Genomic DNA, 123,481 nt, shown 5'->3' with positions numbered 1-123,481 from the left:
GTGTCAAGAAGACCTAAAATTTGAAATACGCGTGTTGTAATTACCGACCAGATTTTCATTTCGAGTACCCTATGAAAATATTTCAGCACCCGGCACCAGAAAATTTAAATTTTCAGTTAGTAGCCATTGGCCGGTAGACTCTAATGACTTATAGTTGTAACGTCTTCCTCAAACCTAACAAGTCGGCGACTGATAGCGATAGGTCCTTTTTACTTATTAGCTAATTTTTCCTTTTTTTTTGTTTTTGTTAGGGTTAAATTTTATTTTTAAAAAACAACATATTAGAAATAATCTACGATTAGATAAAGTTACTTAACTATGAAAATGGTATAAATATGTGACAAAATTTAGCTAAACATATTAACTTTAAAAAACTTTATGTAAAAATATTTGGGAAGGTGGAATTCATTTAATGAATACGTTACAACTTAGAAATAGGTGAATTGTCAAAGAACTCTCCTTCCACAATCTTTCCTCCACAAATTAATAGATTCTGAAGGATCAAAATTTTGAATGGTGACATTTTAATAAAAATCCTATTTTTCAGTGTCTCTTTCTGCACATTAATGTACTATTTTTATCATTAAACGATTTTGAAAAACAAAGAAGAAGAAAAAAGTGACCAGTAGTTTATTTAAATCGCAACTTTTTTTCTTCTTTTTCTTTACTCGTCCCATGGCAAGTAGTTATTTTCAGGTCTATCGGAAATAGATACCTAATCTTTGTTTTCAGCCTCTATACCTGGTACAGGGTACACGGACCCGACCAATTTTACCGGGTGTCTAGTGCAGAGTAATATTTATTTGTATTTCACACAACCATATTTTAGATTTATAATAATTTTAAAACTATTCATAAAAATAATTACATTTTTGGAATTTCATGTGTTCCATCAGTTTGTTAATAATCAAGTTGAAATAACTGGTTTAGGTATGACATATTTTACACTGGATAGAATTTTTATTTGGGGAAACTGGTAAAATGAACACCTTTGGGGAAAATGGAACATGTTCTCTAAAGAGAGTTGTGTTGTCTTCTGAGGAGAAGGACATAAAATTCAGAAATTTAATGCTGTAAACTATTTCAACCAAATAAATATGATGGATAAGTAAATGCAAAATTAGAAATAGGAAATTAAACTACAATTTATTTAAATAAATAAAACATAATGATTAAAATTCAATGATAGCTGTAGAAAAATGCGATATATATTTGCTGATAGCAAATTTAGTATTACTTTTATACTAAATTTGCTATCAGCAAATGAATAAATGCAATTATGTGATTCTGCTAGTAGAATTTATAGGCTAACCATTTTATTGTATTAGAATGGTAACAGCTGCAAACTGAACATAAAAATTTCCTTACTTATGAGATATTAATTATTTTAATGCTATTACCAATTTAAACATCATTTAAGATTAATTTTTTAGTAAATTAAAGCACGAGTTAAAATGGAGAAAATTGTTTTTAAAAAAAGTAAATTAATTTTTTGATCGTAGTTTTTTTTTTTAAAAAATCTATTTTTAGGTAATTCGACAAAAATTAATTTGAAAACATTTTATTACATGTTCAGTATAAGTTGATTTACGTTCATATTGAAAAGAAGCATGTATGAATAAAATTGGCCATAAGTAACTTTAAACTAAATTTTTACTAGAAGGCGTGTTTTTTATTCATTAGCACAATAAATTCAAATTCCAACCAGTCTTGTTATGTATGGGTTACGCGTAATCGCCCTGGTAAAAGATTCAATTTTCACCGAGTATTTGGACCTAGTACATTTCTACTTAAAACTTGTTAATTTTTAAATTGTAGTACAAATAAGAAGATGAAGAAAAAAATAGTTCAAACAAAACCTAATGTTTTAAACATTGAATATTAAAAAAAACGTTGATTATCTAAATAAATTTTATCAAAGAATGAATTCAACAAGGTTGAAATTAATTTAACTGCTGACAATGTTGCGAAAGTATTATATGAGGATGTCATACATATGCATGTAGTTAGGCTGAATCCCTTATAAGTAATAAAAAGGTGAAATTAAAAAGCATTTTAAAAGTGAACTTAAGCGATTAATTTTCAAAACCATTACTGATTGCAGATTATGTTACTGTTAACGAAAGATAAGCGATTTCAATTGTTTGATATATGAGAAAAATAGTTGAGAACTGATTGCAACTTTTTTCATTTCTTTGTGCAATTATCTTCAGAATAAAAAAAATCGATAGCAAAGCAATCGCTTTTTTTCAATTATAATTGAAAATTAATTTACTTTTTCCAATGGTAAGTTAGAAAATCTAGTTTTTTCTCAAAAAGTGTCGCAGCATATAACGGCATATGCATACGCTGATCTACGATCTCAAGAAAATTAAAAAACTGGTAAAATTTCTGTATGAATATTTGAAAACTGCTTTTTATCTTTCTGAATTAATATTCGCATGGATTTTTTAACAGAAATAATTTTTTAAATAGATAAAGTGTGGAGTTTTCGAATGTTCGTATTAAAATTTTGCAACAATGCATCCGAGTGCCACGGCTAATTATTTCGAGAAATCACGTGTGTGTTAGCAATGTAAAGAAATTCAGCGTAATAGCAGCAGGATGAGGTAGCAGCTTTGTTCATTTTAATGTACAGTGATCAAAAAAAAAAAAAAAACTGACACCCTTTGAATAAATTTTGATGAGATTTTCGCGAACTAAAATTTAATATTAATGGTTCAAGAGCCTGACCTCAAATATGCTTATTAATTAGTGCAGACAATATCTTAAGTTAAGAAATCAGACACAAAAATGTGCTTTCTCTGAAACATTTTTTGGATTCTTTGACCTCAAACTATGTTCCCAATAGTTAGGTCAGGATAGTGGTCAAAAGTTTAGATCCTTTAATGTTAATTTTACTTTTTGTATATTTCGCCACATCTTAAGAAATTTTTTTACGCAATTATAAAATAATTTTATACAAATATAATTTAATAAAAAAAGTTTTTTTTAGTAGTTTTTTTTATTAATATTTTCCCCCAGATTGTAACAAAAATGCGACAGTCATAGATTTTCATTTGTGAAGTAACTTGTGGTTTATGCGATGTCGACATGCATGTGGAAAAAGGTTACTATGTCCGTTTTAATTGACGTAAACATGAGACGTTTAATTATCACAGTGACGTCAGCATATGTCACCGTTTCGTCAGACCGTGACTCTGTTGAAAAGCGAATGTCACAATTTCGTCAGACGGTGACTGTTTAGACTTAAATACGCCGCAATTTCGTCTCAGGGTGACTGTTGAGACGTGAATATGTCACACAGTGACGTTCCTGCAACAATTAAATGTCTCATATTGACGTCTGGGTGACTTTAAAATATGATGTCGTCACAAAGGTGAACATAGTGAGCTACACATCTATGTCGCAAGAATTACGCGCTACTTCAAGAATGAGTATCCGCGACTGTCGCATTTTTGTTGCAATCTGGTAACGGTATTATCTGAGGAATAGTATTTTGGTCAAATACCGAATATTCGGTCATGCAATAGGGATTCAATTTCAGCCTTCATTTAGTTGATGAATTTATACTGTTCTTATTAAGAAGAAAAAAAACTCTGCTGATAATATTTAATGCAACAAATTTTATTAGTTTTTAATTAAAAAAAACTTTATAAAAATATCCAGTCTTTAAGTATTAAAATATTTTATCAGAAAAAGCTTATATGTCTTACCTTAATTCGTGCAGATGATATTTTTAGTTACGAAATCAGACACAAAAACGTACTATCTCTGAAAAAACATACCCTTTTTTAGCGGATTTGGATTTCTTACCCTCAAAATATAGTTGGGGGGGGGNGGGGGGGGGGGGTAACCGGAATCTGGATCTGGGAAATATAGTCCCAATAGTTTGGTCTGGAGAGTGTGTCATATTTTGAAACCCTTATTGTTAATTTTACTTTTTGTGTATTTCGCCTAACCTCGAGAACTTTTCAAGCGAATTGAAAAACTTTTGCATGCAATTTTAAAATTCGTTAAGATAATTCCATTCAAAAAATTATTTTTAATAATTGTTTATTATTATTTTATTTAGTAATAGTTGAAAAAACTTGCGAATAGTTTAAAATACTGCAAGGCATACAATTTTCTACATCATTTTAAAGAATATAATTTTAAATGACAATGTACGAAATTTAAGAGAAATCGGTAGAATAGCTCCTGAGAAATCAAATTTTAAAAAGTCGTGTATTAAATTTGATTTCTGGTGAACTTTCGGCCGATTCGTACAAATTTTGCTCTTTGCTATTTAAAGTTACATTCTTGAAAATGATGTAAAAAAAAACTATATTTTACAATTCAAAATTTTTGCGACTAATATTAAATAAAAATAATTATTTTTTCTCATGAATTAATTTTTAGTTAAATGAATTTTACAACTGTGTAAAAAATGTCATATTTCCTCTAAAAGTTCTCGAGATATAGCAAAATTCACAAATAGTAAAATTAACATTAAGGGTTTCAAACTTTCAACCGTTCTTCTGATCAATGTATAGAGACTATATTTTTCAGATTTAACCTACTCCATATTTTGAGAATCAAGAATCTGAATCCGTCGGAAAAAAGGTATGTTTATTCAGAGAGATTTTGTGTCTGATTTCGTAACTTAAAAGATCGTCTGTACTAATTAATTAGCATATTTAAGGTCTCTCCCAGAAACCATTACGATTGCATCTTCATACATAAAAATCCAATCCTTCGATCAAAAGTTATTCAGGTTGTTCTGTTTTTTATTTTGCACTTCGTACGCTACGTCCCTAAACTCTAAGGTACCAAATAAATATTTTAAAAATGGTTTAATTTCGAGAACTTTTCACTAAATGACATTTTTAAAACTTCTTATGCAATTAACTTTTTAATAATATAACTTTTGATAATAAACTTTTAATAATAAACTTTTTAATAATTAGTGTTTAAAATAAAATTTTATAACAAAATTTTTTTATACATGTCTAAAACTATAACTCATATAAAATTAGTGAAAAATATAACGAAAATTAATTAAATTTTCTTTTTTAATAGTGAATGTAACTTCCAATACGATATTATATGCTGAGAATAAAATTTTTGTTGTTGAGGATATTTGTGACAATGAGGGAACCAACAATTGATAGTTTCAGATCCTCAAAACTTTTATGTTTCTGACCGCCTCCATAAACATTCTTTGAAATGATTTCCCTTAAAGGTTCTCCATTCGGTTTAAGTAGGGAGAACAATTTATAGGTTTAATTTCTTTAGAACGTGGAAATTCTGCAGCCACTTTTGCGGTATGTGTTAAAAGGTAAGTTAAAACTTTTAGCTTAGCTGTTTTAAATAAACAATTAACAGATATCTATTGTAAAAAAGAAATATTTATTATATTTCTAAAAGAAACTCACCTCAAGCAATAGAAAATAAACAGAAGCTCACTTTATGAGCGCTACAACAAAATAAAGTCTGAAATAAATTTTTAACTGGAATTCCATAAAAGATTAAAAATAATGCAAACGATATGATAATCGATATAAAAAATGCTAAATAATAATTATGCTTAAAAAATATGCAAACGATAGTTTTCTGATACAATGCTTTACAGTATTCGCGATAGCAACACTTGAATATGCCCTCTAGCGGGGATGATATTTTCAGGCTATTTAATAAGTTTTCATTTAGTTCGATCAGAATTATTGGTCGAGTAGGACGTCTTTTTTTAGCAGCAAACAGGAAACAAATTTTCCCTAAGGAAAAGGCAGAAAAACTTAAAAACCACTAAAACAGAACGCACCCAGAACAATTTCTCAATAATTTTTTCCTTTCTATTTACAACAAACTTGTAACCGATAACTTCCGATTTTATGATTGCATACTGTTACAGATGTATATATGGCTGCAAAAGGCATTTTTTTTTGTCTTCAATTCATTATAAATTAAAGTGAAATCAACATTGCTTACTTCATTCCAATGAATAAATGTGATTTCAGAACTGTAATCTATAGTTATAGAATATTCTTCTTCTTTATAGAATAGTATATATTTCTGTATCTATTATATAATTCGGAAAAACAAGAATAATAATAACAAAAATTCATAAAACAGTATCATTTGTGTTGATTATTACTAATTTTTTTGAATCGTTTTCTTGGTAAGTATTTTATAATTTTGAATGATTAATTTCAACTGGAATTCAGCTATTCTTTTTTTAAGTTACATATGGAAATTCACATCGGTCTTACAATTATAAAATTTTATTGCGTGGTACGTCATCTTAAAGTAATGAAGGGATAATCTATGTATATATTATTTGGAAATAAAATTTTCAAATGAGGAACATTTATTTTGGAATTCTCTGGATTTATAAAACAGGTAAGTGTTATGATTTTCATATCGTAAGCATACTTTATTTTACGTTTTTTAGTTTATAAATAATGATTTTTTATTGAAACTTTATAGTTTTTAAAAAAATTGTTGTCAGAAAACTTTTTTTGCAAAACTAAAAAATATAACATTATGGATTTCTGTATAATTTTTTGCATATTTTAATGTGTGAAGTGATATGATTCAGAAAAGTATGGAATGTAAAGTTTAAACATGCCTTTCATATTAGATCATTAAATTTTGTAGAAGCGATTTCGCAGGCATGAGGTTTTAACTCTAATAAGAAGATACATATTTTTTCCGTTTATTTACAATATTCTTCCGATGTATTTTGGATGTTCCTTGTCTAAAAAAAGAGATTCTATTTTGTTTTCGATTGCATAAGAAAGAATATTAAATACTTTTTTTTTTCAAATTTAATAAGTCCCAATAAAAAAGGAACGTTACAATGCTACTCTAAAGATCTCCAGTCCGACTGATGACTGCTAGCAGAACAACACTTTCAGTTGCTCTGGAGATTTCTTCAGTGTAGCATGGTTACGTTTCTTCTTAGTTGTGGCTCATTAAATTTTTAAAAAAATGTTTGATGCTATCCTTTTTATACAGGGGACAATATAAAATATAGATCTCAAAGTAGAATAACTTTTTTTTAAAATTTATTTTTTAAAAGAAAATCTTTTTATCTAAAATACATTGGAAAAATATTTGTAAATAAACAAAAAAATAATATGCATCTATATTCTTATAAGAGAGAAATCCTAATTCTCAAGATAATTATGAAAAAAATATGAAAAAAAAGTTATGAGTAAAGTATAAATATGAAAAAAAAGTTATGAGTAAAGTATAAATATGAAAAAAAAGTTAAAATTATTTCAGAAACATTTAATAAGAAGAACATTTTTTCATTCTTTCATCAATAAGTCTCAAAATTAGGTTTTATGTTAGGCTACGTTTTTTGATAAATAAGTCTATTAGTTTTATCCGTTTAAGTAGGAATTGAATGAAATAATCTGAATAATAATTTGAGAAAAAGAACTGTTTTAAATTACGAGAAAGAATGTCAGAAAAAAAATGATTCGTTCTTCTTGAATTTGGTTAATTTATTTTGAATTTCAAAGTTCGATGAGAAATACTGATGCAATAATTTATAAATGTAAATCATTTAGTAATTTATTCAATGCATTGTTATTGGGGAAAAAAAGATCTTTTTAAAATTTCTTATTTAAATTTTTATGGCAATTTTACTCAATAATAATTTCATAAAAAAATAACCTTACGATTTAATAAATAATGAATATCAACCTATTACAGGTTTCAAAAAATAATTACTGGTCAAAAAAAGTCACGGAACCCTATTTCGGAATAAATAACTCACGGAACCCTTGTGACCTTTTCCCGGAACCCCAGAAATTCGAAGAACACCATTTGGGAACCGCTGAAATAGAGCCAGAAATACAGATAATTTTACCATATTCTGGTAGTTCTGACTACACTTTTTTTTTTCAGTGTGTAATACTTTTGAAAAAAAAGTATTCAAAGTATCAATCAAACTTAAGACATGTACTTCAAACTCATTTGAGTCCATCGGTTACTACAGAAATGTTTGCAGGAATGTCTGAATTCAGTTTTTCATCGAGTACTTTCGTAGTGGAAAACAATTTATTTTTTCCTTTGAAGTTTACTGTCACAAGATCGAGAAATCGCTATTCTGAGCCTAATTAGGTTTGAAAGTAATTTATTTATTATTTTAGGATATAGTCCTATCGTTTTGATAAACTTGATAAGATTATGATGTATTGGGTTACCATGCAAGAATAAAAGATAAGGATGAAAACTGCCGAAAAGTTTGTTCCTCAAATTCCTTTTACTATAGACTTTGCACAATAAGGTTTAATTTAAACCTTCTACTTAATCAGAAACATCAACAATTGTTATTGCTTTTCCTTGAAATGAGAGACAAAAATTACAAATTTTTGAAAAACGAAATATATGATAAATACGGCAATCTATATATATATTTCTCTTACACGGCGACAAAAAAAAGCCTCATTACAACACCCCGAATGGCAACTCTAGAAAATCGACCAATGATTGCCGCTAAAAATGTCACATGCCAATCTAACTGAGGTGGCTCAACATATAGCGCTTTTAAAAACGGAAACTGAAATAACCAGAGAGAGCATTATCAGCTGCGGCAATCTCATACTATTAAGTTAGGCAGAAGTGAGTAGTCTTTGTCGATAGATTTCTATTTTAGTATTTTGTCGAAAGCGCTTTTTTGTCACGAATTTATATATTACGAATTTATTTGACGATGTTTGATTTATATCACGAATTTATTTGTTTTATTATTGTTATTAGTTATTCATTGAAAAATGAGTCTCAATCGTGCTGTTACGCTTTAAGATTTCATACTATAGCACATTTCTAATAGGTTTAACGAATTACATGTCATTTATTTGAATTCAAATTTATTTAAATGACTTATTATTTACTAAAAAGATGTAATTTTTTTTTAAAAAAAAGTTGTTATATGGATTTGAATGATTGTTTTGAATTCTTAGAATTTTGTGCATTTGCAATGTACCTCGGTTTGCGTAGCAATTTTCAGGGGTTGGCGAGCGTTAGCGAGCACGGGGCGCAGCCCACTTGTTTCAATCTATTGTCATACAACTTGTTCGAATTATAACCTTACGAGATTCTTATCTTAAAAAATAAGTTCAGAGTAAATTTGTATAAAAACAGTCCACATAGGTTTGTTTGAAACAATTTATTCAGTTTTAAAAACAATACAAGAACTGAGGTAGGTTCAATAAAATAATGTACAAAACAGTTACTCATAATAATTGAGCAAAGTAAATGACTTATATAAAAGCACAACTGTAATCATATATGTAACAAGAGTTTAATATTTGTACTTATGATAAATACAAATTTTTCGACAAAACTTCGCTGTTACAAGAATATTTAAGAAATTATCAAACAATAATTCACAAACTCAGGCCTAATGTAAATAATATATTGTAACCATGTTTTGCATTATTGAGAAATAATTTTAAAAAAAAACATACAACTTTTAAAGTGAAAAAAAAAAGCATTTTCTTAAAAAATTATTTTATGAAAACTCGCTGTGATAGTAGAGATAAAATTAGTAATTTAAAGATTTTAATGATCTTTCAAAATTGTATACAGAAATAAATAAAAAAAAAATCTAAAGTAAAATTGTAATTGGTTTTTAATGCAATAAATAAATTTTTAAAAACAAAATTACCTACTATAAAAATAAAACTTTGATATTTTTTTTGTTGCGGGTAATTTCTTATAGCAGTAATTTTTTAAAGTAATATTTTTATAGTAGGTAGATAATAAACTTGATTGTGACAAACTTTTATTTTTGGATCTAAAGAAAAATAAAATATTTTGTATACATTTAATAATTAACTTATTCTACATAACATCTTTTTCTAAAAATTACCAATACATGGCTGTTATTTCTTAACTATTAAGTAAATACTTGAAAAATGAAAGCCGCCGGTTTTAAGATGTGAAAAAAAAAGCGAAGCATATGTGTTAAAATTAAAAGAAAAATTTTTTAATTGAAAAGGGACGGTGATTAAGATTGATATCTTAAATGTATAAATATTTAGTAAAAATTATTTATACTACATGCATCAGGATTAAAAAGGGATATTACTCGTGATATGCTCAAAGAATGATGAGGAGCTTTATTTAATTACTCATGATATGTTTTAAAAACAAAATTTATAAGTTCATCATTTATTAATGAACATTCACAGAAATATATAAAGATGAAATAAGCAGAAGTATGAATTAAGTATGTTAATTTAATTGCGTTTATGTTAGTTGAGTTTTCTTACATTATCTTTTCTGCATTTTAATCACATGACAGACAATGTAAAAATGGGCAAGAGTAGAACAGTATTACTTAACTGTAAGCTGAACTTACTTACTACTTAACTGAAGTACTACTGAACGTAAGCTTACTTAACTGAAGATGTAGCGAATAAATAAATAATTTATGGTGATAACATGTCTGATAGTTATTTTTCCGCAATTACAATAGACCTGTCAGTATTTTAATACTTATAAGTAATTTCTAATCGTTAATCAAATATTTAATATTTATTCAATTAAAAAAAATTTTGTTAGCAGTAGATGTTAGTTTTTTTAAATGCAATTTCAATCGAAAGCTAAGTTTTCGTCATTATTCTTTCTTTTTTTTTAATAAAAATATCAATATTATTCCTATAAATAAAATTAAACGTTTTTAATTTTTATTAAAAATTGTTTCTTGAATTTTTAATGAGTTTCGTTTTAATTTATTAAATTCATATTATTTAGATATATTTTCCTTTTACTAAATTTAAATGCATTCAATTACAAATTAGTAATTTTTATTTTGACATAATTAAGAGAAATTTTTTCAATTTTCTAATAATTTTTTAGATTAAAGAGTCAATGTATATTTCTCGTATAGGTTTGTATTATGAGCTTAATAAACTTAATAGATTACATTATTATCTCTAATTTCAATGATATTTGTTCAATATGTAAAAATTTTCATAATTATTATTTAAAAAAAAAATATCTAATCATTATTAGTTAAAGATTTTCTTTTTCATTTTTATCTATTCGTTGTTTTTATAGATTTGTCACCCTTATTATGCTATAACGTAATAACATATTATATTTGTTAAATTTAAATCAACAATAAAGTTAATGCAACAATATGTTGCTTCAATATTTTGCCAAACTCTATAATAAATCCTGAAATTATAACCAATTGGGTACCGATTAGGAAATGTAAATATTATTTTTCAAACATTTTGCACTTTGAAAACCACATAATTCTGGAGCAATAAATTATATATAAGAGTATATAAATATCACATTAGCTTCTTCATTTCACATTATTACCTTGAGACATTATAGTACAAAGGAAATTTTTTGTGTGGTTATTATAATTATTTTACATTTGACAAGCTTCTACTCGAAAGTTTAAAAATTCAAACATACAAACATATTTTGATATTATAGCATGTAATTAATGACATGAAACATCGTAATTTTCAAAAATAATTTTATCTCAAATGTTCGCAGGTTGAGAACAGAAAAATATTTTGTGAAAAGCAATTTACTTGCATGCAGGGTATACCATAATTACAAACCTTCATTTTTAGACTCATTGTCAAAAAAGTGTACACAATAAGAATGCAAATTAATATTTAAGCAAGGGAATGACGTAATTAAAATTTGTCGGAAAAATCCATTACAAAGGAGGGACAAAAAGCTTCAAAACCAGTTGGATTGCTGAAATGATGTTTCGAATAAGTGTTTTTCACTTGCTTTAAATTTTTTGTCATAATCAAAGAGACTCTCCATTTTTTTTAAACTCACCTCACTCGTTTTTTTTCTTCTTAAATATTAACTTCTGACTTATAATGTGTATATTTTTCTGACTTCATTTTTGATGAGAAATATAAAATTATATATAAAGGGTACAGGTAACGCAACACTTTGCATAATAGAACATATATTGACGACGTCATATTTTTAATAAATCACTAACTAGAATTATATAACATATATGCTAGCACCAAAAATGAAGCTGTTCAACTTTATTGTCGAATAAAAAGTAAATAGCAAGAATAACGAAATAGTTTAAATTATATTATAAATAACCCAGGAAATTTTATCAAGCTCATTGCATACTTACGTATGTAAAAGCGAACATACGCAATTGTTCACGACATTGAATTTTCACAACTGTTTTGTCGGTGTGAAGACAAACTTAGAAAAGATATTGTCTTTGTTTTTAATGTTTTTGTTTTATAAAATACGTTATATTAAATGATTTTCAGCACAATATCATGTTGATCAAAAAATTTACTTTAGCTTTCAGCATATTTTGATAAGAGAATGTACCGAGTATAAAAAACATTACGTATTATTGAATTTAAAACAAAAATTGTTGAAGTTGAAAATTATTTTGATAGTTTTATGTCTAAGCAATGAGGAAAAAGTCGTTAGCAAAATTATTGAAATGTGCGACTAAGCTCATTTAGCTTTTTAAAATGCATCTTTTATGAGATGTTTTTTTGGGTAACACTAGGATAAAGTTATTACACACATAAGACAACATTGAAAATGCATATGTTGATATTATTAGTCAATGAAATTAACACTCACACTAATGTCTAAGCACCGTGTATAGAATTATGATACCGCTATTAATTCTTCAAATTTGAAATAAATGATAAATCTTGAGAAAGAAATTTTAACTTAATTAAGAGATAATGTTACGCCAGTGCTTTAAAAAGAGTGAAAAAGCAATTAGCAATAACTTTTTCAATGATTAAATGAATAATGATTATTTACATTAAAGCTAGTGATAATGGAATACCAAATACACTTGTACTAGTATGTACTAGTGCTTGCAGATGAGGCATTAACTTTTTTATTATGTTTTCTGTAGTTCGTTGTTTGTATAAGTTTGTCATTTTTGTAACTATTGGAAATAATAATAAATTCCTAAAGCTGTTGTCAACTAGTATTATGCCAACAAGTCCCAGTAGCTGATGAAATGTAATTTCCATTAAATTTAATATCTTTTGATGTTAATTTTTTATGATACTTTTCTACATCGCATTACATGTTTCAATATTCTCAAATTATTATCAAGATTCAATGAACAGATCTCGAATTATTTTCCTCGCCTTATGACTTGCCACTTTTCTGAATTAGTAAGCCATCATTTTTGAAGGACAATTAATTGAACAAGCGCCACAAAAAATTTTGTATTTGTGAGACTTAAATAAGACTTCATGCGATTTATTGATTAATTTTCTAGAATCTCATTATCCCTTTTATTCTAATATTACATCGATTGAAAATTTTCTTCTGAATGATCTACCTATTTAACTTCCAGGTAGATAATTACTTTCAGTTATGTAAATTCACACTTAAACTACGTAACACTTAATAATACTCTACATTTTCAACATGAATACTGATTATCTTCTCTTTTGATTATCCATTAACATCTAACAATGATATAAAAACATCAATGGAAGATACGACGTTGATTTAATATTCTCTAAAAAGTAATGTTCTCTTATTGTGAAACGAATATGAATAGGTTTTAAACTAAATTTTTTTTAGTTGATCATTGTAAAATTAAAGTTTAATGAAGATGATGAATAAGAAAGAAATTGTAACGGAATTTGAATGAGGTTTTAATAAAGACTATTTAAAGAGGAAGATGATTTTAATACTTTAAAAAAATATGCTGCTTTTTAGCATTTTGTGGAAAATTTCATCGAATAATGGTTTAACACAGAATGTGTGTATTTGTCTAAAGATTCTTATTATAAAGAGCAAAATATCTGTGGATAAAATAAATACTAAAATTATTAAGTATTGAGATATTTTTTGTTAAAAAAAATTAAAAACAAATGTTTTTTTTGGATTGATATTTGATCAACAGTTGACATATTTTTAGCTACATGGTAATTAATGAAAGTATAAATAGATTTTCGAATTTTTCAAAATGCTCGACATAAAATCAATCTGAATCACATTATTTATGAATACGCAATTGATTTATTGTACACGATTTATTGCAAATCATTGACATTCCAAATAAAGAAAATGTATTAAATAATTTTATTTTTGTATTTTAATGCTATCAATTTACGTTTTTATCAATTTTAAGGCGGAAAAAAGAATTGAAATTAAAAATAACTCCTAAGCTTCATTAAACAAATTTAATTATCTTTTATTAAACAACTTTGTTTAAAATAACTAATCATTTTTCTTACGTTGTATCAATACAATATATAATCACTAATATGATTTTTATGTAATTATTAACAATCTAAAATAAATTGCTTTACATAGAATAGTTTTATTTTTCAAAAATATTAATTTTTTAATGTTGCCAAGGATCATAAAATCAGTTTTAAATATTAATTCTATAAATCAGTTTATGGTTGACTGAACCCTTGATGCTAAGTATATTTACATATTTTCAACATCTTAAAATACTAGATCTTTTGTTCATGTGTTAATTGAATTTTTTTCTGTAGCATGCCAATTTATAATTTGTATTTTTTTAAATGTTTTTCCTTACAATAAATTATAAAATATAGTGCTTAGTTTTTAAAATACAATTTAACGAAATTTCAATTTACAATTTAAAGCATAAAAAATGTGATGAAAAAAAAACATTAAAAATCAAGGAATAATTTGTATATGTTTATAAATAGCATTTATAAATGTAATGTATCACCAGTGTTAGTTCTAATAAATTTAGTACACTAATTGTTTTTGTTATGAGCATGTTGTGCTACAGTTTTTTACAATCAACTTACTTTACATTTAAAATACACACAAGTTGGCATACAACTTGACACCACTCGAGTCCAATAAGTGCACACATACCATTCAGGATGGATATAAACTTTCTTTTCTCTATTCAACAAGTATATTTCATCATTTGACTTAATTATTTGCACAAAATTAACTTTGGCCGAGCCATATTTAAACTACATTCTGTGAAACATCAAACAGGAAAGTCCGGAGGAAGATTATCCCTCCTCTCTTGGGCAAGATGCCATTCCATTTCTAGAAACCTGTCCACATTACTTCGCCCGTGTGCATTGGATAACATTGAATAAAGATTACTACTTCGGTGTTTGTGACTCCTAAGCATTACTCGTCTAGGGTCTACAGCAACCTGTCCATAAACTTGGGGGTGATGCGAAGATGATGCATGAGGAGGAACGGGTAACATGCGACTGCGTGCCATCCTCTCCCTCTCAGGTGGTATGGGAGGAGGTATACCCCTTTCTCTGCTTGCAGCAGCCCTTTCACAAACCAAATCATACATTATCTCCTCATAAACGTGATGCTCTGCCGATGCTGCATAAGACGATGCTGATGCAACACTTCGAGCATCGATATCTTGTTCCAGAAGCGATCCCGTTGATGCAGGTCTGCCACCTGATCTGAAACCAGGAGCTTTTTGGTACCTGGGTAGGAACGATTGGTGTGGAACGGCTGTGGACGGGTAGTTGCCTGTAGCACCAGATGAACCAGACATTAGTTGAGACGAGTGTGGTTCGCCTGTCGCCTGGTACGGAATAATTCTTCCAGAGCGTGTCATAGCTTCTTCCATCCTGAAGTCTTCGATCATCTCCAGAACACGAATCGCTGCCTCTGTTAGTTTAGAGTCCGTGGCATGATGTTGCCGATGGTGTCGTTGCACAAGCTTGGCAGCATTTCGAAAAGTCCGAGGGGCGTGACCCGTTACACCATACATAGGTTGTTGTGGAGTTCTGGAATGATCACCGTCCACAGATTGCGTGGATTCACTCCGCTTTCTGTACAAGGAACTAAGTTGCCTCTCACTGAGTGGCTCTGCACATTTAGGTGCTAAAATAAACAAGAGAAATGTCAATTACCATAATATAAAACACGAAATTTATAATATCCATTTATAAGCGTAGAATCTATAGGCATCCATTAAATCAATACTGTTTACTATTGCAATTCACGAATAGATGTTACAAAGAAAAAACTTTTGAAATGAACTGTTAAATTTGTGCTAAAATATTTTTTCAATTATATTATCAGGTGTTATAAGTATTGAGAAGGTATTGGGCTTTGTTCCAGTGAGATTAAACGATAAAATAGTTTTAAAAAAGTTTACGCCCTGATAAACAGTATGTCTCGCAATTCTGTTGTAAGAATTTTACTTCCCACGGGAGAAGCGATCGTAAAATGAAGTCTAGATGCAAGAAGAAATTTAAAGTGAAAATAGCATAAAAAGTATGGGGGGTGAAAAATTTCTTGTTTTCCAGATTGAAAACAAACAAAAATAAGTGCATTTTTTTTTTAATCTAAAAATTTTGTGGGAAGCCTTTCAGTAAAGAAATGTACAAGTGCAATGAAATAATAACATTACAATGTATTTATTGATACATTTTTAACGCTGCGTTTTCCATACAAAACATTTTTGTAAATTTTAATTAATTTTTTTAAAATTTGTGTTATCTATTATTAATTTTCAATAAAGCTGAAATGTGCTTTGGGTTTATTTAAACTGCAGATTAAGGTTTGTACAAATTTAAAAGCATTCCTTAACCAAATTTAGAGCTACAATAAGTATTAATAACTTTTACAACCAGTATTGACAATTGTTTGGGATGGATGAAATACATCTTATTGGAAGCAAGGAGAAAATTCTATCCAGACTCAAATAAGTTTAAAAAAGTAACTATGTAACATATTAAATCTTATAAAAAGCATAAATCCAAACTCTGTTTTAATATTTTTCTAAAATCAAGTATGTTTTTTAAATTTTTTTTTAAGTTTATGTAAGTTTTTTTTTTTAGTTCAAGTTACTAAAAATAATCGAAAATCTGAGAAAATGTTACGTTTAAAAAAAGGAAGCTGAGATATTTGGCAATTTGCCAGGCAGCATAATTTCCATTTTTTTTTTTTTTTTTTTTTTTTTTTTTTTTTTTTTTTTTTTTNTAGATGACCAAACAGTTTCGGATATCCGCTTGCTTTTCTTGTTTGGATAGGAATCTGCTTTCATTCCACATTCTCTTTTTATTTTTTAATGAACGTTATAAAATTTTAATTAAAAAATTTTTTTGATGCAGAAACATTGGCATAATAGCAAACGGAATGAAAAAAAGAAACTTCTAAAGTATTTTCATCACAATATCTCAAATGAGAAAAATAAATTACTACAATCTTGGTCAGCAGTCAGAGAATGAAAATAACCATTAAGATTGCAATTTATCTTCGTCATTCAAATTCAATAATATTTTAAATATTAAAGCTTATGATATTATTCAAATTTGTATATGCTAAAGCCTCTGATCATTATAAAATCAGGTAGCCATTCTTATTATTTTTACTTCCAATTACTTTTAACGCTAATAAGCTTTCTATAAACATTCAATTAAAGAGCATATCTGACAACTTTTGCTCTTTTTAAAAATGATTTTTCAAAATGCTAGTGAGAAGATGTAAATTGAAAGATCAATAACAAACAAATGCATTTCTATATTTAGCCAGAGTTAATTGTAGTTATTTAATTGTAGTTGTAGTTAAAATCATTCTTAATAAAATTTTAAATGCAAGAATAAAATTGAAAAGCAAAAGTTTTACTACCACATTAAGTAGAAAAATAAAATCTTCTGCGAAATTTATGAGAATTGACAGCCCGCAAAGAGTTATATATTACTTTTAGAAAGCTTTTCTTTCTAATGAAACAAAACATTCGTTTTCTTTTTTCTCTAAATTCATATCGTTTTTAATGTTAGCTACAAACAAGAAACCTTTTTTGAAGCTTTTTTAATCTCAAACAATTTTACAGATGAATGCCATCTGAAGTCATTATGGCTTTGTTATTCCTTGCCGTCATTACGTTGCATAGTTGAAACTCTTAGTTCGAATAGTCATCTAAAGATAAGTCATCAATTTTGATTTTAAGTACTTAGTATTTTTTTTAGTATTTTTTTATAAGTTTTTGAAAAGAATTTACGTGATATAAAACTTTAATTAAAAGGTATTCTTCACAATTATTTCTAAATTTTTTTTCAATAATTAAAAACTTTTCAAAAATTAAAAATCTACTTAAACTGCCTGACTCGATTTTAATGAAAATGTAGGAACTGAAGCAATGGGCCCGCTACGTTAGAACCGACAGGTAGGAACAGTTCGCTTGATAAATTTAGTTGCTCTTCCCCCCCTCCTCCTCCTGAATTGGCCAAAGTTTAAAAAATAAAAACTGTGATGAATAGTGCACAAAATAAAAAAACCCACCTAGAATAACTTTTGATCGAATGATAGGATCATCGCGTTCTGGGTCTCATTCTTAATGATTCGAAGGGGTGATCTCAAATATGATAATTAGTTAGTGCAGATGATATTTTAAGTTACGAAATCAGACACAAAAACGTATTTTCTCTGAAAGAAACTTACCTTTTTTTTCCCGACGGATTCGGACCCCCAAAATATAGGTTGTAGTTGCAATCTGGGAAATATGATCCCAATAGTTTGGACAGGAGAGCGGTCCAAAGTTATAAAGTATAGGTATAAAATTTATTTATCCAAAGATAATTCTATGCAAAAAATAACTTTTATTATTTTTTTTATTTGATATTAGTCAAAAAAGTTTTGAATTGTAAAGTATGCAATACTTACATCATTTTAAGGAATATAATTTTATAAGGCAAAGTACAAAATTTGAGTGAAATCGATAGAATAGTTTTTGAGAAATGGAATTTCAAAAACGTTGTACTTTAAAAATTCGATTTCGTAAGAAATATTCGACCGATTTCGCTCAAACTTTGTATTTTGCCATCTAAAATTATCTTCTTTAAAATGATCTAAAAAAATTGCATGCCTTTCGATTTGAAAATTTTTCGACAAAATATTAAATTAAATAAAGAATAATAAATATTTATTAAGAGTTATTTTCTTGCAGGGAATTAATTATCTTTGGATAAATTAATTTTACAATTATGTGGAAAAAGCTTTCAATCCGCTTAAAAAAAATTTCGAGATATGACGAAATACGCAAAAAGTAAAATTAACATTGAGGGGTCCAAGCTTTGGAGTGATCTTCTGACCTAACTATTGGGTACATTTAGCCCAAATTGCGGATGCCTCCTACTTTTGGGGGGTTAGAAATCCGAATCAGTCGAGAAAAAGGTATGTTCATCCCGTTTTTGTTTGATTTCTTAACTTAAAATATCATCTGAAATTATTAATCAGTATATTATCCCACCGAGCCATTAAGATTGTGTCTTAAACGTGAAAATCCAATCATTAGATCAAAAGTTATTCAGGGTGGTCCGATTTTTTTTTGACACACTGTTGGAATTTTCATTCTGAAATTATGATAAAGTAGCAGGCAGCAGTCTTTCCATCCGATTAACAGTAAAGTTCAAGGTAAAGAACATTTTTTACCTTAACGGTTTTGAAAGCGTTTACTACTAGAATGGTTATAAAACCATGAATTCGAAACTAAGCGTTTTTTTTAAACATTTACAATTAGCATGGTTTAAAAATCTTTAAAAAGAAATTTAACTGGACATAGGAGTTAAACTTTTCGTTGGGAAATAGGCATTGGAGAGAGCAGGGCACTAGAAACTCTTTCTGTTGTTCCGGATTGGAGGAAATATTGTGGTGTCAACCCTGCGATTTGAACCCCAGTTCTGTCGGACATGAGAGTGACAGATTAGCCCTCTCGGCTATAATATGTAAGCAGTTGCAAGGAACTAAGTGACTTTATTAGGTGGGCTTAGTTGGAGTGATAAAATTCTGGTTGTTTTACCGTATTAAGTAAAAGTAGTTAATAAACGGTTTTTCTCACCTTTAACAATTTGATTACCATCTCATTTATGGTTAGTTGACTGTTTCGTTTGAATATGGTAAAATAAAATTGAAACAAATTAATATTTAACCAATTTTTTTCAGGGAAATCTCTAACTGTGAATAAACTTTAAATAGAAAAATGTTTAAAAATGCCTTAAATTTTATTATATCTTATTTACATTGCTAGAAAATAATGTGAGGGGCTGCTTGGATAACCTATCTAAAAAGAGAGAGGAGAGTGATAGTCCAACATTGTACACATCATTTATGCAAAGTCGATTCTGATTAAGGATTAATAAGAAGAAATAAAACTCAGTTACAGATTTTACCAGAACCTGAATCAAGTCAAACAGCAAAGACTACAGCTCTACTATGTTGTGGTCGGATAACAGTTCAAGCTCAATCATTGCCAATGTGACCGCTGCATCATCGAAAATGGATAGTTCAAGCTCTCGAAGTGAACCAAAGAAAACAAGATTTGCAAAAGTGCAAAACTACTTACGAAAATACCACTTTTCGTTATTAAATTGCAATGATGGCCTTTCTTCAGCAATTTAGACGAAATAGTACAACATACATGGCTTGAAATAAATTATCACTAACATTTATTGATTCCAGAAAACTTTCCGGGGGAAATTTTTCAATTTTCCCACAGAATCCTTGTCTTTAGTTGCAAATGGTGGTAATTTATTTGTTTGTTTTCCAGCACTGCTACATTCTACGTTTTAAAAACTTTTGGTTATGAATATTCTAACAATATTAATACTTCTCTCAACCTATCAGTACATCGTACTTCGAATTTTTAAGTCTGTTGGGTAGTTTTATAATTTTTCCAAATCTTGTTTTCTCTGGCAGACTTTGAGAGCTTGAACTATCGATTTTCGATGATGTAGTAGATTTTGAACTGTTATTTGGCGACAATGTAGTAGAGCTTGAATCTGTTTTGTTCCATCGTTTACAGAATGCATCAAGTTCTGATAAAATCTGTAAATAAGCTTTATTCTTCGTATTAATTTTTGATTAGTATTCAACTATGCAAGAACGATCTGACCAATATTTGGCTATCACTCTCTCTTCTCTTTTTAAATCGGTTATCCAAATAGTTCTATTTTCAGGAATAGCAGATATCTCCATCACGACGATCGAAGTTTTGTTTTTGCTTTGATTTACTTATTTCATCTTTTGTGAAATTATACTTTTATTACACTGCTTTGGCCTTAAAGTTACGTATTTGGCGACAAAACAATAACTCAACTAGACATGCTTGCTTGAATATAAAATGTTTATCATATTGACCCAAAGCATTTAAAATATTTAATTTTTGTAAAGATTTTTTTCACAATTTTTATCAAAAATTAAAATTTGTCGTATAACTGGCAATTAAACATTTACATCAAAGGTCATGTAGAACGAAAAAAAAAAAGGTTTTAGATCCCGAGGTAATATTTTTTTTTGAGCAAAAAAATGCAAAAAAAGCATTAAAAATTCCATTAATCTGATTTTTTTTGGAATAAAAGAGTGACGAAAAAGATGGAAAGTAATGTGTATTTCGTAATTAAAGGAATGAAAGAGAAAAAAAGACTGGCTTTAAAAGCTGCAGTATGATATGAGTTTCATAAATGAAAGAATGAGAAATAAAAAAAGGGCTTTAAGGGCTGCAATATAATGTGTTTTTCACGAATAAAAGAATTGAGGAAAAAAAAAATCGTTCGAGAAAATTTACAACGAAAAGAACTTACCCGTTACAAGCTGAAATCTCGCGCACCTTGTCTTCTCTTCGAGCATCGTGACATAATTATTGCTAGGTGGAAATTCCTGAATACTCTCCAAGTCATAATACTCCACACCACTAAGCAAGAAATCAGAGGAACTCTCACCACCTCCTTCTTGATCAATCTCTGCCTCGCCTCGAGAACTGCTCCTGGAGCTCCTGCCTCCCGTGAACGTGGACTCTGAAGATGAACTAATTGCTCTCCGAAAAGGACGATCCTTCCACTCCTCATCTGTCATAGTCCGAGGTGATAGATCGCCGCCGCTATCCCGGAATGTCGTACTCGTTGCTGACGAATCGCTCGGAGATCGCTGTGAATCGCCTCGGTCTGCAAATAACATAGAAGATTGAAATAACTCATATGTCAAAGGTTGATGTTTGAATTCTATTTTGTTAACAAAAATCGAAAGGTTTTTGAAATATATTTAAATAACGGTTCATTGAAAAGTTTCTGATGATTGTTCATGTTGATAGCCTAAAAATAACGGTAAACAAAATATAGATAGTAAACAAAATATAGAAATATCGTATGCATCACAGCCAGGAAATATAAAGTTTTTCTAAAACATTTTTTAAAAAAAATTGGTTCGGCGTTGAATCATAATTTTAGAGTCTTGAACGGTAAAAATTTGCTACAATTTTAATAAGGTATTAAATTGAACCCTGTTCCGTACAAGTTGAACTATAGTATCATGCAATCAAGTTTCAAAATTAGAATATTTGATTTAACTTTAGCACTATTTTAAGATTGCAGCAATTTAAAGGCTATTATGGTGGAACTGGTTCCAAATTTCTAGCAGTATGCAGATCAATAACTTTTAGACTCTGTTGAATGTTTATTTTGAATAATGTTTACGATTTCTTTCCTTATTAAGCATTCTTGAAATAAATATTAACACGTTTTTTATGCATATTTTTGACTTTTGTAGCCCATTCTTTTGAAAAGGGAGGTTTAAGTATCGAGGGCCCTCCAGTATAATCCTATAAACTTCTGACAACGTGCGTTAACGACGCATAGAAGACCAAACGTATAGACGTAAAAAAACTAATTCGATCCAAGTTTTCATGAGTAAAGAATGAATTTTCAAGAACAAAATACCACCTTTCTTCAAGAACTAACTCCGATGCCTATATCCCATGATGCCTATATACATATATCACCTAGATCCCAAACTAACTTAAATATTCATTTGGTAGTGATTAATGAGTTTTCAACTTTTAATTACTTCAAATGCAATCTTTACCTTTCCTGAGCGATTGTCTCAGATACATAAGATGATCCAATGTGACGTCATTCATGTGTGAAGTAGTGTGAGGTTGCCTGGATGATCTATCAATCATTTTGAATTTACCAGCAATTGATCTAGTTCCCATTTTGATTTTCGTAGACTTTCCATCCTGTCCGTCCAAACTTCGGGGCCTACCGGATGTTGTTGAAGAGTCGGACGCACTGACATCAGAACCACTCCTTCGCACTTCGGGAGCACTAAGACTGTCTGATACTTCAGGTGTAGCACACAAGCTCTTGTAACCACTGTCAATGGAGTTGGAACCAGCATATGCTATAGATTCTGGATCACTGTTTGGTATCTAAAAAGAATTTCACGAATGAAGAAGAGTACACAAATCTCAAAACATTTATATTTACAGAGTTGGTGCAACTCTTATGCAGGGCCCGCGCTAAGCATTTGCCATCGCGTCAAATGCGATAAAAGTGTAAATTCGGCGAAACATATTGTTTTTTGGCGAAAGTAATGGCGTACGGCTTTTCCTCTGAAAAGAAAAATATATATTCCCCTAGATCCTGAAAATTACATCAATATGAATTTTTCTGAGCAAATTTTGTATTTTTATTTGATTGCAGTAATTTCCCTTAGATATGTAGCATAACTAATTAGAATTGTAAATAACAAGAAAGATTATGTGAGCATAATTTGTTTTTTTTTTACAGATAAGCACGTGTGGTGCCGGATCATGCGAAATCACGCGACGAAAGTTTTTCCCACAGTTTGAGTCAATGAAGCAGATTAAGTGTTAGCTAGATACATATTACAAAGTGATTTATTTTTCCAGAAAATATGTGCACTCACGATTATAACATATTGTTTATTAAAATAAACTTACTGTAAAATTTAAAAACTAAAGCGGTTTATCTTTTATTACTTTTCAATGATAAATATACTATAACCACCTGCTCTTGGCTGGTAATGAATGTGTTTACTACCCCCCCCCCAAATTTCACTCAATCTCAGAGTAGTATAAAAATCAATAAAATAAAATAGAATCAAATTATTCATATAACTTATCTTCTACAGCGGTCCTTTATTCCTCTCAATGATTACTATCTCGAAAGTGAAAAAAAAAGCGAGACAGTAAAAATTCTTGTATTGAAAAATAAAAGACTTAAAGAATGACAAGTTTTATTTAAAAAGAAATATATTAATTTAAAAGATAGTCAAAATCTGAAGAAAAAAAATATTGTATGTACCTTCAGGTTTATCTTTAGATTACTGCTCTAGTGTAGGAAGCATATCAAAAATTAATCCCAACCTATTCTTGTTTTTTTTCTTCAATGACGATATAACATGTATATTTTTGATTTTCACACCCATTCTTGTTCATTAACTCCTCAACTGTAAAATGACTCTTGATTTGAATTCTCATTGCTCAATAAACAGTAAATTTGTATTTTGACTTTAAGATTTCTACGGGGAAAAAATTTATCACAAAAATTTGTCTTAGGCTATGGCTTTCGAAATTTGGCGAACACTTCTGATATTTGGTTAATTTGCAGGTTAGTAATTTGAAATTCTTAGCTCAGGCCCTTCTTATGTGATTGCGTTAAGTATGTGTTTAACATACTGTATAATAGTATGATTGTATAGTTTAGGTTTCTGTTACAGATTCACAATTAGATAAGAGAGATATTCCCCTTACTTAGTTCTCATCATTAATTTATAATTTTATGGAAAGTAAAAATATTTCCCAATGAATTTAGTTGAGACATAAGATATATAAATAATTTAATTTAATAAATTAATATTTAATGAAATAAAATATTTGCTCTAATATTCTGATCTAACAAAGCAACTATCGTTGGTACATTCATAATAATATCCGTAGCTAAAACCAATTATTATAAATTTGCTGTTTGAGCTAAATGTCTAAGTCAGTAGGGGAGAGTGGGGTCAATTGTAACAGGGTACGATTGTAACAAAGCAAAAATTTCGAGTGTCGGGTTCTAGATTTGGTTCCTAGGTGGCGCACAAGGTGTATTTAATAAATCTACATGTACACCCCTGATGGCAACCATTTTTATGTACTTTTGAAAGAGTTACATCACAAAAGATATTTTCACGCCACGCAAGTACTTTTTTTGGTATTAGAATATTATATTGTAACAAAGTAATTTTGTTTAAACAAATAAAAATTAGTAACCGAATATGTAAGTGGACACCTTAATTAACATTTCAATAAAAAAAAAAAGATTAGTTTTGTTAATTAACTAGCATTGTTTTTAACAAATGAAGCTGAAATGGCGTCTTGGGGACAATTGTAACAATAAGTAAAGGGACGATTGTAACAGCTGAAAATAAATAATCTTATGTTTACAAACCATTACTTAACTCTTTAAGAACCACCAATAGTTTCCTATATCATTTATATTATGTTGCATGTGCATTATTTTATTTGTCACCTTTCACAGCATAAATTAAAATTTTTAACCCCTTAAAGTTAAAAGTTTAACCCTTTAGGTCTCTGCTCATTATTATTTTTACTCCTAAAATATCACTACTATTTTGATCAATAAAAAAATATATCACAACTATGATAATATGTATAATTAACTATGTTTTAGTTGAATTTATGAACTGTTACAATTGACCCCGTAAGTGGGGACAATTGTAACAAGTGCACGACTGTCAAAAATTGTTAATAACTAATATAATAACATTTAAAATAAGGTATTTATTTTTTTTTCTAGTAGAGGATAGTCTACTTTACTCGTCTGTCAATTAATACTAATAATATATTGGATTTTTTGTTAGTTAAAAATAGTTAAGTAAAAAATGTTACAATTGACCCCACTCTCCCCTACATTGTGACTAAAATTAAGTATAATTTTGAAGCTCCACAGTTATTACCCAATTTCCTTGAGAACATGTGATTTATTAAAAAATTAAGCAATTAAAACAACTTTTTATGATTTAATTTGTGCTCCGTTTGACAGAGGGTAGGTTCGCAGGGCAGTGTGCTTAGAAACTTCACGTAAATAATCAGAAATATGTAACTTGATTCTCTTTTATAAAGGTACACGAATTACAAAAGTCCCTTATTTAAATTTTTTTATTCAAATGGAAAATTGAATAAAAAAGTAAAAACACCTGAGAACTGATTATAATTCTCTTTTAAGTGTTATTTAGCTTTTATTTAGTGTTATTTTATAGTTCGATTTAATTTTTTACTGATTCATAAGGTCTTCCTGCTCATCTGAAAATTCTAATAAAAGTTTTTCTAAAGTTATCCCTTTAGAGTATCCCTTTGAACATTTAAACACACTTAGAGTATTTTGTTTCATCGACTATGTATGTGCGAAATTTGAAACATGCTATGTAAAATGATTAAAACTCATCATTGTTCTAAGGTTTAAGTAAATTTGGAGATCATGAATTATTTCTTTTTTATAAAAAAGACAAAATGGGAATCATCGAAATTATACTTGTTAACAAAATGGTTCAAAGGTAACTGGTCTAAGATAAATTATTTAGATGTGTAACTTATATAGTGAATAAGCGAACCAAAATATAGCGTTATTTTAATTAGATCGTTAAATCGTTTTCATTATATAGAGGTCAAAAATTAATTATCCGTGGAAGAAATATTGTACCATAAATCTTCTTTGGTGTGCTACACTGAATTCCAAAATCTCAAAGGATTCATTCATTCATTTTCTTCAGGCTCGTGTACGTACTTCCAGAAAGTACGATGCTCTTAGTGTTGAATTTAAACAATAAGTAATTAATTCATTTCGAAATTGATAAATCAAGTTATTTTTAGCATTTACGGTAACTTTTAAAAGTAAATATGTTGTTGAAATACTCTTCACATGATGTAAACAACAGTCAAATATTCTGACAAGGCTAAAAATAATTTTAGTGATAGGTTGCACCTGAATAACAAAACTCTTTAAGAAATGTTATATAATTCTTTTAATTTACTTTCTATTCTATTTATACTTTCTAATGAAATTATTATTCTTTAAGAAATGATGTTATTTTGAAAGCATCATTATTCAAACTTTGAAATAGAAAATTTGCCTGTTAGTATTTTAAAAAAAGAATGGATTTCGATAACAAGTACGAAAAAAAAAAAGAATGTGGGAGCAGATTTTAAACTGTTAACGATAGAAAACAGATCTAAATCGAAGAAGTAACTCATGTTTTCAAATAAGTCAGCAGACACACATACTGACCTGTTGATGGTGGTGTCTGTGAGTGCGGTGTGTTCGAACTCGCATTTGTTCTGGTTTGCGTTGTCGACCTTGATACCTTAGCTGCTGGTAAACGATATCAAGATCTGAATCATCTGAATCTGCATTGGAATTAGCTAGCTCTCCTATTGTATCCAACAATGGATTAGATGGTGGATTCAGTCCCAGCATGGCAATGGGATCGCTCTTTGCCGACTCCGGTGAAGATTGAGATGGCAGCAGACCAGAACTTTTAGGTTTGGAACTTTCTGGCGTTCGAACAGAAATAGAGGGACTGGTGTTTTCTGTTACGGATGGAGGTGGTGGTGTTGTTGTATGACTCTGTATCTAATGATTGGAGAAAAAAAAATATTTTAGAATAAAGGAGAGAAAATAGCAACTGTTATACAAATAATTTGCAAGCTTGATTCTGATGTAAGGATTAAGTACGGGGTGTTTTTGAAATGACATAAATAAAAAGCTGTTGATGATAACACTGAAAAGAGAATCGGATTGAACGCTGAATTGAACGTCGTTGAATGTTAATTGAATGTTTCGGAAGGTTAACATATAAATATTCTAGAATGTAGTTTTTTTCGTCATAAATACGATTATTCTAACATATAATAACAATATGTAATAATATATTGTATAATGTAACAAATAATCAGTGAAAAATGACAGACAAATATTTTAATCAAATATAAGTTAAGAATTTCAAAATTTTCAATCTACACAACTAATATTATTTTTCTTGTACTATAGAGTATGAAGCTTAGGTTTCTCAGTACCAAAATATGAATTTCAATGCAAAAATAAATATTTTTTATTTTTATATAGTGCAAAAGAATAAATATTTTAGTACTTCTGTTTATGAAAATTAATACAAATTTTAAAAGTATATTCAGATTCAAAACGTGTTGGAAAATGTGCAACAAACTTAGTAAATTAACTGAGACGATATTTCCATTACAGATAACAGTTAATGATTACTTTTGAGAAAAATAAATTAAAGTTTAAAGGTATTGTGATTTAAATAAAATTCTAAACCAAAGTAATGCATAAAAAGATGTTTGAGATAACAATGTGGCAAGAAATTAGATGCATTAGATTAGATTGGATCATTTAACGAAATCTGAACATAACTTATCTAACTAAAATTTACCAGTCCAATTTTTGATAATTTTGTAACTTATACACACATATATCTAATTGATATGGGCTATTTTAATAGAAATTCTGTATGAATCGTGCATGGAAAATCATTATTTACAAACAAATAAAAACCCTAATCTCATTTTAAAAACTGATTTAGCCCTTATGAACATAGGGAATTTTTTTCAGGCATCAGAAACTAGCCATAGACTGCATTAAGTTCATTCTTGCAATTATTTCTCTCCAAAAGATCATAAGACCGGGCCATAAGCCACTGTTGGATTTAGAATCCTCAAATGAATACATAAAATTAAATTAAAATTACAAGCATTAAATCTTTTTTGAATTAAACCAATTAACTCCTCATATGTTTTTTAAACATACTATTGATAAGAAATAGCTACCATTGGTGTTAATTTTAATTACTCAAAGAGAAAAGCATCTTATTCTATATTGAAAAATATCCGTTTTATGAGGGGATGTATCTGATTTATGCGAAGAAGTAACTAATATTACTAATGTCATTCTGTTTGCTCTTGTGGCTGCGTGGTGTGTGCAATATATCTTTATTGAGTGTTGCTACTTTTTTTTTAAAATTGAAATAAATAGAATCCAAACATAAAGGAAAACAATCACCACAAAGATAAAAATAGTAGATCAACTTACTTTAGTAGGCTTGGATATGGCTGTGGTACTTTCAATTGATAAAATTGATTTACTATCTACAGGTGAAAGATTGGGGCTTGAAGAGCTCAACGGAACCATGGAACATGTGACTGAAAAAAATATTTAAAAAAAATAATGAAAGAAATTTAATAACTGCAAAATTTTTTGAAAATTATAAACTAAATTTCCATTACGATATAATCGAAACATCCTAATAAACATTCGTATTGAAAAATTAAAACAATCTTTCAAAAAACATTTGAAATGTTCATTGTGACTTTAGTATTCCTTTAATTCCTCCCTTTGCGGAATTTAAAACGAAACACGAACTCGTACAGAACTTATTTTAGTTTTAATCTACTGGTGATATTTGCATTTATATCAAGTTTTGGTGGCAACCTTTAAGGTCAACTTCTTTTAAGAACAATCACACCTGATGTAATTAAACCATGCTTTTGCAAAAAAAACTTTAAGAATAAAAAAAAAAACATAATTATTTTTTTTTAGAAAATGCCATAGCAAAAATAATGACAGAATTAGAAAATAATTTTTGTTCTGGTTTTATTATGTAACAAAACATGTTTAACCTTGTCAGTAAGCGAAATTATACATAGTCTAATAATAATTAAAACTTAGTTAAAAAATAAAAACTTTTTAAATAAGTTACTTCTTAAACATCTCATTTTACCTATTTTATTCCAACCTTAATTCAGTGCATGAAATTTTTAATGATAACTGTATTGTTTTGGAATTTAAGTGCACAGTTCACAAGACAAATTAAAATTACTGATGGTCATATTTTCTTAAGTTTTTTTTATTTAAGTTTTTAAAGTAAAATATTGTTAGATTCACGAACAGTCGTATTCAGTAAAAATTTTAATAATATTCTTGGTATTATAACATGTTACTCAAAGAAGTTTTCGAGACATTATGTGCTGAATAATTGAAACGTTGATGAAGCTAATCCAATATTTTATTTAAAAAAGTAATTATTTTATTAGTAAAGTAAATATTTTAATAATATTATATATGTAATGCATACAGGAAACGGAGGAAAGTGTTATAAACTTCGGGAGTGTTAAGATTAGCGGAACAATAAAGTATTGGATCACTTTTCGACAAGACTTTACTAGATTAAAAATTATTTTAGAACTCCAATTTTTAATACGTATAAATTGTGCAGAACTTACTTCATTTTTACAAAATTAAGAAAATTTTAATTTTTGAATGATTTTAAAGACGGTAAAATGTAATCTTTTAATAAAACTTATTTAAATTTTTCAAGAACATTTGAACAAGTTATTTTGTAACAGCCTTGTATAATAATTTTTTATCGATTTATATTAAAAACGTGTTTAAACTTTAATCTAACATAGATTCATATACATAATATACAATAGTGCTGCATCTTGTAAAATCATAGATGTATTTTTAAGTATTTGAAATTCCTAAAAACATTTACAAGAAATAATTTGAGACAGGTCAAGTAGTAGAAAAATAAAATTAAAATTGGGATTATAAAAAAATTGCCTCACCTTAAAAATGTTTTAAAAAATCCTCTTCACTCATTGAAACTTTTTGATTTTATTTAAATTTTATACCTGTGTTGTTAAGGCTAACCCGCTTTAGTATCATTGTTAGTTTTCTCAATTTTTTTCGTGTATTACTGCAGTTTAAAAAGAGTAGACGATTTCAATTCAAAAGATCTAACGATTTCTTTAAAGAATTTATGATTAAGTGTTAAAAGAACTTTCATCTACTTATATCTTCCTGAGCAAATGTATTTTATGTACTAAATTAATTCAATGCAAGCTGCTGAAAAAAAAATACTGAGACTAAAAAATGAAAAAGATACAGAGACTAAAAAATTACAAGTAAATAAACGAAGGAAAGAAACAAAAATGTCGCCAAAACTTCGCCTATTACATTTTTGCATTAAAATTTTCAAAACAAATTATGTATTAATAATGAATAGTTCTATATAATCATTACTTCATGGTTAAGTTGCGCTCTTATTGGTTTATATTTGCTTCTAAGATAGTTTTAAAGGTATAAATCTGGATTTTAGAAAGAATAAAATGGAATAATCGAAATTCATATGATGTCATTATATTAGATATTTTAAAACTATATAATAAATAAAAAGCTAAATGGTATTATTTTTTTTCCTAAATCAGGAATGTTTAAATTTTAAATACTTCTTAAATATTCTGCACTTATTGTTTCTTTAAATACTTGTCAAATATTGGAAAAAATATGCTCTTGATTATGATTCTTCATTTCATGATCTTGATTACATTTTTGTTTGACTGTCAATGTAAATTATTCTAATTTTCCATAGTAATTTGAAAGTTATTTTTGATTTAATAGCTGGCATCAGGAGAAAATATCACGAGCTTTGCCAAGCTGCTTAAATTTTTTCTGTTATTAACATTTATTTTTTAATAAGCGGTATTCAATACATTAAGATGGATGAAATTAACATTAAGGTTATATCTGTAATGGTATCACAAATAACCCTGTATTAAAATACACTCAATTACAATCAGTCATCCTTTCAATTCATCAATTTCAATTCCAGTAGCGAGCATGAAGTACAGTATCAATGACTGGAATAAAAAAAAAATTGATTAAAAAAGTTTGATTCGAATTCTTCGGAAAGCAAAACAGAACCTGAGGCTGAGACATTCCTGACTATTATTGATGACATAATTTGATATGATGAATTTTCTAAATAAATATTCCTTTCAAAATGCTCAAAACATAATTTCGACATGAAATAAAATACACCCAATAAAATAGAATGTTGACTATTAGAACTAAGAAGTTCTGTTGTGTACTGAAAACACCTTTTTAAATGGGGGAGAAAAAAAAATGTATTAATGTTTTCTCAAATTGTTAAGAAGACGAGAAAATAAATTTTTTGATTATTAAGATTTATTCCTTGAGAAAAATTCCTATAAATTTAAATAGTGAAACAAAATATAAATCAATACAAACTAAAGCAATTGGTAAAAAAATTCTTGGGGAAATTATTCGAATTATAGCTCTAAGAAGAAAGTTTTCTTCGTAAATTCTGTTTCACCTCCATAAGTAGTTTGAAAGTATTGAAAGTTTGAAGTATTAAAAAATGAGTTCAGAAAAAACTTGATTATGCCATAAAATTTTAGTTTGCTGAAAAAAATTTCAAAACATCAAAATGCAAAAAATTGTTGAAAATAAACTTCCCCATTCCATACTCCTAATTTGTCCTCTCATAATTTGTTTTCATTTTGATATTTTGAATTTTTTTTCTCAGTACTTTTGGAGAAGAATTTGCGTAGAAAAGTTTCTCCCTTGGTATAGCCTCCTTTTAAGCGGCCAAATGTATGAACCAATTATTTTTCTCAAAATTTACACTTTATTTAATAAAAACTAATTGATTAAAGTAAAAAAATTACCCCCAATACAATCTGTAATTGATCAATGTGAGTGTCCATATAAAATGGAAATCGCATGGCTGTAGATCTCAGTTAAATTTTTGCACTACCTTACAATAATGGAACAGACTAGAGATGTGCCGGGTTCTAACATTTTTCCCGGTATGGATACCCGATTCCAGAATGAAAATTGCATCTTTTACCCGACCGGTTTTGGGTATCCGATAAAATTTGGATTTTTTCAGCCCTGTTTTGGGTAGCTAATTTACAATCAGGTGGGATTTAACGACTCATTCTCTTTTTTGGAAATTTTCCTATTGGCTGTAGTAAATACCAATTATAATACAAGCTTTTATTTTTTTTAAGAAAAGTTTGTTACCTGAACTAAAAACTACCTGGAAAATTTTGTTGAAAAATAACTTCCGGCTACTCTGCCGGGCATTATAACATTTTTACAAAACAATATACAAACTGTATAATTTTGTATCTAACAAATATTTAGCAAGACATCATTTTAAGGAAGTTTATTGCGCCCATATATGAATCGAAATATATTTTTTATTTTTAGATTTTTTTGTACTAAATTTAAAAAAAAAAAAAAAAAAAAAAAAAAAAATTTTTAANAAAATATATATTTAAAAAAAAATTATAATAAAATTTTTATTTATTTGATTTACTTAAATTTACAATGGAATTTATTGATGTAGCTTCTTTAAACGTTGGATATTTTAAAAAGGCTTTTCTTTTAAATGACAGTCTGTTAAATGAAAAATTTTTAATTATCAGGGCTCAATTTTTAATCATTCGATTACAATAACACAATTTAGATGCAAATACACAATTTACATGCTCTGGCCGTGATAGCCTGGTCGGTAGGGCGCTGGGCCCATGTCCGAGAGTTCGTGGGTTCGAACCCCGCCGGCCGAAGACTCCCCGAGTAGTAAATGGTGACTGATGCACGTTAAATCTCTCGAATTTCAAAGTCCTCCATTTTCCCATAACAAATCAATACCTCTGGGGGTACTGGATTGGAGATCGATCGTTCTTTGATCCAGGTCAAAAATTACGATGTGTGAATGAATGGGTCCTTCCTATAAACGGGTGTGACGTGTGAGTGGCTAAAGACAAATTCTTGGCCATAGATGGAGCCACTGAAAAACAAGAAACGCACCCTCTGCCTTAAATTTGCTCGGTTTCACCAAGCAGGCGTGCTAGTGTGACAAGTAGCATTAGAAACAACAACAACATGTAAATAGATCTAACTTAGTGCACTCTTTTAAACGTTTCGATATTTGGTGAGAAATTCTAATCAATATTGAACAGAAGATTCATTCAGCTGTTTTGATGTCTTAATGTTACGATTTTATTTCCGTATCCATGTATTTTTGCACACCCCAAAAGATCGAACAACTTCTAAATCAAGCAAGAAATAAGGGAGTGAATTTGATTTCTTTTATACTAAACCGTGAAGAAAACAAAACATGAAAACCTCCCATGGTTAACTTGACACTAAGAGAATTTTTACCACACTAGTTGGAATTTAGATTTATTGAGCTAACAAGTGAGAAACTATCTTTTACTAAATACTAGAAAATTACCGATGACTCATTTCATTCATATATGCTTCTTTTCAATACAAGTGTAAATGAAGTTATACTGAAAAGGCATTAAAAAGTTTACAAATGAACTTTGTAGCAATTTTTAATAACAAAAATAACATTTTAAAATTTTAAAAAATTTTGCAAGATATGGACATTTAAAGCAGCACTTTCATACTAAGCATACATGGAAAACATTTAAAAAAATGGTTTCATGATTTTTTTGTGAATCATGTTTGGTAATTTATGAAAAAAATCCGTTTCGAATATCTTGAAAATTTAAAAAGTTTTTAACATTTTTCTAATTAGTTTCTGTACATTTTTAAAGAAAGCTCTAATTGATAAGGGTTTTTCCGCAAATTTTCATTTCGTGTCATGGAACGAAATTTAATAATAAATGATTATACCCTGAATAATATCACCTTGCAAAAATCTCCAGGACAATAAATAGTGATTGTGTAAGGAAAGGCATGAAATGAAGCATTAATTAATAAGGAATGGTCCCCTATAATGCCGGTGACGTTTTTAATCATTTTTAAATGGTGCAAAATAAAATTTTTGCATACCCCCTTTTATTTAACAATTTGCAAAAACTACTTAGAAAATTGTGATAAACTTTTCAAACTTTCTAGAAATTTAAATTTGACTTTTTTTTTATAAATTATAAAATACAATTCACAACAAAATTATGAAATTATCTTTTCAAATATTTTTTGAGCATGCGCAGTATGAAAGGATTATTTTTAAATGCCCATATCTTTTTCAATTTCTGAAATTTTTTCACAAACATAAAATGATATTTCTGTTATTAATTAAAATCGACTAGAAATATTTTGCTTAATTTTATCGAATATTATTACAGTTATAGTAGGAAAACGAAGGGCAAAAAAAATTTTTTTTTGTAAAAATGTTCAAATTTACATAAATATTTAATCTAGATTTACAAAGTTTATTAGAGTTATTCAGAGTGATAACCAAAGTAATTGATACAATATTGCTATATTTTCTGGCATAGGATGTTCCAAAAGTATTTTTTTCCGTTCGTCAATTATTGCCAGTTTCTCAAGCCTCTGAAAACTTCAAAATTATTGATAAGTATCAGAAATTGCATGACCTAAACACCTCTAAAGTTATAAAATAATTCTAAAAGTATTTTTTGAGAGATTTAATAAAAAATATCAAAATCTGAAAATATCTGTTCCATTATTGAAGAGTAGTGAATGTTTGATTATAAAAATAGTTAGAGGAGATAGTTAGATTATAAAAAATGGTTCTCTTAATTAATATTATATTTCACGCATTATAAAGTAAAGTTTAACACCCTCTATCTCTCTGATCTGCCTGTAGATGACGTTTATGAGTACTAAGTATTCACCTACTAAAGAATTCGCTTCATGAATAGCTTTAGATTGCACTATAAGTTTGGGAACTTAGTCTGCGTGGTTCTCTAGCATTTTGTGTGGATGCAATTTGTTTGGCTCAGCTACAGATTTTTTTTCTTAACAACTTATTTTTATATAATTCTTCCTTGAACAAAACAGCCTTTTATTCCTTGCCACGCATGTGATAAAATTTTATTTATAAAAAGATTTTTTTTTCTTCGGAAAAGAAAGCAATCAATTTAACAATTGATTCAGTTTTTTCAATACCTGTAGTATTAGTGACTGGTGAGGAGGTAGTCGTTGTCACCGTGGACGACGGTATAGGACTAGTTGGAGTTACCCTTTCGGGAGTTTTGCATTTTGATGGTCCCATTGAGGATCCTTTCAATCTGTCACCGACCACCACATGCTTCAGAGGCTGATTGCTTGAGGTAGTCATGGTCTGATTGCCGAAGATATCTTCGAACACAGAGTACATGTGCCACATTTGTCGTGTTACGTCATCTCCTTGTAGAATTAGTTCCAGCTGAAGGGACAAAAAAAGAAACGATGTAAGTAAAGCATAGAGTCACAAAAGTACAAAAAAAAATGCATTAGCTACATGTAGCTAGTGTTACTTTAAGGTAACATACAGAACGTAATGTGGTGTAGCAATTCTGCTTTTTACTTCAAAGTAACACAACATTAATTTTAATACCATTTAAAATGATGGACATTAAAATAAACTAAGTGATGGAATGGATGTTAAGACGTCTTGGTTTGAACACAATTTACAATTTTCGTTCATTTGAGGTCTCGGTGTTTAATAGGAATCAGAGTTAGATTAAAAGATTCCGCAGTAGATATCTAGTTTAAGAACTCGCAAAATTTATGAAAATAGCATTTCATTTTCGTCATGAACCCGTAAACCAAGATTTGATACCTAAGTAATCAGCAGATTTCTTAAAGTTTTGTCCTAAACCTAGAAAAATAAAATTATACCTGCCAAATGAAATTTATGAAGAAATTGAGAATAAGAGAATATATTATTAAATAATTCGTCTCCTATTACTTGGGTTATTTCGTACAAAATAAAAAGAATCAAATTTCTCTCCATATTACCATCTTAATTTTTCATAAAATTTGCTACGCAGGTACCAGGAGTTGACAAGTTTCTGACTAAGGTTATAGTAGGAAAAAAGGGAGAAATTAGAGAAAAACGATGTGGATGCAAATAATGGTAAGAAAAAGTTGAGCTCTAGTGTAGCCTGATATAATTTTCTGACAAGGAAGGATTTTAAACTCTAGATTTCATTTAAATTTTGTTTGGGGTTAAAGTATCGTAGCTCATATTTAAATAAGTTGATTTTCATCTCTTTTATAAGTATTACTAATAGGTAGAAATAGTTTGCTGTTTCACTAGTTTCTAGGTGAGTATTTTCCTGACTTTTGTAAGGCTACTTCAGGATTTTAACGAGCAAAAATAAGTAAAAATAAATAAATAAAAATCTTAAAAGGATAACCTATAATTTTTTTTCACAGAGCATAAAAAAATGTATATTTACAACAAGTTGGAAACAAAATTTACTCATTATTGACTGTAAAAGTTTAGTGAAAATTAAAGCAAAAATACCAACTGATTTAATAATATAAATTGGCAAGTAATCAAAACAATAGTGTTCTTTTATATCATTTTATTCAAGCAATTTTGCAACAGTAATTGAACATATCACTTTTTAAACACGAATCTGAAGAAAAAGTACTCTTTTAAATAAAACTTTAAATACGCATTACATTAAGATATAAATTAAGTATTTTAATTGCAAAAGTTAAAAAAAAAACTGCATAAATTAAAATTGTGAAAGTTAAGAAATTTGTAATATCTTTTTTTTTTTGTTAGACCTGATAGTAGATGTAACTGATAGATAAATTTGTTGAACCAATTAACTTGAAAAATTAGGTTAAAGGGAAGTATAAAAATGATAACATTAAATAAGTTATGTTGCGCGTTATCCAAAGAAATTCGTTTCTAAATTAAAAATCCTCTTTTAAAGTGAGAAAAATAAGAAAATTAATTTAAATTAATCGTTGCACTCCTCATCAAAATCTTCCCACCGTGTTACACATGCAAATGGCACACTACTATTCTATTACTACATTAATTTGGGATTGTATATTACTTCACGTTCAGAAACTTATAAATATTCACAGAAAATGCGCCTATGGTTTAAGCCCAAAGTTTTTTATTTGTTTACATTGAAGGGTATTTTTTTCCAGAGTAATTCTTTTTAAAAACTAATCGCTTATAAATTTCCTAAATAAGATTTTTTAAAAATGTAAGAAGAGAAAAAAAAAGAATAATAATATCACATATTTCAATTTCTAAATTAATTTATAATTATAGTTAAGCAAAAGCAATTGCAAGTTTTTTCCTGATATAAACTAAGCAGTTAGACATTTTAATATTTTTATTTTTCACAGCCAAATTGATTCAAATATAAAATAATAAAATAAATAACATTTAGAGAGAGAGAGAGAGGAATTAACACCCCCCTAGAATTATTTTTCATGAGAGAATATAATTATAAAGAATTTACATTATCAAAGTCAATAATGTGTTAAATAATTTTCAAAATTCTTCTTTATTAGTTCTTTTAAATTATGTAACGGTAATTCATGCCAAGTATGCAGTATTCATGCCAAGTATGCTCTACTATAGTGCAGCAGCATTCCCTATACTACGTTACATAACTCGATTATAAAAATACCGCATACTGCTCTTTTTGAAACCACAACACACCAAGATGTCTTTTTGAAACCACAACTAACCTTCAGGGCAATATTACACTATGCAAAGGTATATATATATATTCAGAAACCTAGGTGTGTCTAATAATTAGTCAAAGAGTTTAGATCGGATAATAATAACACAGGGGAACAAATTTTTTGTTGCATTCATAAAAATATTTGATCTTGCTTTGATATACACTACCGGTCAAAAGTTTGCGAAAATTTTAAAATCTACAAAGAAAAGGTCTAAATTCAAATGTTNTATCACGTAAATGTTGCGATATAAACTTCTAGGGGAGTTAAGGTACATCATCAGGATTAAAACTGCAACTGAACCCGCATCCGGAAATGTCATCGTACGAGGCTAGGGGCACTTTCCCTATTATGACACCTACTCAGAAGTAACGAATAAATAGTTTATAATAGGGAGGCAACCATAGCGGCATACGATGGCATTGCTGGGTAAGGATTCCTGTGAAATTTTAATCCTGATGATGTGCTCTGATTTCCCGAGAAGTTTGTCGTAGCTTTTATACAACACATTCAAAAAATGTAGCTTGGGGAGCGAAACCGGTTGCAGATTTGAAATCAGCTATACGATCTGTTAAAAAATCTTATGCAAAAAAAAATAAATAAATGTTTTCTAGTGTAATGAAAAGGAAATAAGGATATCATTCAGGGTGCCAGTACTTTTTATCTGGCACATGCTACGGAGCAAAAAATCTGATATGCCGTAATTTTTACAAGAATAATTAGTGTAAAATCTCTAAATCACTTTAATTAACTTAATATTACTGTAAAAGTTACGGTATAGTATTTTACGGTAAAAATGGACTTTATGGTAAAATGGGTCTTACGGCTGATGTACTCAAAGTGCCGGTATTTTATATCGTAATTTGATCTGGAATTTTTTACTGTGCAGAAAAAAGATAGATAGGGTAAATACCAATGGAATATTGAACCAATCGTGTGTTTAGCAATTTAGTGATACAATTTCGATATAACACGATTTTTATCGCACTTATACGATCATATCCAAATTCATCGTTTTTATCTTCAAGTTATGTCTTAACTTAGCGGTGTAAAAGAGAGGGAAAAAAAGTTAATATCTTTCCAAAGTACCTCCATTTCTTCCGATCGTTGCTTTTAAGTTATTACATATGAATCCCAAACATTTCTGTGGGCAATGTAAGTACTGATTTGCAGGTACTATCTGTTCATTAGAGCTACATTTGGAAGTCCGGTTCCCCATTATCAGTGGTAGATATTTACGTCCACTTAGCCATTCTAAAGTTCGCAGATTATTATAAGATTATTTTCTTTTTAGCATTCTTCGTTTACCGGGTAAATCGTGACGGTCTGCGGCTAGAGAAAACGCACGATTTCTTGTGATAGATGGCAAATCGTGACATTGTTTCCTCTCTATATTCTCTTCTTCTTGTGTCATGGTAGAAAATAAAAGCATTATCTGCATCAAGATGCGTTCCGAAGTTTATTTTTCTTATTTCTTTTTTTATTTGCTTCGGAATCGAAATGTCTTTTTAAAATGCAAAGGAAAAAAAAAATCTGCATCAAGATGCGTTCCGAAATTTATCGAAATTTATTTTTCTTATTTCATTTTTATTTGCTTCAGAATCAAAATGTCTTTTTAAAATGAAAAAAAAAAATGCATTAAGATGCGTTCTGAAGTTTATTTTTCTTATTTGCTTCGAAATCAAAATGTCTTTTTAAAATGCAAAAAAAAAAAAAAAAAAAAAAAAAAAAAAAAAAAAAAAAAAAAAAAAAAAAAAAAAAAAAAAAAAAAAAAAAAAAAAAAAAANAAAAAAAAAAAAAAAAAAAAAAAAAAAAAAAAAAAAAAAAAATTGCTTTACACTCTTATAGTCAAAATTAGCGTTTCCCAATTTTTTTTCGGCAATGAAACCCTAAATGATCAAATTTCTTTCATCGAAACCCCAATTTTCAAAAAAAAAAGTGCATAAACAATATCGTGCACGTATTCAACAATAATATAGTATTTTATTATAGTACATTAATACGAAGAAAAAAAAATTTTCGTCGTTTTAACATTAATAATCTTGAAATCGATTTTATGTCCTCAGCTATTTTCGCAGTCCTGGAGCTTTGTCTAGTCTAGACCTTAACTTGTTTTTGATGTATATGCATACACTGAAAACTAATAATGAACCGAATTATGGTTTTCTTTAAATTGAAAACTAAAAAGAACTGTTATAAACCTTATTAGGAAAGCATATTTCTTTACTTACAAATTTGATTTCATTTGAATAGCCTGGTGAGGAATAGGAATAAATTTTTCTTTTCAATGCATGTTTTTTTAAAATAATTTATTCAATATATTCTTACTAAAAAAATTATATATCTCTTTTTAAAAAAGTGATATTTCTAGTTTATTAGCAATTTAAATACTTTCATTAAGGCAATCGAAATAAAAAATAAATAATAGCTAATTTATTGATTAAATTTAAATATAACTAAAAGTTTCAAAATCGTTGCGGGTTAAATAAAAGTCCTAACTCTCGAAACCCCTTTAACTCTTCCACGGAACCCTAAAGTTCCACGGAACATCATTTGAAAGCCGCTAGTCTAAAGGATTGTTTCTTCATTGGACTATTTTTTCCTATTTATTTTACCATATTCAGTATTATTTATCAGTAAAAGTAGGCGGACATATTATTGAGTGTCATGGGGGAAATAGCGAAAAAAAACTATTTAGAATATCTTTCTGACATGCATTTATTAATATATTGTCATTATGAAGAAAGGAAGAAAGAAAGAAAGATTAAAGAAAGGAAGATGTTTAGATGCTTGCAAAACCTAGAGTAAAAAACTGCATATCTTTACTACATTCATTTATTTATGCATGATTGATATATTGTTTTTTTATTATTTGGGAGGAAATCAGGAAACAAAGATGCTATTGCATGTAAAATATTAGGGTAGATTGGAGTAAAAAGAATTTTCATAAAAACTGGTTAAACGTTGAACTATAATATCAGTTTATTGAAGCATATTTTGGGCAAATGTACTGTAGCTTCAATAAGGTGTTAAATTGAACCCTATTGACCCCCAAGTTGAACCATAATATCGTGAAATCAAATTAAAGATGTTTTAATTTGCACAATAACATTGTCCCTCCCCCTCAAAAAAGCTATCTTTAAAATTTATTCAGAGAATTCTATTCTATTAAAAAAATCAACATATTTTGAAAATTATACTTTTTCTTTAAAATAACTGCAAATTTTTATGCAAATCATTTTGACTACTTAACATTTCTTTTAAAATTTTAGTGCAATTCTGACTTTACTGCCATCATCATGCATTGGTTTTGATAGCTTGCTGTAGTGGTATACTTTTATATATAGTATACTTTTTCTTACGTAATATGGGCTAATTTATGAAGCCTTCTAAAGGAAATAAATTCTGTAGAAAATCTGAGGTTATATTTTCAGAATATTTAGAAAATTAATTCGGAGGTTTTTCAAAAAAATTTTATATGAAAAATAAAATTAGGAAATAATTAAAAATCTGTAGGAGTTAAAGGGTGGTAAAATGTCTTCAGATTTTTTTAAAATTTTTTTATTCAGAAAATGTTTAGATTATTTTTAGAAGTCAACATGGCACCCTATTATTGTTGTAACAAAGTTGTAGGATATTGTAGCTCAAATTACGAACAGTTAATTAATTTCAAACTGATTTAACTTAAGTATAATTTTATGTTACCTAAAAATTATATTCAATTAAATACATGTTATTTTTAATTTAAGCAAATTTAAACAAGTTTTAATGTTATGTTTTTAGTATCTCTTGCTTTAAAAATGCTTCATGAAATTTAAAAAGAATTTTTTATTTTTCTTATTTTTATTTTTTAAATGAAAATTTTCATTTTTGTCAAAGATGCTTAAAAAAAACATTACTATCGTTGGTTACAAAACTCTCTCTATATAAGAAAAATAATTAAAAATCAGATGTTGTGCTTCAGTCTCAGATCCCAAAAAAATCTAATAAGAATCGTTTTAGGCCAACTATTAATTTCTTAAATTAACTGAAATGTTGAAAAAATTAGTAATTGTGTGTTCTTAATTAGAAATGAACGAACTTCTTTTGAAACAAATTAACACAATATATTTTCTTAAAATTTAAAAGGAGTTATTGAGATGTTAATGTGTGGAATAAAATTGCTAACTGTATTTTCTTTCTCCATTACCTAAATTCAAACTTGAACGACGATGTTCTAGTTCTGAGAAATGATGTTAAACTCTCAACTGTTAACAGAATTCTTCCTAACATGCATGATCGAAATAAATTATTTGAGTATAAAAAATTAAATAAATGAAGAGCTAATGTTCTGAGAATGAACTATTAAATTTAAGAACTTGTTTTCTGGACGTGAGATTATAAATTTCAAAAAATTTATTTCAGTTAGGGACATTGAAAAACAACAGTTATTATAAGACGGCAATTTAATTAATTCAAACTTTCGATTCGGTTCCATTGTTTAACAATGTATCTTGAAAAAAAGTATGGCAAAACTTGAAATCTGTGTTCAATATCAAAATTCGATTTTCTTTATAACTTCTTGTTTCCATTTATTGAGGGTATTTAATGTCAGGGAATGAAGTCGCGTCGTTTTCAGCAAGCTGCTTAGCAAACAGACCAAGCTTCAGTTCAAAACACAAGTAACAGGTATTGTTGATAAATACTACAGCTCATACATCATAGGTCTAAGTACGCACAATACTTTCATAGCACGCTGGCATTTTAGAGAATCCAGAATTCAAATTCTGTAGCGACTAGAACCGCTGTGCTCAACCAATATATTGATAGAGAAGAATAATATCTCATCCGCCCGAAAGCGTGATTTTACTTAGAGAACTGATAAACTGCTAACTTCTTAGTTTCCAAGGGAAGGGAATAAGTTCGCATCGGAATTCCTGAGGAAGTGCGCAGGCCTGGAAGATACTCGACAATGATTTAAATGGAAGACAATCTGTGTAATTGGCTCTCTTTTCTTGTTTTCTGATACTATGTTACACTGCAGTCTTAATTTCATGAAATTAAAGAATGTAATTTGTTACATGATTTCAGAATTTGATTTAACTTAGTTATGTGTTTACATTTGTTGAATAAATTAGTTTAGCCTTGTTTCCGTTTGGTGATAACATTCTAAACATTCTGAAGATATTTTTTGGAGTCGGTGCAGAGGTAGGCTTTGGAAGCCTGGATTAATATAGCTTGCAACTAAAGGAGTATGCCCCAGCCTTTCGTCTCCTGTCACAATTCTACTTTTCCCGTTTCCCATGTTTACCTGCGAAGAATAATGCGAAAACCGATCTCCTATTTCCTAAGTGTCTATTTAAATTTTGTACTGTTTTTCGTCTTATTTTAACTAGTAAAATGCATCTTACAGAAACAATTAAAAAATTTTAGTTCTTAAGCTTTTAAGCATTTAAAAAAATCAAAGAGATTATCTTTGGAAAAAATAAGTAAAGCTTTGATACAGTGTTAAGAAGTAGAATCTGACTCCAGAAAACCCTTAAATTGTTTATATGAGAAAGATAAAAGTAGGAAAAGCTGGGTTTTTTTCTTTTTCACGAAAAACTCCTGAAGACAGATGATATATTTTAATATAATGTAAATACAATATATTAAAGTGTTTTTTTTTAATTTACTGCGATCTGAATGGATTGAAACCTTTTGAAGATTCGGGGTTTAATTTCTCATCTCTCCATTTTTAAATTTTACTATCCTACTACACAAATCTATTAGGTAATTAAATTTATTTTAAAAATTGATAGTTTAGACATCCGTCTAATCTAAAATAAAGAATGGTACCCCAAAGAACCATAATATCGATATTTTGAACCATAATCACGTGTAAACTTGCTGAAACTTTTAAAAGGTGTTTCTGTTGAAGTTAAACTATAGAATAGTTGTGTAATCAAGTTTAAGATGGTTTAATTTGTCCGATAATATTGTTCAACTTGGCTCCGTATTAAGGATTTGTACCAAATTAGCATGATTATGATGTAGTTTAATGAAATACAAAATTTACAACAGCCTGCCTTGCGTTTTCAATTTATAAGAAAGCACGATATTCACATTCGGTAACAACTATAAAAATTTTTTTAAACAAGTTACTCATCAAAATTTATTTCGTTAGTGGTATTGCCTTTTTGAGAAATTATTTATACGCAAATTTTCACAACAAGAAATAGCAGGACATAGATTGAACTTCATAAAGTTCTGTCTGATTAAAATTAGTTTCGAGCTTTGAAAAAGATAAGAATTTTATATATTGTAGAATATTTCTGAGGATTATGTCTGAATATAAAAAGATATAAAACTTTTTCGTGTCACAATCATAAAAATTGGTTTAATGTTGCACAAATATTGGAATTTTCAACCACGATATTGTCGCAAATTCAATCCATCTTTTATTAATCACATAAAAGAGGCATAGTTTAACTTGCTCATGATTCTATTTCACACCGAAACAAGTAACACATTTGAAGGAAGGTACTCTTCCGTTATTAGCGTGTTATGAATTAAAGTTTTAAAAGAAGGAGGGGAGGTAGTATGAAATACTTCATATTTAGTAAATAACGTAACGGAGTTTTCTGATCTGTTGAGTTTGCATTTTGAAAGAAGTCACCATTTGTCTTTTAAAACTACAAAACGTCTTGAGAAAAGTGTTTATTATCTCTCCATATTAAAAAATCGTCAGAACCGCCACTTCATGGGTAATTAACTTTATGTTGCGTTTTGTTTTGCTGTGCAAAAACTTAGTTAAAATTTAGAAACTTGAAAACAAGAAGATATAAATAAAAATTAACAGAAAGTAGGATAAAATAAAAAATTTTAACATTCATTTATTATTTCGTTTTTATTTTGTACTTTTTAGCATATGCTCAATCGAAATTTTTTCACTTTAACTTTCGTTTCGCATAATATTTATTTTATTTAACTTTGCAAATGTATTAATATTTTGCTTTTGTAAGCACAGTTTTAATTTGTACTATATAATAAAAATAAATTTAATTGAACACACAGACCATGTTGATTGAACAATTCTGAATTACCTTAGCTGACCCTAGAGAATCAAGTTTATGTTTATGAAAAGACAAAAAGATTTGATTTTTTTTAATTTTATACCACGTGAGTAATTTTTGTTTCTATTTCTGCATGAGACTTAATTTAATATACAAGAATATTTAAAAAAAATTTGAAGAATTGTAAAATAAATAATATTGTATCAGCAATGAATATAATGCATAGGTTATATTAACAACTACAAAATTTTATTAAACTATTTAGATATCTTTTAAATAATTCCTTTGCTTTGTTAAGGGGTCGAGCTTTAACTTTTATACTATGGATTTTGCTTCTGTTTCATGAAGCATAATTTAAGGAAAAAGTATATTTAAATTCTGAGGAATAGTAAGATAGATGTAATTTAATAATTACATTATATCAATAGTATGCTAAATACATGACTATATTAACAAACGCTAAAAAAAATTAAGCTCTTCACTTATTGTCTAACGTATCATATATGAGGCCTCAGTTTCCAAATCGATAAACTTCATAAAGCATTATTAAGAATAATATGAATTATTATCTGAATAAATATATGCTTTTAAAATAAATATGTATTATTCAAAGGTAAAAATTTTTTCGCCATTTAATGGTGATAATGCTTATTATAGAAAAATTTAATTTAAATACACTTGGGAATCAATAAAATGCTTTGAAATTAACCATGAAAATAAGAAAAAGGAATTCTGTTGGTTTGACCACTGAGGTATTCATTTATGACTCAAATGACTGATTATATACGGAGAGCGTTTCTGGTAAAGTACTGGAAAGATATTAAGATTTATATTCTAGACTGTACCTGTTACCATCTACTGTACCTTTTGCCAAAAAAAAATCTACATTAAAAGATAAAATTTAGAATATTGAAACAAGAATTCGGCAAAAAATCATAATTTAGAATATCAGATAAAAGCCAAAACACCTCATCTAATTACTCAATTTTCACTGCTTTTGTTAAGACAGCTGTACTAGAAAGAATATTTTCTGAGTTTAGATTAGTTCAGTTCAAATTGTGAAACCGTTTAGAGACTGAATAATTCCTGTTACGTTTAAATATTTCCATAATAAGAAATAAAGAAAGACTTTCTGACATTTTAAATTTTTAGTTTCATGAAATGACACTTGAGATTAAATTGATATTTTACATTTTAGCAAGTGCTAAACATTTATTTTATTTAATATTTATGAATCTTATTTTCGTTTCCTAATACTTTATTTGATAAAAAGTTTGTTAATTAGAAAATAAAGATTAAATTATATAGTGCACATATAGTTATTTATTAATGAAATGTGAATGAATATTGTACATATAGGTTATTCATGATATGTTCATTCGTACATAACTATTAACTAAATTTAATGAGCATTTTTATATGTTCATTAAAATCTTAAATTATATACTTGGAAAGTTTTAAAAACAAATGCTTAAATATATTTTTTTTATTCATTTCAAAAGTAAGCTGAATGATAAAGATAAGAGTTGATAATTTATTGTACATTATAAAACATACAAAAAATTAATACAATGAAAAAAAATGAACACAACATGTGCAACAAAAAAGATAAGTGCATTTCATTTTATTAATGTTTACAATGCTTCTAGAAGTTCCATTCTGTAACTTCAATGCAAATTTGGTGTATATTTACAATTTAAACTAATCACATAAATTTATTATGCTTTACATTTTACAAGGAATCTGTTCAGTAACTTCTTCATCATGAAATTCATTATACATTTAGAAGCCATGAAAATGACTGACTCATTTACATAGCCATTTCTTTTATTATTCATTTTGGTAGTAATTAAACAATGTTTTTTCGTCATGTAATATATCTTATGTATGTTTGTAGAATACACTCGAAGGTATGTAGAATATATGCATGTAGAATATACTCGAAAAGAACTCATTCATCTTCAAGCGAAATTGGGTCTTTTCAATAAAAACTCACTTATCCCAGAGAAAAATTGGGTTTTTCAATAAAAAAACCCATGTGGGCTAATTTTTTTTTATTTAAAAAAATCGGGTTTTCGCGAACCCTGGTTATTATAGAACAAAGTAACTATAACACTTTAAATGAGGTTCTGTAAAAGAGTTTGATAATATTATTTCAAAGATAGTAATCCTTAAAACTCCGTTAAAATGGTTTTAAAATGTTTAGCATTCAAAAAAATTTGAATTAAATAATTAATATGAACTAATTATTCTTATCTTACTCTACCTGAAAAGATATTTACTTATGCTTAGTAGTTGAATTTGAAAATAATACAAACACGTTTGAATTTATAGATTTAAAGAATTAAATTTTAGTTTTTTCCTCTCATTTTAATAGTTTAAGGTTATTAATTGTCTATAGAAAAAATAATACTCTGAAAGAGAGAAGGAGAAAGAAAGCATGTTTTTACTGTGTATTGCCAGTTTTTAAATTAAAAGTTTCTAAACGTATGTTAAATATGTCAAACATCTTCAATATTTTTTTCATTTCTTCGAATAAAAAAAGGAACTCTTAAACTTCTTTTAAAAATTTTTAAATTTTATTAAAATTATATACTTGTTTTAAAAAAATTAAAAGTAAAGTAAATATAAAAATTTAAATGATTTTTTAAAAAAAGTTCAATTAAAACAAATTTTGAAAAAAAAAATCCAAATATTTTTCTTTTAGATATAGATACTTATAGATACTCTGCTGTTAAAATCAAAAGGAAAAAAGAGCATTAAGTCGCTGTACAAAAACCAACATAATACGATTTTTTTTTTAACTTTTAACAAATAGCTAAAAAGTTTTTAAAATAATAATAGGACCTTTGCATAATTTTAAATATCCGGACTAGATTTTTGTTATACACTGTGAAAACTGAGATGTAGTAGTAGCTCTCAGAGTTTGATGATGAGCAATCCAAAATATTGTATGAGAGAACTCTTTATTTCAAATTAATACAAAATCGAGCATTAATATTTACTTTAAAGGGTATAATTAATTTTAAACAACAGCAGTTGAGAATGCTTACACCAAATTCACATTTCATAATATATTTTCTTTATTAAAAACACCAATTTTGGCGTACTTTGGATATCATGAATAGATTGTTTAAAATTAAATATGAAATGGCGTGAGTTTGTTGTTAATTTGCCTGCTGTTCTGTTAAGCCTAATTCAAATTTGTTTTAATAATCTTTCAGCGTTATGCGTATGTTGGATTTATAAATTAATTTTATAAATTAGTATGCATCTTAAACTGTTCATACTTTCTTTTGTATCGAAAAAATAACTGCACGGACGTTTATGTATATCATACTTTATTGTTATTAAAAATTTTAGTGTTAGTTAATACTAAAAGAAACTGGCAACTACTTTACACCAAAAGAAGCATTGCCGGTGTTCCTTTACACCAAATACCAAGGAAATGATCTGTGATGTTTCATACTTTTGGTGTAAAATAGTTGTCGCCATTTTAATTATTAAGACACGCTAACATTTTTTACAGGAGCGTATTATGGAATTTTTGAAAAAGATTTTAACTCTTTCTTGAAATAAAGGCATTAATATTTATTCACAAATGCTTTTTAATTTATTCAAATAAAGAAAATGTCGAAGTTTATGTAGATTAAATAAAATAACGCTTTTGAATAAAGGGAAAAAAAGATTAATATCTCCCAAATGTAATACTCCGTTTCAGTGTTGAACTATGTAACTCCCTTTAGAACACACTGCCATTAACTATTCTTTTTTACATGCTGTATTAGAAAGATTGTGTATTTTACATGATATAATAAATGTGTAAGACAAATATTTAAAATATTAGTTAAATTTTACAATGGGAAAAAAAACTACGTCTCCACGTTTCAAATTTATGTGGTTGGATGTTTTCTTAAACGCTAGCATGGTGGAGGGTTATGGTGGCTCATATATTTTCTAAAATTATTGTCAAAAATATTTTCAATGAAGCAAAGACATTTGTTGTTAAAAAAGTTTTAATTTTTTTCCCCATTTCAAATTAAAATTTCATTCAAAATAAAATTTCATCAAACTTGAAATCAGATTAGTTTCTATGTCAAAAAATTCAGGTTGCGAGTTAAAGTTGATGTTATAAGGTTTAAAAACCTTATAACAAGCTTTAAAAAATATTTATATAGCATAGCTCTCGATCTTTTCTCAACTCTACAGTAAACGCATTTTTTTAATATCCAATGGGTTAAACATAAAATTGAATGTTAGTTTAAAATATTTCTGAGAGAGTCTAACGCGGAAAGTTGTTTTATAGTATATTAACCATTATTAAAGTTTTATATCATACATTATTTTGAAATTGAAGCAATTGTATTTCAAAATATTTTTTGCAGAATGTTAAAGGAAGTTCATTAAAGTTTTATTTAAAACCTTTTCAGCGAATGAAATATGCAAATATAAATGAAATTTATATTTGCATAATTTCCATAAAGGATGATTGTTGCAAAATATGTTAAAATTAATTTTGATAGAATAATATTTTATATTATTGTGTTGTAGGTTAGTAATTAGTTATGTTTGGAATATGTTATATACTTGCATAGACGTGCGTAAAATTTAACCTTCATCGAACTAAAAATATGGAGTGTTCCAAATTTACAGAGGTTATATAAAACAAATTTTAATAATTAAGCGCAAAAATAAAATCTATATTAGTATTTTGAAAACAAATTATGATAAAAAAACACGAATTTTGTACAATAATTTAAAAACAGCAAAAACTCAAAAATTATGTAGGCACTGAGCATACCCCAATAGTTAAATTTGAGAAAAATCTCATTGCATTAAAAGTATTCACAAAATCTTAACTAATGTTCATAGCTCCAAACATTTTGTATGCATAATTATAATAGAAATTAAAGTATGAAAATGTTGTAAAAATTAATTTTCGACAATACATTATACAATGATAGACGCTTAAAACTAGGTCATACTCGAAAAGTGTTATTACAAAAGGACTCGTTAAATTCTTCTTCTTCTTCTTCAGCACGATAGCCACTTACAGGCCCTGGCTGCCTCGTTAAATTACGTTAGTTAATTTAACTCATTAAATTAAAAGGACAAACATTTTGAAACTTAATTATTTATTTTAGGTTTGTTTGAAAGTGAATTGTCTGTTTTTTTTAAAGCAGACATAGCAAAAAATTTAAAAAAATATTTGGTGGTTTAATGTTAGTGTCAAAATCAGCCATGACATTTTCTAATATTTTTCAGTAGCTAAAATTGTTTGTTTTACAAAATATTAGTTCCACACTGTGGATTTTTAAACATACTTAACCTACTATAAAAAAAATTTTTAATGGACAAATTAGTTTTTTAAAAAAGCGTAACGAAAGAGTAAGATTTTGCGTTTCGAGAAAACAGCAAATGAAAAGAAAGTATTATTTTCATTTAAAACTAAACATTAATATCAATAAAATTCGAAAACCAAACTTTCATTCATCAGAGAACTGTTTCACAATTAAGATGCCAAATTTTTCAAAATTTAACTGATACTCTGTACCTGGTGTCCATAAGAGTCTTTTTTGCTTTCTGAGCAATTTTTACATCAATTTCAATTATCAAATAGAAAATCAATAGTTTTCAATATTTAACTAATTCATAATTGATAAGATCAAGTAAATTCATAAGATAAAATTAAAAATAGACTTTGCAATTTATCAAATGAAAGTTACTCCAACACAACATAATATAGATAGTGTAACATAGATATTAATCAAACAGAAATTAAAGTAGTGGTTTTTAATATGTAACGAATTCATAAACTAATTATGATTAGAATTTTAAAGTAACATTCTACATGCTGCTGCTAGTAATGAAATATGTAGCAACATTCCTTAGTTAGAAGATCGTGATTTTCTGAAATTCGCACTAGGCCTTTATTATTATTATTATTTTATTCTCTTTTTTTTTCGGCAGTGTTTTTTTAATCATCAAGTTCGCATCTCATCTCGTGTTCTGAACTTTTTGAACCGTGACTGAAGATCATCAGCTAAGACTCGTGCAGGCCTCTGGCTAAAAATTCGTAAACTTGATAGAGTAAAAGGTTTCAAGAAGAAAAACTCTGCATAAAGCAGCCCTCTCGCTTATTCAAGAAATAACATTTAATAAATTAATATTTAACAAGTAAATCATTATTTTCTTTTTATTTTCAAATGATTTATTTCTTTTTAAAAAAAAATAAAACAACAAAAATATTGTATTGTGTATTAATAATATTTTAAAAGTAAAAATTTAAAGAAAATTCTAATAAAAATGACTTAGGGAGAGACAAATAATTTTAAAATGTTAAAAAAACGTCTAAATGTTTACAAAATATTCTAAATAAAAAATACCTTAAAATCTAAAAGCTTTATGATATTAACATATTGCTTTAAGGTTAGCATATTGATTTAAGGACCTTAAAAAATGCTCAAAATTGAAAATGAAATGCAGAAATTTAGCCAAAAATGCTAAAAGGAACAAATGCCATCAATTTCTAGGACTTACTTATTGCTTTCTATTTAATGTAAATTTAACCATAGAAATGTAATTTTTTAAAAAAATTTAAACAATAACCGTATTCTATTTGTGACATTTTTTTTCGCCATACATTATTTTACAAGTATCTGATTTTGGTACATATCATTTATTTCTCATGTTTTGAGGAGAAAAGCACATCAATGTAAGAAAAGCCTTAAATCGGGTGAGATACATTATACAAATAATTTTGTTATTTTAGATGAATACTGCTAAACAATCGTTTGGAAACATTTTTTCTTGGAAAAGTAGGCCTTGAATGTAGTACTTTTTAAGTCATTTAGAATAAATTCATAAAATTATGTAAATATATGATCATAAAATTCGATGTTATGATCGTCCCAAAAATGCTATGTTTTCTATTGAAAAACTCAAGATAGAATGTTTGTAAGGATTTTTGCCGATATTTTTCTTTCCTTTTTTATATTATCTAACATATAAATCGGTAAATAATTATTTTCTCATCTAGCTGAATGTTAAAGGGTTTTTGCCGACATTTTTTCTTTGATAGCTAACTGACATATACATAGGAAAATAGTTTTTTTATTATAAGATTTACGTGAAAATAACGTAACAAACTTGATTGTGACTAATCCATTTGTTAATTTTAATTGTATTTTATATGACAAATACAATTTCACTCATTATATACATTTTTTGAAATACAAATATCGGAACTACTTCCGTTAATTGCTTTGGAGTGACGATTAAGAAGTAAACAGAAACTAAGCGAAGAAAAGTCTAAATTATCGATGCAAAATTTGCAGAATAAAACTCTTTTTTTGAAAATGGTCATGATTTCACTGGCCCATCAAAAGTGTTTTTTCATTTGTTGGTTCAAATGTTATTCTGTGTGGGTCCTTAGACTTACTAAGAATCCATCCATTTCACATCAATATTGTGGGTAAAAAAAACTTTATTGCTAAACATTGTCCACTAAGTATGTCTTTGCTCTCACTAATTTTTTTTAAAAAGTTAAAATTGCGAAAGCTAATCAGAATTTTGTTTAAATTTCTCGATATTTTGATTTTTGAAATAAAAAATTCAATCTTTATTCTGTTAAAAATAACGTTTGAATAAATAATCATAATACTAATTTTGAAGAATTAACTATTCTTCAAGCATCAATAACTGTTAAAAAATAGCACGTTTTTGCATCAGTTGAATAAATCATTGTTAGTAAGCATACATACTCAAAAATGGGATGAAATTATTTTTCTCTGTTCATATTTAAATAAATAAGTATGTCAAAAAGTCTATAAATGTTACGTTAGTCACTATGGAATGATCTGCGACCTACTGTTAAACATACAAAAACAAAAAATGGTTTTCTAGGTAAAATTTGAAACGATGCAGTTTTTACAATAAAATGTGCCTGTTTGATAGCTTGACAAAACCAAGTATTCTACTTTGCTATATAATATTTTTATGCCAATGCAGACAAATGACTAAATTATCTAGTATCTACTTTGAGAAAATTTATTTATCTAATGCGATAATCCTTTTTCATGAACTAGTAAACTGTTATCAAAGATTTAAAATACTTTTAATAAATCGTTCATCTTGAAAGATTTTTTCGATGAAATTTTTTATTCCTGGACAGTTTGTATAAAAAACTATTCTTGTTCTACTGTTTTTACACATAAAACTGTTTGGAATAAAGCACATATTTAAGTTATTTTACCTAACGAGTAATTTAACTGTTTTCTATAGTACCGGGAGCTTTCTACAGTACTAGTTTCTCTATGCTGGACACCACTGAGAGTGCTCACCGTTTCTTCATTGTACTTTTAATGTGATGAAAAATGTCTATTTCTTACATATTTATTATTCTGAAAAATTTTGAATTATGTACAATCATTTTAAACAATTATACTTTGTAACAGTTTACAGATAATGTGTTGTACTAGTACATTTGTAAGTAATCTGTAAATCTACGTTGTTATAAAATGTTATTTCGATGTTACGAAATCAGTGAAGGATAAATCTGCACTTTTAAATTCGTTTTGAGTTTTAAAAAGTTTTTTTTGATAATTCTACAGAATATTTGTGAAAAATTAGAAATTTTTTCTAGCAACAAAACAACGTTTGAATGTAACATAAGAAAAATATTCCATTAAATGTATTTTTGATGCTTTAGATTATTTGCTTCACTATTCTTTAAAAGAAGTTTTAAAAGGATCGGGTTCTTTAATAAGTAAAAAGAATCAAATTTTTTTGAAAAAATCTAAAATAAGGAATTATAAAGTAGAATTAAAAAACGGGAGCTTCTCGAAATGTTTTACACTGTAAAAGATCACGGTAAAAAGTAATGGCACTCAGGGTGCCGGTACTTTCGACTGTAAAATCTATTTTACCGGAACATGCTACGGAACAAAAAAATCTGATATTCTGTAAATTATACAGTAATAATTACAGTAAAATTTGTTGAATCACTCGAATGAAATAAATATTACAGTAAAAAAAAACGGTAAAATACTTTACGGTAACAAAAAAGATTTTACAGATGAGGCACCTAAAATGTGCAAGTACTTAATTTGGTCTAGAATTTTTTTACAGTGTAGGAGACTCGTACTGTATGAGTTAATTAGCTTTCATTACATTATCAGTAGATATTTTAATGAATTTTTTACAATAATTATGAAATCAAAACAGAAACCGAAGTTTGAGATAATTTTAAGCAACCTATACAAAAAAAAAACAACCTTATGTGTGCAGTTCGAAATCAGTTACAGAGTTCACAGATAAGACACGTGAATTCCATTAGATAATCATTAAAATGTGTGCTAATGATGTAAAACACTTAAAATATACGTCTCATTATCATATTTCATTAAACGAGCACTTAATACAGCACTAAATAATTATATCATTTGATTCTGTTATCAGAATAGTTGGATACAATTGAGATAGGTCTCTTCCTGAAAAAAAAACTATCACTTGACTTTTAATGCTTATCTATTTTATAATTTTCTTTAAAATAGAACTCAACCTACAGTTTTAACGCTGTAAACGATATTATTAAATTTCAAGGATATGTGATGTTTTTTTTTCTTTTCAAATGAGCAAAGACAAAAATTTAAAATAGTTGCATCATCCCTTTAGGCATTCTGACGGCTGCATTGGTAAATTTAACTTTAGAAAAGAGCCTTTTCTTCAAAAACTATAGCGAGAAATTTTTTTAGTTTTCAAATTTACAGTTCAATTTTTAAGTTTTAGTTCTACCAAGCTGTATGATCTTGCTATTATGAAATTAATTATTGATTTCGTTATACATTTTTCAATAATTTTGGACCCCCTTTCTCCCATGTGATATCGTGCACATAACGTTTTCGTAAATAATTTTGATATCCCAAACAATTAAGCAAAATATTATTTAGTATTGCTTTTTCAATTTTTAATCCAAAAACCCCTTTCCATATTTTTAAGCCAGTACATGTTAACCGAGATATGTTATCGATTTATAAATATAAAAACTTTGAATTTTGATTAAACTATATAATTATTCGAGGAGATATATTTCTAGACGTATTTGCAGTAAACTTTAATATTTTATGCATGTTATCTTTTCATAAACAAAAACACATTGAGTTTTGATTAAACTGTATAAATATTTAAGGAAACATATTTCTAGATGTATTTGCACTAAGCTTTAATATTTTATGCATGTTATCTATTCATAAACATAAATACATTGAGTTTTGATTAAACTGCATAATTATTCAAAGAAATATGTTTCTAGACGTATTTGCACTAAACTTTAATACCTTATGCTTGTTATTTATTTATTCATAAACATAAAGACATTGAATTTTCTTTAAACTTAATAATTATTCGAGGAAATATATTTCCTAGGAGCATTCGCACTAAACTTTAATATCTTATTCATGTTATAGCTTTTATGTCCAAACTAGAATTGGTATAAAAAGAAAAAAATTTTCATACCTAATCCGTACAAAATCCTAAAGTAATGAATAAGTATAGCAATACATTTATACTTTGACAAACTTTAAGATAGCAAAAGATTTATGTTTCAGAATAAAAGTAAGGGCAATTTTCTATATGAAAAAGAATTTGTTGGATATCTATAAATTCATTTTCAATGAAAGTAAATATACAAGTATATATATTTTGTATGAAAGTAAATATGCAAGTATATATATTTTGTATGAAAGTAAATTTTTATCAAAATAGTTTACTCATTAGAGGCAGTAAAAAAGTGGGGGGAAAGGTATCGGAATTTGAAGAATCACTACTCAAGAAGCCGAAAATAAAAACATCAAGACTAGTTTGAATTCCGAAAGGAATGTGGGGGGTGCTTTAATCCTCACCCTTCAACTCCTTTCTATTTCATTCCGTAGTCAAATATATATATATATATATATGAAAGAGAAAAATATTTAAGAAAAATTCAATAAAAATCCGACGAAAAAACATAATTTCTTCATCAGCTCACACGATCATATCCGCTAGAAGGACTGCTTTCTAATACTGTATTAATNTTTCTCTTTCATATATATATATATATATATTTGACTACGGAATGAAATAGAAAGGAGTTGAAGGGTGAGGATTAAAGCACCCCCCACATTCCTTTCGGAATTCAAACTAGTCTTGATGTTTTTATTTTCGGCTTCTTGAGTAGTGATTCTTCAAATTCCGATACCTTTCCCCCCACTTTTTTACTGCCTCTAATGAGTAAACTATTTTGATAAAAATTCGAAAGATAAAAATTATTAGAACACTCTAAATAGGCATAATTCTAAAAATTGTTTTTATTGTTTTACAAAATAAACCATAATTTGCTATTAAACTGTAATTTGAGATTGGTTCATAAAATTATTATTTATCAATTTAGATATTTATTTTGGAAACAAAACCTCCATGTTAAGTATCAATTCAATTTATCTTGCATAAAAATTCTGACTGATATGACATTACAAGGCACATTTGCCTTAAACGTTATTGTTAACTTATTTTTTTATTTCAAGTGCTCCGAAATTTAGATAAGAAATATTTCTTTGAAATGCCATTTTAATAATTTTCGTTGAAAAGTCATCTGATAGTTTAGTGATATATTTTCTCCTTTCTCTTTAAATGATAGATTAAAGTTTAAATTTCTAAAAGTTTTGAGACCAACAATGACAGGTAATAGGTTAGTAACAAAGTAACATTAAAAGAATAGAGAGTTATTCAGAGAATTCGAGATATTCAAAAATATGCAGTGCGGAATTTAAAAAAAGTGTCCTTCGCTTTTAAGTTTGTTTATTTTTTCGAGCAGGTCAAAAACAAGTAAAACAAGAGAAACGAGCACAGCAAGAATACAAAACATAACAAAACTAAAATAAAAATGGTGAAAGTAAAAGTTGCTTCAACTCAAATGATTAATGATCCAATACTTTGCAACGATGCAAAGAGCGCAGTGTATTTATTTACTTTTCCTAATCAATGAAGGTTATTATAATTATAAGTTTCATTCAATTAATGAAATGAGATTTACTTTAATTATTTAAAATATTAAATTGTTCGCTAATATTTACTCATCTCTAAAATATAAAATATGATGAATTCATCATAGCCAAAATAACAAGTCAATATCATATGGTTTTTCGAAGTAATCAATAAAAGAAAATGTTTAGGTGCTGCAATAATTGATTATTTTACAAATGAATACAAATTGTATTTGAGTTAACTTAATTAAGATAAAAAAAATTTACAAACCTTATAACTAAAATTATAAATGGATTGATTTAGAAAATTAACTAGTGATATCAACAAGAATAAAAATAAGTACATAATGTAGAATATAATTATCCCCAAAATCATTTTTTTAAACTTAACAAACAATTACAAACTGTTTACGTGTTTTTCTAAGTTTTTGTTAGTTTCATCCGATAAAATATTTAAATGAAATTTGAGCTTTAAATAAATTAAAAAGATTTTTCTAAATTTCAAATAAACAACTTCCAAAAATGGCATTTTTATTGGGTTTTTTTTCCCTCTTATTTTGTACAGGAAACTTACTACACTGCTTTAAAAAAAAAAAAAATCTTGTAAAAGGAAACTTTTTTTCTAATTTGAAAAAGTAAATAACCAATAATTAGTGAAAGTAAATAATAATTTTACATAAAGTACACTTTAAATATTTAAAAACTGTTTTGTTTAACGAGATTACAACTAAATTATATAAAAATGAAATATTATAACGTATTGCATGTACTGCAATCGCACCCCCTTCTTCCCAAAACTTTGGAGGGATTTTTTCACCCCTATACATTTCAGAAGACAACAAAAACTCATAAAATGTTTTGAAATGTTTAGTTGGATCGTTTAAGTTGATAGTGGAAAACTAATAATCTGAAACGGCGTTAAATTTTCGATATTATTTTCAGGGCGATACTTTTTTCAGGGCAATTGGAGTGGAATGCCCATGATGTATGGGGTATTTCGGAAATAGGAGTGTAAGTTATCGTGAATCAATTTTATTATATGGTTTAAAAGGAGATGAATATTTAATGGAGCTCACATTTTTCTTTTTGTAGCCTCCATATGGAGTTAATATGTGCTTCTTTTTCCTGTCCAACTGAATAACTGGTTACAAATGTGGTTTTCCTGTTTTTTTTTATGATTATGAAGATGTATAACTTGAAAGTATAACGAAAAAAAAATATACCTGTAATTTTCATTATATCTTCGATGCATATGAGTACCCATTTTCTTAAAAAACTCATTTCCAGTTCAATCAAACCCATAATTATAAATTGACTTTTCTTACTTATTATTGCATGATCATGTGGTTGTGAGTTGAAGGTATCATAAATTAACTGGTAAAATGATCTCTACAGATTTTAAGATTTCGTCCTGGCTTTCTTAAATCATTGAAAAATATCTCCCTTAACTATTGTCCAGTTTATGAAACACCAAAAAACGTAATTAAAATATTATTCCCCGAAATTGTCTAATGCTTTAAAATAGTATCGTCACCCCTTCCAAGAAAATAGCTTTGATATCTTGTCCCTTTAATACCCCCTGAGGGTATATATAAAAAAAGAGGGTATGAGGGACCATTAAGTAATATTACGCAACTGTAATTAAAAGAGTGCGAAGTCATTTTTACACGAAAAATGGCACCAAGGATAATTTGTTAACAAAAAGAACTTTTATGATATTTCATAGAATTATTTTGGTTTTGATTATTATATGCTATATATTCCTTTAGATCGGAAAACAAAATCACCGTTCCTTTGACAGTTGCTTTAATTAATATACCTGATAAACAAAGTTAAATTTAGTCAGTTTAAAATATATTATCGTAAAATTCATAATTTGGTGTTTTGAATTTACAATAGAACTTAAACTGACTAAATCTCGTTGATAATACTGTTGTGAGGAATGTTCATGAAGAGATACTTCTCTAAATAAGTAAAACAAATTTATGCATTTATAGTGGAGATAGGAAATAATTGATAATAAATATTCAGACAAAAAAGGAAATTTAAATTAATTACCAATTACTTTTCTAATAAGAGTGAGAATTAAAAACTTCTATCAGCTTAATAATTTTGAAAAGATTTAAACACTTGTATTCCATTCGTTAGCATTAATTATTTAAATTGAGCGATTTCGATCCGGTTTTCTTTTTCTTAAAAAAAGAAAACAAAACAACAATTTTTTTATGTAAATGAAACATAATAATATATTTTAAAATTTAAATCCACTTTTTATGTGAATTTGTTAAGATTTTTATTTTTTGTGTGAACACTTACTGAAAAAGCGTTCATTTTATCATTTTAAGTTATGTTTATTTTTAATATTTAAATAAAATATGAGATATAAAGAAAGTTCTAGGGGTAAAAGTCGTTACTTAAAATATTGTCTGCACTAATTAATTATCATATTTAAGGTTAGGGCTTCGAACCATTAAGATTACATTGTAGAATAAGCTAATCAGATCATTAAATCAAAAGTTGTTTTTTAAGTTGTTCGATACATATTAAAATTGAACAGATGATACTTAATTCTTGTCACATGAGTTGGCGAGTAAAAAATAGATTCAGAAACAGTAATAGGCAAAAGAATTTGTTATTTTATTATATCGATTATTAATAAGCGTTGTTTTTAAAAAGAAACTTGAAAAAAATATGGCCTTCAAATAAAATATTTCTAAGTCGTAAACAAGATTACATAAGTCAAAATGGCTCCATTGTAAATACGATTTTTTCCTGTATGACAGAGTGTTAAAGGATAACTGGGAGAACTTTCATTTATTTATTTTTTAAGTAAACTGGTTTAATCACACTTTGAAGGTTTTATTTTAATGTATTTTTCCTTAGTAATATGCAATTCAAAGCTAAAAGAATTCTACCAAAATTTTTTATTTTATTCAGACATTTTTAAATCCAAAATTTGATTTTGTCTAAGACATTTGTACTAAAACATAATTTGATCACAAAAAAGTTATAATTTCGTTTCAGTTTAACAAGAATTTTACTATTTAACAAAACTTAGTGTTTTATTCAAAGTTATATTGTTTAAAACATCGTACGTGTTGGCCGCACAGCTTCATCTCTTCCTCTGCGAGCATGGTATCTATATTATAATCTATATTTTAATGAAACTTAATTTGTCGGTAATTGTTTTTGTCTGCTTCAAGTTTCAACATACAACAGTTCGAAATATTCTCCAGTTTTCAGAGCTAATTTTTATCGAGAGAGCATCATGTTAAGGCTTTTAAATAACGAAAAGGTACGATGATTGCAGTTCAAAAAACTCTTTTTTGGGATATTATGGTAAATTTATTATCAACTAAAAAAAAAAAAAAAAAAAAAAAAAAAAAAAAAAAAAAGATTTAAAATAGTTATTTTATCCTTACTTGGCTTATAAGAATCTATTTGAAAATATTTAGCAAAAGAATTTGAGATTTGATTTATAAAAATACATAAAAACGGAAGAAAAAAAAGCTGTCATAAAAGTAGAATATTTCTGAATTGTAAACAAGATTGTGAAAGTTCAAAGGGTTCCATAAAAAATGCTTTTTTTCCCATGTATGATGAGGCATTAAAAGAAATCGGGGGAAAAAGTTTCTACGTTGAAAACGGGTTTAATCTTACTTTGAAAATACTTTTCCGTATATTTTTTTTTTCATTTACTAATACTCAATTTAAAAACTTAAAAAATATATAAAAGCAAAACCACTTGTATGTGAAATATATAATTTAATCCTAATTCTGTAAGTAACTGAATTTTAAATTAAAACTTAGTATTCTATTTGTAGTTAAATATCTGGAAGGTATTTAATTTTGACTTTTATAGATAAAAATTTATTTATCAAGCAAATCATCTTCTGACTTTAAAGCAGTTTCGGCAAAGTTTTTTTTTTNAAGAAGGAAAATAAAAGAACAAGTTATTATAAATTATTATTAACGGCACGCTAAACAACGTATTTTAAAAAGTTATTTCACATTTACTTAAAATTCTAAGAAACAATAAAATAATAAATAAAAAAGCTATACAAATAGATGAAAAATTGTTTTTAACGTTTTGAATCAAAAAATGATTTTAATTTTGGAATGCAAATTATAATTTCTTTCTTTCTTTCTTTATCTATTTCAATTCTCATTCTATCCATACAACGGCCTTAATATTAGCAATTCTGAAAAAATTTAGTTTTTTTTTATTGTAATAAAATTAAGCGTTTTAAAAACAACAGCTTTTTATACAATCTTTTTTTAAAAAAATTATCAGATTTAATTTGTCTTAATTTAACAACAAATTTTAATACTAACTAACATTCTAAAGTCTAAAAAATTTAAACTTCGTAATATATAATTTAAATAACAACTATAGGACATTTCACTCTCAATAATTCTGGTTTTTATCCATTTTTTAAAAATTTATGTTAAGCAATTGAATATTAATTAATATAATTAAGAATAAATTTCAAACAGCAACTATTTATCCTCAATTATTTTATAAAAATTTTGCTCAACTATGCATGGATATTATTCCGAGATTAAAACATTTATACAATAGTAATATCACACCAACATGTAATGATTAATTAAGCACTAAATGAATAATTAGTTCAATCATTCTCTCTGAATTACATAAAACAAAACTAAATAAAGTTGCGTGAACAATTATAAAATATAAAAAATATATGAAATTGTGAACAATTACTCAAAATTATTTTTCTTTTCTGAGATTCTTCCATAAGTTATCAAAAATGAAGCCCCAATTCATTTTTATACACTCGACAGTAATAATTGCATTTCATAAAAATTTTCTAAAATCAAAAATAAGATTCAGTCAAATTACATGAATATTGGAACATAAAGTAGAACCTTAATGAAAACTAAATGTATTATTAATAGTTTCTGCGTCAAAATTATTCACGTTGCTAACTATATTTCTAAACTTCCAATAAATATTCAAGTAATAAAAAAATTATCACTCTTAACTTATTGTGGTAAAAATAAATGAATTAATAAATATTTATAAAATATAGGCGTATATGTAGATAAAAAAAAATAAAACTCAAGTTTTGTAACTTTGTTAATTCATACATTTTTCAAATGCTTTTTAATGCAAATATTTAACATGTCTTCTGTGATGATGTTAGAAAGTCTCATAAGATTCAAAGCATTTCAAAACATACATAAATTAATGATAATTGAATAGAGGAGATTTATAACGAAACCTCATTAAACTGAATTAATTGCTTACTTCGAATTTCAGTCCATAAATTAGTTCTCATACTCGTTATCTAGCTATATCCATAATATCTGAGCAATGTAAAAGAAACAAATCCACTTAAAACAACAACTGAGGAAAATCACAAAACATTCTAAACTACACTGCCGGCGCCTTGCGTAAACTGAAGAGGATTGTGAAAAACGTTTTTCATACGAGCTATACTCCTGACCATCCTTAAAAGAGGTGTGAAAAAAAACCAATCCAGCCGCGTAGCTCAAGAATGCAGGTAAAAGGCCTTCAGGCATTCTGCAATTAGGCCTAGCTGAAGTTCCAATGTGAAGGAAAAGCACGCCAGGTATTCCACACGCACTCCAGCTTTAGAAAATAAAAGCACTGACATTAAAAAAGAAAATAAATAACAACATAAAATAAAAATAAAAATCCACTCGAACTCACGACTTGGCGGGTGGAAGAAATTTTTTTTTAATTCTTGTTCATTCTTTTTCTCTGGACTGAGGTATAGAATTTTTTTTTTTCTTTCTTAAATCATTTGGCTCTGGATATCTGTTTTTGTGGCTGTGTTCGATGAAAAATGTGATGTCATTTGTAACGTAAACGGCTCGGGAATTCGAATGACTTTTCGATATGCTGCAGGGTAAGCGTGAGTATTTGAAGTTCGGCTACCGAAATTTTTCCTCACTTACAACACGAATGGAATTCTGTAGAGGGACAGAAAAAAAAATATCACACCAATTAACTCTTAATTGGATTCTTTTATCGTATGCGGCCACTTAAATTCAAGAAATGCAATCCAAGAATTTTGATTATATTGGTGGATTTCATTTCTTCTATATCTGACCAAAAGCTATTTATTTTCTTATATACATTTTACCGCGAGGATAAGGTGCTCCAAAATAATGACGACCCAATTTTTCAATATTTGTTTCAAAATAAACAACGTATAATTACAAGTTGTAGTTTTATGAACGAAATAAAAAGAATCGAAGAATCGACTTGAATATATCTAATAGAAGGTATTTTGACAATGTACTTATTACTGCTTTTAAATGTAGGAAAACTGTGTACATGCATTCTTCGAAGGAAATATATAAACATTAATGTTTAAAATTTAAGCATTAATGTTTGTTAAGAATAATTTGTTGCGTAAGAAGTACATTGACACTTTTTATTTGTATTCAAAAACATAGATTAAAAATTAGAAAACGTTTCCAAAAATTCACCTATTATTAGAATTTTATGAAAAAAAGAAATAGCTCCTTCACTCTCTTTAAAATAATATATATTTTTATTAAAATAAAGGAAAATGTCATTAACTTTTGTGTAATTCACAACAATTGTTCGTAAATGAGTAATAATTGAATGAGAAGCTATTTTACTTAATGAATATACTAGAGTTGTTGATACAATAAATCTCAAATCAAGGTAATATTTGCAATAAATATATTAAATTTTTTAAAAAAAACCGTTGTAGACGTTCATGGACATAATTTTTTTAAATTAAAACACAGCCAGGTTTTTAAGCGCTATAAAATTATTTTTTTCAATATCAACAATTCAAAAAAATTTTTTTTATGAGAGATCACTATTCTTTATTGAAATATGGATTACTGGCGGCTCGCAAATCAAGAGAATTAAGTTATAACAGAAATAAAATGGAACGGGATACAAATCAGGAATTAAAATATTGTGTTAAATATAATACAATAGACGAAAGTATTGTATCTTGGACCACATGTATTTGGGACAAGCGTAAATATTTATAAATAGTAGTTGATACTTGTATCAACAGCATTCAGTATATGTAATTCATACATGTAACATCGATTCTAATCTGTTGTGCTTCTGATCATTTTTAGGTTTTCCAAGCATGTGCTTAAAACCTTCATTTTATATTTGAATAGATGAAAATTTTTCAGTTGGATAGATTTGAAAATAAAATATTATCAAACTTACATTTCAAAACAGAATTAAACTATGTATTAAAATGCTATTTATAGAAAAATAATTAATCATAGATTGTTAGAATATCTTTAGGCAGTACATAAAAGGAATAATAATTAAAACGAGATAAAAATAATGCAAAAAATAAAATTGCTTGACATTTTTTGTAATGCATAACAAAAACTTGTCTTTCATTTTATTTGGTTTCTAATTTTTAGAATTTTTAATTAAACACTCATTTCATTTAGTTTCATAACACATATAATTTCGACTTATTACCCACATATTTTGTACTTTCAATATATTTAGTAAATAATTTTGTTTGTGTATTTCACATTATTGTTTGGTATGTAGTTTTATATATCAAGAAATCAAGCTTGCAACGAAGCAAATGCATGCTTAAAACAAGTCCTTAATTTTAACTTTTTTTGCCCTCATTTGATAATGAAAAAAAATATTAAATCGTCGAAAAAATCAATATTTTCTAAAGAAAATGTTTTTCATCATATAGTATAATGTTTTCATATTGATTTTTTTAACTTATTGTAAAAAAAAACATAACGATTAAATCAAAAACTTTAACAAGAAAACAAGTCATTAAACTCTAGTAAATGTGCTAAAAATGTCAAATTTAAAAAAGTTAATTCAAAACAACAAATATTTCAGAATTGTATTCCAAGCTATTTCAACAAAAAATTGGCCACCTTATTAAAAAAAAAACAGCGATTGGGAAACGATTCAGTGCACACAGTTACTAGTTTTTAAATTGATTGATTATTTCTAAGCCGTTTCTTTTCCTTTACAGTGAGCAAATCTTATTTCTTAATGTTTTCACAATGAGAACTATAGTTACATTCTAACGAAGTAAGAGATTTAAAACTACATATATCCTCATGGATCCATTAATCTTAAGAGATTACTTGTCATCGACTCGTTCTGTTAAAAGAAAAAGATACAGAAGTAATGGGCTAAAAAAAGTTTACAATGGAATGCTAACCGTACTTGCATTTTTTTTTAAAAAAAGCAACAAAATTTTTAAATCTAAAATTATTTAAATGGCAATTAAGATGCATCAGTGCAAATTTCCTGAAAACTGATGAACCACTATAGATTAAAAATGCACAGTAAAGAGATCAAACGAATTATTAAAGTGTTTCGGGTAATCCTAATGTTGAATGAAAATTAGAAATCAAAGTGATGTAAAAAATTTTAAAAAATTTCGCCGAAACACAGACAAAAATTATAATTGCCTCCGGAATTGAAGAAAAATATATTTTTCTTAAATTTGTTTAATATTAAGGTATACTCGGCATAATTCGAGTATATCGTGATAATCGAATCATGTAGTTAATTTACTAAAAATTTCCATTTAAGAATGTATTGCTAAGAATTATTTAGAAAAAATTTCATTAATCCGTTGATATTGATTGAAATTCAATATATCACAATGAAATTCAAAAATGCAGGCAAATATTATAGTTTTAAATATTAATTTGCATATTTAATAAATTCAAATGTTTATTAAAATGTGAGTTGGGATGTATAAAAACTTAGTGATTTCGAACTATAATGAAGAAACCTGAAATCTATCACTGTTCTATCATCAGTAAATTTAAGACAGAAATAAATACGTTTCAAATTTAATTAAGTAATTTTAATTTTATAAGAAAATTACTAGAAATATAAAGATTTTCGAGAAATATAAAGTTTAAATACCTTGAATTTCTCGAAAAATAAATTTCAGATTTTTTTTTCATCGACAAAAAATAGTATCTTTAAATAAATATAAAATACGCCTTTGAATTAATTAGTCGAAGAATTTATTAGCTGTTTCGAGAAATTGAGGCTGATATTTTTTTCTGAGCTGTATCCGAGTGAATGCAATAAAAAATTTAAAAAGAAAAATGCTACAGAGTTATCCTGCTGATTTTAAAATATACGATTTCACAAGAAATAGTCCAGTGATGAGTTTTAACGAAATCAAGGCTTGTTGAACTTTTAAATTTATACTCTTCAAAATAAATAAATAAGTAAATAAAAACAACAAATAATTAAATTAATAAATTATTTGTTAAAAATTAAAAATGACAGTTTGCATTTTAAAAAATTTATAAAAAAAAAAACACCTTAGTTTTTCTAATGTTAAAATGGTTTTGTGTGGGTTATCAAGGAAAGTAGGAGTGTTTTTTTTTTCAGATTAAAATGGGCTAATACTCTTTTACTTAATAGCTATATTGATAACTACTTTTAATATAATACAATAAATTTCAGGGTTAGAAATCGTAACTGAATATTCGGAAGAAAATTTTAATTTCAAAGTGTATTTAATTTTTAAAATTTTTTCTGAAAACTTTTACTGATCTCTGGAAAGTTCTAGCTTTTCTAGAAGTGTCTAGCGCTTACGGACTGCGTTCGGAACCTTTAAGGCTCCGTCCCCTGTTCGCTTCGCTTATCAACTCCCACAATTACTTTGCAATAGTTTTTGCTTATTGTCGATTAACAGATTGTTTCATCAGAATTAAATAATATTCAATTATGATTTTTTTAATTGTATTAACACAGATTTTGCTCCATGGATTTAATTTCCAATTCACTTTTAACTTAAATATTTTGCTCAGCTACCATTGCAACTTAACTCACAAGCTTGTTTTTTTTTCTAAACTTATTTAATTTGGATTAGTATAAAAACTCATTAAATGTTTCTCACCAAGGAGATAGTTCTCAATAGAACAAAATGTTAAATCCTAGATACAAATTAACATAAAATTTATTATTAAAATAAATATAACTTATTTATTGCCTTGAATAACTGTAAAACGGTATATTTATCACAAAATATTGAGTATAACGTTTATACGATACGATTACGTTTGTATAATACAGGAACATCACTTATAGTTTAAGCCTCTTAATTTGAAAGGGAAATCAAAATTTAAAAACGTATAAAAACCTTGTAATAATATTATTTGGAAGAGGTGAGAAATATTCCGTGTAAATACCATACTTTCTTTCTCACTGTGCAGATCCTTTTAAAAAGGCTGAACATTACATATCGTGCTATAAACAATATTTAAAGGTTAGATTTGGAAAGAGTATACTTTTCAATAAACTTAGTACAAACTTAAATAAGATATTGAAAGTGGTATTACAAATGGAGACTTTTGGAAATCTTCTAACTTTCAGTAATGCAATAAAATATTTTATTATATTGCATAAAATACGATATTTTTAGGTAAAAAAGTTTTCTTCAACTAGAGATAATAGGATAAGTACATACACTTGGGACAACACGGAGCAGGAGACATCGAAGAAAAAATTATTTATTAAACATGTATTTCGTTCAAAATTGTGTACTCGTAATATTTGCGTGGCGGTTAACTAATATCTAATAATTATGTCTATGTAAGACTTTCTTGTTTTAAGTATGACGGCAGGGAGAATCTAGTTAGATTTCAAAATGAAATAAATCTATTTTAAACGTGAATTCTGTGAGAAAATATTAATTAATTTTAAATATAAAATGTGGAAATTTTGTTTTGCGGTTAAAGTTAAAATTTACTATATGGTTTAAACTTAATTTTTTATCTCACTGTGTAGACGAAGAAAATAAAATGAAGGAAATAATGTAAGATATTAAGTATATAGAATTCTTTTATATAGAATTGAATTAGAGAATTGTAATTTCAATAAAAAAATTCTCCTGGCATTTTAATAAAATTTACCTCGGATGTTTCTCACAGGTCTATAATTGTCTACATATTAAAAGTGTCCGGTAATTTTGGCCCCATTTTATTTCGTGTTATGAGATTTAGATTTTGCGTGACCATTTAAACATAAATTGAAAAGACAAAGAGGTTAGATTAAAGCAACTACATTACTCTCATCTGCAACATTATTAATTTAATTATTATTTATTCCATCAAACCAATAAAGGAGTTATTAAGCAATATTTAATAGCTTGTTTTACTTAATACAAATACATATTTTAAGAAGAAAAGATATTTGTGTTTCTCACCAGCTTCAAATAAGGTGCAGACATCGAAAAAGAACACATTATAGACAAGGTTATAAACAAAGTTTTCCTCTAATATGTCCAACTTGAAGATGCTCTGGGGGAAAAACTGCCTTCCACATTTTATGACATACTCATTTAAGTCAGGTATTTTGGATTCCTGATTCCTAGTTTAGCTCAATAGAATAAACGCTACTCGGCAATAATAATAGAATACTACAATTTCATTTGAACTTCCAAGTCCAAGACGTCAGAACTTTAAAAAAGTTCAAAAACAAGAAGAGTTGTGAAAATCAGACCCTCACAGTTAAAAAGATAACCAAGAGTGGTCTACTCAAAATTCCCCATTGGCACTGATCAGAAGTTTTTTGTCCTTTTTGTAGAAAATCCCTTAATGAAAAGAAAGACCCAGAAAGAGATTAGAAAGTTGGAAATTGAAGAATTCGTTTGATTATACAAAAAAATTTCATTTGTTACTCAATAAACATCGAACACTGAGAAAAAAGTATGATCAATGCTCCCAGAATATGATTAGATTTACCCTGTTTTTAACTCTATGTGAACACCAAAAAGTTTGCTAATTTTTACCAAAGCGTTTTGATAATGATTATCGTTTGGTAATTTTTATTTGATTTGGTAATTTTATCATGATATCTTAGAGCCCGGCATTATAAACCATTTATTTGGTAAAATTTATTTTTCCCTTTTGCATTTACTAAATGTGTTGCAATAAGAACTATAATTTCGAAAACCAGAATTTCCGGTAAACGATTACTATATGAACGAAAAAATTACCAAATAAATGGTATAAATAACTACATATTTACTTCTTTATTACCATTTTTTTTACCGGAAATGTCATCACGATACAGTAAGGTAATTTCATCAGAATTTTTTTTTCTTCGTGAAAGAATTCACGGTTAGCAATGACAAAACCAAATAATAGTTTTCAAGTTTTATTAGATTTTAATTTCTGACATGAACTGTATTTTTGAAGATTAAAAATTGTTCCGCTGTAAACATTTTACTTCTTTCATATTTTCCCTGTCGCAAATAAATGAACTATTACAGGTTTTGATTATTTTTTAGATGAAATAATTTTACACTTATTGTTAGAGTAAACATGTTGAAATATGCTTGTTGTAGTTTATTTATCTAGACTTGAGTTTGAAAACAAAGTAAGATTTTTTAACTATCGTCAGACTCAGCATAAAAATAATATAAAGTATTGGTGAATATTATTAGTGAATACTATCTCAGTATTTTCCCTCCTCATTCTTACAAAGGAACAATGCTGAAAATTTTATCTTCATCTAATATAATGATTGTTCTTTTCAAAGAATATTGTTCTAAGTTTTTATTACATTTAAAAAAAACAATGGTTGAAAAGTCATTCGATTGTTATTATTTTATTTTGTTTAATTATTATTAATTTTATCTTGAATACACTATTTATTATGAATTACCTGTATCTTGAATTCATTTTATATTCGCTTGAAATTTTAATTTTACTGCTTCAAACTAAATAAATAAAATATTTTAAATAAATTTGGTACACAAATATATTGTTTAAATGTACTTATTTTTCCAGTATGTAGAAATTTGTATTTGAAATCGATGTTTGACCACCAAGTAAAGACTAAGAGGGCATGCCTGTTTGACGTTTTACACAATGAAATATTATGACAAGAATTTCCCAATAAGACCAGAAGATAGTAGTTCTTATGAAATATGGGTACTATACCTTTTATATACCTCACTAACTTTTTATAAAGAAATAATCTGAAAATGTAACACCGGAAATTTTTCCCATGTTCTTAAAAACATTAGCTTTTATTTGTTTATAAATGCAAACAAAAATAGAAATGTTTACGAGAAAAAATGAAAGTTTTTTTCTCATAATGATGGCCATTCTCCCAAAAATTATTAAGGTTCAGAAATAGATAAACTATATTTAATACCTTTTACTTTTTTTGTTTATTTCAAAAAACTAGTGAAAAACATCAGTGATAATACTATCTTGCTAGTAAATTTTAGAGTAGCAGGCAAGGGATAATAACTCATTTGATTTTAATGTATAAAATCAGAAATATTTGGAAAAATAATCAAAAATGTGCTGTTTCTATTCTATTCTATCATTACCTAGAATTTTATCTATTATATCTATGATCGATTATAAATAAAAAGATTTCCATAACTAACCTATTTTTTGACGAAAAATGTCCCTTAAAAACTGACGTTTCTGATATACAAGTCTATGTACAAGTGAATGCAACGCAGGGAAAAAAACCTTCGATTCAAGTAAGACACCTCACTCTAAAAGAATTTCAAGAATTTCAAGAGGAAACTTTTTTTTTTGACCAATTAACATGGTCCAGCATTATATAGCAAAATTTTTCGGAAATTTATTACTCATTTTTCATAAAAAATGGCCAATATTTTTGATAAAAAATAAAACATTTATTTCTCTTCATTTGGTTAGTTTATTTTTACAGGAAACAAAAATAACACCGTACATCTTTCTACACCAATTGCTGAAATACGACACAAATTTTTTCTTGGAGTCATTCATACCTCTACTTTTTATTAATTTTATAATCAATAATATTTTATCCTAGATCTATAATTTTCAATTTTTAAAAAAAATTATCTTAATTTAATTTTGCCCAGCATTTCACAATGTGGGAGGGGGGAAAAACAAAGAAAATTCAGATTCAATGATACAAATTTGGTTCACATAAGCAGAGTTTGAAGTTCAGTCAATAAAATTCTTTCATTTGGGTGTGACATCATCATTCGATCATTTTGCAATAATTATGAAGAAAAAAAAATGTTTCGATAAAAAAACAATAATTTTTTTTATTATAACAGAAAATATTCTTACAAAATTCGATAAAGCGAAATAGTGTCGTTCGTGTCAAAAGTTTTAGAAATAGTGCGTGTTTATTGTGTTATAAAATTTTATCAAAAACTCTAAGCATCATTTCTTTCAATAAAATGAATATTTGTGAGAGAAATCCATAAGAATTTTTACTTGACTTCAAAAATAATTCTATCTTCTTACTCAAATTAATTTGCATATGATTGAAACTCCTTTTTTACGCAATTAATATGAAACATTTTAGAAATAATTGGATCAGCTTCCTTTTGATTAAATATGCTACAAATGTAAATTGCGAGTTCCTATCGCGAGTAAATCGCAAAACCTATTCATTCAAACTATTTTTGGAAAATTTTATTTTTTATTTTAATTTAATTTAAATTTTAATATAAATACAGAACAGAGAAAGGATATTTTTTGATACATTAGAATTAGCTATTTCTTGCCCCTTTGACAAATATTTTATCAAAACTAAACACACTTGTTTGCATATAGAAAAAATTACGAAGAAGTTTATACATTTTACAAAAAATAAATATCTGTAAATCATAAAATTACCATATAATTAAAAGATATGGATATTAGTTTGTTGTTACGCGCACTTCTGTAAAATTTCGTAAGCATTAAAAGCACACAAATTTTGTTTCAAATTATTTTTTATGATGAATCTTAAAAAAAAAGGCTATTAGAATAATTTTCAACTTACCATGTTCTGTTTTAATTTCTCCAAAAGTCCATCCATGCCTTCATCAATATCACCGGTATTCTCCATTATGGATGATGTGGATAGTTGGGGAGGAGGGCTTGAGATAGTCACCATTTCAGACAAAACTTGCACACTAAATTAAAAATTCGACCACTTTCTCATTTCAACATCTATATGTTCACTTTTGTATTTCATAAAATTATTGTTTCAATTCTTTCAGTAACCATACTGCAGTTCTTCTTTAAATATACATTTGTCATTTTAAGTCACTGATGTGTCAGTCATTCTGAAACTCCAAAAACTATCAGTCATTCAGTATTTGCGATGTTTTTTTATTTACTTATTTCTTCCTATTTTCTTGTTTGGAGTCCGTTTTATGTAAAATATGTTTTGATTCTGTGTATGCAACAAAGTAAGCACCTAACAATTCACACATGTAAACAGAATTACTGAAGGTTTCAACAAAATGAAAATATCCAGACAAGCTCTAATAAAGCACATTAGTTTCTCAAAATTGATAAATTTAGTTCTGAATGGTCATTAAACAAAAACGAAATGTGATATTCTTCTACAGTCTATTAAAATTAATCCTTGTTGCTACAAAAAAAATAGCGTTTTTTTTTTCTTTTAATTTTATGAAATAGATTTTAAAATGAAAAAATATTCTCCACTCAAATTGCTGAGTTAAATTTATTAGAAAATTAAAAGTATTTTCAAATATCATGGAATTGAAAGCCGTTTAACTTTTTTTTAAAATCGCTTTCCTTCTCTTTGTCGATGCCTAAAAAATTCTTTCCCCGACGAAGAATTTTCAGAGTCTCCATTTCAGTGTAAAGAAGTCAAGTTCAATGCAACACACAGAGAGTAATAATTATCTCAGTAACTGGAGGACGAATGGACGAGATGCAAAGAAGATACATCAGTGAGAAATGTGAATGGGCGTTTTGTGTTAGGGATTTTCCAAGGGCACAGAAGTAAAAATGAATGAGGAAAATAAAATAACTCTGACGAGAGAGATATCTAGGGAAAGTTGATGGCAAATAAAGAAGAAATCAGGAAAGGATGGGGGAAAATACGAAAAGAGATATCTTTTTTTTCCAGATGTTTCTTCAAAGCAAGGTGTAATGGTGCTCTTCCTTAAGTCCAAACCTGGTGGATTGTAGCAGGACTGAGGCCCCTTTCTAGGGTTTGGAATAAAGAATTAAAAAAAAAAATTTTTTTTTGCTGGCGCGCAAACGTCGGTAATTAGTGGCACAACTTTGATTCAGTCCCTAGGGGCTGTTTTCACTCACTTGAGTTGACTTCCCCCCCTGTTACTTTGCTTTCCCCCTCAACGCCACGTTTTTGTCTCCAGGCGGTGCTTCCAATCCATCCGACCTAGAAGGAGAGAGAAGAAAAAACTGTAATAATAATAACATATGGAATTATTAAGCAGAGATTGGAATTACTCGGAATGTAAAGGTAGAAACGAATCGCACATGATATATTAGGCAAGCCAAGAATGCTATGTTTTCCCACGAAATGTTCAGGGCTTAGCTCATTTTTTATTCGCCTTTTTACTTCTGCCAAATTGGTCTAATTACTGACGACGTCGTCGTCATCTCGAAAAAGCTTGGCGACCCGGGAAATATTGTGCAAGTAGTATATCCAGGGAGGGTGAAACTTGAAATGTTGAATTTAACATCAGGCCACCATTGCGCAGGTATGCTGCATTGATAAGTTTATACTTCGTTTCTCTTGTTTTTTTTTACTATTATTATTCTTTCCTCCTTCCCCTGTTGTACTCGAATCGGTACCCTGTTATTAAAAATGTAACTTTGTTTCACTGGGGACAAACGTCAGAAGTTGACAAGGTGATTGATTAAAATTGATCAGGTGATCCTAAATTCGGGCACCGCATGCGACGTTCGGAAGCCCCTAATAATAATAATTTGAAGACCGATTTGTAACAGAAAGTCTGTTATTCGCGGAAAAACATTTTCTTTCGATTACTTGTGGTGACGCTTTGGTAGGCAGTTTGGCTCACTTGAGGCGAAAGATGAAAATACCACAAATATCCCGGGGACGGCCTTTTTTTGTTGTTGTTATTTGATCTATGTTGATTAACAGGCGTGGGCTTGCTCGTAACTCCAAAGGCTATTATTAGGTTAATGTGTCCATAAGTTTTGTATGCATACCATAAATGTTTTCACTCAACCTCAAGCCCGCGTCAACGCATCTCAAACATCATACTAAAGAAAACAGATTAAGCGAATTACAATAATGTTATCCAAAAAGGAATAATTTTCAAGGCAAAAAAATGACTTATCTTTTGTTACCATTATGAAGAGTTTCTGATAAAATAGGTTTTAGAGCACCTTAAATACACAACTCAAAGCTTTTATGTTACAATTACGCTATTTACACGAATTCAGTTTGTGAAATATTTTCCAACACGTCTAAGCAAGTCTTTTAGTCTTTTCTGTTACAAATTTGAACAGTTTTAAGAATTCGATTGATAAAATATGCTTTATTATGTATTGGCGTACTTCAAAAATTCCTAGTAAAAAATTTAGCTAATATATTAACTGTAATTTGACGCATTTAAGTTAAGTACAATAATACATTATATATAATACAACATCATATTTACAATAAAACATCATATATATACAATAAAATACTATATATATATTATAAAATTATTTTAGTAATTCACAACACTTACTACATAACTCTTTAAAGTAATTAATTGACCAAGTACTTCGATTAGTATTTTAAATTTTAATGAAAAAAAGAAAGATATGAAGCGAGAAAATATAAAGCGATTTTAAATGGTCTATTTTCGAAATCGTTTTTAATTTTGAAGTAAAAATAAGACACCCACTTTTTTAATGTTAGCAAACTTTCCTCAAATCTTATTTATAATTTACAATTCATTTTAAGTTCTTACTTTAATTCTGATTGAAAAAAAATTTTAAAAAAATTTAAGATGGCGATTAATTTTTAAAATCAATACTAAAATGGCATTATCAGAAATTTGGTTTATGAAACAAATACCGTAGTTTTGGATTAAATATTATACTGAAATATCAATAATAAATGCTAAAACATTTAGCACATAGCAAAAAAATATCCATTACTTTTGGAATGAAGCATGTAAACGTAATTGCGTAAATTTGAAAGATAATAAACAACAAATTGATCCTTTCAAATTAATTGCACCAAAAACAATAGTTTACCTCAAAAACCGATATGTTGCAACAATTGTTTAAAACGATTATTTATTTCATAATTTTACTTGTATGCATTTGTGTATGACGTATAGCTTTTTTTCTTTAAATAATGAGTTAACTTTTTACTTAGGATGAGTTGTTTAATAATAGAAGATCTCAAAGATCTCATCATCTTACAAAAAAAAATTCTTTTCTACTGTAATAAAATGTATCCAACAAGAGCTTTCATTCAACTCAAGAAATGTTAAGCTGCTGCTCAACAATCAAGAAACCTTCCAATTACTTTTCATTCCTTAATATATTATGAAATGTGATATTTTAAGTGAACTTATCAAACTGCATATCTTTTTTTCAAAAGCTGCGATATTTTATCAAAATAGGCTCCATTTGTTTCAATACACTTTTCAAAACGAGATTTTAATTTGTCTTAATGAAATCCTTATCAATGGACTTAACAAACTCTGACATAGAATTTTTCAAACTTAATTTTCATAGTATTTAGCTCCTAAAAACTATCCTAAATGTCGATTGGCAAAAGATTTGATGAATAAGTTTAATCAACGGATTTTTGCCAGCCAAATTTCATTTTTCCTTAAACATTCATTAGAACAGTTTTACATTATGAAAATTGAGACAGTCAGAAAAACTTCTACATAAGAGTTTATTGATTCTAAGGTCGAGATTTCTTTTAAGAGCAGTTTTTATGAGCAAAATAGTTAGAAAATAAAGACAGTCTAAAAAATTCTATTTTAGAGTTTATTGATTCAAAAGATCAAGTTTTTTTTTAAGAAGAGTCGATAGGGCATATACTAATAATGCTAAAAAAGACCTTTTCGATATCGCTTTTCTCAGCATCTAAACAAGATATTTCTTCATTTTTTTCACAGGATATTTACATATACATTTCTACACTGTGATAACAGTTAATAGATATATTTGGCAGAAATTTAAAAAAAAAATTTACTGAGAGCTTTTAATTTTTTCAAAAGTTATATCAAAAAGTATTCCTGTTAAAGCTAAAACATTATCAAAGTATACAATCGATATACTCTTAAATATCCCCAAAAAATTTTTAAGCGATATCGTAAGTAGTTTCTTAGAAAAGGTACATCGAAAAAGGTCAGTTTTAGCATTATTGATATATGCCCTACTGACTACCCTTAGACAGGTATTTATTTATGCATTAAAATCTTGCTGGGAAAAGAGTATTATGACAAATTGAGCACATTTTGAATATATAAATCACTTTTGAAAAAAGGATACGCAATTATTTATTGTTACTTAAAAATCCGATACTTCATACGCACCAATCTAATACGCCATGAAAATGTAAATTTGTTTATTTCTAAGATACAAAAGTATTGGTAATCACTTTTTAACCGATGATCTTTAGTTCTAGAATGAATTATCTTTGTAATTTACTCAGATTTAAGTGTTGAGTTTTAAATTCAATGTAAAAAAAGAAAGAAAAAATAATAACACCAATAAAAATTGATGATATGACCTTTATTCACTCTGCGTTTTCTTATCTCCAATGTTAGTGGAGAAGTTTAAGCTCTTCCATATGAGAACTTTAGGTCATTTTGAAATGTAAAAAAATTAGAAAAATTTCAGTAAGTTTGAAGTGGGTCAATGTTGTTATGAAATTAAATATTGAATATATTTAATATTGAATATATTAAATATTGAATTAACTATTAAAAATATGATGTCTTATTAAACATGCTAAAAATATTCACCTTGACAGAAATCTCCAAAATGGGTATTGAGAAAGTAAAATAATTGATTTTCTTCTTCTAGATTCACTAATTTAAAAAAAAAAAAAAAAACGAATTTTTAAAAATATATAGTGATAGAATCCTCATCTTAATAGTTTTCTCTTTGATTTCTGGCAAAGGTTTTTAAAAAAAATAATTAAAAAAGATTTAAAAATATTTTGACAAATTAGTTTTTTGGCTAATTCTTTTAACTTCGGCTAATATTTCAAACTACACAAAAATGAAATTTTGTAAGTTTAAATTATTGAAAGAAAAAAAAATTCGAAAATATTCTTAATATATTGTACGAAATTTTTCCATTACTCTAATAAACTTCTTCAAAGTTAAAATTTAACTTGTCTTCAAACTTAAAAAGCCTCAAAAATTATAATCGCATTAAATGACTTTATGGAAAAATCAATTTTAATGAGATAAATTATTGAGAAATATTTGAGAAATATTTCAAATATTGCATTTTATGAAGTTTTTTTTCATATCATTTTTTAAAGTTAAAAAAAAACCTTCATAAAAATTAATTTTTTAATTATTATAAAAATATTTTTCGAACTATTACAAATTGTGTAAGATTCCTCAACTACAAAACAGCCCCTGCTACTAGTGATTAAGTGTCTATGAATTCTTGAGCAGAAAATTGAAAATTTATTTTGATTAAACATATGTAAAAAATTTGTTAGCAAATTTTTTTCGAATGAAATCAGATGTTAGTAAAATCTTTTTTTCTTCTATATCCCAATCTAAACTAAACTCTAATAGTTTTGAAAAAAGTTTATTTAAACTTCAATTAGTTTTTGCAATTTTAATCTTAACTTCAGATAATTTAATGGTAAAGTTGAAACAATTCGTTTATAAAATAATAAAATTAAATTTTCAAAGAACATTTTAACGTTTAACATTTTAAAATTTAAGATATTAGCTTCAGTGGCCCGCGAAAGTTACATTTTGTAAAGTTGCAAGATGAAAATTACATTTCTTGAAAAATAGCATTATATTGAGTGAAGGATGCAATTTTATTTTTCTTAAAATACTTACTGTATCCCAATAATACCTAATTCGGATTAATATGTTTGCATCTGTTCCCGAATGATACAGTCCAGGATGGTTAATTGAATCAGAAATGGGGAAGACGATAGAAGACCGATGCAACACAATATGTGATTAACTCTAGGATAGAATTAATTGTTTCGTGATGGTTTTCTGATATCAAAATTTGAAATCAAAATAAATATTAACATTGCAAAAGATTTATTTGAGAAGTTGTAAATATTATTTTGAGAGATGTGTGAAAAGAAAGTATAGATGTTATTTTATTTTTTTTTTAACATTATGTTGTATTTGTTTTTGTCTTTAACTATCACAAACCGTAATTAGGCATAAGTTTCATAAAATACCAAAACCTTTCACATGGAGAAAAAAATTCTGATAAAATTACGGTACTTGATGGTAAGGCCTTTTTGGGTAAGAAAAAAATCATAATTTTGGTAATAAAAGTCAAACTATACGGTATTTAAACCATTCATTTGATAAGTTTTCCGTTTATATAGTTAACGCTTATCGGAAATTCTGGTTTTCAAAATAGTTCTTACTACCACACTTTTATTAAAAAATTCAAAACTGAAAAGTAAATTTAACCGTATAAGTGGCTTTTATGCCATGCTCTAGGGCATTATGAAAAAATTACCAAATTTTACCACATTTTATCTCATACAAAACAATATTTAATAGATAATTTTATCAAAATCGCTACCAAAGCGCACTTCGGTAAAATTTATCGAGCTTTTTGGTGTTCTCATAGAGCCAGAAACACTGCAAAATTTTACAATATTTTTGTTGTTTCGACAGCTTTTTCTCAGCGCATAAAAATAATAACAATTGTTTTAACAATCGATATTGTAACATCATTTTTCAATAACATATAGCATTTAATTTTAGTAACACATAACAGTAACATTTGAAATTAAAATTTAAAGATAAGAACTTAAAGTGCACTTTAATATTCCAGTCATGCAAATTGCTTTATAAGAACAAAAAGTATTCATTTAAGCATTACTTCCTTTTCGTAAAAATAAAGATAATTAAAGATCTTTGTGGAAAAACATGTTAAGTGTCGTTTTGAAAACATTTAGAATATGCTTTCAGCATATTCTACTACTTATCTTCCTAACAAGTCTTCAAATTTCAAAGGAAAAAGTCCTTATTTAAACATTTAACTCTATGTTTCTATTCATTATAAAGCATTCATTATTTACCACATATTCCATATATTCATTATTTACCATATATTCATTTACCATATGTTCATTATTTACCACATTCACAAAAAGGTGGCACTTAACATATCGCTGGTTCAAAACTAAAACGACACATCTGCACTCACTTCTCATGTTATTTGAATGAGAAGTGATTGCAGATGCGTCGTTTTAACTTTGAACCAGCGATATGTTTCTATTAAACTTTTCACCTTTGACAAAAATATTGGACAAAGCATGACGTTCAAACAATATATTTCTTTAATTGCATAGAAAACTGAAATATTATTTTAAAAAGTAACATGAATTCTACTTCAATCTTTCTTTATGAATATTGAAAAATTCTTAAAAATATTAAATCAGGTGTTTTGAACGTTTTAAAGAAGCGGCCGAAAATACTGAAGACCATACTTGAAAAGCAGAATCGTTAGATAAATTTATTACATAATGTTCAACGAAACTTACGAATTTCAATATTAGTTTACGTAAATAATTATTGATGAAAGTTTCAAATAGTTCAGTATTGTCCTCAATATTGCGTTACCGTTGAAAGTTCTTCATACTTTAATTATCAAAGTCAAGAATCATTAATTTAGCGTACTATCTCAAATCCTCTTTTGACTTTAGCAGAAGTGCATTTCCCACAAGAAGGACCTCAATTAGGTAATGATATTTTTCTATCCGAAGGAAAACTAATATTTATTTGTAAATAAATAAACTTAAAATTCTAAGAGTGAAAAATTTAAGATGTGAGACTTTAACATAAAATGTAACTGTTTAATTAAATTCAGTTCGAGATTGTAATATTTATAAACACTTAGCGTTCAACATTCACGTTGCACAATTTTTCATATTAGGAGTTTTTTTTTTATGTCCGAATAAGACGAAAAATTTTTATAACTTGGTCAACTAAAATAGTTTAAACGTTTTCCGAAAATTTTTAAATAAGCACCATTTTCAAATTTTGAAAGTGTGATGTAAAGAATCATTAATTTAACTTGAATCTCATCTTTATCCTTTTTCGTAAACACAGACAATTTTTAAATCTTATGTTAGAAACTTACGTTTTAATTTTACTGAGGGCTGCAATTTATATCGAAAGCCCGGACAACTCAAATTTGGGTTGTGGTCAATTGGTTGAACCACGTGTTAAATGCTTATAATGTCTTCTTGAGCTTCTATTTCCAGTTCTAAGTTTCTAAATTTCACATTAAAGTTATTAATGTTCTTATCTTAAATATTCAAGGTTCCAGTTTCACAACACTAAAATTTTCTCTCTCCGTTGCTTTTATTACTAACACCTTTCTCAAGTTATTTAATATTCCTAGAAATCTTTTTCCTAACCTCTATTTCTAAGCCATAAATAAAGACGAAACACATTCTGATCAAACAAAAAAATATCCTTTTCTACATCTTCTTTTTATCTCTCTGTGATTAACCTCATAATAACAATATCATATTTCACAAAAAAATATTATCGAATAGTTTTTCTTCAATGGCCTATCATTTAACCGTGAAATAAGTTATAACCTTTTCAGAGAAGAAAAATGAATTATAAATATACGAGTCGCGCTGAAAAGAATTTCGAGTGAAAGTCTCTTAGCCATTCATTTTCTGTGCTGAAAGTCGTGAGTTCGATCTGATGCAGGAGAAAATTAAGGAATTGCAAATTCCGGTTGAGGCATATATTTAACATGCCATAGGTCAATCACGACGCTTTAAGCGTGTTTACGAAAACATCCGAGCTATTCGAAGGGGTCGCGACCTACTGTGAAGTCAACCGCAAAAATCACCAATTGTCAGAGAGACTTGCCTTCTATCGCGACTTTTATTGAACTAAATCATAACCAACTATCTAATTTACCTATTCACAATATGACCCCCCTCCCCTTTTCTTCTTAATGGAGCAGAAGTGACACAGTAACATGTTTCTTCTTCTAGGTAACAAGAGACCATTACAAGACCATTTATTTTATCTCAAGGTCATTGCGTCGCATGCCAGGAATAATGGTTACACGCCAACACGCTGGATGCTAGAAGACATAATCGAGTGAAACAAACATGATTATTCCATGATGCTCGGGGGCACATTTCCCTTTCTTATTTAATAAAATTGCGAAGGGCAATTGATAAATTATTTTTTTGTTCTTAAGTTTACGTCTTTTCTCTTCAACGCCAAAATGCTCATTAACTAGAAATTTTTTTTTTAAGAATCTTCATTACTCAAAGGGTCAATGATCTGCGAAAGCTGTTTTTATTTCCGTAAGCAATATTTGGAGTTTTATTACAGGATACGATATTCTCGGAAATTTGTCCAGATAAGTATTAAACTAGGATGACTTAAAAGTAATAAATTCCCTTTATTACTTTCACAAAAAAGTTTTGAAGGACAGATTTTTTAATTGGAAATAGCTTTCATAGAGTACATAGAACAATGAAATTTGAAACTAACTCTGCATAATTTGAAATTCAATAAGTACGACTTTCAATATGGCAAACTTTCGAAAAGCTGAATATCAGTAAAAATATGAGTAAAATTTGAAACTAACTACGCAAAATTTGAATTCAATAAGTACAACTTTCAATATGGCAAACTTTCGAAAAGTTGAATATCAGTAAAAATATGAGTAATTACAATTACATACAATACAAAGAGCAGATGCCGCATAATTCTCACAGGTCTTTATGCACGCTGTAGTTTATTTTATGAAGTTCAAAAGTAAAGGAACGTTTTATAAAATGAACTCAATATTATCAAAATTAGTTCAAGTGCGCAGCTTTCCTTAAAACTTTTTTAAACGATATATTGTATATTTTCATACTTCATTTATCGCTACAAACTTGCATTGTACATTTTATCTTTAAATTTCAATATGCATATAATATTGCATGAAAATCACAATTGAACTAATAACAGCTAATATTTTAAGTATACTAGTTTGCCTCTTAGGACTGCAACTTCTGCAAGAAAGGATCTGTTTAATTTAATTCTTAAGAGTTAAGTGTAATGAAATAAAAATTAATAATAAAATTACTTTGCTTTTTGCACAGGAGAATGTAACTCAAAACATTAAATTTAAAAGAAGAAAAATATTTGTCATGTAAGAATAATCAGTGAAAATTATGCCTATGCTTCAACGGATATAAATTTTATTTCGATAGAAGAAAATTTTATGATAATAGATGCTATGTATTTTTTGTTGGTTTTTCTAAAAGTTTTTGAAGATTTACGCATATGATATGAATAAGCTCGCTTAACTGAAGCGGTAAAATATACGTGTCAATGAAAAAACTTCATTAATTTCAGTGGTTAGTGGTTAAAGTCAACATGTTTCGCTTATTCTTTAGACCCACATGTAAATGCTCAAAACAAAACTAATTTTTAAAAAAAAGCGTAAATTTACAAGTAAAAAAAAGGAAAAAAATTACTATGAAAAACAAAACAAGAAAAAACCTCGGTATCCAAGGGGAACAACTGTGGCTGATACAGGTAAATCAAGGCAAGTTACATTTCCAAGCGGAAAGTAGGATTTTTAAGGTTCAGTGAAAGTTATAAGTCTCGGAGAAAATTGCTTGATTGTGGTAAATTTTGATTATCATGAGATTTCTTGGAGCAACAGTATCATACCAGCTCAGGGGACAGAGCATTCGCCATCCAATGCGGTGAACCAAGTTCAAATCCCTGCGATGGCTGGTCGATACGAATTCCGTAACAAGCTCACACTGACCACAGTGCTGACGTAAAATATCCTCAATGGTAAGCGGATCATGGGTTTGATTCCCCTTGCCGTCAGGTTAACCGTGAGAGGTTTTCGTGTTTTTCCTCTTCATGTAACGCAAATGGGGGTAAGTTCCATAAAAAAAGCCCTCCACGAAGGCAAATTTCTCCCAATACTTAATCCAGTAGTTCCCTTGTCTTCTGGTTTGGATTCAAAACTACAAGGTTACGGAGTCGAGCATTGGTAGTCGTAAACTCAAAATGGGGTCCGCTGTTCAACGACGGTTATAAAATAAAATGATACAGTTAATCTTTATTGTTATTAGATGAACTACTGAAAAATTTTTTGCTCTCATTAATATCGTAAATCCACTGAAAAGGGCAATAGATAAAAAAAAAGGAAATATTTTATCTTTATTACACGATAAAAAATGGTTTTTAAAAATTTGACAATATTGTATTCAAGGAATAGCATATATTCATTTTTGTGCAAAATGCAATCTCAAAAGTGATATGGCGGAGGGTGAGAAATACGTGAGAGAAAAAATTCATTGTCTGTCAGCAGTATTCGACCTAAGGACCTCGGGGTTCGTGGTAGAATGCTCTTACCACCGTAGTTGTACACCTCAGTCCAGAGACACTTAAGAAGCTCTATATAAAAGGCCAGCGCAATGACACATCACGGTACGTTAGTTTCCAATGTCGCAAAGGAATGCAATTTTCGAAAATAGCTTAGTCAAGAGATCGATAATTTTAATTTCACTCTATTCTTATTTTACTATATCTTAAAAACTTTTAACCGAAAGAAATGTATAAACCTTCGTAACTCTACGTGCACTGGGTTGTACAACTATGGAAGTTGAAGCTTCATACTCCGAACCCTCCTGCTTCAATTCATAGGATTTTCAAATTCGACTATTATTTGTTTCGGAGCTATTTTGACACATTTTTGCTCAATTTTGAGAATTCATTGAGAATTTGCTAAATTGTCTTACAGTGCGATCTTGTCGGTTTACCTCTTTCAGCTTTGTGCATGATTTCGTTGTGTTGATAACGGTTGTGAGCCTGAAGTTGAAATGTTCGAATCCAAATCCGACAACGAACTTTCTCAAAACCTTGACTCCTATTCCGATCTATACTAAAAAGTGTATGCCTAATTCCTGGAAAGTACTTATTAATTGTTACATTGTCATCTCGTATTATGTAATGCAATTCAATTAATGCTTTAATTGATAATTTAATTGCTATTCTGAAACGAAAAAACTTCTATCTTCAGCTTTTATCTACTCTGTTATTATCAGAGTAGATAAGTAGATTTATTTAGAAATTTTTTTTTCTCTAATTATACACAATATAAATACATCTGACCGCATGTAAAAATTTTCTGTCACTACTAAATTTTTAAAAATTAAAAAAAATAAATATATGCAGCGCTATTTTTTTATATACTTTTCTATAATTCTGAATGAATACAGAATTACAAGTACTGAATGATCAGTTCATAATACTGAATTCAGTTCATAATACTGAATGAACAAGTTGACTAAGTATCATTTAATTTTCAAGATATTATTATGTTCATTTCATACCAAGGTTATGTTGAAATGTGTTGTAAGAATTTCTTATAATTTTTTTTAAGAAAGCAGTTAAAACACAACTGTTTCTGAATAACAATTATGATATAAAATAAACCACCGATTTTTAATTATTTCGTGTGTGTGTTTAAAAATATTATACAAAGTTCGTATCTTAAGATAAACTTTTTATAAAATAAATATAATATCTGGGAAATTAACTGTAACTTAAAGAACTCGGTTCTTATAAGTTGCACTCAATATTTTCTTTTTAAATTTTTTTACGCAAAACTAAAAAAAGTAGTTTTCTAAAGATGTTTTTAAATTATTTCTAATTAAATTATTTAAAAAATGAAATAAAACATTTCTTTATTCCTTTTTAATACTAACAACTTCACATGTTCAGTTCGCAAAATGTACTGAATTTAAAAGCTAATTTTAAAATATTTTTAAAGAAAGCTTCCATACACTATTTAAGGCTGATTTTCCTTAATATTATGTAATATAAAGAAAATTGAATGTAATTAAAACTGAGCACATATCTTGTTTATAAAAATCTTCGAAGCATAAGGCTGAATGTTATATTATTTGAACTCATCCAATTTTCAAATTTTGCGTAAGTAGCACGAATCGTTGATTACGGCTAAATAATAATCAGAATTAAGAAGTTGATTCATTTTTAAAATTTTATTTAACGAATGATTTTAAATTTATACAAAACGATTTAATTTTATGTTGAAGAACATTATGCTTGTTGATGAAGTTTATGTGTGAAAAATGCTATGTCGTCTGATATAGTATATGACAGCATGAAATATCAAAGAATTATTTTTTATTCTATGATTTTATATATGAGTCTCTAAATTACAACCACTCTGAATTTACAGAAAAAAACTATTTGCAATCAAAGTTTAGACTGAAAAACTCTTAAGAAAAACTTTAACCTCACATTGCAATCACATTTTTTATTAACTATAGATATAATTAATCCTTAAAATAAATATTTTCTTGTGAAGATGAAAATCTTTCAAATTTACAGAAATACAAGTTATTTTTAGATTTAGTTCGTTTCGTTTCATGCGCAATTTTTTAAAAAAATATGTTTTTCTTATTTAAAAACGAGTTTTATGACTTCACATAATGTGCCATTTTTATTTTTATTTCCTGAAAGCAGCATTGCTGTTGATGCAGGTATGTTCCTTTTTGCATTCAGTGAATGCTTTTATCAAAAATATAGATTAAGAGATGTTTACATTAGTAAAATTAAATCAATACTTACGTAGAATCATTAAAATATTATAGAGATACTATTAAAATTAACAGAATTTTTTACTTAATACTTAATAGAAAATGTCTTAATTGTCTTAATAGTATTGTCTTAATAATATCACATCAAACTTTTACGGAAGATGATCTGAGGAAGTGGAACTTTTATGCTCCATTTTGATCAAACGATTCTACAATTCCTGAAAAATCTGAATCGTTTTCTAATTTTCAATTTTCTTTTCTTTTGCCTTGTCGTAAGTAGATAACTTTTTGCCATAAGTGGTACAAAATTTACAAGCTATAATTTCAAGACATTTCTTATGGAAAGTGCTAATTAAAACTTATCCTTTTCCATCATTCAAGGAGACAACAACCTTAAAACCTGAATTTAATAATATCGTAAATAAAATAACTTTAATCTGCTATTATTATTTGTATGTAATTATTTTATTTAGAATTATTCAAGAAAAATATCACCCATGTGTTCGAATTTAGATGATTCTCCAGATATAAAAACAGTGAATTAAAAAAATAAAAAATGAAATAAAATAAGTTTTCTGTAACATATATAGAAGATCGTTAGAAGTCTTCTAAACCAACAATGACCTTGTAGGTAATTGGCATTCGGCTGTATTTTCAAATGAAAATAATTATAGTAATTGGACCCGATGATTATCACTATTATTCGATTGAAAAAATGCATCAAAGGAGTACTAGAAATGACCTTCAAATGGTTGAAAAGATAGTGAAAGTTGATCTGGACAAATAGCTCCTGCTTTATTTTTCAAATAATCTTCCACACTAGTTAAAATAGCTTTTAAATAGGTCGTATCAAATTGTGGAATGCATTGATAAATTTTTTGGGGAAACATTTTTAGCTTCATTAAAATGTGGTACCCTTCACAACTATAACAAAAATAAGCATTTCTGATCAAAAGAACTTAATAGATACAACAGATGCAATTTTTAAACCAATTTAATTATTGCGAAAAATGCATATGTTAAAATATAGTGATTATTATAAAAAGTTTAATATATAAATATTTTTTTATTCCAGGCATGGTTATCATAGATCATTATATAATTAGGTAAGATTTCAAAGAAAAACATTAAAAAGGTTCTCATTTTTCTCGTTGACAAAATACTATACATGTGCCGTTTACATTTTTAAAATTTTTCGTCTTTAAATTTTAAATTCTTCGCAGTGATTTTTTAAATTTTTTTAATAAAATAAGTGGCTTTTTCTGGATGTATAATAAATATTCGTGTATTTTTTATTTCAGACATCGTTTTTAAAGATCATTATTAGGCAAGATTTCAATAAACATTAAAAAGAAAAATTTAATTTGTGTATTTCAAAAATTATTTGACTTTAGTGACGAGATGCCACAAATTTACCGTTCACATTTTTAAAATTCTACTTCTTTATGCTTTAAATTTTTTGCAGTGATTTTTAAATATATTTATGAAATAAGTAGCTTTTTTACAATTTATTACATTATAAATTTATGCGGCTTTGCAAAAAAAATGTAATTTTAATTGCGTAACGTGATGAAAAACATAGAGATAATGTAGTTAACAATTACATTTACTTTATAGATCAATGGACTTCATATTAAAATTTCAATAACTGTTTTTGTGTAGAGCTAAAATTTAATTAAGAATCGAATAAAAGCTCTTCGTTTTCAGAAATTTCCTAATATTTTTGGATATTTAATTGCGCATTTTTTGAGGTTTTAAAAAAATTTCTAGAATAATGTATTTCTTGATTAAAAATATTGATTTACCTAGATTTCTAAAATGTATTAATTGTAGGGGAAAATTCAAAATTTTCAAAATAAATTCTTCCTCAAAATTGCTTATGATATCACTAAGAACTGATTCTTTCGTTTGTCACAAACTAAAATAGTTGCGACTTCAAAAAAAAAAAAAAAAAGTTAAAAAACTTCAAAAGTTATTTTGTATCGAGATTTTTAATAATTCAGATAACAATACAAACTAATAAAATAGAAATAAATAAAATAGAAATAAATATAATAAATAAAATTTATTAAATTCTTAAAAAATAATTTTAAGCATTCTTTTAATGAACTAAGTTCTATACGTTTAGATTTATATGAATGATACTTTCCGAAAAAGCATCAAAAAACTGAATCCTACTTAACAATATAATTTACAGCAAATTTAAATTATCATTAAAAAAAATTAAAAAAATAGATTATTTACAGTATCAAAGTACCTACCTTATATGTTCTCCGAATGATAATTAAATAGAATAATACATCGATATGCGTATGTTGCAGTTCGATAATCTAATTATATAGCGTGATAACTATAATAAGATTAGAATAGTTTTGTATTTAGAATGATAAGTATAATAATAAATAAAAAACACGGATAAAATAAGACTTGTCTATTGTGAAAAATATTTCTCTAAAAAAATCTTTTGCAAAGTAAATTTTTAATTTGTCAAAGAAAATCGTCTCTTGAGAGATTTCTAGTTAATGTTGCCATTTTTATTACTTTAAGTTTAATAAAAATATCTATCGGATGCTTGGGTGGTCGTCAGGTTTCTCCTCGTGAAAATTAATCTTGAATCGTAGATTTAATTGGTCAAGAGTAACCAATATAATAAATACACTTCATCAGCAGTAATTACTAAAGAATGTGATAAAAATTTATTTGTTTTTCCAGATGTTGATCAATTACAGGTAAGAATCGTTTTCTTTAATTATAGCAGCAATTAAATTTTATAAAAATATTCTTTCTGAAATCCTATTAAATAAAACACAGCATTTTCAAAATAAAATATGCATTATTGAATCCAAAAAATTAATTTCAAATTTCTATTTGTTTCAACAGCATCGTTTTAATCATAATTATTTTAGGAATTTCTTTTGATTTTAAATATTCTAAATGTAATTTCTAAGGTCATAATCTAAATGCAGTCTCACTTTAATTGGTTTTTAAAATGTATTTTTAACTAAGCACTGCTTTTTTCTATCCGTAACCGTACAATGAATGGGATTGTTCAATTCAATTTACTTGAGTGAGTGCCTTGACTTGGAGTTTTTGTAAATTGCTTCAAAATATTTTGATACTACTGTTGGTAAACAGACAAAAAAGTTCCTTCTCTTTGTTACAAACGATTTTGTGTTGAATTGAAATGTTTTGTAAACAAACATTTCATTTTAATACAAAATATTTTCCAATACTGCACCGACAGTATTTTTTATTGTAGTGTTTTCATCAAAATATAAACTCATGCGGATGCATTTAAAAATTTAAAATTCGATTTCTTATATTTTAAGAACAAACAAACCAAATTCAGTAAAGAATGTTCTGTTTAGTTTCTAAAAATCAAGAATTGTATTGTATTATTCTTTTAGATATTAAATTCATTTATTGTAGTTTGTTTTTCTGATAAAATTATTTGAGATATTGATGGGGAAAAAAACTATTATTGAACAAAGAGTAATGACATATCACTCACTGGATCGTTCGAAAAGTTGATCGTCAAACGAATGTTTACTTATCAAAAGTAAAAATAATTTAGTGTGAGTTCAAAAAACTCCAAATCACGGAAGTAACCCCCCCTCCTATGATATATTTAAATCTTTTTCAATCTAATAATTATTCCATGTAGAATTACTTTACATTTTGAAAGAAAAAAAGTATCTAAAAACAATGGAATTAACAGAATGAATTTATTTTATTACTGATTAGAGATAATATTTTTTTTATTTTAAGTCATTAAATAAAATTTTGCATCAAAATATTATTTTATATTAGAAATTCTCCTTGTCTTAGAAAAAAGAAACAAATAAAGCTTTTATAATTGTATCGTTTTCATCTAAACTAACTTGTCGCCCAAAAATATTGGGTCAATTCCCGGACTTTTTGTACCATGCTCTAAAATGATCTGATTATACCGTTCGAAAGCAGACAAATAATTTTAAACGGTTTTATTAAAAGAAGAGTTGAGATATTTCATTCTTCTCTTTTGTTACAAACGATTTTGTGTTCAAAATAAATATTTAAAAAAAAACTTTTAATTTTAATTTTAAAAAAATTTAAGGCTGTACCGACAGTATTTTGTGTTGTAACTTTTACATCAAAACAATTTATATGAAATATACTTTATAAAATTCAAAATTTGATTGGTGCAATTTTAAAACAAAGCTATCAAACCAACAAATTTAGTGAGAATGTTACCTAAATTTACGAAAATCGTGAATTGCGTTTTACTATTCTTTTTTTTTTTAGAATTTAACTTTTTTATTGTAGCTTTAAAAATTGATAAAAAGAATTTTTATTGAATAAAGAATAATGGCGTAGCGTCGAAATAATGAACATCGTTTGAAAAGTTGACCGTCAAACGATTGTTTAGTTTTCAAAAATTGTACCAATTTGAAACGATTTCCGAAAACTCCGTGTCGTGAACAGACCCATTGTTTGTTCATATGTCATTTTTTTTAATCTCATGTTTACTAAAACTAAACAGTTTGATGTTTATCATTGGTCCCGATCGATTTTGCGTGATATTTTAAATGGAGAAAATTGCTGTAAATAATAGGCTAAAATTTTAAAATTATTGGAAAAGCTATTTGGTTTTAAAACTTTTCCTATTATTTCATTCTATAATTATTTTTAGTTACTTTTAATTACATTTGCTAAAAGTCAAAGAACTTAAATTCCTTTCATATCATAACATATTCCAGTTTTTAATCTGAAAAATAAAGTTGATCCATAATATAGAGTTCTAAGAAATTATAACCACATATATCGTTTATCGGCGTTTAAAGGTTAATTGTAAAAATCAGAGGAATTTTTTTGTTTGTTATTTAATCGACTTATTAGTGGGACACTAACAGTAGAATGAAATCAAAATTAACATTTGAAGGTAAGAGTGACGAGAATGCTCAATTACTATTTCGTGTTCAAATCGAAATAATTGAATGCCAAAAATAATTCAAATGTGAAAAATGTTAAATGGGAGATCCCAAAATTAAAATTCCACTGGTAAATATTAGTTTAACTGATTAACGTAGCTGATTATAGAATCTAACACACGTTATATTGTTTAGTGAATTAAAAATAAATCAAAATGGGAGCATCCAACTTGAAAAGGAAAAAATAATTTTGAATATTTTAAATTAACGAATACCTAATTGATAATAATTTAAGTACCGATAAAAATTGAGGTATAAACAAGAATTCTGAATGCAAACTAAAGCTTTCTAATATTGGACTAAGTTTATCTGTTTTAAGGGCGTCAAAATTCTTGGCATTATGTACCTTACACTTTAAATGAACATCGGAAAGCTTTAAGTCTTAAGGATTTTGATTCGTGACCATCAAAATATGGGGGCCAGCCGCAAAGTGAAAAATATGATCTCAAAAGTTTAGGCTGCTTTGTTAATTTCCCCCATTCGCACTTTTTCCTATATCTCTGAAACTGTTTAAGATAATTAAATAATTTTGTGAGACAATTATAAAATTCGTTTATTCAAACATTATAAAACTTGTTTATTCATAGATTATTACATAAAAATTAAATTTTTATAATTATTTATTATATTTTATAAATTATTTTAATAATAGGCAAAAAATTGAATTATTAGTGATTCAAATTTTACACCAATTAAGGGATTTGATTGAATAGTTCTTGATAAATAAAACTTTAAAAATTGTCTTTTTTTCAGCAAAAATTGAAATTAACATTAAGGGACCCCAACTTTTGATCGTTCTTCTGACTAAACTATTGTGACCACATTTTCTAGATCGCGATTTCTCTTCCTTTATTTTGCCAATCAAAAATCCAAATCCGTCGAAAAAAATTTGTATTTATTCAGTAAAAGTTTTTGCGGCTGATTTTTTTTTTTATGTTAGAATATCGTCTGAACAATTTTAGCCTACTTAAGGTTAGTCCCTCTTTTTCCATGCAATTATTTTCAGGAAAGAAAAATTTCTTTCAAGGAACACGACTTTGACGCTTGATATCGATATCAATTGAATGAATGAAAATATAAAAAGGACAATAATTGTTATATAACGTTAGCGAATATTATCAGTTTTCTAAACTCCCGTTAAAATAAGATTCCTACTTCTTTATTCATTTCTAGTTACTTTCTGACTGTTTAAGCAACATTAATGCAGCGAAATTCTCCAATTACGCAGTATCCGAGTTAATTGTATCTTTTTATAAAGATAACCTACTGTTTGTTTAGTTGCCTAACTATCATTATGTGTGAAATTCATTTAAGACAGAATTTAAACTTAAATTTGATGGATAGAAGAAGTTAATTGGTCGCTAAATTATTTACATATTTACATTTAAACTGTTTTTCCGATGTTATGCAATTTGCTGAAGTGTTATAATAAAAAGAAAAAAATCGAACACTCAGATCCTTAAAAATAGTACATTTTACAACAAAATTATGCAAGAAACAATTGAAAATTTAGTAAATTGATTTAAAAATTTATGACAAAGCTGTACTAACTATAACAGTAGAGATATTGTATATAAATTGTCCCATCTTAATTATGCGCCATTAATTATGATACAATATACAATGTTAATTAGCATATTTTACTAGAGAACATAAAGCATAAAGCAATCTTATCTTGACGTTCATAACTTCAAATTCCTCTCTTTAATTTTTATTATAATTAATAAAACACAGCTGTAGATAGAAATTCAAACACGGTATATAAAATTTAAATTCTTCCTACTAATTCAATTAAAATTCCTCATAACATTAAATCTTGAAATATTTACATTATCTCTTAACATCCCATAGCTATATTTTGTCTTTATTTATTTAAAACCATTTTGCGAGATAGTAAAGTCAAATGAAAATCACTATAAACTCTGTTTGATAGTGAATCTTGGCGGGTTGAAGTGCTGCGGTAATCGCCACGTAAAGAATATTACATTGCCATCAACATACAAATAGCCTCTTGAGCGAGGAGTAATGTTCATTCTTCATTCCTGATATAATATCTGAAGCAATAAGTAATCCGGCTGTTATTAGTGGCGCATAAAACTAGACATGGGATTTCCATCTTCTCCATCTTGTCGAGATATATCTCCGGAGATAAACAGATATTTCTGGAACTCAAAAAGTTCCTCGACGGAATGTCAAGAAGTCTCTCCAGCCTCGGAGAAATCAATTTCCTGCCATGTTTCATGGCGTTTGAAAGCTATTATGTGTCTTCGGCGAAAGTTATGGGCACTGTCAGGTTCAAAGAGATTGTCATCGCTTGACTTCTGGTTTTTTGGCGAACCTCAGCGGAGTTGTGACGAATAACACATTAATTTTCGGTTATGAACAGGAATTTTGCTAATTAAAGTGTAGCTCCAGCGTATAAAGAAGTCGGTTCTTTTGTTTTAAACGATTAACCAGAGTCGTGTTTAAGAGAGTATTGAGCGATTGCCCAGGGCAGCCATTCAATTCGGTTAAGGTGATTAAATTTCAGTTGATTAGTTTTTGTAAATTGGAAGAATATTTGATGCTTAAATTTTTATATTAATACAATTATAGTTTTAATTCAGTAAATTTATAACTTAATTTTAGTTATAATTAAGCTATTTTATAATTCGATTATATTTGTAGTATATTAATTTTATATTGTAATTATAGATTTCAATTACAGTTGTGTACCGTGATGGTTCAGTTGGTTAAGACACTGAACTGTCATTGGGTTACTATAGGACTAGAACTAGGGTTCGATCCTCAGGGGCGTCTTGAAGCACACCCAGCTTCAGGTCAATGGGTAATAAATGGTAGTCAATAGTAAGATAATCTAAGACGTAAAGGTGGCCTGTTCGCATTGCTGACCACTTAGCAACAAATTGTGCCGTTGACTATGAAGCCTTAATCTCCGAGACCCCTGGCCCATAACGGGCTGTTGCGGTAATGCTTAACTTTTTTTAGTAATTAAAAAGTCTTTTGATTTAATTATAGTTAAAATTTAATAAATACATAGTTTGATTTTTGTCGCTATTTAATAATTATTTATAGTTGTAATTTAATAATTTTTTACAGTTGTAATTATATATTTGAATGTTACAGGTTTATAAATTTTGAATAAATTACCTTTATAAATGAAACTTTCTCTTTTAAAATTTATACGTGTTTTGCAACAATAAAATTTAAACTGTCGCTAATAAGTTTTGATTAACCCAGTGCAGCGAAAGCCCTTAGTTCAACTCTTCGAACAACGCAGATTTTTTAAAACTAATTTCTAAAAATATACTTATAAAGTGATATAACTTAGATTTTCAGAGAATAATATTTCACTTCAGATTTTATGAACGATGATATTTGAATATATTAAAGATTAAGTCTGTAAAAAAGCAATTTGAATTATAAAATAATTTATTTATTTATTTTTAAATAAAGAGAAGAAATGAAAATAAGTCTTCTAAAACTGTTATAAATTCTTAAGAATTATAATTTCGTTTACATTTGCGTTAGCCTTACTATTGGGTAGGCTGAACCATATTATCCTACATAATAAGCTTCTAAGTGCTTAAGAAGACTCTATATCCATAAGTACCAGCTTATTTCAGAAGTAAAGGTAACTATATTCTATCCACATTGCCGTTTGTCGCAAAATTATGGAGTCGTAATCTCACAAAGGGCTAATGTGAAAATTCTTCACTTTACTTAAACTTGATTACACGATACTATGGCTTGATTTGAGCCGAAATATCAATATTATAAGTTACACGGTAAACTGATATTTCTGAAAGTGTAATTTTGTTTAGTGATATTGAAATTATTGCATTTTTCTAAACGGAATAATTGGCTCATAATTGAGTTCGTTAGAGTTTCTCCTTTTTTTTTTCTTCTCAAAATAGGAAGAAGTAAAAATTGTTTTTGAAAATTTTTGATTCAAAAACCGTCATAAGTTTCCTCTCATTTTATAGTAGATACTGCCAGTTTATAACTGAGCAAAATCGTCAAGGGACACTGTCAGTGTTACGTGCGACATTAAAACCAGTAATAATTATCAGTTATTTTAGTTTTGATAATTAATAAGGGTGAAATTTGTTCTATATAACCTAAAAACGAAATTTTAAATTTTATGGTAAATACTTTTACAACTTTTGTGTAAAGGTTTATGGTTAAAGGTTAAAGGTTTTTGTGTAAAGGTTCTCTGTATAAAAAGATTTCTTTGAAACGGTTCCAATATAAATGCTCCAAAACATCGTGTTCAGTCTTAATAAATTAGTCCAAGTAATAGAGGACTTTGTCTGGAAAAATTAACGGAAAATTTTTTATTTTTTGAACACTTGCGTTTTTTGAAATGCTGAACATGAATACATATTTTGCGAAATTTTTTTTTTCCGTGAAATAAGTTTCTTTCCGGGAAAAACTGATGTTTTGCATTTTTTTTTCTTTCTTTTTTAATTCTGGGGACAACTAGAAAACACTACAGAAAATTTCCTACAAGACCTTTACCTGCATTTTATCCGTTGGATATTAAATCAAATAAGTACGAGCTGGGTAAAAGTAACTATTGCTCTAAAATGAATTGCTCAGCTATGATTTTAAGGGAGGGGTAATTTGAAGGTGGGCTATTTTCACTCTATAGTAGAAACATAAAATTATGGGGAAAAAACTCACATTTCAAATTTTATTCTTATAAAAATTGAAAAAGAAGGACTAAAAATCATAATTATAAGGGAGGTTTTAAACAAGTAATGGTAATAGGAAAGGGGATCAAGACCATGAGTGGTCTGGGAATAAATTGAAGAGGGGGATGAAAACTCTCACATGAGGGTTATTCAAAAGTTAAAACGAGAAAAATTTAAGAAGAGAAGAGAAAAATCACAAATTCAACTTCGGGTATCCCTTTTAATGTTAAAAATATTTTTTTCATACGTAGTAAGATCTGATTAGAGAATATTTAATAAACTTCAAACGTCTATTAATTATTTTCCCCAATTTTTCCGTAAGCACTGAGAGAGAAATCATTCCGGTGCAATAGTTTCTTTTCCCTCGAGCTCGTAATTATTTGGTTCATTACCATACGGACAAAATGCAGGCAAAGAATTTGTAGGAAATTTTTTCTAGTTTCCAAATATGTCATTATAGGTTTTCTATCTTAAATAAGAAAAGAAAAAATTTTGGTCGCAAAATGCTGACTCGCGTTTTCACCCCCAAAAAACATAAGTAGGCAAAAAAATAAAAAATCCCTCCATTTTTTAAAATGTTTTTTGGCAACGTAAATTTTTGCCTGGATGAAATAAGAAAATTGCCGCTATATATCTCTATTGGTTAACATGGGTGTTGCAGAATTTGAAAAAGACTCGTAAACACATTACCTGGTTTGAAAACTTGTACTAATTTTTATCAACATTATTATCATTGGATGATAATCCTATAGTTGCTTTGAGATAGGATAAGAAACAAATAATTATTTCAGGAGCACTCAAAAATTTTTATAAAGGAACATCCCTCTATATTGCAATCAGCAACCAACATTTCAAACATGGTGAAAATTATATTATATCTAAGTTTGAAGTTGGTATTGAAGAAAAGAAATTTTAAGCTCATCGTATGATAGGTCCTTATATACATTTAAAATAAACTATTTATGCACGAAAAACATAGATTTGTTAAACCAAAAACAAAAGCAGTAAATTTAGAAAAAAAATTTAAACAATTGATCAACAAGAGTTACGGATTAATTATTTTTCAATTATATTCCATAACTTCGTAGACTCGATCTTCGAATGAAAGAATTGGGTTGTGAGTGTTTCCCGAAGAATACTCGCACGAGACATTTTCTCATTCAGTTTATAAATCTATAACAGAAAATATTGCTTTCCATTCTCGCAAACACTCCATATGTTATGTTTTAATGTGCTTTACGCATCATTTAAATCCAAACTAAGAGATGGTCATTCCAAAACTTTGATATTCTGTTTCCTGAAACTATACTTTTGCAGAATCTGCTGAATATAGCAGCTGCGATCAACAAATAAGCCAAGGATTGGGAATTTTCAACATAATTTGGGCACATTATTTGGGGATAATGAAAAACGGACCACCCTAAACGACTTTTGATCTAATGATCGGATCTTCATGTTCTAGGACCCAATCTTAATGGTTCAAGATGGTGACCTCAAATATGCTAGTTAATTACTGCAAATTATATTTTAGGTTACGAAATGAGAGACAAAAACGTACTTTCTCTGAATAAAAATTTTTTTGTTGTTGACAAATTTGGATTTCTTAGCCTCAAAATATAGGGGGTAGCTGAAATCTGGAAAATTTAGTCCCAAATTTTCCCATAGTTTGGTGAGGAGAGCGGTCCAAAGCTTAGACCCCGTAATGTTAATTTTACCTTTTTGCGTATTTCACTATATCTTCAAAACTTCTTAAGTGAAGTGAAACATTTTTTCACACAATTATAAAATTCGTTTAGCCAAAGATAATTCCATACAGAAAGTAATTTCAAATTATTATTTAATATTTTTTATTATTTTATTTAAAAATAGTAAAAAAAAATTGAATCTTTTGGTATGAAATCTTTTACATTATTTTAAGTAATGTAATTTTATATGGCAAATGAAAATTTCAGTAAAACCGGTCAAATAATTCCTGATAGTTCAAATTTAAAAAAAAGTTGCATCCTTAAAATTCGATTTTCGACAATGAACTATACAACCGATTTTGCTCATATATATCACTGTAGTTTGAAATTCAAAATAATAGGAAACTTTAAAATGATTTAAAAAAAATTTTCATGTAATAATTTTTTTTTACTTTTATTAAATAAAATAATGAATAATTATAAAAAAAAATTCTTTTTAGATAGAATTTTCTTTGAATAAACAAATTTTACAATACTGATAAACCGTAATTTTTACAATAATATTTGTTGTTAAATCACTGAATTACTATAAATAAATAATTATTATCGTAAAACTTACGGCATAAAATTTTACAATAAAAATGGATTTTATGGTAAAATTAGTTTTACGGATAAGGCCAAAGAGTGTACTTTTTACTGTAATTTGACCTGGAATTTTTCTGAACTATAGAATCTGAAACTATAGTTTCTGAATGTCACTTACATATCAGGGAAACAAAATGTTATATCACATGAATTTAAAGTTATCATTTTAAAATCTAGGTCTTAAAAATACGTACTATATAAAAATATATACTATATAGAAATATCTAATAGTCGCCGAAGGAGATTTATTGTAAAATATTCTTAAAATAGAATTCAAATTGTTTTTATAATAACAAAAATTTATGTTTTTTCACACGGATGTAACCCAAAACCTAAGTGATAAAAATTGACGAAAAATAATTATTCAATTAATAGAATTTTATCAAAAAACTATTAGTTCATCTCACAAAGTTAGACATTTTCAGAAAGTAACTTAACGTGGAATGTAACAATTCGAGACGGAATCTAATCTTTCCAAATGGCGGTTTTTTCATTTTTTTTAAAAGTTTTATTTCATAAATCTGTAATAATATTTTCGATTTTCTTTTCTTTAATTAAAAATAGACTGCTTTTGAACCAAATGTAAATGAAGCAGCTTAAAAACTTCATGTATGGACGTCTTTAAGTTTTCATTTCCTCACTTTTTTGTTCTAAGAATCAAATTTTAATAAGAGCAAAAACTTTGTGTGTTTAATTATGTTACATGAAATTACTTACTAAAAAAAGATACAATAAAACCCTAATATTACTAACCCTCTGATGAACCTACAGAAAGAGGGAACAAATCAGATTTCTTTTTCGCCTTAAATGATTTCCAACTGGGCAAACTTGTTACTTTCATGTGAAGGAAGAGAGAAAAGCAAAAATTCTTCCTCAAAAGCTATACATTTTTTAAATGTTTCATTACATTTGTTTATCAACACTAAAGGAATGAATTTATTAAGGTGATGCGTTTCAAAATTATGATAAAAAACCATTTTGATTTAGATCCTTTATACGCACAAAATGGAATATAATACTCCGAATCGTAATTTTTTTAATTCACTATAGTCGTTATTCTAAACAATTTTGGTCTTATTTACCTTCGTATTTTTAAAGATTAAAATTAAATGAGTTGTCTTAAACATATATTTCAAAACATGCATTCATGGTGTGAACTGGAATTGCGTCGATAGATTCGTGACCAACAGAAATTGATTATGCATTTCGATTTGTTTACTTTTAAAATGAGCTTATAATTTTAAAGACTGAAGTAATTAGAGTGATGTTAACTTAAGTTGTCCCCCCCCCAAAAGAAAAAAAAACTATATCCTCCAAGAGATGTAGTCATCCATAAGTTGTATTCTAGAAACTGTTGAGATTCCAAAAATTGCTGTCACGATCAGTAAAGATTTAAAGTGCATATCAATTTGTTTACTTTAAAATAAGCTCTACAAATATTTTTGATAACGGCAGTAAATAGTTGAGCAATGATAACACAAGTAGCCAAGAAAATTATATCGCCTTCTTATATCCTTATCATATGCTTTATATCCTCATTTTATATCTTCCTGTATATCCAAGGGTATTTATGGTGAGAGGACGTGAAAAACCTAAATCGTAGCCTGTCTCTAATGGTTTGAAAAGAATAAACAATTCTTTTATGTGAGAATTCTTTGCACGTAAGAAAAGTCCAAGAATTGAATATTTGAGAAGCTTAGAGGAGGAACATATGAAGCGGCAATTTGATAGCACTAAAATTTCAAAAACATCTAAAATTATTCGTATTGTGATTGTAACTAAGACCGTCTGTTTATACACACCTGTTAATCAATAGTTAACAAATATATTTTTATTTGTTTAGACAATGCAGTGTTTCTTAAACTATGATTACGAACCGAAACGGGGACGTACATTTAAACTTTAATTTGCAAGAAACCTACATCATACTCCATTTCTTAGGATTTCTGGCCTCAGCGAATGATCTCCCTGTGGAACAACTAAAAGTAAACATACAGCCACATTACATGCGTGTGGTCGCTAATTAAATTTCTGTTTGAATAGAGATCCAAAAGGGAAAAAAAGATAAGGAAGCTCTACTATACATTGCGCAAAAATAATTAATTAAAAAAAGTGCACTCTGAATAAATTTTGATCTAATCTTTACGTACTAGAGGACTCAATTTTTATTTTTTAAAGAGGCGACTTCAAATATGCTAATTAATTAATGCAGACGATATTTTAATGAATTTTCTCTGAATAAGCACACCTTTTCTTCGATGGAATCGTTTTCTTGACCCTCGAAATACGGGGAGGAGGTAGCTGAAATCTCGGGAAATATAGTCCCAATATTTTGATCAGGATAGCGGTTGAAAGTTTGGACCCTTTAATGTTAATTTTACTCTTTGCGTATTTCGCCATGTCCCGAGAACTTTTGAAGCGAATTGTAAACTTTTACACACAATTATAATCTGAAGTTTATCTTTTAGTAGTTTATCTAAAGTTATCTTTTTTTTTCTTTTTTAACTACGCACACTACATTGGATAGGTGTGGAGTGTTTCTTTAAAAGGAGAAACATTTCTGCTTTAAATAACTTGAACAAATAAGCGATAAAATGAGATATTGCATTCTGTAAGTCTTTAAACGAAACAGTCAGTCTTCGATAGAAAAAAGATGTTTTCGAAAAAGCTTCCTGGTATCTCTTTACATAGTAAATCTTGTTTTCGCTAATTCATTAATATGTTATTTAAAGTACTATTCCCGCTGAAGTCTTCAGGCATGGAGTAGAAATGCAATCGTTCTCAGGTTTGACAATTACAATGTGATAAATGTATTTTCAGAAGTAATTACATTTATGCAATGTAGAGAGTGATGCTACAGTAGATTTATCACTTTTTCTGTAGGTTTTGGTAAATTGGCAAACTGCCTTACACTTTCTTAAGCAGTTGAATGACAACATACTTGGTTGTTAAATAGCAAATTAAAAAACAAGGTTCTTTTTAGTGGGAAATTACTGAGTTGCTTTTAAATTACGAAGAATATTTTTATTTATCATTAATTTTTTATAAAGCACGCATCCAGATATCGTCACAAAACAAATAAAATAATTTCTCTCGTGCTGAGCTAAAATCAGAAAGGAACGGTTTAAATTGATCAGTTAAGATAAACAAACAATTCTACATTTTAATTTTAATTGGACTTAATAATTGACGCAGGTTTCCTTACAATTTAGAACAATATTTTAGCTCTAATGATAACTAACGCAGAGGATATGCTATAGCGTAGCTAGCACTACAATTATTCAATTCCTATTCACTAGCATATAAGACATGTTAATTCAATTCTGTTATGAGGGACCTTTGGATAGATGACGGTTGATATTGTCGGTAGCTTTCGTCACATTGGTGATCCGTACGGGATCTGAACACGCCTGCATGGACAGAAACGCCATCTCGATATGAATATTCCTAGTCTAATGGATGGAACACAGTGAACAGTAGATTTGCAATATGTGACTGCGACATTGTCTTCCTCACGCTGTTGCTACTCAGTCTCGAACTCACACAACGCGGATTCGGCTGCTAGTAAGAACACGGTAGCGTATACGATAACAATAGTGTTCTAAATACAGCAATCACGACCTGTACTTAAAATCCGGCGATCTTAATACAGCTCCCAGGTGTCTCACAAAACAGCTGTGAATCAACTAGTGATGAATCCATTCATCCTATTCTATCCCAGATAAAATTCTAGTGGGGAAGTATTATAGCGCAGCCACCACTACTTATTCAATTTCAATCCACTAGCATAAGACATGTTAAGTCGATTTTATCAGGAGGTACCTTTAAATAGATGACGGTTGACATTATAGGTAGCCAATAACCCATAATGCATTTTTTAAATGGAAGTTGACCAGAAATACGCTGCTTATTGATTTTTGAACTCAGCAATTCTACCTCCATCAACTACAGGGTTTCTATGCTTTTTCTTTCTCCTTCATTTTCTTATCTTTTTGGATTTTATATATTTTATGATTTATGTTTGAGAAAAGAGCTTGAAGCTGTAGTGCCTCCAAAATTATAAATTTATCAAAAATATTGATAAATTTGAAATTTTGCTCCAAATATAATTTCCTAATAATACTGAAATGTGTTTAAGTCAAATTGTAATGTACTTAAATTTAATGGAATGTTAAAAAGTTGCACATTTTTGGAACTTGATTTTAAAAAGTGTACCACCCTAACTCGAGGGGAAAAAATATAAGCATTCACTGAGCGAATGAAACAACTTGAAATATTTACCAGAAAGAGATATAATGGTATAAATGAATACGATTATTACGTACTTTAACATTCACTTTTGATTCACCTTTTATTAACACAGGATATTTGAGGTATGATATTGATAAAAAAAATTTCTCCAATATTATTAGACGATAACGAGTGTGTAATAATTAGATCAGTGTGGACATAGAGTTGTGAGGCTAGGTCACTGTGGTCAAAGCAATGTGAGATTTAATGTAGGTTAATTATTATCGTGCATAAAAACCCCAATCACACATCACTTTTAGAGTTATTTAATAATATAATCTAAACATTTTTAAAATGATAGGCATAAAAAAAAATTTACATAATTTTAAATTTCAAATTATAAAATACAGAATTTGAACAAAATTGATCAAATAGTTTCTGAGTTATCCAATTTTAAAAAGTCGTTTATTTAAAGTTTGATTTATTAAGAACTTCTCGAGCAATTTCCTTCAATTTTAATATTTTGTCATTCGAAATTTTCATTGTAATTTAAATTATATAAATTTTTTGTTTATAATTAAATTAATTGAAAATAATAAATAATTATAAAAAATTATTTTATATGGAACTATCTTTGGATAGAATTATTTTATAATTATGTGCAAATTTTTTTAATTAGCTTAATTTTGTGGAGCTGCGGCAATATCTGCAAATAAATAAATGAATAAAATTAAAAGAAAAAAGAAAAGAAAGAAATTAATACTAATGAATCAAACTTTTGACTATCTCTTGCTATCTATTAATACCATATTTTTAGAAAATTCAGAACCACAGAAAGCAAGGGTATATTAATTTTAAAAAAAATACGTTTTTGAGTCTGATTTCGTAACTTGAAACATCGTTCGCATTAATTAATTTGCATGTTATGGTGAGGCCCTCAAACAATTCAGATTGAGTCCTAGTATTTAAAACTTCAACTATTAAAACAAATGTTAATCAGGATTCTTTTTTTGTGCACAGTAATNATAGAACTTGATTTTAAAAAGTGTGCCACCCTAACTCGAGGGGGGGGAATATTTAATTCGCTGAGCGAATTAAACAACTTGAAATTTTCACCAGAAAGAGATATTATGGTATAAATGAATACGATTATTACGTACTTTAATATTCACTTTTGATTCACTTTTTGATTATTTCTGGCATGATATTGATAAAAAAAGTTCTCCAATATTATTAGATGATAACGAGAGTGTCACGATTCGATTAGTGGCTACTGTGGTCAAAGCAATGTGAGATTTAATTTGGGTTAATTATTATCCTTCATAAGTACCCTAATAACACATCACTTTTAGAGTTATTTAATAATATAGTCTAAACCTTGGTCTAAACATTATTGAAATGATAGGTATAAAAATTTTTACATCATTTTAAATTTTAAATGATGAAATATCAAATTTGTCCAAAATCGATCAAATAGTTTCTGAGTTATCGAATTTTAAAAAGCCGTTTATTTAAAATTCGATTTATTAAGAACTTTTCGAGCAATTTCCTTCAATTTTAATATTTTGTCATTCAAAATTGCCATTGTAATTTAAATTATATAAATTTTTTGTTTATAATTAAATTAATTGAAAATAATAAATAATTATAAAATATTATTTTATATGGAACTGTCTTCAGATAGAATTATTTTATAATTGTGTGCAAATTTTTTTAATTAGCTTCATTTTGTGGAGATGAGGCGACATCTGCAAATAAATAAATGAATAAAATTAAAATAAAAAAGAAAAGAAAGAAATTAATTCTAATGAATCAAATTTTTGACTATATCTTGCTAAACTATTAATACCATATTTTTAGAAAATTCAGAACCACAGAAAACAAGGGTTTATTAATTTTTAAAAAAATACGTTTTTGAGTCTGATTTCGTAAGTTGAAACATCGTTCGCATTAATTAATTTTTCATGTTATGGTGTGGCCCTCAAACAATTCAGATTGAGTCCTAGTATTTAAAACTTCAACCATTAAAACAAATGTTAATCAGGATTCTTTTTTTGCCCACAGTAATTTGTGTGTGAGAGTATTGCTTTGAGTCGTAGCTAATACTACCCACGTACTTTTTGAAATTAGAATCCCTTTTTGAAGAGTCAATAAAAAATTGTCAAATACAGTTAATTTTTAATAGTATTGATCAATAATAAATATTCAGTATTTGAGTAAATGGAGTTTTTTGCATTTTGTACTTTTAGAAGGATCCTTTAATTTATTAAAAACTTAAATATTACAAGTAATATAAATCAAAACATAGATAACGAAATAATCTTCTTTCTCGTATTATTTGAGAAAACAGTTTGATTCTTTTCAATATTACTACGTAAAGATTAAAAACCGAATACTTGGTCCATTTTTCAGATTAGTCAATATGCGGTTTTCAAGAGCATTGCCAAATAGGCATATAACTTCAAATAATGAAACAGGTCAGTGTAAATAAAATGAAGTTTAGCTGAAATTTTTTTTAAATTGAATATACTTATGTACTTAAGGAATATAAAATGTACTTATTAGTATAATAAAAAAGATTTAAAAAAACATTTCTTTTTAATTAAAATGTACATATGATATGAAATATTGGTAATATTTTTTTATGTTTATCTTTAAAAATTATACATTTCCGAAAATACTTTCATTCCATGTACAATATACTGTATGGTAGCTGAATCAAAATATATCTTTAATTTTCCATCATGTATTTTAATTTGTATTGCACCAATAATGTTGCCTTATGTTTCGCAAGTTGAAAATATTGCTTTAATACTGTGAATGGCCTGCTATATGTTAGTAATAAATATTTATAAGTTTTTTAATATCTGATGTGGTGAGAGAAAACATCGTTAAAAAATAAAAAGTTGTTGAAATGAAACAAAATTTTAACCAATGTTATGTTTGGAGTCGTGAGCACCTACACAGTAAAACAATAAAAAATGCAATTTTTTTTTTTTTTTTTAGTTTTATAATATGACGTGTTTATAAAACTAAAAACAAAATTTGACATTTAATTTTTACAGAATAATAAAGGAATATTACAAACAAAATTGTTCTAAGTTTGGAATAAATCATTCAATAATAACGCAAACTCTCCGACTATGCATGTTCGATTTCACTTCAATATTTAAACACGATGCACTTTGTCATGCAATTAAATCTCAAATCAAACGATCCACCTACCTCAAGCGTAGTTTCTCCTTAATTTACATCTTAAGTTGTACAGCAATGGTGAGTTTCCACCCAGAAAAATTGTATAAAAATAAATAAAAATTCGAAGGCGGAGAATTCAGGCTATAAAAGTAAACAATCGTCACCGGCACCCCCCTTTCACGACCGAACCAAAGAACCTGTGTTATCCGAATGGCAGCCTGGATATCGTCTGATGCACCCCGGCACGAAATCGATAATGCTATGTCGGAACCGTTAACCGTAAGAAGCAGGAATCGCGTGCGATTTTGTGTCCTCTCATTGGTTGCCAGAGAGTTACATTTTTTTATTATTTTTATTTTGTCACCCCTCATCCTTTCTTTATGCTACATATTATTTCTAGAACTTCATCTTTTGACGTCGCTGTATTAGGTGACACGTTCCCGCCCTCCCCCCTTAATGTCGTAATGACCCCGACAGGTGTGTTTCTGGGGTTGATGTATATGGGGGCTAGAATGGATTCATATGGTGAGGAAATATTTGTCATCGTTTTTATGATGGGGCTCAAACAGGAGTGCCTGGCATTTCCTTTTTCACTTGGAATGATTATTGAATAAAGCAGATACAAATGTTACTTTAAAAGTCAGAAATCAGGTGAATGTCGGTATTCTCCGGTAAACCTTCCTTTCACAGAATGGTGATTATCTTAAATATTCATTAAATATCATCAGGGCCTGATTTATCATAAGATCTGAGAGGCCCGGGTCTCGATTCCCTACATATCTGAGCACCCCCTAAATGTTAAATGTATTTTTTCAGCATGTTTTTCCTTTAGAATTGTCTTTTAGAATTATGAGAAATTCAAACAAATATGAGCACAAATTTACAAATATATTATAATTTACTTACATTATAAAAAAAGTTAAAAAAACATTTTGTAAAGGAACAACATGTAAATTTGAGGACCAATGGGGTCCCCAGAAGTTTTGTGCTTAGAGTATTCGGATTTCTAAATCATTATTTTTCACTTGCACCAACAAATGTCGACATTCAGTACGCACTTATGTCAAAGTAGTAAGTCTGTGGAGTCTGAGTCGAATACATTTGATCGACTCCAGAAAGGAAGAAAAAAATTGGATTTTTAGAAAATTATCATATTAATTAATTTAAAAAACTAATTATGTTATAAGTGTAATGCAAATTTAGATGAATAACAAAAACCTTGTAATAAAATAAAATTATATAATTTGAAATTAATATTTATTGAGTAAAATATTTAAAATTTTTAGCAAAAATTGCAATAGAGCAGCGATTCCCAATTTTTATCGACTACGTTACCTTAAATAATCAACCTTCTTTCGGCGAAGCTTCGATTTTATAAATAAAATTTATTATGGTAATTGTGAACGTCATAACGTATAAGAAACTTTTTTTTAAATATTTAATTATAGGAATGAAACATTTCCATCATTTTTTTATTGCTAATCGTAAATTAGGTCTTATTTCCGACAGTTAGATTTGCAGTTTATATCTACTTTCCTATATCTAGTCAAGTTAAGAATTTGGTTTTGGTGTATATACATGAATGAATAAAATAAGCCGAATTATGATATACTTCGAGAAGAAAACTGCGGTTGAAAATGGCTAAGGAAACATATTTCTTTATTAAAGAATTATTTCGTTTTGTTTTGAAAAGCGCGAAAAGAAATACCATATAAATATTCTATATATTTATAAATGCTTGTTCTTTTCATAATTTGTTCAATACATTGTTATTAGAAATATTATATTTCCTTTTAATTCAATTTAATGGAAATTAAATTGAACACTTTAATTGAAACAATTTAATGGAAATGGTATTTTCCATTTCCACTTCATTAGCATTTTACTTGAAATAATTTCATAAAGGCAATCAAAAGATAAAATAAATTATGAATTATAGGTTCGATCTAAATATAATCAGATGTTTCAAACCTCATTACTGGCTATAAAAAGTACTAACTCGCGGAATCCCTTTCACTCTCTCACAGAACTCAAGGGTTCCGCGGAACACCATTTATGAACGGATGTACCAGAGCATGAAATCTGAGTCTGACTCTAAAAAAACCCGGAGTTGGAGCATTTTAAACTACCCACAATATACAACCCTGACTGTAAGTGATAAATAATAAGATAACCCCTTGCTGTCAGACTAACCGTGGAAGGTTCTCATAGTCTTCCTCTCCACGTAACGCAAATGCGGGTTAGCTCCATCATAAAGCCCTCCACGAAGGCAAATTTCTCTCAATACTCGATCCAGGAGTTCCCTTGTCTTCTGGATTGGGTTCAAAATTACAAGGCTACGGAGTTGAACTTTAGTAGTCGTAAACCCATGAAATTGGGTTTCACTGTTCAACGACGGTTATAAAATAAAATAATGAGAGCAGAGCCGTGGTGGCTCAGGGGATAGGGAGCTCACTTTCCAATGAGATGAACCGGATTCGAATCCCAGCGATGACTGCTTGATTCGAATTCCGCGCCCGGCTTGCACCGACCGCAGTGCTGACATGAAATATCCTCAGCTGTCGACAGATCATGGGTTAGAGTCCCCTTGCCGTCAGGATAATCGGGGGAAATTAGAAATATAGTACGTAGGCTCAGCAGTCTATGAAAATGCTTAAAATGAAGATGACCGCAGAATTTCAATTGCTGCTCAGGAAACACATGAGGTGTCACATGAGGATGAATCAACAAGTAAAAGAGCTAGATTAGAACTTGAGACTGCTGAAAATGGAGAAAAAGCATGCCATGGGCCTAGTATTGATAGATAATAGTTTGCAGAATGTTATATGGATTATTGATCACAGAACTTCAAACGTAATTTACTCGAAATTGTGTTTCTGTTACTTCTGATATTTTTTTTTTTTTTTTTTTTTTTTTTTTTTTTTTTTTTTTTTTTTTTTTTCGTTTCTAACATGGTTAGATGTAGATAAAAATATGTACAATAATACGTACAATAAGTTGCAAATGAATGTATTAAGTTAAATTCTTCACAATTGTTTCAAAATTCATTGAAAAAAATCCGTCTTTTTAATGGTTTCTACCTTGTTATTTAGGTTTTCTGATAATATTGTATAGAAGATACATGAATGTTATCAGAAATATTTTTTTAAATGGTCATATATGCTAGTACATAATGTAACACACACTGTTCGAAAAATTTTGAAAAATCATTATTCTGAAGATGGAGTTTTTAAAATAATATCGGCCTGAGAAATGCTGGTTTTGGTTTAAATCACTGATTTTGGAGATGTGAATGACGTTTCTATTCTTTGCAGAGAATATTTTAGAGAAAATAGTTCACCAATCCAGTAATAAAGAATTATTTTTTTAAGCAAATACTTAAATACATAAGTTAAACTAGTTGATATAAGTACCCTGCTAATCTCGTCATAATACATTTATATTATATCAATAAAAAAAATTTAAAAAAAGGCACACAAAAAAGTAAGTGCTAGCGAACTGAGGGCGTAACCTCTAACATGATGCTATAGAGTAATTCTCCGGCTAATAAATTAAGTGAAAATCACGGTGAAAAAACTCCACAATCATCCGCAATTCTAAACTTGCCTGCTCTAGCTGTAGGCTCACTGTCTCTAAAATGTTAAAATTAAAAAACGACAGTCACTTTTCACTCTATTAACCAGGCCAGGCTAACCTGGTTGACAAGGTGCTGGACTCACGTTTGTGAGAACGGGAGTTCGAACCCAGCCTGCCGAAGACTCCCCTTGTAGTGAATGGTGACTGGTGCATGTTAAATATGTCGGGTCACAAAGTTCTCCATGTTCCCATTACAAATCAAAACATCTGGGGGTACTGAACTGGAGATTGATAGTTCTCTGGTTCAGGTCAAAATTGCGATCTGTGGATGAAAGAATGGGTATATGAATGGGTTCGCCTTGTAACGGGTGTGACGCATGGGTGTGGTGGAAGTCTAATTCTTGCCCATAGATGGCGCCACTGGAAAACAAGAAAAATCGCATCACGTCTGTCTTGATGGTCGATGAGAACAATTCTATACTCCTTCCTCGCCGATTGTCCCAAATATATGCCAGCATGAAACGTTATCAGGGTAAAAAAGATAAAACTGGTAACCAACTTTTGCAGCTTGTTTATGGGCGAAGTTATAATAGTTTGATTTATCTGATTAACCACTACTTAGTTCAAAATGAAAATTATATAGTTAAACTTTTAACTAACATTGATTAGACAGGTGATTAGATTAACATTGATTAAAGGGAAAGCAAAATGAGTCTATGGAATTAGCAGGACCCGTATGTAAGCTACCGCTTTTTAACTTTTTTCAATCCTTATTCTGATTTAATACGATTGCTTTTACGAATCACTCGTCCAGATTAATAAAAAAATATTATTAAACAGAAACGCATCTGCCTCAAACTTGTCAACATTACGTCTTATAGCCCTGACTTTTTTTCTTTTTTTTTGCAATTTTTTTTAAAAGTCTAATGAATAAACGCTCCTTAACACCCAGTTTTAGTTATTCATATTATTTTAAAAGAATGAACAAAGTAATCTTAATTGACTCTACATTATTCAAAAACAAAATTGTTTCCTTAAAAAATCTTTTAACAGACTAACATGCACTACGAAATACATTTTCTGAAAATGTTGTTCGAGAATAAATAATTACGTTCTTCTGTTAACTATTCTCATCCTTACAGCAGTTGAGTTTGGGCGTGAGGGAAGATGCATCTTAAAATAAATTTTGATTGTAAAATTATAACTAAGAATGAGAAAGCTTAAGTACATACATTATGCGTCTCCTCTTCTAACGAATATGTATAACCGAGTACATTAATTTTAAAAGAACAAGCACATAGTATATAAATTCATAATATATATATATACATATATATATATAACTGAGATTTTTGAAAATAAGATTAAATTATTTGTATTTTCGCCAAATTGGCAAAGAAATAGTTGTGTTGTTGTGGTAAAGATTGGAATGTCCCCAACTTCTGGAATGTCCTTCAATTAATGCCAAAAGAAGTATACATATACAGAAATTAATATTATTATATGATATAATTTCATTATAAGGGAAAACAAAAAAAAATAATATTTTTATTATTCAACAATTAATTATAAATTGTTCTTTAATATTACATACCTGCCAACTTTTACTCTTTCTGAGAATGGATTTTTCAAGTGGTAGTAGAACAATCACCGAAAAACAATCTTACTCAAAAATATATTTATATTTTGACTCGGTTAAAATCCGCTATCATGAAGATTAGTATGTTTTTATGTATTCGTCGTAATTATTTATATGTAGTGGTGGTCAAACTCATTTATAATTATTATTATAATTCAAAAAGTCTAATGGCATGACATGAGTTTCGGTACCACTTTAAATACGAAATTAAAATCTTCTGGGAAAACCGGAAGAGTTGGCAGCTATGATATTAGCTGTGATGATTTTATTTACGCAGTTGAGTATATTTAAAAGAGTTCGCGAAATCGAGTTGCATTTAAATGTTATTCATAGTAAAGTCAAATCCCGAATCTATCCGTTAATCAGTTAGTCGGACTACTTTATTGCTTATATTTTGAACTATCCAAACACTTAGCTACTAAAATTAACTAAATTGAACGAACACCGTCATAAAATGAATATTTACAGTTACCTATCATTATAATATTACAACGTTATAAACTCGCCTCCGTGTGTAAGATGGTGGTAATGCAATCGACGTTCCGATCATTTAGCGATTAATCAAACGTTTACTGGAACTTTGTTCCTGATGACAATATTTTATAATCATTTCGATAAAATAATTGAAATCAATAATCGTTCGTACTCCAGGACTGGTGATGCATCGGAAAATTTCGATGTTATGCAGTCATCAATGATCCGATGTTTGAATTGGCTTTTTTTCCCCGAAGCATTGGAAATTGCGATTTACCGAAATGTGTACGATGTTTCCCGATGCATCGTTGACATCGATATCTACAGTCGTGATATTCCAGATAGTACATCGATGATATCAAGTGTGCCATTGAAGAGCACTTCTCCGGATCATGACATCGATGACCACAAGCTCCAACAGAGAGCATTTTCCTCCGATTGTAAGTGAACAATGATTGCTATGGCGATGATCGTTATCTTTCCCAGTGTATCTTTCATCTACAAATCCTCCGTTGTTACTACAGTCAAACCCCCTATAGTGAACACGGTTTATAGTGAACTCCCGGATATAGTGAACGAAATGTTCGGTCCCGTGCCTTGCTATACACGTATAATGTTATTTTTTGTGGATATAGTGAACCACGACCAACTTCCTCAATTATTTGAGGAAGTTGGATATAATGAACTTTTTTTGTCTTCAACTAATTTTTTTCTTCATTTTTTTGTAATAATTTTGAAATTTCTACTTCAAAATAAATATAGATACCGATGTTTAAAACCATCTATAGAGGGGAATTTAGCGATAAGCATTTTTTCTTGTAATTATTCATTATTGGTCAAAGGGTTGGACACTAATATCTGTTGATAAGGCCCTCATTTCTACTCCTTTTTTCTCTCTGTTCAGTTCAAAAAAATCCTGCTAACAAGTGTCTCAAATTTAACTATGGCGAGTAGTAAACGTAAAACGTTCTCTATTGATGATAAAATGGGCATAATCAGAAAAATTGAAAATGGATTCAATCAAACTGATATTTGCAGGGAATATAAACTATCCAAATCTGCAGTTTGTAACATATGGAAAAATAGGCGATTAATAATTTCTGCTCATGAAAAAAATTTAGATGGCAGAAAAAAATTGAGAAAAGCAGATCACAAGGATGTTGAAGAAGCATTACTGAAGTGGTTCACCAATCAAAGAAGCCGCCATCTTCCAGTATCTGGACAAATGTCGATGAATTTGCTAAGCGATTTTATGAGACTACTTTTATGTGCTCGAATGGCAGGTTAGACAGGTTTGAAAAGCGGAATAACAGAAATTCAGGAAAAATTATCTGAGAGTCGGGAAATGTTTCCATATCTGATGTTGAGGATTGCTCATCAGCTAAAAATTACTAAATTTTTAGGACGTAAGACGAAGAGTAATGAAAAATAACACATTTTTTGCTCCTACATAATATTTTTCAGTCATTTATTTGAATAATGTGTAATATAAGGGAGGAGTTTGGGAACCATTGCTTGCGCAACGGATATAGTGAACTCCCGGTTATAGTGAACCGAAATTTCGGTCCCTTGAAGGTTCACTATAGCGGTGTTCAGCGGTTATATATATCGACTCAGAAGCTACGCTCCTTTTGGTGTTGGCTGTTCTTAAGTTTTCAGTCGTTCTCAATCCGTCAGCAAAGCTTTTTTTGCTTAAGCTTTTTAGCAAAAGAATTTATTACGCACAGCACAGTTTTGCAGCCTGACACAATGGCATCCTTCCCTTTTTTCCCCACTGCACAGTTCATGTTTAAATGTCGGACTTCTAAATTGATCGGTGAGGAGGCCATCTCTCCTCTAGGAGGTGTTGGATAAAGTGCTTGATAACTAAGCGTGACGGATAATTACTGCTTTATTGTATGCATTGTTATCTGAAAATTTGACAGTTGAAAGAGCACTTGGATCTTTAACTAAAGCCTGCTGACAATACAAGTGGTAAAATCTTATCCCTGATCTCATTATTTTTCAATTCAGGAGCGAAAGTATAAAATAAAGATCACGAGAGAAATAATTGGATATAAAGTCATTCTTAAAAGCAACACTTATGAATATCTAGGATGGAGTCGCATCACCACATTCGATTCAAATAAGATCTTCGCTAAGCAAATCAGTTGTTCATTATTAGCTCAAAAATCAGACGTTAAGAGTTTGAATCAGAATTTTCCTACCTCTTAGTTGGATTTGAAATCACAAATGTCAGATCTAAGAACTAAGCAAAGCACAAACTAAAAATATTTTTGAATATTAATTTATTATTTTGGTGCTAATGATTTTATCACATTCGTCCCAATTTTGCAAATTTTTATTATAATTTTTTTTTACATGGGTCTAGTATATTTATTGTAAAAGCATTTAGGATAACACAACTGACAAACCTGTAATTTCTTTCGCGAATAAACATTGAATGTCATTTTTATCATTTCATAATTTTGTGATTTTCTAGTAAAATAAAAAGAGTAGTTAATTTATTTACGTTTATTCAAATTAACTTCCAGGCTATTTACATAAATGTATAATCTGCATGCATATTACATATTCTATTTTTTTTTGTTAAATGATAAATTCATTCGAAAATAGATTAAAAAGAGCTTTCCTCTAATACTAACTTAAATAAAATAAAATTCTATCATAATGCAAGTACATTTCATTATTTTTTAAATCTTAGTAATCATTTTTTTAAATTCAGATTTACGCATATCAACAAAATGTTCTTACACAAAATTATAATAATTACATATATACTAACAAATTGTTCTCTGTTTTTCAGAAAATGTCAACTTTTAAGAGAAAGCAATGATAAGTAAAGTAATCATTGGCATGTTTGGCTGTCAAATACAAAAGCTGGAAAGAATTATGTTCTTTTTTTTTTCTTTTCTTTTCAAAACGGTCTTTTCATAAATTGGTTTATGCGTTACAGAGAATGTCGTAGAATTCCCCCTGTTCATACTTTTAGATGGAGGCCTTTTGAAACTGCCCGTGCTTTAATAAAAACATGATTGTTTTTGAACTTTTTAATAGCAGTGTAAGTGACGGTAAATAAGAGAAATAAGAAAAAAACAACCGAATAAAACTAAAAATTGGCATAAAAAGCACTAAAAATAGCTAGTAGCCTAGTGTTGTTTAGATGCTGAAGATAAGCACTTTCATTTGTGCATAGCTGATATGGTTAGTAAAAACACTAATTTAACGTTTATTTCCTTTTTTTAAAAAAAAGGAAGCAAATGCGACTTAAAATTATGTAAAAAATAAATAAATAATAAATAAAAATAATAATAATGATAAACAAAAATTACGCTATACAAGCACCTAAAGTTTCAATAACTTTCGAAACGTTCGCAAAGAAAANTAAAGAAGCTGATATTGAGTCAATTATAAAAAAAATTCTCAAATTTTGCATACTTAATAAGGTATGTGTGATTTGCGTATTGAGAACTGTTGTTCCCACAATCGACCCTTCCGATTCGGATCGACCCCCATTCGCCCCCCTGTCTTAGATCGACCCCCGCTTTTGTTAAATAGACCCCTGGGGGTCTATATAGACCACTTTGGCGACCTCTGCTTTAGATGGAGGCCTTTTAAAACTGTCCGTGCTTTAATAAAAACATGATTGTTTTTTAACTTTTTACTAGCAGTGTAAGCTACGGTAAATAAGAGAAGTAGAAAAAAGAAACAACCGAATAAAACTAAAAATTGGCATAAAAAAACACTAAAAATAGCTAGTAGCCTAGTGTTGTTTAGATGCTGTAGATAAGCACTTTCATTTGTGCATAGCTGATATGGTTAGTAAAAACACTAATTTAACGTTTATTTCCTTTTTTTTAAAAAAGGAAGCAAATGCGACTTAAAATATGTAAAAATATAAAATATGATATATAAATTATGTAAAAAATAAATAAATAATAAATAAAAATAATAATAATGATAAACAAAAATTTCGCTATACAAGCACCTAAAGTTTCAATAACTTTCGAAACGTTCGCAAAGAAAAATTGCCTTTCACCTCGTCAAACTTCATCTCCTGAATTAAATTCCTGGGCTACAGATAGGCCCGTATGGTATTTTTTAACTACAAGTTCATAATTCTCGAACTAACTATGAAATATTACTTTTTTTCATTCATTCGTACTACCTGTATGAACACCCTCTTACCTCCCTGTTTCTAAATCTTAAAGTTTTTATGGCAAAAAGCAAAATATAACTTAAGTTCAACAACCAAAACAGCGGTTGCGGAAGGTCTTACGATTTTCTTATATAGAGAAAAAGACTTTTTAATCATTATTTTAAAGGCTAAATGAACCTCAAGGGAGAAGTCAATCATATCTAAGTTTCCTTCTTTGTTATATGCCACATTTCTTACATTCGTTAACGTCTTCATCTTATAATGTAAAAGCACCGACTTTAATTAAATTTTGATCAAACAATGAAACAAAATTATCTTTTGTTTAAAATTTCTTTTTCTTATTTTCAACCTTAAAAGAAAGTCGACAGACAAATTTTGCCATGAAATTTCAGTTTCAAGATATTCCCAACAAGGAACCTATTGTTTCAAAAATTATATCCTATTCAAGATACTTCAAGTTTTGTATTTCACTTTTGTAGAATATACTATACTGAAGAATAGAGAACCCTAATTGTCATAGTTATGTTTAAGAAATATAATTATTCACCTCCCCCCAAAACTCGCACTAAATTTATTTATGCTTTCAAGAAAGTTTCCTTGCTGCTATTACATGAGACAATAACAGGTTGTTATTTTTGAAATATTTCAATTTAGTTTTAATTGTAATGCTTCTTAGACTGACTGAAAAATGTTACAAAAGTTATCAAAAAAATATATAAGATAAATAAATAATAAAAAATAGGTCTAGTAGACAGAAGTGTATGGCCGTGCCCTTAGTGGCTTAGTAAAAAGGTACCATCAAGGACGATCCGTCCCAGAAGGCATTTTCTCGGGATGCAAAGTAGCTAATATCATCAACTTTAAAAGAATCTAATCTTATTTTTTTATATTTTTTTATTTTCATAACTAAAGTCGTAGTGGCTCAGGGGGTAGAGTGTTCGTCTCCTAATAAGATGACGCAGGTTCAAAATCCAGCAGTTGCTGGTTGATAGAAGCAACCGCAGTGCCGACGTAAGAAAATCCTCAGTGGTCTCTTCCCGTTGGGCTAACCGTGGGAGATTTTCATGGATTTCTTCTCTATGAAATGCAAATGCAGGTAAGTTGCATCACAAATTTCTCCACGAATTCTAGTGTGTCCCAATGCTTGATCCAGGAGTTCTCTTGTCCTTTGGGGTTTCAAAATTACTATGCTACTTAGTTGAACATAGTCGTAATTTCAGACATGGTTCGGCTTCTTTTATGATACAAAAAAAAAGAAAAAAAAAGAAAGGAAAATTCTCATAATGAAGTACAAATTTGTTGGATTTATTGTGATTAATCACTTTTCATAGATGTTTTGATATTTAATTATTTAATACTTGATTTCAGAGCATTTCCTTATTTTTTTTCCTTCAAATTATGAATTTTGAGAGGTGGAAATTTATGCGGTTATTTAAATAAAATAATGAAAGAACATCTCTTAAGCGGAACTGTCTTGTTTGTCGTAAACGCTCTCTTAAGTAATAAAATTTAACAATCATTTAAATTTGAAATTCTATTTTAATAATACTTAACTAAATCAAGTGACAGAAGTTTTTGGCATGGAAAATATATATTTTTCTTGCTAAATTTTTTAATTACTTGTAAGCAATATTGTAAGTTTTTTTTGTAGATTATAGTATAGGAAAAAAACATTTTATAATAAGAATTATTGATATAGGCAATTTTAAATTCTTTAGTTATATTTTCCAATTTGAAATTGCTTTAAATAATTTAATTTGCTAATAAAAATAAATTTTATTCACGTTTTTATTCTCGGAGAAATCATACATTGTTATATAAGCTTTTAATATATGAGGAATTTCCACTATTAGTATTAAAAGATGTAATTGATTACAAAAAGTAAAAATGTATGAAATCGAAATAAAAAAAAAGTAATTAAAAAAATATTTGCAGCAATCGGCTGCATTTTTGTTGAGAAAACTATACTTGTAATATAATTTTGAAAACAAAAATATAATACAGTTTCTGGTCGTATTAAGTAAATTTAAAAATTGAACTGTAGACAGTATTTTGGGGTGGGTTTCCTTTTTAAGATAACACTGATGGAAAAAAAAAAATGAAGAAAAATAAATTATACAATTTGTTCCGTTAAGTACTGACTTTAAGGTATACTTTAAAATTCACTGTTAAAGAATAAAGTACAAAGCGAATGTACATTGAGTGTTGCAAATTAATATTTAAGCGAGGGGGAAACAGAAATACTACTGAAATCTTTTGAATCGCCAGTGAGGAAAGAAAGATGAAGAATGTAAATACTAGTTTGATTTCTAGTAAACTCTTGGTTTTTTTTAATAATTTCTAACTGCTTTTTCTTTTTCAAGAACCAAAGAGGTTTCGATGTCTTCTAGGTAGGTGTTAGAAATAATGTTTGTTTCGTACTTCAAATAATTTCTCTAGCAAGAACTCCAAGTTAAATAATGAGCAAACTTAGCTATTTTCCACGTTCAGTTTTCATATAAGTACTTTTTTTAAACCCCAAAATTTCTGCTTTTCAATTGATTAAAAAATTCAGAAAAATTAGCTAGTTTATACATAATTTAACAGATTAATTTCATAATCATTACTTTCATGTAAGTAATATTTTAAAATCAATTTAATGTACTATTCCCCCCTTTATTTCTTACAAGTCAAACGCAATCTTTAACAAATCTTTAATATTGTTATTTTACTATAATTGTATTTAGCCGTTTTTAGGGGTGTTTATAAAGTAACTTAAATAATAGTAATTTTTTTTTTTTAGAATCGTGTTTTATTTATTATTATAGTTCTCCCGTCACAGGTTGGCGTGTGCAAAGTGAGAATTAAGCGCACCGGTGGAGTTTATTCCAGCGATTCAGGGGAAGAAGGTAAAGAAAGTCGAAGCCAAAGAGAAATGCAGAATCGGGCAAAGTAAATATAAACTACTTATTTGGCATATTAATGAAAGTAAATAAATAAAAATTTAACTTATTTAAAGAGCCTTCTCTCGTATTGAACAGAAGAATCGAAATGGTATGCTAGTTTGGAATTCTCGCCCAAAAAAGCGCTAATATTTATCTCGCTTTAACTTTCCCATGAAATTCGTTTGTCCAAAGATAATTCCGTGCAAAAAATAAAATTTAGTTAACATTTATTATTTTATAAAATAACAGTCAAAAATTGTTTGAATTGTGGGGTCCACAATTTTTTACATAATTTTAAAGTATCTAATTTTACATGCCAAAATACAAAATTTGAGTGAAATCGATTGAATAGTTTCTGAGTAATCAAATTTTGAATATACAACTTTTTTAAAATTTGATTTCTCCGGAATTATTCAACCGATTTCGCACAAATTTTGTATTTTGCCATGTAAAATTAAATACTTCAAAATAAAGTAAAAAATTGTATACCTTTCAATTCAAAATGTTTTCCGCTATTATTAAATTAAATTTACTGAAATTTATTTTTTTCAAAGAATTATCATTAGGGTTCACGAAATTTACAACTGTGTGCAAACATTTGTCTATAAAGTTCTTGAGATATGGCGAAATGCGCAAAAAAGTAAAATTAACGTTAAGGGGTCCAAACTTCGGATCGCTCTTCTGACCAAACTACGAGGACCATATTTCACAGATTGCGGCTACCCCTTATACTTTGGGAGTCAGAAGTTCGAATCCGTCGGAAAAAAGATATGTTTATTCAGAGAAAATACATTTTTGTGTCTGATTTCGTAACTTGAAATATCGTCTGCACTAAATAATTAACATATTTGAAGTCACTCATTCGAAGCATTAAGATTGGGTCGTAGAACGTGAAGATCCGAACGTTGAGTCCGAGAACGTTCAGGGTGGTCCGTGTTTTTTTTTTATCTTTTTTTTCCCCAAAATCATGAGCAGTTTTCTTCAAATATTATTTTATATTATGAGACAAAATTAAAGAACAAATGATAAGACATTAGAATAAACGTTTATACACAGAAATGTGATTGTATAAGGAAAGAACACATGCGAAAGTAAAGATACTATTATAGGAATGATCCCCAACAATGTAAGTGACATTTTCAATAATTCTGTTTAATATTACAAAATAAAATTTGAGGAAAACTCCTTATTATTGTGAGCTTTCTTTCAAAAAGTACGAAGACTTGCTAAAAAATTGCTTAAATTTTTAAATTTTTTTTTTAAAATTTTGAGATATTTAAATCGGTATTTTTTATTATTAGTTGATAAATACGATTCACTAACAAAATTAAGAGAGAAAAAATTAAAATTTTTCCGTGCATGCGCAGTATAAAAGAACTACTTTAATTGCTAATATCTTGCGCAGTTTTAAGCGAATTTTACTCAAATTTTAAAGCAATAATTTCGTTATTAATTTTAAATTGCTCCAAAAACTTTGATTATATTGAAAATTTTTTAAAGTTATAACACAAAAAAATTAATTAGTCAAAAAAATTAGTTCTTTCACAAAAATGCTCAAGTCTTCATAAATATTATAGCTAGGTTTACTAAATTTCGTGCAATTATCGCATATAATAACCAAAATAGTTGTTACAAGTTACAGATTTATTGCTATATTCTTTGGCATAGGGCGTTCGAAAACCTAATATATCTTTGTGCGCAACTTTTTTGATACTTAAAAATACGTTACATTTAATATATAATATCGAAAATGCATGGTAACGTTTCTAACTTTAAAAAAAAATGTGCTCATCACGCTACGCATGTGTTTAATCAACATGATCATAAATATGTAATAAAAAAGTATGATAATTTTTCCTACGTCTGTTTGGCTGATTCGATGCAACAAACACCTACATTTAAAGCTTAAATTGCCTCGAACTCTTCGCTCTCGTCATATAACAGTTCAACTGCATAAGACCAGAGCGGCCTGATGCATGGGAACCAACTCTGTGTATGCGCCACTTACAATATTGTATAGCTCTTAAGAGGGGGCTTTTCGGAAGTATTTTAAGTTTTAGATAATGTTGAAATTTAAATCAACCGCACTTAGAATTTTTTTAAAAACATTTTCTTTAATTTCGCAACTGTACACGATGATTTTTAAGTAACTTCATAAATTTTTGCTTAATTTGATTATAAATTTTACGGCGAATGTTACTAATGTAGTTTTTATAATACTTAAACGTTTATTGATTGTCTTTATTGGTTCTTATTGAATGAAAAGCTTTAGCTCTAAAGATATTGTTATATTCAACATATCGCTATAATTTGTCAAAAATAATAATAATTTAATAATAGTAAAAGAAATCTACGTGCTAACGTAACTACAATATTAATATACATGTTGAAATTTTAGGTGAATCGAATAAAAATTTGATGAAGTTATGGGACTCAACATAAACAAATGAAACTGGAGATATTTAAGAGAGAAATGCATTTTACTCTGGTTTCAATTTTTAATTATTTTTCAAGAATTTGACACCCCTCTGAGGCAAGCGTCCGGTGACAGATGTAGCTTTTACCACTCGCTAGCTACGCGTCTGCATAATGTCACCCACCCACCTCCAAATCGACGGATGAGGAAGGGAGTGAAAAAGCCAAATTCGATTGGTGAATTTTTCGCGGGAAAATTTATTTTACACATCAGATTTTCATTCTTCCTGACGATGATTGGAAGTGTGCGAATCATTTGCTGTACAGTGAGAATGCTTCTTATATATGAATAAATGCTACGAAAGGATGCTTATTCGGCTTATTGTTTCAAGGGAAATTCTCACCAGATGTGAATCACGCCCTTATGATCATAGCAAAGAATAATGTAGGAAGTGTTTGATGCTTTTCTTTACAGCAGTCGGAAGTATTTGAGGTAGGTAGTTCATTAACGTCACACTAGAGCTGCACAATGGGCTAATGGCGACAGTCTGGGAAACATCCCTGAGGATGATCCGAAGACAAGCCATCACAATTTTGATCCTCTGCAGAGCGGATGGCACCCCCGCTTCGGTAGCCCAACGACCTGCACGCGAAGTCGAGCACTCTACGGTAGAACAGTTTAACGAGGACCAATACCGCACACCCTCGGTCCCTACGCAGACTGATCCAAGTGGTCATCCACCCTGACAACAGCCAGTGATGCTTGACTTCGGTGATCTGCTGGGAACCGTGTCTTAACGATCAGTCCACCGCCGGACCGGAAGTATTTGAATCGTATGCGTTGTGAACGGCCCCGTATGCATGCAGTGGGCCAACAGTGAAAAAAATCCTTTAGCGAGTTCCAGTAAAGAAAATTCTAGTGGCAATGCATCTGATATTTTAATAATGACGCAAGTTCCTTCTGCGTGTTTACAGTTTTGTAATTGTCTCGTTATTTTGTAATCCCGGTGCTTTTATTTTTTCTTCTTTTTCTTCTAACTTATGCAATCAAAATTGATACTTAAACTATTCGAGAAAAATAAAATGCTTCTCTCGATCATGATATTTGTTATCTGTTGATAATGTTTTGCGATTATTTCTAAATAACCTTGTGAAAATTGAGAATTCTTTAACACTTGGTTATTCTTTTCAATCTCAATAAAATTTTCGTATTTGAGTGTCCTATCTATTAAACGCGTCTTTAGCCCGTGTAGTTAAAGAAAAGTCGTGACCAATATTACCTAATTGAAGAATGGTATACATTATTTATATTATTTAATTTTACAAAAACTTTAACATTTGCTATTTAAGCTAGTTGCTTGTCGTTTAAAAATTTTCATGAGTTTTTATGTTTGTAAATAAAATCAAAATTTTTAATTATTGTTTACTTTTGTTCAATCATCGTTTCAGTACGACCTGCCATTGTAAATGTTGGCCAATTAAAAAGTTGAAAGTAACGTCTTTGTATTTATAGATTTACACTGATGGCTCTTAGCCTACAAAAACTTTTCTCGATATATATGTAAAGCTATACATTCTTAGTAACTTTTCTTATCAGAATTTTTCATAATTAAATATCTTTTTTTTTTCTTTTATTCCTTCATTTAGAAAAGTTAAACTCAAAAACAAAATGTCTTGTTTTTTGTCAAGAAGAGTGATCCTAAAGGTAGCTTCGAACCAAACACTATTTCAACTTTCCAAATTATCATGTTCTTTAAAGTAAGTAAATTTTATAGTTATATGATGAAATTTCTCTTATGTAGATAACCCAATAATTTCAGCTTCCATTTTAGTCATGTTATATACTTTTGTTCGTATTCATGTTTTATTTCCATTCTCACATTTATGTTCCATACTTATTCTCAAATTCATATTCTAATTCTAATTGTCATACTCTTGTTTAAATATAATCATGTTCATGTCGCATGCAATCCTGTAGTTCGTTTCTCATGTATTATTTGATATATTGGAAAATACTGTGTAATAGCATGTAGTGCATGACTTGAGACAAGATTATAAAATTAAAAGCCTAGTTGTGTTCTCTAGGCAGTGGCATAACTTTTAAAGTTACTTTCTAGTATTTTTATTTTTTCAAGTAAACATGCAGTTGCAACTGAAATTAATGAAAATTGAAATGTTTAGAATTTTAAAGCAAGTTGTTATTTAGAGAGGCTATTAGAAAGTATTTCATGTTATGCACATATATATGTGTGTTATGCAAATATAATTTGAGAGACTAGTTTTTCTTTATAGTAATTTATCTTTTACTTTTTCAGCATAGATAATTTCATATTTGCTCTATTATCTTATACATAATACTTAATGATGCAATTTTTTTAAAAATCAATTTGATAAATTAATAAAGCAGGACCACTTTTCTAAAGTAATTAGGGCTTGATCTAGTTTATTTATTCTGAGTAATAATGATTTAGAAAATGGATGAAGTTACTACTTTCAGATTAAGCGAAACCATAGCAACCAGCTTTAGCATGTGCCAAAATTTTTATTTCTTAATATATTCTAGTTTATAACTGAATTAAGACAGCATATTGTTGAAATTGAGAAAAGAAAAGTAAAAAAAGAAAAAAAAGTGTGCATGTGAAGAAAAAGAAAAAAAAAGATACAATAAAAAACTTTTTTATGAATTTCAGTTAATATAGGAATTCAAATGAATGAAGTTATTTAATTAATATATAAATTTTAAACATAAATTTTTTTTACTTTGTTTCTATATTGTATTTGAAAACCAGAAACAGAAGAAGTGCAATTACCAAATTGTTAATTTTGGGGAAAATTGAATTAAAACTAATAAGAAAAATGCTGGATGATGATGATACTGAATGTACAGTTTGTATGAGTTGAAAAGAAAAGAAAAAGCTAACCAATCATTAATAAATCTTCAGCTTTATTTCATTGACTATCAAATTAATTCCAGTATTCAATTATTTTTTTATTATTTATTTATTTATATATTTCTTTTTTTTTTCTTCCAGATATTCTCAGTATAAATTTCCTTTCAAAAATGCTTCTGGAACATATAGTTTTAAACTAAAGCCTAACTTTTCAACTTCTTCGAAAGAAAATAACAGAACCAGTCAAAACCCTCGATTTTGGCTTGG

The 123,481-nt window shown here is 28.0% G+C and overlaps 2 protein-coding genes across 3 annotated transcripts in view; one reads left to right on the top strand and one right to left on the bottom strand.

Annotated features, from left to right (window-relative positions):
* Positions 1 to 12,913: 12,913 nt before the first annotated feature.
* On the bottom strand, positions 12,914 to 105,399 carry LOC107439611 (pneumococcal serine-rich repeat protein). 2 transcript variants are annotated; one of them, XM_016052272.4, is made up of 8 exons: positions 105,167 to 105,399; positions 71,936 to 73,312; positions 35,541 to 35,799; positions 28,875 to 28,984; positions 27,057 to 27,401; positions 22,828 to 23,173; positions 21,552 to 21,911; positions 12,914 to 15,849 (listed from the first exon to the last, which is right to left on the bottom strand). In XM_016052272.4, exons 2-8 carry the CDS (start codon positions 72,047 to 72,049, stop codon positions 14,978 to 14,980), a joined length of 2,406 nt encoding a protein of 801 aa, XP_015907758.2. In that variant the 5' UTR covers positions 72,050 to 73,312; positions 105,167 to 105,399; the 3' UTR covers positions 12,914 to 14,977. The 2 variants fall into 2 exon arrangements, with proteins under 2 accessions (XP_015907758.2, XP_015907766.2); XM_016052280.3 differs by lacking the exons at positions 71,936 to 73,312; positions 105,167 to 105,399 and adding an exon at positions 62,405 to 62,621.
* A 15,860-nt stretch (positions 105,400 to 121,259) lies between these two features.
* The window catches only part of LOC107439601 (sulfite oxidase), a 21,297-nt gene continuing 19,075 nt past the window's right edge, over positions 121,260 to 123,481 (top strand). The window contains exons 1-3 of the mRNA XM_043039435.2: positions 121,260 to 121,617; positions 121,971 to 122,081; positions 123,356 to 123,481. The exon at positions 123,356 to 123,481 is cut by the window's right edge and continues 74 nt beyond it. Of these exons, the coding sequence (XP_042895369.1) occupies positions 121,993 to 122,081; positions 123,356 to 123,481 (215 nt within the window). The 5' untranslated portion in view covers positions 121,260 to 121,617; positions 121,971 to 121,992. The remainder of the gene's footprint in view (positions 121,618 to 121,970; positions 122,082 to 123,355) is intronic.

This window comes from Parasteatoda tepidariorum, chromosome 3 (genome assembly GCF_043381705.1).
Source record: "Parasteatoda tepidariorum isolate YZ-2023 chromosome 3, CAS_Ptep_4.0, whole genome shotgun sequence".
Classification (NCBI taxonomy): Eukaryota; Metazoa; Arthropoda; class Arachnida; order Araneae; family Theridiidae; genus Parasteatoda; species Parasteatoda tepidariorum.
The sequence above is the reverse complement of the archived record's forward strand: the minus strand, read 5'-3'. Positions and strand labels throughout refer to the sequence as shown.

Bases quoted from the DNA above. Each gene is read 5' to 3' on its own strand.
- LOC107439611 (XM_016052272.4), bottom strand. From the start codon at position 72,049: ATGGTGACTATCTCAAGCCCTCCTCCCCAACTATCCACATCATCCATA. The intron at 35,800-71,935 runs GTAAGTTGAAAA...TTGTCCCTTCAG, and splicing joins AGAAATTAAAACAGAACATG to CTGGAACTAATTCTACAAGG. The intron at 23,174-27,056 runs GTCAGTATGTGT...AATTCTTTTTAG, and splicing joins ACAGACACCACCATCAACAG to ATACCAAACAGTGATCCAGA.